The 144,179-nt window shown below is 37.6% G+C and overlaps 1 protein-coding gene and 1 long non-coding RNA gene across 2 annotated transcripts; both read right to left on the reverse strand.

Moving 5' to 3' along the window:
- Positions 1-6,140: 6,140 nt before the first annotated feature.
- On the reverse strand, positions 6,141-79,139 carry PLCH2 (phospholipase C eta 2). Its single transcript, XM_067311278.1, has 23 exons — positions 79,097-79,139; positions 68,333-68,455; positions 63,213-63,359; positions 60,794-61,037; positions 59,383-59,512; positions 56,797-56,967; positions 52,462-52,555; positions 45,471-45,674; positions 44,531-44,651; positions 42,883-43,054; positions 41,872-41,979; positions 39,104-39,262; positions 30,427-30,519; positions 29,255-29,355; positions 28,547-28,644; positions 27,489-27,671; positions 26,927-27,034; positions 26,611-26,735; positions 23,702-23,786; positions 22,869-23,015; positions 21,855-21,934; positions 13,493-14,552; positions 6,141-9,271 (listed from the first exon to the last, which is right to left on the reverse strand). Exons 1-23 carry the CDS (start codon positions 79,137-79,139, stop codon positions 7,524-7,526), a joined length of 5,544 nt encoding a protein of 1,847 aa, XP_067167379.1. The 3' UTR covers positions 6,141-7,523.
- Positions 79,140-129,098: 49,959 nt separating this feature from the next.
- On the reverse strand, positions 129,099-143,253 carry LOC136994242 (uncharacterized). Its single transcript, XR_010886406.1, has 3 exons — positions 143,203-143,253; positions 140,962-141,026; positions 129,099-129,357 (listed from the first exon to the last, which is right to left on the reverse strand). It is a non-coding gene; the product is annotated as an uncharacterized lncRNA (long non-coding RNA).
- Between the last annotated feature and the right edge of the window lie 926 nt (positions 143,254-144,179).

Consider the following 144,179-nt stretch of genomic DNA (forward strand, 5'->3'; position numbering starts at 1 on the left):
ACGTTTTTCATTTCAAACTGTATAACAGAATTTCTGTAGGGCTTGAAATAATTATGCATTTGTCATTGAAGAACACCAACAAAATTATGAAAGACAACAAATGCCACGTCTCAAACTAAGTCTCAGACTGCTGCAGTATTTTCCATTGTATTTGTCATCATAGTGCCAAACATGGCTCGGGACACCATTACCCCAGCAACTATGAAAAATATATTTTAAAACTGCCCTAGAGAACTCACCATTTAAGAGACTATTCAGGCAAAAAAGATGCTAGAGTATGGTATTACTTGCTTCTGTCTGATGTGTGCAAAAATAGCTGCCTAAGAGAAAGGATGCTTCAGTTAACCTTACCTATTCAACTTCTACGAAATTTTCCTCAAAACTGCACTCTTATGAAAACTCTTGACATTACAAAGCCTTAGTGGTTTCCCACACTCATTTTCTCTAGGTTTTCCACCTCCACATTAAGAAGAATAAGAGACACTGGATAACATTGACACAAAAGATTCTTTCAGGGATAAATTTAAATGAATTTTTTTTCCTTTTGTAAAAAAAAATACTTCAAAATGGGGATATTATTGTTAAAAGATCAAAGGAGAGGACTTACATTTGAGCTATGTGTCAGCTTTGATTTTCTAAAAAGTAACTGTATCATACAGACAGACTGGTAGCTACTGTTAGCTGTTGCCAGAGCCGCACATGAACTGAACAGCTAAAGCAGCCACCAGTGCACATAAAAGAAAAAGTAGCAGTAATCTTCAGATTAAATCAGCCAAGAACTGCTTATTCTCTGACAGATTTAACCTGAATATTACTGCTGTTTTTGTCCTGACAGTTGGGCATATACAATAAAATGTTTTTTATTTCAAGTGACCTCCCCTGCAAGAAGCTAATCAGAGCTGGTAATAAATTGCTTGCATTACCTTGAAAAGAAATCAGTTTTTAACACACTGGCTGGCTGACTGTCAAGAGGAACAAATAGAACCTAAATAATACGTGGAAAAAAAGAAATTTTGCAAAGGCAAATACGTTTCCCTAACTCTAATTTAGTATTAGAATCATTTAAAGATAAACAGAACCAGTTAAAGAGAGAATAATGGGGGTGGGGGGCAGTGCCTCACAGTGTGCAAAGAGTTCCTTAGCTACTGCTTAAATTAATCATTGCAATCCCCATTCATCATCTCCCTGAGGAAGTACTAGAAAATTTTCTCATGTTGGCTTTGCAGCAAAACAAACTAAGGATTTAAAAAGTTAATTTGCTAGAACCAGCTCTCTCACTCTTGAAGCTTTTCACTCTTTCAAAATGTGAACAAAAAAGACCTGTCAATACTACTCCTCAACCAGTCTTCTGCACGCAGTGCTGAATGAAGGCATCAGTATTAAACAGAGCAGTGAAAAAGAAGAACAGTCATCAACCAGGAAGGGGACAGCTTGTTGCACACAGGATTTAATCCTGGTCAGCTAGAACAAGAACAACAATGATTCAAGGCAGCATCTCACTTACAGCGACTCCTTTAGCCTCTCCTAGTTTGGACTGGGTACCAGCAGAAGCAACTCGATGAACAGGCACAATGGGACTGCTGGAAGAGTGAATGTTCACGGGCATTCACACTGTTATAAAGATAAGAGAGGGAGGAGCCAGGCTAAGTGGCTCCTGCAGGAAGTACATGCCAGCTAGTACTGCAGACTCCAGGGGTACCTTGCGTTGTGGAAAAGAGGAGGAGAGCACTCCCAGCCAGAAGACAATGTATGGAAGCAATTTAGTTCAGCAGCCGAATACTACATTGAGACTCAGAAAATTTGAATTCTATTACTGACCTAGTGTGTGGTTCTGTAAAAGCCCTCTTTCTATAGCACTGTGTCTTACCTGCCTGCGCCTCTCTCTCCTGTCTATTGATACTATAAGCCACTTAAGGAAGAGGCTTTCTCCTCTCTGTGATTGTCACAGCAGATGGCTGGGGGATTCACTGATGACTATAACACCAAACAAAAACAAAAACAAAAACAGACAAACAAAAAAACCCCAAACCCCAAAACAAAACTCAACCAGCCAAACCCAAGAACTGGCACATATTAATCAAATATCAGCTCAAACTCACAAAATCATTCCAGCATTTCTCACAGTGCTTAGGGAGCTGAAGGAAGGCCTGAGCTTCAAGGCAAACCATTAAATCCCTGTTCTAGCTTGTACAGACCTCTTTAATATATAGGCACAGAATTAAGTGAAATTTTTGTTCCCATCTCCCTTGCATTTACTAGTTTCACTTCAAAAGTAAGCTGAAGTACAACCCTGAGAGATGGCTGATTCTGTTGGGTCAGGTCGTTTATAAAAATACACTTTAAAGCACTGTAAGTACAAAGCAGTGCCTTCACAGGAACTCAGCACAGAGCAAACTATTACAGCTCATCCTGCAGGGGACATAGAACGTGTCCACACTCAAATAAGTAACAGAACTTTACTCCCCACCTGACTTCAAACACAGTTCAAGATGGAAAATTCCCCAGCAGCTTAAACAGCTTCATCTTCTTCCCAAAGCTTTTCCTATATCTGCTGGTGAGTAAATCAATATTAAACATTAACACAACTTGTCTTCTGTAGAGTCAAAAATTGCTCATATTCCAATAAAAAATGCTTAGAAGACTGCATGTGGTGATGCCTGCCCTAACAGAGTTCAAGGGCTTAGCCCAAAGCTTGCTGCAATTAAGGAGAATTCTTAGATCACTTTTAATGCACTTCAGAGCATGGTATAAATCATTCTGTCAATATAAATAATGACAAGATACTAAGATATATTATAAATAGAAGTATGGAAAGATAACTGTTCTCTCTACAGGACCAAATCAAAAAGAATCATGAAAGATCCATTCACCTTGGACTTCTCGAAGATACTTGGATCTCTTCATAGGTTCATTTCTAGGTGCTATCTTTAGTAGTTTGAATGTGACTTGTTTTTCCACATTCTTACAGGATAGGTATATTCTAGAGATTCTGGTAAAGGATTGCATGCAGGGGAGGTTAGTAAAAAAATCTGTCTGATCACCTGAGGTTTCCAGCTGTTTTTCATGAATATTTTCTAGGCTTTAATAAGATGCACGTTATGTACATGATTTTTCACAGCTGGCTGCTAATGAGGGCTATTCAAGTACTAAGTTCGCCTATAGGCAGCTGAAAGTATCTCAGCACTGGCAAAATCAGTTTTTAAAGATACAATCAAGCATCATCAGTGTTCTTAAGCACTAAATTGGAGGAATATAGACCATAAATCCTAAGTCCAACCATGTGTAATAGATTGCTTGTACTTTGGAAACCTCGATCTCCTAATCTTACAGTTTAACAAACTGAAAGAACAGATGGGACACGAGTCTGAGTCCGCACAGGAAGAACTCAGGACAAGTGAAGATATTTGCTGCTTCTATACAAGCAAGTAAGAATAGATACCAGATTGGCTTTCTGTAGGCAGCATTATGGATTTGATTGATGATTATTGTTCCCCACCAAACAGGTTTATGAGGACCAAATGCCTTGGTGTTAAACACCTTACAAAAGCAACCCATGCTTATTATGCAAATTTCACTTTATTGTTACCTATAGCTTTGGATGAGGTATAGCCAAAGAATTGTTCTCATGAGTTTGTAGAACCTCACTACCTGTGCTGCCTTTCACTCTATATCCTCTTTCAGCAGTTTCATTTTGAGACTACCAGATATCCATCGTTGTTCCAGTTCATGCCCCAGGAACAGAAAACATTATTAAAAATGCAGTTGCAAAGACAACTTTGTTTAAGGTTTGGGGGGATTTTTTGAAGAAAAATAACACCCTAAAATATATATGCTGTTGAGAATCTGATTGTGATGTCAGAATCAGAATGAATCTTCACATTTGTAAATCAAATGGTGTAAGATAGGAAATAGAATAAAATTATTGATCATGTCATTCTTCAGAGTAAAAGAACACTTTTAAATACCTCAGTAACTTTTTACTCAATTACTGACCTTCTTGCAAGAATGCTGATTTCAACTGCCCTTGTTGCTCCTTTCTCTGAACTCCTACTGTAGTTGTGCTTCTGCCATATGTTTTCTTCACATCCGCAGCCAGGCTCTTGTTCTGTTGCATGACATCCTGAATGGAGCACAACAAACCAATGCTTGTGCAGTGTTTGTAAGTGCTTCCGGCCCAAATTTGGATGCCTCCCTCCCATGGATCCCTGAGTACTGTACTACAGGAGTATAGTTATACTAAACATTTGCAGCTGCTGTAGGGCAACCAGTGATTGCTGCAAAGTGAAAGTTACTAGCTTAGCAGTTGGCATGCACCGACCATTGTGGTCTTATCCACACCTTGCACGTTCGTTGTATTCGTCTGCAATTTCAGGTGGTGGGGAGGGGATCTGCTTTTTCACCTTGGCTATCAGTGTTTGGATGGTACAGAAGATTTTCAAGAGAACAAGAGCAGAGAGGCATTTATAAAATGAAAATCCATGCTGCTAGGAGCCTTGACTTCCATTTCTGTTACTGATAATCTTCATCTCTTTCCTTACCTTTTTAGACAACACCCCGCACGCTGATCACATCTGAATAAGAAATGTCCCTCTTTCCCCATCAAGACTGGATGAATGAAGAGCAGAACTGCTTATTATTAAACTTCTGCTATTCGACAGTGTAGGCACCATGAAATAAATTCCATTTAGATGAATAAACGAACACATCATTAAAGGTCTTATGTGGTGAAACAAAACAAGTTGTTAAGGCAGTTTCTTTAACTTGTAAGCAGGAGGATGAAATTCATGTGTACCATAGTAAGTTAAATCCACACACTGATTTTCAAAAATGTGAACACAGATAAATGTTAAGTGCTGTGTGATACTGTCTTCTGTTGAGGTGCATTAATTTAATGAGTACTGCTAAATCAGTTGAAAAATGATCTGATTGTGAAACTTGGTCTTTTCAAAAGAGACAAATAGGCCTTTTAAACATTACCAGCCCTTTTACATGCTGATTTGACACAAAAAGCTTAAAACAAGCCCCTAACTTTCTAAAGCTGTCAAGTTGCATGTGCTTTCTAGCTTTAGGGATAAAAAAGCTGCAACACCCTCCAGCCCAAAACTAAAGTGTTACAGACTGACTTTGCATCTAGAGAATGTTAATGAAATTTTATTTGTGTTAGACACAATGCAAGACTGATCTTGGCAGATCACACATTCTGCTTTGCTGATCTACCTTTTTTTCTTCAGAGATTCCAAAAATATTGTAGGGTTACTTCAGTGCATGTTCCAAACCTTTTTTTCACAAACCTCAAGGGCTTCTCATCGAAATTATGAAAATAAGCAGCGGAGATCAGAGCCAGGATGGAAAATTGAACAGTACTTTTAGACAAAACACACTGAAGATCATTTAAAAAGATTTAATCAGAAAAACTAAGCCCCCACCCCCAGTCCCCATTGCTATGTCAGGATCAATCATTAGCTATAATTAGCCTGATACTTTGATATTTCAGGGTTGAAATGCTTGTGGCCAAATGATACTAATATGAGAAGCCAAGAATGCCTTTTGGGCCCTGCAATCCACAAGTTAGCTTTCCAGGGGAGAGTATGCACTAAGTAACGCACACTTTCAGTGTGCACTTTGCTGGGAAAGGAAGAGAAGAAACTATATTTTTGAATGAGACCAGTCAAGAGCAAATTTTTGCTGCAGTATTTTCAGCAAGACTTTAAACAACCTCAGTCGTGAAGTAGGGCTATCTTACTTGGAAAAGTGTAGAGTTTACCTTTGTCTTGTTCTCTACAACATTCACTGCTTTGGCTGTAACAGAATGGATTAGGCATCTGTTCTGCTATTAATTATATAGATTCCCCCAAGAATTTTCATCTAGAGCTGTCACTGGCCCTGCCAAGCAAAGGCACCACTTCAAAACTATGCATGTACAGTGCATTACATAACCATAGGATGCCAGTCTCTACCCATGTTTTGGTGGACCTGAGAAAATTTGAGCAGGATCCAAAATGGCTACTACTTTGAAAAAGAGTAAAATTAAATGTTACCCACTAAAGAAATTTTAAAACAAGAAGGGATAGAATTAACCATGTTTGCACACCACAAACTTCTAGACAACATGAAAAAAGTGTTGTGTTACAGCTAAATAGTCAACAGCTGGAAGGTTAAATGTGTTTATTTTAGCAGTGTCAGGTGGTTTTACAAACAGATTTATAGGTTTTGCACTATACACAGAAGAATTATTATAAACGAAAGCAAAATATCCTCTCAGAAGGGACTCTATGCATCCTGAAAATAAAATTAAACCTCTGTTTCTCTTTAAAAGGCATCGTAGTAAACATTCTTCTCCATCATTGATAAAATGTGCATCTATAATAAATGACATAATTCTGGAAGTGGGGGAAACCAAAAATAAAAAGGTGAAAAATGGGGAGGAAAAATGATTATTTTGTTTAGGTTGGTACTTAATTCTAAATATGTTCATCTAAAAAATTTAAATATATCTTTTTAAAAACATATCATTGAAAATTTTGTACGGCAGTGCAATACAGAAAAAGTACAATTCATCCAAAAGGTGCTATGTACAGCAGCATTGTTAAAATACCATAAAGAAGAGGTGGTTCTGTTTTAAAGGAAAGACTAGCATACTTTTTAGCCACTTTGGAGTTGAAGTCAGAAGATATTTCCTGTCTGTTTTATTAATTCCCTTCTCTTTCTTGGCTCCTTTCCACAGATTAGATTTTGAAACAAGGAACAGTCACAGTTCATTTTAAGTGCCTGTATGTGTAATATATGGGCAGACATAGATACATGCATACACACACATATATATGTATATTTATAAATATAAACAAACTCAGTTAAAAAAAAATCATTGTTTTGGAACATGGTGAGAGCTTTCTTCTTCAAAGAGTGAGGCAATGTAGATTCTTACTGAAATAAATAGGTCCAAGATAGAAGATGGACTTTATTTACTTTCATTTATATATTATTAATTCAGGAAATAATTACACTGCAATTTTGACTGTCTCCCAAAGAGGACACTCTCAGATGCCTCACATTCTTCCAAAAAACAAAACAGAACAGGGGACATGATTTTAACTCCAGCAAAATTTACCTTAGTTGTTGTTAACATCACAAAAATGTTTACCAACTATGGGAATCAGTCACTGAAATTAGTAAAGAATGTGAGTTTTGCACAATGTAAATTGCAAGTGCAAAGCAGTGGTCACAGATAAAGGAGGCCAGATTGAAGGCTGGAAAAAATGTAAAAAAAAAAAAAAAAAAAAGATGTCAGATCATTAAGACTGTAAAAATACAAGCCTTTGATTTCATTTGGTTGTTCTAATTCCACAGACTTGACAAGTCTAAAACATTCATCTATTCTTTTGGAGTCATGATCTTAAGTACCTTTACCATCAAGGGAGGACCAGGAAGTATTATGCCATATGAGGACATTCTGTGCCTCTTAGGTACTTTACATTTTGTCTTGACAGGAATGTAAACATCACCTTATTCAGTGCTTCTCAGAATTACAATTTCAGCATAAAAAAGACCTCTGTGTCAGTGTTACAATCAGTCTGGTTCTTAGGCTGGGATGCAAACACAGTAGGAGAAGCTACATCCATACAAACTCCTTTCACAACACTGCAGGCTCCCTCTGGATTTCCTCTCTCCTCAATGGGACTCCCACTGAGCTGGACCAGGCTTTGCAACCGCTGTCTCTCCTGAGCTTGTTTGGCCCTGTTGGCAATGTACCGCACCCTACTCTGACTCCGAGATGAAGACCTGCGAAGGAGTCCCAAGCTCTCCCCTTCCTCTTCTGATTCCGTTGGATCAAGACTGGTGGGGGAAGTGATATCATTTTCCTGCCGAAAGGCAGTCAGTTTCTTCAGCTGCTCAGTCAACTCATCCCGGGATTTGACTGAGGGTCTCAGACCTGAGGAGCGGCGCTGCTCCCGCATTGATCGAGTGACAAAACTCTTGCTGATGCTCCGGTATTTGCTTTCAAAAGTGCACACAATATCATCAGAGGTAAGGTCTCCAAGACTTTTGGATTTCGCCTGGCTATTCCCAACCTTATCTTGTGCTTTGGATTTGAGAGAAGACTGTCTGAGACTTTCCATGTACAGCCTGCTCCAGGTATGCCTTCTAGGGATGGATGAGAATGCATCTTGAGAACTCCTGGCAAGAGGCCGAGGGCATAATTCATCCACTGGCAGCTGGCCAGACCTCAGATTAGGATTGGATTTGCTCTTGCTCACCACTGGCATCTCATTAGCTGATGCTGTAGCAGATCGTGGGCGCATACCCTTTCTAACAGCAAGGGGCTCAAAATTTTCATGACGGATGCCAAGATCTGGGAGGCTTTTGCGAGCTAGATTGGGTAGAGAGAGATCTATCACAGTGTCATTGGAGGACATGCTGGAAGAGGAAGACATGCTGTCACGATGACTGCTGCAATCTAGTTTGCTCCAGATCCGGTCATTAACAGTGGCATCAAAATATACTTCTGCTGCTGGAGACAGGCTACTTGGATTTTTTATTAAGGCTGAGGAGTCTGACATCTTGTGACTTGCACTCTTTGACTTCCTTACTAACAAATAAGAGCTGGTTTGAGAAACAGAAACAGCTGGAGCCTGTGCAGCCTGGGCTTTCCAGAAAGCACCTGGAGGCAAAGCCAGCTGTGTGCTGTTAATCACATTCTTATGCTGCAGAGGGACAGCTACTGCACCAAGCTTTTGGCCTTTAGATTCAATGATGCTTTTCACATCTGTTAACACCTGACCTGGTTGGTCATTTTGCTTCTGGCAGTTTTCAGCAGCTTGGTCAGCAGTCTTACCCACTGCAACTAGCAGCCAGGCTTGTTGAGGATGCACTGCTAAACTAAACTGATCTTCAGCATTATTGTATGCCTGTGTCCAACCATCATCTTCTTTGAGACATCCTGCCATACTTGTTCTCTCATCCTCTTGGACTAATATACTTCTGTTAGCTGTTGCTGTGGTTACCTGCACTTGGTCTTCTGCAGTCACATTTGTTCTTTGTTCTTTAGTGTGTAGAGGTTCTTCAGGCTGATTGGATGGGCTACTTTCTTCTGATTGAGATTCAGTGGAACGATCAGATACAGACCCTTCTTCAGAATCACTGTATGGAGCAATGGGTAGAGGGAAGACGACGCTGGCATGTTGGTTTTCATTGGCAATACTGGGCTCTTCAGTGATAGTTTCTAGGCTGCATAACGAAGTGACTGACCTCTGTATTGAGAACTGGCAGACATCTAATTGGGAGATATGAAGGAGACAGGAAAAAGAAACAAACAAGAAAAACAGAGATACAAGGTTAATCAGTTATTACCAAATGCAGCTTAGCTGAAGATTTATCTTTACATAATATCCTTTTGTTTTTAAAGTAGCAGTGGAAATGTCAGTCATGGTTTTTTAAATAACTTTTATGATTTCAAATGCCAATACAGGCAGTAAAAATTTCTGCTCATTCAGTTTGAGCTATCCAACAGCCATGTTGCTTTTGAAAAATCTCAGTCCATGCTTACTAGCAACATATTGTTTTCTTGATTGTGCATATTCAAAGAATGGTACCAGCCAATTTCTTAGTGTCCTTGTATCCCTTCTCAGAACTTTTCTTCCTCCATCATCCAGCACCACTTGAATTGTTTTATTCCTTCCATCACTCAAAAATGGCAGCGTATTAGATCATTATCAGAACATGCATAATCAGAACATCACTGATCAACCAACAGATGTGATTCCAATTATCAATTATGCAGAAGAGAAGTAGCATAGGACTTCTGAAGTGGATTACAAGTAAAATGATTTGTATATTTACAATGTACTGTAGTCAATGTGCCTTTTTTAAACTTTTAATAGAGTAACTTCATTTTCCTAAAAACGTTTGTTATTTCTCTTTCAAAAACTATACACAGATGCACACTCCATGAATACCAGGCTGGCAGTATCTTCCTGAAGAGTCAGTACAGCTGCCAAAAGGATACTCCAGCTGCAGTGTTTATACCATGTACCCTAAGACACAAAGCAATCATGCCAGAAGGACTACTTTCCACATCTCTAAACCACAATGCAAGCATGCTTCAAGAACTAGCAAAGCACCACAAAGAAGCCAGACAACAGCCTCAAGAATATAGGAGCAGATAATCATAAGAAGCCAGGAAACAAACAAACAAACAAACAAACAAAAAGGCATACAGGCAACAAGGTGCTTGAATCAGTGACACTCAATAGACAGTTACCTTTTATTTGCTTGTCCTTTCAGTTCTTAACTAGACAGAGAGAGTGTGCATATAGAATAATAGGACAGAACAGAGGAAAAATTCCAGTTAATGTAGGGAAGGCAGGTGCAGATAACAGGATAAATTAATGGGGAGGGAGGGAAGGGAAACAGACAGAAATAGTCACACATTTCTTGTAGGATCCTAGGAATTTATGCATTTATTTAACCAAACAGAGCACTCAATGGAATCCATAAAAGGATTCGTATCAAGTCCATTTATTTTGTCATAGAATTAGAAAAATAAAAGACAATTTTTGCTAATTTTCAAGGAAATTTTCATAGCATTAGTTTGAAAATACCAGTGGTTTTGTCCCCACCTGCCACACAGAAACTGGTATAAAAGCTACAATTCAAGCTGCCCACAAATAAATTGTCCAAAATATATCCATCATCACTGGAGTTCACAAGGCATTACTGCTGCATAAAGCTGTACCACTCAAACGAGACAAAACAGACATCCCACAAAAGAGATGGCACATTCATAAGTCATAGCAGGCATAAATATATCTGCTTCCCTTGAAGAGATGCTCATTATAGAAACTGATAGTCCACATTCACCTAGAGGACTGGTAACCACAGTAAGACCAGCCTGGTGACTTACTGCATGAAAGCAAAAGCTTTACCCAGATGGACAAATCAGAATCAGTCTTACTGACTACTAAAAGGATTAAGTATTCGAAATAGCGTCACTTCCTCTTTCTTAGCTCCTTTTCTCTCAGGTAAAATTCTTCCTCCCCTGAAATTAATGACAAACCTTCCACAGACTGTACTGTTTCAGAATCAAACATTTGTACGTTTTCTTTTTCGTTTGTTTTCCTGGGTGACTACCTGCTTGCATAACACCACAGCTGTAATAATAGAGAAGCAATACACTCCACAGGCAGGAGTGGGGGAAGGAAGCCATCCTCCTCTTCTCCACATCCCTTTTCTAATGCCCTGGACATTCGTCTACATTACAAAAATATGCTGAAAGCATACTTGGCCTTGCCTTTCACCAACGGTATTTCCAAACCAGTCTACTGACAGAAAGCCTAAAAATGGAGACAGCTATTTAGTGGCCTATATTCCATTAGCTGGAGTGTGAAAAGGGAAGAGAGCATCTTGATTGTTGAAGGCATATGTGCACATAAGCAAAATCCACCATTCACACAACAGCAACCTTTTCAATACCTGTATGAGTATTTGGAGGAGTCCAGAGCTGATCAGACTAATGAACTCTCCTTGTCCCCATCCAGGCTAGGTCATCAGTAAAGATGACAAGGCAAAATACTGGAAGCTGTAATGCTGTTGCCATAAAGGGGACAAACTAGAGGCTATAGTTTCCTGTCTCATAAATCTGGCACTTTCTTTCAATGGAATGTTAATTATGAAATGCATCCATATTAGGCTAACGTTATTGGTTTCCTTGGTGTCTTGGCCTAAGGCACTAAAATAGCAGGTGGATGGGGAAAGCATGCTGTTTGCGCAAACACAGTGTTTGTCACTGGGATCATCAGTATCCAGTCCAATTGATTGTTTCACTATTTTTAAGGTTTGCTGATTCCATGCTTGAGAAGTCAGATGGATTTAATTAAATTTCAAGCATATCACAACATTTATTTAGCAACTTAGAGGGCTGGCAGGGGACCTGGCACTAATAATGGGAAATGGCTCCATATGTCACAATACTCAGAGCTTATGAAAAGCCTAATGCCAATAATCTAAGCGCAGGAAGGCTTCTGCTGCTTTGGTTTAATTTCAAGCCATGGGAATTGGCAAAATTCTTCCTCCTCTTCCCCTTACCCTAGTGTTTTCCTGAAAGCTCAAAGCAGATATTGGGAAAAGGATGTTTAAAAAAAAAAAAAAAGATTTAAAAGGTGAAATAAAGAGGAATTGCAGACATCCAGTAAAATCAAATTGATTCAATATATAGAATGTTTCAAATTTCTGTATTGGGTAGTCAGAATCAACTACTAAAAAAGGAATTACATCTTCAGAAGCACTGAAGTGACTTGAGTGTTTCTGAAAATGTAACCATCAATGTCCAAATTCCTTAGACAACTAAAGTGCGGGGCGGGGGGGGGGGGGAGAATTTGAAGAGAAGCTATTACAGTCATAGACAAAAGCTGTATTTCTTTATTCCCTCTTCACTGTTCTACAAAACAGAGAAAATGTAGTCAAATGCAACATCCCTCCTGCCCCCCAAATCAGGAATAAAACTAACTAACTAGGTTCCTTATTACAATATATACTTTGATTTCCTCTGTCCAACATGTAAGTTTCAAATATTCTAAAAAGGACTAGCTATAAGAAGTTCCTATTTTCCGTATTTGCAAACATATGGTTCATGAGTAAAGATACAATCACATGATCCAGGTGACCACACGCATACTCCTAGCTTGAAACAACTGTAAAATAGAATGTTTTAGCTTAAGCAGCCTTCCTTTAAATGGACACACATTACTTTGCAACTGGGAAATGCTAACAGCTTGCGTAGCTTGGCTGATGTCAAGTAACATTAGCTTGCATACCTTGCTTGATTTAGATTACGTAACTGTGCCCTCAGGTCACAGTCAAATCACAGTGCATGACTGGGGATTTATATATTTAAGACCAAAATGGTCTGCTATGTTCATAAAGTGTGATCTCTTGAATAAGACAGACCAGAGAATTCCATCCAGTAATTCCTGAACTGATGTCAGTAACTTAAACACTAAATGGCAAGTTCTCTGATGAAGGGACTGGTTTGACTGTTAGCAGAGCACACACTTGATTTTAGTTCTGTTGTGGTTATAACTCAATGAAATATAAATACTGATAAAATAATGTTGTTTGTTAATATGGTTTTCCCACATTCAATCTCTACTTAATGCTCTGGTTTGGATCTTAAAATTTACTTAGTATCATACCATATTCACTAAAAAAAGAAGGAAACAAAAAACCTTCAACAAACAATCCAAACATTCATGGACTATTGACAGTTTTACTATTGGAGATGGTTGGCTAGGCATGGAAAGGACTCATCTAAACTAGACACATCTAGAAAAAAAATATGCTTATGCACAAAATGTTTCTCTTTCATTGCCAGGAAAAAAAAAAAAAAAAAGCTCAATACCAAAACAACACACAGAAGCTTCTAAGGAGAGATGACATGCGGAAGGTGAGGCAATGATGCGATCTACGGTGGAGAAGGGTGAAGAAAGTCTGTTCTTACCAGTAAAGAATATAGGGGATTTACTTCGAATTTCCTCCAATTTTTGAATGAACAAGGCATTCATTTCCCGCTGTAGGGTGCCCACTTGCCTTCGAGAAGTTTCAGACCAGCGCTTGGGGAATTCTGGGCTTCCAAGGCTTTCTAGACTGCTGGAATTGGAGGATATGGAGCCACTGCTGGCTGCAACCAAGTTCACAGTGCTTCCATACTTGCCACCTGATTGGCACTGCCACCGCTGCCGGGAATGAGCCTTCATTCCATGACATTTGGATTCAGCAATTTTCTTCCCTGAGGTCACCAAAGACTGGCTGCCCCTTATTAGATCACTGGCAGTTCCAAAGCTGCTGCAAGACTGCAAATCTGATTGCGGCCTTGGCTGATCTTTAATACCCCAGTTTTTTAGTTCTAACCTCTCTTCTCCAGTTATACTGCTATACTGATCATGGTGAAGCATGTCTTTAGCAATAGGCCTGGTAGGATGCTCACTCCACTTGCATTCTAGATCTGGGCTTTCTTGCGAACCAATCATGCATTTCATGCAATTGGTGGCCACTCCAATCCTACCAGAGCCGTTGATGGTGCAGCGTGCAAAGATACTCTGCTTCTCACTCTGGTGCTCCTGAAGACAGACCCTGTTGGACCTCCGTATGGGTTCACTGAAAGCAGCACCCCCTTGAGCACAACTTTGGCTTTTACCTTTGCCAGAACAATGGGCCTTACCTTTCAACCCTTTGCCATGTACCTCCCCATTGGCACCATCTCTGGGAGCTGGTGATAGACAAGCACTTTCTGGCATTTGCTCAAAGTGAGGCTGTGAGGTGTCTTCCACTTCACGGTCTTCACTGGCCCCTTCAGAGCTGTTATCTTTGGTGTCAAAAGCAGTTTCTGGAAACCCTTTCTTGTTCTTCTTCTGGCTTTTGGTGGGTGCACTCGCTGTGCGTCTCAAGATGTGGCCACTAAAGGAATGTTTGCGATGGAGCTGACCAGCAGCACGACTGTCCAGAGATGCCTGTTTTGGATTTCTGAGAAACAGGCCTTTTAGACCCAATGTTTGTTTGGCCTGGAAAATAATAAAAAAAATCCTTAATATAAAATGCAAGCCTCTTCCTTTGGGCAATACGTACATACACACACACGAGTTTCCTGCCATATTCCTACCATCAGCATGAGAACTAAACTGAAAATAGGGTAGAGATTAAAAAAGGGGAAAAAAAAAATCAGTAACAGTTTTGCAAAATTTCACATCTGCTTTTTGCTGAACTATGGTTTTAGATAAAATTTTCCCCCAGGCTTATCCCTGTATTTGTCATCCTTTTCTTACTAGCACATAGCTACTTACAAGGAAAACACAAACATTAGATATTGAAAAAATAAAAAGGGAAATATTTCATTCTATAAGGATCTAATTCTGAAAGGTGAAGAGTTTTTCAAAGTGTGCTAAAAACAACAAAGCTTGGGATATTCATAATGTCACAGATTTCAGACTCTTACAACTACAGTTCAGGTAAGTTCTTTTTAGCAATACATCTTTCTGTTTTGTTTGTTTGTTTGTTTGTTTGTTTGTTTGTTTGTTTTAAAAGACACAAAGCCCTGTGAGGTATGGGTCAGTTTTCCAACACAATCCTGCCCCAACACTTTCTTCCTATGGATACGTAGCAGAAACTAGAGAAGGCATGGGAAACGAACTCACTACTGGAATCCAAGGATAAGTGGAGACTTACAGATTTGTTGCAAACTTAAGTCTTTTCTTTAAAGAATGTGAGCTACTTGGAAATGAACATAAATCTACTACCAAAGCAAATCTCTAGAAAGTGAGCATTTACGTAACAGTCACACAAAATGTAAGCCAGCCCCTGAAACCCCATTAAGAGGCAAGTCTCCTGGACTCTGAAAGTACCCAGCTGGAATAATGATACTTCTCCAGAGGGCAATCTGGAATAGTTAAAAGAGGTCTGAAGGGATTGCCATTGACTGTATAGGCAGAATACAGAGATGAACTTTCTAATCTAGACACTTAAAGCACTCACACAAAGTATGTAGTGTAAACGATCCCTAAGAATGGCCACAGAGGAATTGGTGCAACCTAGCTACTGCATTGTGAACTTGCATTCTAGCAAGTTGCACTCTACTAGGAAATCTTGAATGAGGCTTATGCCTTTAAATCATACCGTAATACAAATAATGCTACAAATACTACAACTCAATGTTATCTTAAATGGTCACTACATGTTTTCAATAAAATAAATCACCTGCAATTTCGGAGACTCAGATACATTAGAATTGGGCCAATTAGGATTGCTGAAGAATTAAATTAAATTAGAAACCATAGAGCTGAATTCTCTGGCTTGTGCAAGAAGTTATAGTTGTGCAGAGCTGGGCATCAGATACCATCAAATCTAATTTTTGCTGTCTCTTAAACTGGAGATAGTGACTAGCACTCACACTTTGCACAAGAAATTTGTAACATACACCAAAGGGCCCAGCTCTGGAACAAAACAGAATGCTCAGGGTAAATGAGGGGAAGAAACTGAAACCACCTGTGCCCTCCCCCCTCTCGCCCCTCCAAAACACTCCAAGCTATAGAAATGGAGGCAATTTAGAAAAGATATTTTAAAATCATTTTAATTTTACCTGTCATGCAACATGAATTTTAAATGACAGTGGCCTTTTAAGCTAAAGAATATTCTTGACTTAAACAATACAGATAATAAATGTGATGTTCAAATGGAGCTCTACATTTTTTAGGAATTGTTGAGGAATACACAGTGGACGTAAGAGTACCATATTTTGTTTTTCAGTATAAAGGTGATTAGCACTTCAATTGAATAAATGCTATCATGAATAGCAGTTTAATCGTACACATCACAAATGATCTCTAAACATTTCTCTTTCTACCTGTGGGATTACATTTTGATCATTTCCTACACTTGATGACTTCCAACACTTATCCAAAGACCGTCATGTATGTTTTCATCACTGAAGAAACATATTATAAACAAGCAAAGTTAGTCAGGATGATAATACAGTACTTTATGTACTGAAGTATATACTTACTGAAATATTAAATATGCAGAATTACTGTCAGGAGTTTCCCACCATCATACAGTTGTTTAACATTTCAGTGAAATTGAGTTTCAGCATTCCTGTAAACATTCCAGGTGTACTTGCCAACTTTTAAAGCAATAAGCTGTTGCATAATAAAGAGTAGGCTTGTTTTACTCTGAGTGTAGAGCCTCATATACATATGTCGCATAAAGGAGAGAAACAGGTGTTCCCCTCCTGATCTGCTTCTCCTCCTTTGTTCCCTTTATGTCCCAATTAGATCAGACTCTTTAGTAGCTGTAGTTCTCTTCCCTATCTTGAGCATAATGAATGAATGAATGAAAACACTCTCCAAAGTATACAACCCTATGATTGAAATACATTGTAAGAAATACGTGATAAATTTGATCAACATCAGTGCTTGCTGGCATCCTGCTGTCAGTTCAATTCCTTTACCCTGTGATGTCACATGTGAGGTCACATTTCTGCAGTGCCAAAAAATGGCAAAGAAATGTCTCATTTAAATTACGGTGGTTTATCTTTCACTCCCAAATATTTGACCACATGCTCATGCATTTCATTTTTTGCTTTGTAGGACTTAATGGATAGAAATTAGTTGCACTGTACAGCGAGCCCAGGTTGAAAGCTGTTTTTATTCAGAAGTGTCCTGAGCAATCTGGTATATGGAATGACAGCTTATTGGTCTGATAGGAAGCCCAATGAAAGCATTCAGAATATTATTTCAGGCTCTAATTGACTGAAGCTTAGTTTTCCACATGCCATGATCCAGTGTGAGCAAGAAATGACTAAAAAGAGAACTAAAACAGCCTTTAAAAATATGTACAGGGTACGATAAAGAGGGTAGGGATTAATTTTTCCCATTAGCTGATGAAACAGTGCAAATAATGAAAGGCAGAGGTAGGTTAAATATTAATGTAGGTTAAATATTAATAAAATTTTTGAGAGAGCCAGGCTACTGAATAACCTGCTTGGATCATTCTGGATTCACTTTCACTAGAAAGCTTCAAAACCAGATTATGCATTTGTTAAGGAGTGAAGGAAAAAAACAACCTGGTCCAATTGAGACAAGTTGGCAAGTACACAGATTTATTCATATAAAATCATGCAATATAAATAATTGCAAAACATGAAAAAACAATTTCTCTCTCTCGCTGTTTCACACACACACAAATAATATCTAATAAAAATAAAAGAAAGAAAACCACTGACGGAATGGAGGATGAGCAGTGAAGGGCCCCAGGTATTACTGTTTGATGCACCTTTGTTAAGCCAGCCATTACTGCTTGAATCAATGGACTGATTCAAGAACCCAAATCAACTACAAATTTGGTTAACCTTACAAAAAAGGTTAAAAAAGAGAGCCAGTTAGAAGGAGATCCAGAATGTCTGCTTTCAGCCTCTACTCCAGCTTTTACAAACCACAAGGGCTACTTCATTCTTCAATCTTACAAATTCAAACACTTCAAAGACTTACAAATCAGCACAAGAGGCTTTCCCACAACTTAGCAAACAGTTCACTGTTATATGTTCTTTTCAGGTGGAGAAAGTATTTTCAATTACAGTATATCAGAGAAAAGACAGTAAGAGACTTAAGGAAGAACGAAAAGGAAGGTATAGAAGGACTTCTATCCTGGATCTGCTTCATAAATGGAGGGCTCTCTGGCTGATCAAAGACCCGACAGAACTGACCGAGTCAAACGTCACAGTACATGTTATACGATTTGAAGCGTATCAAAATGCTAATAAGGAAACATTGATGCTAATGAAGTAACTAGTTAGATGCATGCAGGTGTATGGTGGTCACTATGCCTCCCTGTGATAGGAGGGGGTACCTTCAAGGCGTCTAAAAATGCTCTGCTTCTAAAAGTAGACTTTTTTGACATAGAGAAGCCCACTGAAATCACAAACAGACAGAGTAAAAAGACAAGTAAGACACACAACAGTGAAGGAGGATCTCAGAGATACACACATCTAGAAAAACATGAGAAATTCCACAATACATGAATAGACTACAGAAGAGAGAGAAACAAAGAAGAGTGTCTTCAGGAAACGATACAATCTATAAAAAGAGATTTCAGATAAGTAGAAGTTAAGGTGAAAAAAATCTAAGATTCTGCCTTTGCGATTTCAAATTACTGTAGAGGGCAGAATATCTACATTTAGAAAAAAGCCCCAAAATGAAAAAAAAAAAGCCCTCTTCATTGACAAAAGTCTTAAATATATGCTACTCCAGCTGCCACTAATATAGAAGTGCACAACACTTTTGGCTGAGGTAAGCCAGTAACCAAGTCTAGGAGCTCATAATAAGACTAAAGTTGTCCCGTTCACTCTGTTCTTTAAAATCAGCTGGGAGCTGTGTGGGAATATACTGTGATTCATATTCTGCCATTCTTGTCCGTGCTGGGTATCAAAGTATTTCACCTGCAGCCTTCACTGATTTTATAAATCTACATGCACAAAAGAACTTCTGACCAAGAATAGCTGAATGTGATCCAGAGAGACCAGAAGAGAAAGCGTTGTGTAATATTTTGTTTCATGTTTTTTGTAGTGTTCGCAGAGGTAGGACTGTCCATGGATTTATTAAAAATAATAATAAATAAACCCACATACAAACTTCCCTTCCAAAACCTTTTGCTTTAATGAGGTTAGTGCACAGCACCACCATCTTAACATCAGCAAAGACCAAGAGACTGCAATGATAGTGAGAAGCAACACGGGATGTATAATAGAAAGAGAACATGAAAAGTGAATAAAGCACTCAAAATCCAGATCAGTACTGTAGACCGGAAGCTAGTAGATAAGGACAGGGAGGAGACAGCATGATACAGCAAGAGTCTTTCAGTGTGCATAAAGCTTTGCTTAAAAAGCATACTAAGAAAATCTAATAACCCCAAAATTGCTGCCAAAGTTTAAATGTGCATGTTATTTTACTGCAAATTATAACTATCACTGGCAAGATACTCATGAAGAAGACAATAAGAGCAAATAATTATGAAAAGCTAGGTAAAGGAAGGATTAACAGAGAGAGAATGCTTTCAAATAAAATAGATTAATTTGAAGGTAAGAAGTTGTTTCCTGGAATCAAAAATAGCAAGGAAGAGTTGAGGTGAAAATTCTTCAGTGAAAACGTTCACAAAGATTATGAACATCCTTCCTTTCTTGAATCACTGCAATCAAGAACAGTGACTTGGAAGCTGATGAACTTAACCTATCGGTAATTAAGGCAGGCAGACCCAGTCTTTATCTAAAAATCCTATTTTCCAGTGGATACTAAGTTACAAACTGTGACTTCCGATGAAGGAGAGTGAAATATTTGCTATCCTTACAACAGCACCAAGAGAGCAGCACAGAGAGCATCACCTGAAAGCAGTACACAATGGGAGCAGCATGGACACACTTGGCAATGGCAGGAACAAGAGATTCTGCCTATTTTTCACCATTTTGACTAGGAACAAAATATAAAAGAATTCACAAAAACAGTCAGTTGGGGTGGTCAGGCCATCATCTCTGCTGGATTCAAACAGAAAATGGATGCTTGTTTTCATTAAAAGACATAGGGGTGGGACATGGTCACTAATCAGACCAATTCAATTCTCACTGGCTTCATGCCCAGGACCGAGTTCTCTATCATTCTTGTTACAAGCCTGGAGGGTTTGATAGGACTATGCAAGAAAGAGGCAATAGACCTGAACACAGGAATTCCAAGAAAGTTAAAGACAAAATTCAAAGCTGCTTGAATCAGTGCCAATGCATGCATCCAGCAAGTGTCTCTAAGGTCACTGATACAACTTCATCCCTACCCATGGCCAAACCAGGTAGGACTTAAGCCCTATACAGTTTCCTTGAACTCAGAAACATAGCCAGAAAAGATCTTATCATTGAAATGCTCAGCCTGCCATCGCTTTTCCCTGAAGACTGGAATTAGCTGGCCTTTTATCACAACCTGAGTTTTAGCCATTTATCTGTGACAGGTCCTACAGTCAGAAACTAAACACTGCTCATCTGCTTTCTATCTTACTCAGACCAACATCAAACAACTCTCTTTCACCCAAAGCTTTAAAAGTCTCTTTTTCCTTAGAGCTAAATTCAAACAGATTCATAAATGCCATCACAAGGGATTTCAGACAAGACTCCTAGTCCTGTCAGGAAGAAGCTATATCTGCCCAAAGGCTTTCAGGTTAGCCATCAGACAAAAAGGCAGGAACTCAGCTTGACTTCTCATTCCTTTTACAGACGTTAACTGAAAAGTCTAACATGACATTCTTTCCATAAACAGCCCATCTTCCCATAAGTATACAACAAAACTTTCCTGGGAGTTATCTCAGTTTCATCCCATAAATGTTTTGATTAAAATCTAGCAGTTTAAAAAGCTGCTTTCATTTTTAATTAAAAAAAAAAAATTCTCCCAATATAAGCAGCAACACAAAAAAAGAAATTAGAATTCCCAGCCTGTTCAATGCCGCCTCCTGCTGTCAGGATGCTGGTATGTCAGCTTGCTACTACAGAAAGCTCAGTCTGCCATTGCGCCTGGATCTAAACTCATTCTCTGATTCTTAAAGGACTTAGCCACCTGACTGTCAATGAAATTAATACCACAGAAGTAACTAAATCCAGTGCACTGGAAGAAAGAAGTTTTCTCATTTTCAGCTGGCCCTAGGAAAAGTTTGAAGCTGGAGCTTTACTTTCAGTTTAGGAGTTATGTGAATTCAGACATGGCATCCAGATGGTTCTATTTTTCCTGCATATGAAACAAGCACACCACTCTTAGCAGAGAAACAGTGAATAATAAGCACCAATAATAATTACAGGGATCATCCTTCCCCTGCACTTTAAGTGTTATTATGGAAAAGTCCCTAAGCAAATAATCCCTAAGAATTTTATTAAAATTAAAAAATCTCAGGCAGACAGGGCCTTCATAGAATAAGCTTTGCAGGCAGAAAGCGCTCAGTGGCTGAGGTGTATAAGCATTTGTTGAGTAAGGTGCACTTAATGTATTGGACAGAAGCAAACTCATTGTATCTATGTGTATATGCTGCAATGGAATAATCTTTCCCTATGCCTCCCTCAAAAAGGTACAGCAAGAATCTCTTTTTATAATATTCCTTATGATCTGCCTTTGTATCTTTGTGTGCTTAGAAAGATCTCAGGCTACTATGACAATCACAGCAAAGCAATTTATTCTAGTTTGATAAATAGGTTAGCTTGGACCTTTACCTGCTGGGCTTCCCTGGTGTGATACAAAATCCTGTCAGCACATTTACACAGGCAAAATTCATTACTCTGCACCAAAGGCACTCACCTTACCACAGATGTCATTAATAGCCACATGAACAAAGATGGATGCCTCTTCTATACCTTCCAGGTATACATGCCGGTAGCCTGAAACACAGAGTAAGCAAAGCTGTCAAGGAGTAATGGATGATAGAAAGAGCATCTAGAGACTTCCCTTTTGTAAACAGCAAAAGAAATTAATAAGCTTTCTCTCAACTGCTCCCCATACTAAGCATCCAGATTTGTTCTTTACCTAGCCACACTCAATTTATTTGAGAGCCACAGCACTTATAAATTTAACTGATATTTCTTCTTGTCCCTTTTATATTAAAAAAGAAATTTTGTCCTGTTTTTCCTAGTGTTCATTATTGCAGCTGTCAATCTTTGACTGAAACTTGACTTTCTTGCAGATTTACAGTCCCTTACTAATACTGCAGATGTTTCGACCAAGTTTATTTTATTGAGATTGGGTGTTTGTTTTCAGTCTCAATCAACAAACCACAAAATACTTTTAATTTCCTTTGCTTTGAAAGAAAATGAAAAATATACACACAAATGAAATGAGATTGGGCTGAAAACAAAATCAAGAAATAGACAGAAAATAGTCTAATTTGGATCCCACCATTAGAATAGGTAAATGCCTACCATATGTTAAACTGTTACTGATAGTAGTAACTCCAGTCAAGACTAGCGACTTTCAAAAACCAGTGGGAAGAAAAGAGGGAAAAAAGCAGTATGAAATAACACAGGGAAAGATTATGTACAGTAGTCTTTCAAGTTCACTATATTTAGCCATCCTGCTTTACAATCTTATGCATCTTTTTGAAAATCTAGTCCCACACAGTTAGTTGATGTAGTTTTGTCATCTGGTAAGTCAGTAGTAGACCTGGATAGAGAACTCAGGAGTTCAAACGCCTAGTCTCTTGGGAGAACTTCCTGCTGCAGACAGATGCACACACAGTAATACAGCCTTCTGCAGTTTCATTCACCACAGGAAGAAGTCCTAGCCAAGTGATTTGTTATTTCACAATTTCTGTCTTACCTGGCATCATACTGCTAAAAGCTATTGTTCTCTGTCCAATAAAATCACGCCCGATTGGATCATGATCCCACACAAGGAACCGAATCAGTGCAATCTCTGGCATGTGCACTGTGAACATCAATGTTTCCTCCCACATTGGGTTAAAACCTGGGAATGAAAGATATTGACATAGCTTTGATATTTTGTTTGTTTTAGGTGTTTTGTTCATGAGACATGAAGCAAGACGACTGCCTATAAAAGGAAAGTCTAAACTGCAGTGGTCATTCTAGTTTTCCTAATAGTTTGATCATTGTTTTTAAAAATTCAGTACTCTTACTCATTTCAGCAGGAGCCACAATAGCACAAGATTTTGCAAAAAACATAAATGAATCTCACTTAAAGTTGACCCTGCTTTCAGCAGGTGGTTGGACAAGCTGACCTCCAGAAGTCTTTTCTAATCTAGATTTTATGATTATAATTTCCTTATTAACATTTCTATACTCCCTGAAGCGTAAGGGTAGGCTTCAGAAGTTGATGGCTTCTTGTCCCTTCTTTTTATCACTGCTATAGCTCTGAATACCCTTCTATCATAAAGAAAGAGAAGTCAGATAAATGGCTCATTTTACACCAAGACCTTCACAACACTATACCAACTCACTTGGGTAATTCAAGACCCAAGTTTGATTAACACCAAGAATCCTTAAATGGATTTTTCAGTGTTTTGCCACAATAGGCACCAAATTTCATTTATTTGTCTCTTTAAGAACAAAACTTCTAAAATGATTCCTCAAAAGCTTTCCTGAATGAGGATGTTTCAGATAGCTGTATAAAAGCAAAAAACCCCATGATCTTACCATTATCATCAACTACTCTAGTTTGTTCTTTGACGCAATCAACTGGTAAGCCTATAACTTCTACTTCTACAAATGGATCTATGATCTGGAAAAGAGGAAGTAATAAATATTGAAAAGAAAGAGCGACAAAGACAAAATTGAAGCACAATGCTAACCTTTACAATGTGAACATTGTATATTATTTTCCCAATAATTTTTCATCATAAGCCTTTCTGTAAATGATTATTATGCTGATCAGAGACCTATGGCCAAATCACTGTAAAGGCATAATTTAAGATGATCATGTTGTATGGACTTGTGATCATTTCTCTGCTCTATTCTATGCTAATCTAAAACGAAATTTAAACACTGGTCTTTATATGAATGTTTTCTAATTCAGCGGATATTTGAGCGAAAGCTTTAAGATACATTCACAACAGTCATTATGACAAATATGTTCTAAAGCAGTAAAATGAAAACAATCCCAATGAGAATCATCTGTTAAAAGTCTTAGTGTCTATAAAACCATCGTGGCACAACGAAAAAGGCAATGGTCAAGGTACAGGAGATTGAGACCTGTTGAGACCTCTTCAACTAAACGGTAATCTCAACTGAATTACAAATTCCCTGAAGGCAACAGTGGGATGGACATTCTGGGGATCATAGAGAAAGACTATTCTTGCACAAAGTCTTTACCTTCTACTGGCTAGCCAGAGAGATTCCTCTGTTTGGCCTGTTTGACCTCTACCTTTTTCGTTAGTCTATAAATATCTCTTGGGTTCTCAGAAAGAATGACCTTAAATTTTCACAGAGCTGATTCGCAGAGTGATACCTCTTATCCCTATTCACAAAGGGTCGGAAAAGTCAGGAAGCTTTAAAACATTAACCTGTGTTCCAGCCTGGGATACAGACTAGGTGATGCAAATCATATAAAATCTATGCTAGACCCATTCAAACACATCATTTGAAATGGCAACCTGATACTGAAATCCACCATCCATCTCCCTGTCAGCAACACTGATGATAGAGTACCTCTCATCACCTATTAGATCTTTGGAAAGCTTGTTACTGCTTTCAAATACCAAGAACATAAACAGGCAATGTGGTCTCAGCAGGAAAGAAGAAGCTTTTTGATGCTTCACAGAAATGAATGTTCCTTGTGCCCATAAGCCCATAGAATACTTTGCCCCTAAAGTGCAAAATATCTTTTATCTGGTTTTTGTTACTCTTTGAAAGACACCTGAATTCTCAGTAGGAAAGACTGCATAACGTATTTGTCAAACATTTTATCTTGTTCATGTAGCTCTGTTCTACAAAAGGCTTAGGGCTTGGAATGCGTTTTTCATAACATAGTGGTCAGCACATGAAAGGTCTGACCTTTATCTGGTATAATTGTGTGCAAGTGAAATACAGATAAAATGAACATGGAATTTTAAACAGCACCTAACTTTCTGAAAGAAGCCAGTGTCTGTAGCTTTCAACAGGGCTGTTATTTCTGAGTCCACACTGGCTTACGCAGTGTAGACACTTGACTTAGCTCAAACACTGACAGCAATCAAACCAGGGCAGGGGGAGGGCACAGAAAATTGGCAGGATAAATTGGTGTTCCTTCTGATTTTGAGAAGCTCAGCAAGTGCTAACTAACCACAAGTTTGATATCTGGGTGCAGATTGCTTCCTAAGATTATTTGGGCATTTTATCTTAACAGTGTTAAGTTTCCTAAATATTGTTGGCTTCTGGCATGGGGAGTAAGTTTGTATGTTTTGCAGGTACTTCTGAAGTAAACACCAACAACGTGGCTGCATGCAGTTGTAGGAAATTAGATTCACATTCTCAGGAAATTTTCTTCCAGGATAATGTTCTGCATGAGCTAATTTACCCTTCTAATCAGGATAAACTGGAAGTACCACACAGATTATTCTTCATCTTCTGAAAGATGGTCTTAATTTGAATTATGACATATTCCAGACTGTTACACATGTGGTATTAATAGAAAGAAAGAAAGAAAGAAAGAAAGAAAGAAAGAAAGAAAGAAAAATGAAAATGCAAACAAATGATTGAAAACATAAATAGGCCTACTAGGGCCTTAGTATGACCCTATGTTTATCTTCTAGGGAAATTTACACAGTCTGACATAGTGGCCTACACAGTTCTGTGGAGAAAGGGTATTTAGAAGATAATTGCAACATTCATATAAAATCAAACCATCTAAAAACTCATTTCAGAGGTTTGATTCTGGTTCTAACAGGCAAAAGGCTAAAAGGAAATTTTTATTTTGACATAACTGCTTCATCCTAACATTAAGACTAATGTTTAATAAAGTCACACAGGTGTTATTACAACACCAACAGAAAGCACAAGAAACAAACAAAATCTTTTCAAAAAGCTGCCAAGGGGTTGCAGACTTGGCTCATTTTACTTCCATAAGTGAGTTGCCACGGGTTTTATAAAACAAAATGAGGCATCACAGAAAATCACGCAATAGAAGCCAAAATGAAGGACAGAAAGAAAACCAGTAGTAATACTGTGTTGAATGGAACAGATTCACCAAAGCAGAGGGAGGGACTCCCAATTAACTCCATTTGTCTTGCCTGACAAGCTCAGCAGTTTTCTAACAGAATTTAAGAGATAAACTGATTCAGCTCTATATGCTGGGGTGTGGGGTGGAGGTTTAAGAGTCCTGTTGTGACTAGGACCCCATCATGATGACTGAGCTTCTTGGCCCTTTTGCTTGTCTCTGAGGCACTGTATTAACAATCAGAGGAAAATCAAACTGCTGCTGTGATGCTTAGAAGAGATGAAAACCACCTAAAGATCTAGGATGCTAATGACCTGCCTAATTTATTCATGTTCTACAATAACTGCACGAATTGAAACCCTCATCCTTACCCCAGCCATTTGAAAATAAACAATCATCAATTGTCCCATACCTCTCCTCTGTCTCCCAACATGGAGTCCCGTGGTTTTGGGAGTTGTTGACCACTGATAATTCTTAGAACCAGCTGTTTCTTCAATTGACCAGGTAGTGGGTCTTCAGAATTTGGATTAAAGACACCTGTAGAAACAAGAAGCCATATAATCTGAAAGAAGTGCAATTTTAGGGATGGCATTGGATACCTTCTAGCTTATTTGCTTCTAGCATTAGCAATCCCGTTTTCTACAAACTACAGTCGGGATCTATGCCAACTCTTCTCATGCAATAAGCATAAGAGCATGCATGCAACTTTTCTTCCTGCTTTTTCTTACCTTCACACATGCAGTTTGGTTTGAGGACATAGCCACAATTCCCATTGGCACTAAACTTGGCCCGGTTCAGTTGCAGCATTCTTCCCTCTGACTGGTAGTTTAATGCAACTGCTCAAAAAAAAGGTGATATCACTAACAGAGGATATTAATGACATTCTTGTTTGTACCTCCCAGATAAAGGAAGAACACCTAGAAATATTTTTAAATTTTATTTCTTGGAGTCAGAAACTCATATATGTTGAAAAAAAGAATTCTCTTATATCACATACATTACAGCTTCAGGGAGAGAAGCTCTCCAGAAGAGTTCTGAACTCTGAAGTCTTCCTGCATGTGATAAGAAGGAAGCTCATTTATCTCCATTTGTCAGACATTTGCTTATGCATAAGACATGTTTGAGAAAATCTATGTAGGTAACAATACGGAAAACAATAAGGAGGACTCAGATGTCAGTAAAGCTGAATGAACAGAGAACTCGGAAGTATTTTAACAGGTGATTCTGGAGCCTCTATTTAAACATTTCTCCGGAATTAAAACAAATAAAACAAAGCTTCTTTCTGCTCACCAAGCTGGCAGCCAGCATTCCAGAATGGCTGGGGATTGTAGTTGCTAGAGTCTACACGATAAGAAGATGGGTAGATGCGGGACAACTGGTGTTGGTTGAAATGCAGATACTGTGCTGGCTTTTGCTGCAGTATCTGGTGGGCTTTTGTTTCACTGAAAGATGAAACCTGCCAGCTGGAAGAGACTACAAAGAAGAGAGGAGGAAATTAGGGGTCATCTCCTTTTTTATTTATTTCTTTTTAAATAAAGCATTTCAAAATAGAGCACCAGTAACTCATAACTATCAAGTGTTATTGGAATACATTCTACTACAGAGGGAATCATCCTTTTTTCCATTACAGCAAAATCATCGTGTTTATTGGAGGAGTCATGGCTGGGACAATGAAGCCAAGTACAATAAGTGACCTGAATCATCTTTAGGAAGTTGAAAAAAAAAAATCTCTTAAGATTTTCTGAATCTGGTCAAGGAAAGTATGATTTCTGACCAGTCTCTCTTTCTGATTTTTTTTTACTAAAATCCTTGATTCCTGTCAAGATTAGATGCAGAAAACATAGAAAGAGGACTGAAATCTTCTAGCAATTTAATGCTGGTGTTTCATCAGATCTGAAGAAAAATCAAAACTTTAGGATATATACAGCTTTGGAGACACCTCTATTGATTTGTAAACATGAGGACCCTGAAACAATGAATGCTCTTCAGACCGTTCCACCTAAGAGCATATCCAAGTCCCATACTATTTCCCAGGATATAAGTGATGTGTAGCAAACTTTACACAAGCTAGCAAAAACTACATGTGTTACTACTACTTGTAGTAAATTTTATCTCCTTTAATGAAGCTGTCACACAACTCTAGACTCACTTCGTGGATTCTGAATAACAAGCGGTCAGCCACCTTGAAATAGTATAGTTTTACTGTATGCAAGTCTTCTGTCAAACTCTTCACAGGGTAGGAGGCAAAGAGACAAAAAAACAGCTTTTATAAAAATAGCTATAAGAACATAAGCCTTTCAATTTCTGTGCACAGCAATTATTTTTAGTAGACTTTTAGTTCAACCTACTTTCAGTTTCAACATCATGGATGCCAACAGACTTTGTATATTTCACCAGGTCAGACAGTGCCCGGGAAAGTTTCATTGTTTTCTTCTGTCGGTTTATCCTAGAAAGATAAAAGAAAACAATTTCCCATAAATTAAGAGAGAAACTTTCTCTTCTGAATTTAAAAAAAATCAGAGTGAAGAAATAAAAGGAGGTTTTCTTCTACCAAGGAGATATTAAATATTTTTACACCACATGGAGCCTCATTGTCAAGGCACAGAAGCTTTAGAGGGGAGAGCATGAAAGTATACAGAACAAGTCACTCTTGTTCTTACACATTAGTGGCAGACATGAGACCTGACAAGATCTGGTGGGGAGGACTCTAAATCGCTGAGACCAAAGGGTGGGATATCAATTTATTCACATATATTTGTACTTCTCAAGTTAACAGGATTTTATTTAGCACTAACAGAAATACTTCTTAAATCCCAACAAAGCAACAAAGGGATGCTCTGATCCTCCTCATTTGCATCAAGTTGTCACTCACAGCATACCTACCAATCTCCCCAGAGAAGGTGCCAAAGTATCCTATCCTTATACAGGATTCCTGTCACATGCCTGCAGACACCCTTCAACAAATTGGCTTGCAGAGCTGAAGTGTATCTATTTACTAGGTACATTCACATACGCATCTTTTTAGACACAAAATTGCCAAATCATGTGTTACAAACCTGCTGTAATGTACAGAGCCCCTGGCTAAATTTCCTTGAGAGTCCAAATCATCTTCACCCTCTTCCAGACTTGTTGCCTTTTTCAATTTGCTTCCTTTTTTCTGTGCCATAAGGAAATAAAACCATTATATACAATGGATATCAATATGCAAAAGAGAGTTGCTCTTTATTGCAGAAACTAGTGGAGAAGAAAAATAAACTCAGGCAGTTAAAATGGTCTATAATAAAAATTGAGGAAAAAAATTTCTGTGTGTGTTCTGAAGAAGGGTTTTCAATGAAAGAATCAAATAAATTACTGCCAAGTTTTATGGTGTAAGAAAAGCAACATAAGATACAGATTTGGGGAAGTCTTTCTGGTAACGCAAAGTAGCTGTTATGATGTCCACAGCTTCCATATTGCTGGAACAATTGAATGTGTCTGTAAGTACATATCAGCAAAATTTCAGCATTTTGAGGGCATTATTGATTTTAAGTATCTATTTTGAGATAATTTCTCCTATTTTGAGAATACATCCCGTTCCTTGCTCTGAAAAAAGCAGGATCCTTTAAAAGGCCCCAGTAGGGCACCGAAAAATCGGTATTCCTACTTGAAAAGCTTTGCACTGAGTATGAAATATCACAACTACCAACTGGTTTTTAATACCATGTCCATCTGATCAACATTTGAGCAGCCAGAAACAATCTTGCTGTGTTATGCCAAGAAGCAGCTTTTTTAATACCCTTCAGTTTAGCAGAATGATATGCATGCCCATGGGGAAGACTCAGCCTACAGTCAGAACCTTTTTATAACGGAATTGTAGATCCTCATATAAAAGGTGTTTTCTACAGTGCCACTGCTACTACTAGTACTGTGTCATGCAGAGAAAGTAGGATAAAAAAGGTTATTCTAGTTAGTTAAATTGCAACGCTAAGTTATTTTAAATGGAAAACGCAAATTAATTTGAATGTTTTTCCAGACTAGATCTTGGATAAATTTAGACTCTGATGTAAACTGAAACAAGCTGTTATGCACAATTAACCAGTTGTCCTGCTTATTTAATCAGTGAACAGTCTGATAGCAAGCCTCTGTCAGACAATGCAATTATGACATTCCTCCCCCACCACTGTGAACAGAGAAAGTTCTATCCAAGAGTCCACTCTTTAGTGTAGACCTAATCTACCGAGTGGCTTACCTTCCGTTTAGAAAAGCTGCCCATCAATGATCGGCTGTGCCGTTTGTTGGTATTGAAGTCTTGCCCAGATTCCACATCATCCTCAAGTTTATTCTAAGGTGACCAGACAGAAAGAATAATGAACGGCAGCAGATCAGAGCACTGCGGACAGCACTTTTAAACACCATCACAAAGAGTTTGGAAAGCAATCCATCCTAAAGTGTCAACAGAACTTGACCAGACTAAGGCAAACATTTTTTCTATAAGCTGAGTACAAAACCTTGTATCACAGATATAATTGACATTATATTTGCCCACAGGCACTTTCAGAGCAGACAGAAATGACACAAATACCTACCCTCCATGTGCTAGGAAATTTTACTTTGAATCCAAGCCACATACAGTCTTTGACACCAGACTGTTTCACAGCTTAGTATTTGCACAGCAAAGTTTAACAGGATTTTTTTTCTGCCAGGAGGTGTGACTGAAATCACATGGTTTTATGAGGATACTCCATGGTAAAACAGAATTCTTGCAGTGCCTAAAAATGTATATACTTCACTGAAAATGTATATACTTCACTGGTGCTACTGGACATACACATGACCCTACAATTTCACTGTTTTTCAGCCTAATAACACACAGACTACTCTGACTCACATCTACTCTGACTCACATCTACTCAGAAGGATTCTATAAGTCTTGGCCTTGCAATGGATCTTACAGTGATAACTCTCTGACACACTACATAAATCCTTAGGTTTAAAAGCATACAAAAAATTCTTGTACTAGAAAGTTTGGGAAGCTGAGTTCCAGCTCTAGTCTAGTTTTAATCCGCAGTTAGTAAAACTGTTTACTGGCAGGTCTCCAATATTTTTCATTTGTATGCAACAATCTTCCTAATCTTTTTGTGGCTTATTACAACCTCTAAAATGACAATGGCTCAAGTTCATGAACTGTAGCCTGTGGGCTAAGTACATTTTTATAAATAGCCATCAGTATAAAATTAACATACAAATGTAAATGCATAGAATATACACAGCCAAGAAAAAAATGCCCAGGTTTCACAGTGGAAAACAAATTCTTATGTTAAAAAGTCATCACTTGTGTATATTTCATGCTCCAATTGCTCTCTGAGCCAGAAAAAAGCCTTGCATATCTGACAGTGATCTTCACCTGGCATCATCGTTAACTGAATGAATTCAGCTATGAAATCTGAAGTTAATAAAAAACAATTTATTTAAAAAGCTAACAAAATACAAAAAAATGAACTGCTAAGCACTTCTTTCTCCAAAGTCCAATTCACATTTCCTAGGACTGCCACACTTCATTATTCATCTGCAAGCATAAATCATAAAAACAGCTAACAAAAATCTAAGTATCTGCAAATTAAAAGGAGACTTCTACTGAATGGACATCAATGCAGAAAATATTATTCCTTATAATGTGGCTTTTATATAAACAATAGGAGGTACTAATAAGATGTCATGACATTATTAATAAGATATTAATAAGATAAAAAAGAAAACATATTCCCTTCTTACTAATACTTTATTAATATTTGCTGTCAAAATCTTATCTCACAATGATGCAAAAGTTAAATGATGCTAATAAATTTAATCTATGTTTGCACCAGGCTAACACTGTTCCAAGATTTATGATTTATCTTAGACAGTTAATCAGGGTGATACCAATAAATATGTTAAGATATCTAAAAAAAAAAAAGGTGAAAGTATTCCATTTTAATTTGATCTTGTAGAATTCTGTTTGAATCAAAAAGAATTCTTCGGGAACTTCCAAACCTAAGTTTTCTATTAAAATCTTTAGGTCAGTTTCTTAACAGAAGCCCATACCATCCTCATTCTGGATACAATGTGACATTTTCCAGACCAAAAGGTCTTTGCACCTCTAGATCGCAATGATCCTATAAATAGAAAGTCATGCTATTTATTGACTAGCAGTTGGCTAGAGCTGTTCGAGGAATTTTTAATTATTTTCTATGACATAATGGCATTTGCCAAGAACCATGTTTTTATAGGACATACACATTTCAAAAAACTTTAACTGAAAGAGGCTCCTCAGACCCATGACAGAATTTGTGAAAAGATATAAAACTCCCCCACCACACTGAAATAGCCAAATACAGTGCAGAACCAGGGCAGTCATCTGGGAATGGGAAACAAAGGTTCAACTCCCAGTTCCACCTAATTCTGACTGCGGTCCTGACTCCAGAATCTCCCCATTCCAGGTGAGTGTTTTGGCTATCTGGTTATTCTTGATTCATTTGATCTTAGTTGACCTATTTTTTAGTACAAAATCTACAAGAAGTTGATTGCATTATGCCCCAAGATGTAACTATGTTTGAAATCTCCAAAATTTCAAAGGTTGGGAAAATGTTTCTCACTTAATTTAGTTATTAAGTTGGAGATTATCAGAAGGAAGAACTATTTAGTAAACATGACAAGGATGGGAATCATGGAGTGGAATAATCGCACAGGTCTGACCCACATTAGCTTCCCTACCTCATCCCTGCTATAAAATATCTCAAAGGCCTTCACCTATCAGATAAGAGACCTTTTCCAGATAAGGCAACAGATCTCCACATGTAGACATTCTGAGATAAAAATACTAGAATAGTTTTATTCTGAAATTAAAGGCATTTTTCCCTGTCTTAAAAAGTGATTTTTAGTTAAAAAAATATTTGCCAAGAAGTAGGCTAATTTAATAACTTGCAAAACCTTGTTATAATACTGGACAATTTATAAACTGTTGATTTCTGAGAGTCTGTCAGAACTAGTGTAGATGTGGTTAACTTCTATGCTCACGCATGCTGAATACATGAAAAGGGACTGTTCTAAACATGTTACACAATTGCCTACAGCTGAGAGAACAATATTGATCTGCCTTTTTATGAAGAGGAGGAAAGCCATCAAATTAAAAGTGATTGAAATGTTTAGCTCCTGAATGTATAATTTACCATATTTAATCTGTTTGGAGCCCTTTGTGCTCTTACAAAGGAAACAATTAGTAATGATTTCTATAACTTTAGTCACTAGCCCGTAAGTACACTGTATACCAGTTTCCAGGATGAGGAGATTTTTCTTCCAGATTAAAGGGGAAGTATTAGGAACAGCAAGGAGTTCTCTGTTTGCAGTACCTCCACTCTCTGAGAATTATTTCCTTCTCCAAAATGGATGTCAGAAGAATCTGTCCTTTCTGAGAGCTGGCTCTCACTTTTCAATCAGAAATCATTAGAGGTTGCAAACAGGGCCTGCCAAATGCTTTCCAAGTCCCCAGTGACACAACGTCACCTCAAGATTTTCAGGCCTGAGTTGGCAGATGTTTGTGATCCTAAAACCTTTTCAGTTTCTAAAGGATTCACACTTTAGCTTTTGACAGATAGAACCACTCAGGGCAGAGTTGGGCAGCAGCCTAAAAGAAATGAGACCCCTGCACAATGGCTCATTAACTATCACATATATGGCAACAGCTCTGAAAAAAAACTCATCCAAAACACATGGGTGCTTATTCCAGAAATCTGAGCTCCTTGAGGCATGAATGAACCACAAGAAGTTGAAAAGAGTAAAAGAGGACACTTCTATTTAACTGCTCATATAGAAAAACAAAGGGAAGGTCAATAAACCTAAAAAAAGTAAAACTTTGATACGGTTAGAATGAGCTATTCCCCATCTACAATGCTTTGGTAACCTGCAGAACTCACAGCGACCAGACTGTAATGGAGCAGGGGGAATAGCTCCTTTGCATCTGAAAGCTCATTTTCATCTTCAGGAACTGACACTTTAGAAGATAATTCACTGTAATCTTTAGAAAACTGCTGTGCCTTTATATCTATTTTAAGAACTATTTTGTGTCTAAATCCAAGTGCATTTCAAAGGCAAACACAGTAAAACATCCATGGCTTCTTTTTTTTTTTTTTTTTTAATATGAGCCATAAAAGTCAGCAGGGTGGAAGGCATTTAATTTTCATGTTCTTCAAGGGTTCTTAGACCAAAACAGCAAGATTTCCTCTATTAGATTAAACAAATCACTTCACAAGCAGCTTTTTTGACTGAGAGATGCAAGAAAAAATAATTTATTTCCTTCCTTTCTTTCACTAATTGGACATAAGAGAAGAAATTTCAGGATAAGACAAGAACACCAGTATTAAGACTAAATTCGATACTGAGGATGGAACTAAAGGCAAAGAAGTTTGGGGTCTGCTTGAAAGAAACATTGCAAGAGGAAGAAAGGAAAGGTAGTCTTTGGCTAGGGAAACAAGTCTTAGGAGAGTCAAGAACTCATACAATCTGGCTTAAAAAGTCACTAGGTAAATTGGAAACCTACGTCATTCTGTCCCGTAATTTCCTATTTCTAATTAATAATCTTCCTTTATTCAGTAAATGTTTATAAAACACATTGTGCACAAACAGTCACTTCTCTGAGAATGGAAGAAGTATAATTTTAACTCTGTCCACCATGATGGATTGGTGCAAACAAACTCAATATGATGTTGTGTACTCAGTACCAATTTCCACTTGTTATGTCCTTATTGAGTGGGCTATACGAACTTCTCACTTCTCAAAGACAAGCTTAAATGTCTCCACGTCCCAACAGTAGGTAAGATATTCTTGTAGGCATGCCATTTTAAGTTAATAGTTTTCGGTGAAAGGAAGATCTTTGGCTCTAAAGCAGTCCACATGTTGGATTACTCCAGAGATGTAGATCCTGCTGCAAAGCCTGAAGCTTGCATGGCTTCTTGACCATACTTTCAGTGGTCTCTCAGAGAGAAGTAGACCAGATTCTTCAATAGGTAGACTACAGAAGAATCAAGGAGGCAGGCAAACTGACAGGAAGCAAGTCAAGTTTGCAGAATAAACTATTTAGGTTCCATCATTAGTCCATGAATCACTTCAGCAAATCACTATTTTCTGAAGGACAGATGTCCAATAGCATAGTTTTCTATCAACTGTATTGCCCTGTTGATGAGTCCTATGTCTTAGGTCAGCCTAGAAAGCTTTCAGACTTTTTTTCAGCTTTTAAGATAGAAACGAAGAAAAGACGACAAGCTGCCGCTTCGGGATCAAACAGCTTGAAGGCAAACCATTGATCCTAAAACAAGGACGTAGTTCTAACAAGACCTAAATCACTATTCTACAGACGGACTTACTACCAAACACCTCACAAAACTCTCTGTTCTAAAGGGTGAGATGGGAGGGTGGGAAGTAGTGGCAAACAGACGCTACAAAATTCATATCTCAGTGCTATGGCTAGGCCAGATTCTTTTCCTTAGCTTTTTAGCTGCTACAATTAACAAATCTCTGTGTAAGAAGCATTATTCTGAGCATGCAAGCTCATATTCAAATACATAGCCTGATGAAAATAAGAAAAGAAAGAGCAAAAGAAAGAGTGAGGTTGAACATTGTAACCGAGGGTACAGAAAGCCATTATTCCGTATCTGAACAACTTCATTTTCTGCTGCCAAGATGTGGAAAGAAGCTGTTTGCAATGATCTGATATGAAACCACAGCAGTGCAACATCACTGTGCTGCCTCCTGCAAAGCCACATTCCCAAAATATTTACAGCTGTCTTCTCTGCTGCTGGAATGCAGCTCCTAGCTTAAGGGCTATTGTTATTTTGCATTATGTAATGTATTATTCTATTTGTGCAAATCAGCACTGAGCCCTCCTAAATGCTTGAATGTTTAAATGATTACCAGTCAGTCTCTGCAAGCTGAGCCCTTCTGCAGTGTTTCTAGTGCCTCACTTCATTCTGGGACTTAATGATTTGCTGGAACAAAGTTATTGGTAGTTGGTGTCCTTCAAGGCAGATTCTCTTACCCCCTCTTCACCTACTACTACTGAACTGATGCAAAAAACAAACAAACAAACAAATGAATTAATTTGGCCATAACATTTTTTCCATACAAGAAGCTGCTAGGAAAAGAAAAAGCACACACACTTACTTATGCAAGACCTCTACCAAAAAAGGGATCACATTTCTGCTTACTACCAGGACTGCTTGTGCCATTCTTAAGGATTACATTCAGCCCTGGCAGTGTAGCCAGCATGAATGTACTATACCAAGAAAATCATGTGCTAGTCAAGACAAGTCTTTTTCCAGCTAATGGTTACAAGCCCAAATGGCACAGTTACTCACACCGAATCACAACAGCAGACCATTTTGCCAGGTACCTTACATGTCCTGCTTGTATCATCATGAATAATGAAGTCAGCTCTTTGGTGAGTATAGAACTTTCATGACTATGTACCTTTGTCTGAATTAAGATATTTACCTGACGCTAAGCTACTGTCATAACATATTGTATAAAATTGCTATATGCTGTCAAATGGCTGCTCTGTCCTGCCCTAGACACAGCTGCAGTTCAGAGGTAAGCGATTACAACCTCATCCACATGAACATGTGACTTGGTTCTGCAACCCTATATCTGCATCAATCTCCCTGATTTCAGTAATAAGACTCTGACACAAGGAATAATTCAACTAATGTGTTGAATCTGTGTTTTAAAATTTGTGTTTTAAAATTATACGTAACCCACATATTACTATAAAACTGTTTAGCAGAGACCTATATTCACTGTACCCTCACCACTAAAGCTAAGCAATGTGAGATTGTTCAGGGTGACAGGCAATGTATCCAGAAACAGAGACTGTGTGCTATGACTGCATCTATTAAAACAAACAAACAAACCAACCCGATGGCATCACACTTCATTCATTTCTTTTCCATAAGCAAAAGTCATAGGAAAGCATAGCATTTACCGATACCAAATCCTTCTGCACTTCTCAGGAGGCTGTTAACTCACACCAAATGCTTTCTCCTCATTGTTCCTGTTTAACGAGACAACTCTGCAACACTGCATTTATACCTCTTCTTAAAAGAAGAATAGAACTGGTGGAACATCTTGGTAGAATGTCCAATCCAGCCTCTTTTCTCCCTACTCCCACCAAACCATTCCAGAAGTGGCTTTGATCATTTCCAGTTTGTGGCTCCAAAAATAAGTTTCCACTAGCACCAAGTTGTCTGATGGATTAAATGAATCCCCTGAACTTCTCTAACGCAGGGAAGTACATTCCCTGTTTCTTTCCCAGTTTACTAATGATAGTTAAGTCTCCAGGAACACCTGCTAAAATTGATATTAATGGTTTATCATAGGAAAAAAAAAGATCCTATATTTCTCACTGCACACAATGTATCCAGTGCTGAACAGTGAATGTGAATCTGAACCAAAACACATATTTATGATAATTAAGATGAAAACTAGGAAGTCCCATTACTACTGTAACCTAAAGCTCCAGATTGGAAAAATCAAATCCTGATTCATTCAGGATTAATGTGACTATGCGTCTGGCTCCACCACTATAAAAATCCTCCAAATAGTAAAATGTGTACTCAAAAACTTACTGTAATTAAATTCTCCTCAGACTTGATCTGAGATAAGCTTTTAACTTTAGATGAATACGTATCACTTCTTATATAACAAGCTCTGCTTTGAAAGCCAAGCAGCCCCCTCTACAGTGACGATATGCACAGATATGACAAATATTTAATGAATAAGTCTGTTAGAAATCAAGCTAAAATATGCTTTGCTCAGCTTGCAATCAAATGAAATAAAGTTTCAGACCAAGAGCATCAGGAAGCCTTACAATCCATCCAGTTTATTATTATTATTATTCTCCCTGAAGTAAAATTTAACTTAGAGTTTTGTCATGAATGATCTGGCTTCTAGTTCTTAATGTTTATCTGATGAAACGACTTTGTTTACACAGAGAATAGCTAATTCTTGTGGTTAACTAGTGTGTAATAAGTTCAATATTATGTACTCTATAAGCAGCATGGTTTGTTACACTGGCAGTACCAATGTTTCTTTTAAACATTATAACCACATTGGGAGAGAAAAGAACTGAAGTCAAGAACTAAGGGGTTTCAGCCTTACCAGGAACTTTTCTCCTGCAGAATGTGCCATGGAACCGTATTTCTGAAACCGCAATGCTAAGTGATTAATCAGATTATTTTATACTCAGCATTTCTAACAAAAAGAAACACCATCACAGTCAACCGCGCCTTTTCAAACACCTTTATGATCTAAAAGGTAGGATAAGCATAAAGCCCACAGGATTCATCCACAACAAGACAATACTAGTCATTACAAAAGCATAGATTCCTTGAGCTGAAGTCTCACAGATTTGAAAAGCAAAATAAAGAAACAAACAAAAAAACCCAGCTACAGCAGAAGGGGCCATAACAGAAGAACAAATAGAACAGCAATCTTTTCCAGTCATCCACAGAATGATTTCTTGGTTTTCACTGAGGCCCACAGAAGGAGCGTGGATTAAAATTATACTTTCATAATTCCAGGTCCTTTAAAATTTTTGGCCAAAACTGTCAAAGCAGTCACTCTAATTTCACACTGATCTTGTGGCTCACAGCATCCTGTTTTAAGGGCAGTGCTGAGCATTCTTCACTTTCATTAGTACTATAATAGCTGCAGATGCCTCAGGTAAATTAACCTGTCTGTATTTGGGAGCCTCAAAATAGATTTAGAAACCCAACCTTAGACATCCACCTTTTAAAAAGCAAACGTTATTGTTATGAAATAATAGCACTAGCTAGCTATAGACACAAAAATACCCACCAGTCAACTCTACAAATGAGTGAAGCACAATAAAATATGTTCACCTTCTTAATATCTGATTTCTGACCAGCCTTCCCTGATGATGGCAGAGTGGTGACTGTAAAATTGTTCGGATCTTCACAGTCACGGATTTTTGATTCCTTTATGAGTGAGTCAAGTTTTTTCTTTGCTATATTCTCCACCCTCTTCCTATTAGTAGATGCCTACAAACAAAACAGAATCATTAGACAAGGTAGTGATGAAATAAGTCTTAGTAATTCCAGCCAGGATTAATACAAACTAAAATGCTATGAGCATGAAAAAGATGGAAAAGAAAAAAAAAAAGCCTAGCTGAAGGGTTTGCTCTAACTGACTATTAGTAACTACTTTGGAGAATGCCAAATAACCCAGCAATTTCTTCATTTGCATACTGTGAAACAATTACCTGCAGCTCAATACCAGACTTAACAGAAGATATGCAGACATGTGAAACCCTAAAGCAGATGTTAGATCTAAAGTGTAATCAGGTTATATGAAAACAGAGGAAGTAAAACTAAAATAGTTCTTCAATGGTTGAAAGGAACCAAGACTGACCATTAGCAAACCTATTCAGATGACACATGCTTCTGTTACAAGCCAAGGATGTGCTAACATAATTAATACTGAGATGACTCCTCCTACTGAACTGGATCAATATATGCTATGTTTTGCAATATCTATTTAGTAAAAAATTCATCTATTCCATTGTGCTGTTTAATAAGCAATTCTTCATTGAAATTTAATAGTTAAGGATATATATACAGAGTCTGAGTATCTCTCACACATTGGGGTTGATGGAAGGCATTCATATGCTATGTAAAGGCTGATTCTGCAACTACAATAGATGCAGGATTCAACTGGATGGAAGGGGAGTAGCTTTAGAATCTGGATTTCAGTAGTTCAAGGGCAAAATTTAGGAGAATTCCTATTCCCTCCTTCTGGGTAGATCATAGCCTGCGTGAAGAAGAGAGGGAAATTAAAATAGAAACCTCTTTTCATCTTTGCAATTCTTTTTCATTCACGAGGCCTAAACTCACAATTCCAGGTCTTTTATAAGGTAAAAAATTTTATTTCTTCAGTAGGCCTTAAAAATTCCCAGTTAATTCTGCCAGGAAACAAGCTATGATCTTCTGAGCTCTTCAAAGTTTGGCTTTAAATAGAATCAGATGTAGCAAATCTCATATGTTAGACATCAGTAAACCTCACAGCAAAGTGAACTGTTAGTAAAAAAGACAATGAGGTCAAAGTCTTTAGTGAAAGTAATACACCCAGCCATAAAGTTAGCTAGTAACAAGTTATTAGGAGGGACGACACTTTCTTCCTAGCATTCATCTCTCCACCCATTTAATAGAAGAAAAATAAATATCATTGGCCAGCTCTTTACTAATAGCATATGTGTGGGCTGAGTTAAAGAGGATCATGGCAAAAGTCATTTCTAGCAACGAAAGACACTCTAACATTTCTGTTTGTTCAAGCATTTGGATCTGGATCCTCTGGAACCAAATCTTCTTAAAACTAAAATTAGCTGGAAAACCTACAAAATCAGTATCTTAAGTACCATAATGTTTCTGATTTCAGCAGGGTTGTGACATCACCTCCTTTGTTTTCTCTGGTTATTTGAAACGCTCTACCATACCAGTGGACACAGACAAAAGAACTAGAAAATTCAGAAGAACAAGCTGAATGAACTTTGTCTATCATAGTAAAAAATTTCAAACTCAAGAAATGTCCAATTAATTCTGACTTTATTTAGCTTGCCTAGTTCTAGTTCCCCTGTACAGATAACTATGTTGGTAGCTCCTAAGTGGTTTGTAAAAGCTTTTGGTTTGACTTTCAGCTCATTTTTTCCCCTGTTCAGAATGGTCAGTCCTTGATACTATGACCGCTCTCATAGTTGAAAGCCTGCTTTATCACCACGGGCTGTACAATACCTTTCACTTTGAAAAGGTTCATCATGCAAAGAGAGAAAGTCAAAAATCATAAAATATAGTATCAAAACAACGCAGAATCTCAGAATTAAAACACTGAAAAGTGCTATGCTAAAATACAATCCATCAACACTATTTTCCTCCTTAGGCAGATTTACTCATAAAGCAGCTTCTCTTTTAGTTTTAAATCAAAAGGTTCATATCCATAATACAAAATGATGAAATAATCTGAAGGAGAGAGGATTGCAAATGCAATATATGTCCAGGATAGACAGGTTTATGTTATTAAATGGTTCCAATGTCTCTTTTAAATTGTTTCTCTAAGCTGCAATGTCACACTTATTGCATGCCAGAAAATTAAAGTGCCAGAAGAATTTTTCTTCTAAACAGGATGAAAGAATAAATATTTTCAGACTGAAGAAAGCAGAGATGAACATTCCCCTCCCTTTTTAGCACCTTCTTACAGTAAAAAAAAAAAAAACCCAAACCCAGCATTCAGCAAACTAAAGGACTGCTCTATAACAGCAACCAGTTTGACACAGGTAGATTTTTTTTTATTTTTTTTTTTTTTTGCATTTGAGGGGAAGAACACTATGACATGACAAAGAATTGTAAGAGACATTACTATTTCAAATATTAAAAGACAGACACAAAATTCCAGACTTTAAGCACTACCACTAGAACTGGTGCTGTCTAGTATGCATTTTTGTCAAATCTGTCCCCAGAAAGGCCTAAAACCTTAAAAAATTGTGATGAGTCCCAAAGATTATATCACATCCATATTCCAAAGATGACACACAAGGTTCCTTATCACTGTGATGGGAAATCTTAACATACATTTATATTCGAATGGTCACTTAACTTACATCTCCATTCATTAATTTACAGTCATCATCAATCTCATCAGCACTGTCCTCATCAGACACGTCACCTTCCTCTGCATCATCACTAATGTCGGCTGGAAGCTTCTTCCCCTAGAACATGGAATGTTTACACAGACAGGTTAGCATGCAACTCTTGCAATGACACAGAAATAAATGGCATCACCCATTACAAAAACAAGAGTAATTCCTAGGAAGAGTGGAAATGATAATATTCCAAGCAAACACTAAGGTTTAGTGTGTGCAAAGACACTGATCCAGGATTCTGTATAAAATAAATCTGTCATCTCTCATCCCCCACCAAAGAATACCCCAAAGTACCAAAGTCAACATCTCAAACTAATGGCTTGAAAAAATGTTAACCTACAAAAAATACATACAGAAGAACAAGAAAGAATGAAAGGGGAAAAAATGAGAGAGATGACATTTTCTAATTCATGGGAGAACAATCAAACATTTAGGATAGATATCTGTAAGCTTTGAGCAAAACTTAAGCGAATACAGAAAGCACAGCGCTTACAGTAAGAGCTGGCCAGACATTTACAGTAGCTTGGGTTCAAAGCAGAACTTCTCAAGTGAGAATAGGTATTTGCTAAAATCTCTTCTGTACCCAGCAGAATCAGAGCCAACAAAGGATTCTAAGAGCTAAGTGCTTTTAGAATCAAAATGACAAGGGAGAGAGAGAAGAATGGTACAGTAAGGCAGACTTAAGTCTTTTTTTAAACAAATCATTATCACAGATGTTAGGAGCTTTACTGACTATATTAGTGTGTAGGCAACTTCTTTAGCGAAAGTCCACACTAAAAAAGATCCCCCAAATGAACAAACCAAACAAAAAAACCTCTCTTGTTGGTGAGAGACAAAGGTGACAGTAAACTTCTCACTAAAACATTAGGTTGCATGACACAGCTGTATCTGTATAACCCCCTTATAGCAGGTAGAATTTGTAATCATCACAAAAAAGGAGGGAAGGAGCAAAAACAAATAGGTTTTTACCTTAACCAGTATCTTCCCTTTAAGACTCGCTGGTGAAGGGAGCTTGGCAGGATCTTCATTGTGCACTGAGGACAGGTCCAGTTTGTCTCCCAGGATTTCTATAAGATACTGTGCCATTTTCTTCTGCTGAACAACACTGCAATGGTTCTCAATTGACAAGATAACAGGGTACCTGGCAGAGACATAAGCAAGTATCATCAACTGCAAATTTAGCTTTTATAGCACTAAAGAGGGTAAGTATTATTATTGTCTGAGCCATGCCTGTAATAGGCACCACTACTAATGAAATTCAGTGGAGTTCAACAAATCAGTTTGGACACAGGACTGATATCCCACTATTCACCCCAAACTGAATAGTCTATTTTTGACAGTCACAGGGTAATTAAATTTCTGCATTCTGACTCGATGCATTTTTTCCAGAGCACACTTTTCACCTTCCTACACTACAGAGTCCTAACATCCACTTCCTATCAGATTTTAACAAGCCAACCTTGAGCAAAATGTAGTCAGTGCCTTCAACTCTCCTCCCTGAACTGTCCTTCACCTCTCTCCTACTTTCACAGGTAAAGTGAAGAAAGCTTCCAAGAATTGAAAAGATCCCCAAATGGGCTTTGTCTTTACCTTCCCACCTCCAACAACCAATGGAGAAACCTGTCGTATTAGCTTTTCTGTGAAAATCTTTCTAGCTGGCAAAAGGGCAGTGTCATACGAACAAACCTGCAGCTTTTGTCCATAAAGGTAGAGCCTCTTCTACAAAGACAGTAAACATTATTTCTAGATTTAGTTTTTTATTGTTGTCATTTATTCTTGATTCTTCAGGTTGAGGCCAAGGAATCACAATGCCTGATTTCAAAGGCATCAATATAAGACTCATAAAACTTCAATATGAGTGTGGGTGGTGTCACATATAAATACACTGAAGATGGATTCCTGTTAAGTTTAGAGATGATGCATTTTTAGGATGAGCACAAAAGCCAACATATAGTGTAATTTTGTAAGTATGAATTATGAACGATACATGAATTGCAAACCAATTATGAAGATTTCCATGGAGATACATCAGTTTATTTTTTTTTAAAAGGAGAAAAAGATAGATTAACACAAACATTTTGACTCTTGAGAGGTTGGTAGTACCGTCAGCTTTATAAAACTTCTCATTTTATAATTCTTTGATCTTCTGAGCAACATGCATGTAGAGAAAAATCCTGTTTCTCTTGAACAGTCTGCTTTCTCCACAACTGGGCTCCTATCTCTTTGTACTACTTTGCTGCCTGACTTGCCACCTATCCTTGGAGCAACCATCCGAGTATGATCTTGGCATCACTGGAATGCACATCCAGAGATAAGTGGCTGAACTGTCAGATATTTGCTAAAAATATTCACTGTCAAAACATGTTACAGTCTCGTCTTCTATGGATAGGATAAAAACAGCCCCACAACTATCTACCCAATCTCCCTGCTCAGTCAATTTTGCCTTGTTATTTCCTTCTACAGGCTTTCTCCCCATAGAAAATAATTCAGAATTCAAATGCCTGATTGGCTTATGCAGTAACAGGTTAGGTTTTCAAATTACTGCCTTTACAAGGATGCCTGAGAGCACTACAGTTTATAACCTTGAGACTTAGAAGGTGGCAGCCCGAATACATACTCATTCTTGACAAAGGCATATTTGTTGATAGTTTCAATCACATCTTTGAAGAGAATTTTGGAAGTCAAAGTATATCCATGGTGGACAATTGGTTCACCGTCTGGCCCATCCCAGCAGTCAACTGTAGAATAGAAACAATGATACCCATCAGACAACACCTGCAGCCACTATCTGTAGAAGACTTTGAGACCCTGCAGTCCCCTTCAGGAACCCAGCCACACAGCAAGGCATAGGTTCACTCCCACTCTGTATCTATCGCTGCACTGTGCTGAATGTCCTTTCTCTGAAGAAATTTCCTGGTCTTGAGATTCTACTGTGAATAGATGACTGTTCCCATTGGCTGAGAAAGCCCCAAATAAACAGATCTCCTTTAACAAGTGCTGAGGATTATTACTACAGGAAGAATTGTGGAAACCCTTTGATGGTCAGTACATTACAGATGGCTACAGACAGGTAAGGCCTCTGAAAGGCACTGTAAACTTCAGAAGGGATTTCACAGCAAGGCTCATTGGTGAGTACAGAAATTGCCAATATTTTGCATATGACCATACTTCCCTTAACAGAAATACCAGCTCTCCTGCTCTGTTTAGTTAGAACTCTGTCCTATTTGCCAGTTTGGTTGCCATATGCTTGCAACAAATTACATACACCAACAGATTCTACTAAATAGGAGTATCTTCTCTACAAATAAATTTTTATAATTTTTTTTTTCTCGATACCAGCAACACTACTCTTCATATGTCTTCCTTATTCCCACATTCAAGAAAATGTATCTGTTATATGGCACCATTATTCTGCTGTTGCTTATGAAGGGAAAACAACATTTTACCTGGCTTTTTCCTCTACCCAGTTACTGTGTCTTCTACAGAAGTCATGACTCTTCCTCTACAGAGGAGAGACAAAACTATGGAGCCTACTGATGATTACTTCTGATATTTACCTTCTACACAACGACAGCCAGATTGTAGCACCCATGCATACATGTCCATCCTAGACTGAGACATCAGTTGATCCCCCGTGAGGTAGGTATTATGTGAAGAGGTAATGAAATAGTGACTCAAAGGATAACTCATGTCCTGATTCACTTGGTAGTGTTCTGGGTTGAATATGTCCCCTGATGGACTCCGCAAGTAATTGGTGAAACCTGCAAATGAATAATACAACAGATAATACATTTTTTTTTCCACTTTGTTGCTGTAACCTTCCTAGAGCACAGCATCAAAATGAATCCCTACATTCACCAGCATGTTCATGAACATGTTCAGCAAAATGAACAAATAAATAACACTACTATATCCCAACAATTTGTCACAATGAGCATCTGTGATATTTGGTTTGGAGAACTACTATTTAGGAAAAAGAATCTGAGACTTGACATTATTACTAGTTGCTTTGTTCATTTCCCTGCTCTGCCCTTCTTGAAAAATAAAGACTGTTTAATCTGAACCTGACATTTTAGGTTTATAATTCAAAAGATTCTACTGGGACATTAAGTGACATGGTATATGAAAGCCTCCAGAGATCTGTGGTCATATCCTGGTATTGCTTATCAGTGAGATGAGTTGAAAGATGGATGTTATTGCACTGCCTGTAGATAGTTTCCACTGGCAAAACACAGCTTGAGGCAAGGAAGATTCTCTCCCCTTCTCCATTTCTCCTGAAACCATCAAAAGAATGTCAGTATACAAGGTAGACTGTGCACTGGGATCTTTGACCCACAGCATTCTGTATCTGGCTTGTACACGCAACAATCTCTAATTTTGATAAGACACCACATGCACACACATGCATATGGATGGGAGAGATCTGCACCTTTACATTACTATCTGTCACTTTATGAGGCTGAAGTTCACTGTAATAATCCAGATCTGGCACCAAAACGTTTGTTATCTGTGGTACATTCAGTAATGTTACCAGAAGAATTTATTTTTCAAAGTAGTGGGTTCTTTGCAGGTAATGCAGACTACATGGCTTGAACAACTGCTGTATTGCAGTTCATCACTCCTACTCAGAACTGTAAGTATGAAGAAAAACAGTTGGAAGCAAAGTTTTAGCAAGTTACATTTTTCTGTTTGTCATGAAATTGCTGCTCTCACATCACATGTGTGCCCATACACATAGACACTTTCACAAGAGGGACTAAAATTAAAAAACTATAACCTCCATCCCAAGCCTCCCCAAAATTCTTTTCATTCACCACTACTGAAAGGCTAAGATTCCCATTCACATCCTGGCTTTAACACCTGTTGACAGTTATGATGCCTTTATTCATTAGGTTCTTTGCTTCAAAACTTAAAATGCTCCTGACATTTTGCTCATTATTCCATAAATAAAACAGAATAAAACTGCGCCTATACAAAAATGCTGTCAAGCTTCTAAAGACCTTAGGGTACTTCCTCCAGCTGTGACAGATGGGTGTATTGTTTCACTAAAGCTACACAAGGGAAAATAACCCCAGCCCTCAAAATCAGTCTTACAATATTGATCTACAGAATGCAGAGAAATTGAGATTAGACAGAACTTAAGATAAAAATTCACCTTTGTGATGGTTCTTATGTGCTTTATGTTTTGTGTAGATTAAAGTTTTACTAAAATAAACTGTTAAATACAAACCACAACCAAAACTTTTTGCATTTAAGTACTGAACAATACACTAAGAGAAAATGCTAGGGAACTTCAATCTACTCAGGTTCATTTCTTCTAGGGAGTGCCATGAACCAAAGCACATTAGCTCAGCTTCTGCTTAACTTCAAATGGGGAGACAATATCATATGCTTAACAGCTGTGCTGGAAAGAAGTTGTAAATCAAGCTTTTCTAGGCAGCTCTGCCCTGATCCCAAATCTTGGAAGTAAAAACAGTAAACTTCCATTCTTAAGAAAAAATTCCATAAGTGAAAAGTATGTGAAAAATAGCGCAGCTTTGTCCCCTTTAATATTTGTAAAAACACAGTCAATAACAAAAGTGAAAAAACTGTACTGTGAAGAGGGAGAAAGTTTGTTTCTTCTTAAGTATTTATCTTTATAGGAAAAAATCTACATATGCTATTTTAGGGCTGATTGTGTAAACGTTCTGGAATAAATTTTAAACAGAATAACTGTTCAGGAATAACTTTACGTGCAAACAATTCTGTAATAAGAGTATTGCTGCTTGAATCTGCTCCCTGGGTAGACAGAAAAAGTCATCCTTCCACCAGAATATGATTGCTCTTTTATGAAATTAGCCTTTAATAATTATATAAATATACATGTGTATAAGACCTCAAATGAAAATGTTTAAGACTCCATGCAAGCTTGTGAAACACGTGATATAAATCCTGTCAGAAATCAGACTGGAGATCATCCAGTGTCACAGTATAGTACTAACTGCAAGCTAGTAGGACATCACTTTAAACCTGAAGTCTAATAAATCTTACAGCCTAACAAAAAATTGCAGCATTATGCCAGTCTCGGAGACTCAAATATCATGATCAGTGAGCAAACTATTAATGCAGCTTGAGTAAAAGCAAGAGACTAACCAAGTCAGATCAGATACAATGAAAAATTAATAGGACACAGCATATGCCAGCAAAAATAGCATTAGTGGCTCTTAGCAAATTATTCATTTCTTCTTACTACAAGCCAATCAGCTGCTACAAGAGTGATTCCACACAGTGCTGTTACGGCATCCTCTGAAACAACACTGCCTTTGCTTTAAGCGCTCATTAAAATACAATATCAAAATTGATAAATTTATCAATGAGTTCATATTAACTGGATCCATCAGCCCGAGAATGAACAAAACTGAACTAATCAAGATACCATTGGCAGTGTGTACCAAAGACATCAAGCATTTAATTACACATTCACAGAAGGTTTTCCTCTGATCAACAGAGAGGTTTTCTGCAAGACCATTCTGAACGAGCTGGTTGTCTCAGGCCTGTCCTAGGTGCTTCATGATAAAAGCCATCATAGCTGAGGACACAAATTTGATCCTACAAGGCAATACAGACACATGAATGGGTATGAATGGGCAATAAAGGCTTTACTATTTCACTACTCCTAAAGAAGTTCCTCTAAGTGTGAACAATATGCTTTTGCCTGGGTTGTATCAATTCGAGAAATAAACACAAGTCTTTGGTTTCCACAGCTGTTGTATTTCAGCTTCTCTATGCAACTCCCTATTTGCTTTATGGAAAACAAGAGAGATCTAGAGTCTCAATTACACACAAAGATAAAAAATTGACTCTGTGTGTGTGTGTATACATATGTATGTATGCATGTATATACATATAATTTTGCGGGCAGAATTAAAAGATTGCTAAGAAATTAATGCTTACTCCACCTGGAGTTAACTGAGAAAGTATATGAGAGATTGTCAAAAAATATGTAGTCAGTTCATCTGGATTTTCTGGAAGCAGGAATCTTGTTACCTCATTTTCACCAAATCACACAGAATTACAGAATAGTTGCAATTGGAAGGGACCTCTGGAAATCATCTAGTCCAACCTCCCTCCTCAAAGCAGGGTCAACTTGAGTAGGTTGTTCAGGGGTTCAGGTTGTTCAGCTCGCCCAGTTGGGTTTTGAGTATCTCCAAGGATGGAGACTCCACAAGCTCTCTGGGCAACCTGTTCCAGTGTGCAACCACCCTCACGGTAAAAAAAGTTTTCTTATGTTTAAATGGAATTTCCTGTGTTACAATTTGTGCCCTTTGCCTCTTGCCCTTTCAGTGGGCACCAGTGAGAAGAGTCTGCTTCCTTTTTCTTTACTCCTTCCCATCAAGTATTTATACTGATTGATAAGATCCCCCCCGAGCCTTTTCTTTTCTGGGCTGAACAGTCACAGCTCTATCAGTCTCTCCTCATAGGGAAGATGCTCCAGTCCCTTACTCATCTTCCTGGCCCTTTGCTGGACTTGCTCCAGTATGTTCATGTTTCATACTGGGGTGCCCAGAACCAGACACAGCTCTCCAGATGTAGTCTCATCAGCCCCGAGTAGAGGGGAATACACACCTCCCTTGACCTGATGACAACGTTCTTCCTAATGCAGTGCAGGATGCTGTTGGCCTTCTTTGATGCACGGCAAATTGTTGGTTCACGTTCACCTTATTGTCCACCCCAGGTCCTTCTCTGTAAAGCTGCTTTCCAGTCAGTCAGCCCCCAGGCTGTACTGGTGCATGGGGTTATTCCTCCCCAGGTGCAGGACTTCGCATTACCCTTTGTTGAATTTCAAGAGGTTCCCATATGCCCATTTCTCCAGCTTGTTGAGATCCCTCTAAATGCCAGCACAACCATCAGGTTCAAACACTCCTCCCAGTTTTGTACTGTCTGCAAATGTGCTGAGGTTGTACTCTGTCCCATTGTCAGGTCACTAAAGATGATGTTAAGCAGTGTTGGCCCCTGCTAAAGTTGAGATAAAAATCCACTGCTCTCCTTTCCTCCACCAAGGTAGTCATTTCATCACAGAAGGTTATCAGATTGGCCAGATATTATTTCCCCTTCATAAATCCATTCTGACTACTCCCAATTGCCTTCTTGGCCTTAATATGTTTGGAAATTGCTTCCAGGAGTTTGTTCCATCATCTTCCCAGGGATTCAGGTGAGGCTGACTGGCCTGCAGTTCCCGGATTCTCCTTCCTGCACTTTTTGAAGATAGGAGCGACTTTTGCTTTCTCCTAGTCCTCAGGAACCTCCCCTTATCATCATGACCTTTCAGAGATCATTGAGAGTGGCCTTGCAAAGACATTGGCCAGCTCCCTCAGCACTTATGGATGCATTCCATCAGGTTCCATGCACTTACGTATGTCCAGTTTGTTTAAATGTTCCCTAACCTGATCCTGTCCCACCTAGGGTAAGCGTTCACTGTTTTAGATTTTCCCACTGACCTCAGGAGCGTGGGATTTCTGAAGGCAAATCTTACCAGTAAAGACCGAGACAAAGGAGGCATTGAGTACCTTGGCTCGTTCCATGTCCTCTGTCACCAGGTCCCCTGCCTCATTCAGAAACGGGGCCACATTTTCCTTAGTCTTCCTTTTGCTGTTGATATACCTGTAGAAACTCTTCTTGTTACCCTTCATATCCTTTGCCAGATTGGGCTTTGAGGAGCCCTCACCTCCAAGTGGGCTTTGGCTTTCCTAATGCCATCCCTGCACACTCAGTGTTTCTATATTCCTCCTGGATAACCTAACCTTGCTTCCATCTCTCATATGCTTCCTCTTTATGTCTGAGTTCTGTCAGGAGCCTTGTTCATTGACGCAGGCCTCCTGCCACCTTTGCTGGATTTCCTGCACAGGGGAATAGACCGTTCTTGAACTTGGAAGAGGTGATCCTTGAAAATTAACCAGCTTTCTTGTACCTCTCTTCTTTCCAGGACTGTATCCCATGGGATTCTTCCAAGCAGGTCTCTGAATAGGCCAAAATCCACTCTTCTGAAGTCCAGGGTTGTTATCCTGCTATTTGCCTTGTTCCCATTTCTCAGAGTTCTGAACTCCACCATCCCATGGTCACTGCAGCCAAGACTTCCCCTGATCTTAACATCTCCAACCATTTCTTCCTGGTTTTCAGGTACCAGGTCTAGCAGAGCACCACCTTTAGTGAGCTCTTCAATCACTTCTGTTAGGAAGTTATCATCAACGCACTCTAGAAATCTCCTGGATTGCCTGTGCTCTGCTGTGTTGCCCTTCCAGCAGATATTGGTGTGGTTGAAGTCTCCCATGAAGACTAGACTCTGCACATGTAAGGCTTCTTCCAGTTCTCTCAAGATGACTTTATCTCCTACTTCTCCTTGATAAGGCAGTCTGTAGCTGACACCCACCACAAAGTCACCCATGTTGATCTGATCCCTAACCTAAACCATAAGCTCTCAGCTGGCTCATCATCCAAACCTAAGCAAAGCTTTTATAGATCAGGCTAGTTTTTTAAAGTTTTTCTTTCCGATATGAAAAGCCTAGCCTGATTATTTGAAATTGTTTGAAAAGACTAGCCTGATATTCCTAGGTATGAAGAAGGGAGGAGAGTGAATCTGAATCTTCGCTATTTATATGACTGCCAACTGCCTGTAAAGCACTACCAAATCAAAGCATGACTGTGTCAACTTCTACACTCACTTTGTACTAGTAAAAGCTTTAACATAAATTGAGAGCAACAGAGAATTTAATCTGAAAGTAGAAAAGACCTGAATCCACTCTAAGCAACCACCATCACTTGAAGGAAAAAAACCTAACATGACATACCAGAAACTACCCACTTCTTCAGGCAGTAAACCAAACTGAGCTTATATTTTGCCACTTTTCCACAATGCCAACACACCCACAAATGTACAAGGCTGATTTGTAAACACAGGACTAGGACTTCTGCACGCAATCTTAAGTCCTAAGTAATGTAACTCTGTCCTTGGAGTCAATAAGATCTGACTGAAGATTTACCATTTATGGGAAGGGATTTAGAATCAGCCCCCCAAAAAACAGGCACTGTCATGGTGGTACAGCATAATTATATTCAAAGTGAAGCCATCAGCACCAGAGGTCATGACAGCATGCTTCTGGAGAAACTTCACTTATTATCCTGCTTTACATGTTTACTCTGAAACAGGTAACTCATTTTATTAAAGATCCAATATGTGTGTATAGGCACACAAGAAGTATTTCCAAAGACACCTATGGTAATCATGGGACTAAATTCTATTGTATTTTCCAAAAGCACAAATGAGACACATCCAGGTCCTGTGGACCTCCAGTGACTACTACTTCATCATCATATGTACCCTTAAAAAACTTCTAAGGAGTACCAATTTCCCTTTAGGTTCTCCAGCAAATAATAGATATGCCAAAAAAATGAGAAAAAAAGCATTCTTTATACAACATGATAAACTACTTATGATGCAAACAAATGCTGTATTCTCACAAGCCTTTAATCTCTGTTATTCCTCTCCTACAACAGCTATGCCAGCCAGCTTACCATCAATTCCCAAAGCTCCCTCCTTCTTGTTCTCCAAGCACGGTTCAAACTTGCTGACGATTTCCAGGCAGTGTTCCTTAGTCACGCTGGTCATCTGTAAAAATTAAGTGGAGGACTTGTTAACTAGCAATTGCAGTTTCTCCTCACTCTTTTCCCTGCATACAGTTCAACAATGATCCAGATTACCCATAGTGACACTAGGATTTCCAGTTATCCAGTGAGATTCTCACTCCTGCCAATCAGTGTCAGGTCAGATAACGACTAAACTGCTCAGTGAAAAGTTTCTGTCCTATTGGCAGCTGTCTGATCACAGCCAAAAAACAGAGTTCTGCTTTGTAGGTCAAATCCGATTAGAGTGTTGTTAAGCACACAAAGCATCCAAATAGAACAAGCTTTGTCACAAACCAATAAAATTTCCTCTGTTGTAGGATTAAAGGATTCATTTGCATTGTCAAAGGGTTTTTACTTTAGAATAAAACAACAAAATGGTGGTACTTTATGCAATGGACAGAAGAATCATTTATAACTAGCAAGGTAACAGAGAGTCAGGAGACACTGCTCTCAGAAGGCTCCTTGAGGAAATCTGCTAACTTCATGATTGCTTTGCATTCTAAATTAGAAAGGGAAATATATGTTTGGAGATGTTAGGAAGAAAAGAAGAGCAGAGCAAAAAGAAGCCACTTACTGAACCTTTGTTAAAACTGAATTATAAAAACATTGCAAGGAAACAGTATTATTTAATATTCCTGTTATTTATTATTCATTTTTTATTTAATTATTACTTCTGCTATTATTTAATACTCCTGTCCTGAGTGGTCCAGCAGCTCCTTTCCACCAGGAACTGTACATGACACACATGAAGATACAGCCCTTGTTGCCAAAGGGGACTACCATTAAATTAGTTAAATTGATGATGGTTGGCAACACAGAATCTTTGCTAAGGGAGAAACTAAACCACCAGCATATTTGCTACAAGACCAATGCCTTTTCTGGTAGTAATTTAAAACCTAACAAATAAAAGTGAAAAAGAGGAAGAAAAGAACCCTAACCTTTTATTTGCCCCATACATTACAGATTGGCTGGGTCCAGAAGGACAAACTCTGAAATAACAAAAGGCTTTTCTGGTTCCATTAACATTTCAGCCCTACAGAACAAAATATAGGGATCACCTGGAAATCCATTTTCCATGAGATTTTGAATTCAAATTTCTCAGCAAGGTTTTTCCCAACTGCATCTCTATAACATTGCTGCCACAACATTCTTTAGTTCTGTTTTGCTGATAAGCTTCAAATGAACAAAATGAACACTCACTTTCCCTGTACGTATTATACAAGAAAGAAGAGCACCAGGCATGGGAGAGAAGCCCTACGGACATGTATTATCCATGTCAGTGATTAGATGAGCTAGTTTGTAGCTCTCTCACAGGGAAGATCGATAGACCACGGAAATGGAAACACAGCCCACTTATTTAAAAAGATGAGTGCAAGAGAAAGATGACTTTTTTATTCATTCATTTCTTAGACAACTCTTAAAACTCTGATGTAAATTTATGACTACAGGCATGCAGTTTCAGAAAAGATCATGAGAGGGAAAAGGCAAAGACAAGCCAATGCATTGGTTCATGAGCTGACTGCATCTTGCTGTCCAGTTCTTTTTTTCCTCACTTCAGAAACTTCCACAAGTGTCTAGATGAGAGCTCGTAGCATTATAGGATAACTCGGGTTGGAAGCGACCTCATCTAGTCCAAACTCCTGCTCAAAGCAGAGTCAGTTATGAGGTCACAGCAAGTAGCTGAGGGCTTTATCGAGTCTGGTCTTGAAAACTGAGGATGGAGCCTCTCTGGGCAACCTATTCCACCGGCTGAATGTCCTCATGATACAGATACTATATGTCTAGGTACCATTTTCTAGTCTGCCAAGTTACCATGAACCAGAAAGACCCAAACCTGTCCTGACCAAGAGGTATTTATGACAGAAGTGCAGGAGTAAAAGTGTTTGATTCCAGGTAGCTTGGTTACAAAGTTTCTTGTTTCCATAAAGGTTTGCATCAGTGATGCAGAATGCACCACACATGCAGAAAGAAGAAACCTTTACTTTCTGCCATTAAAAATAAGAATATATCAAGACTAGTTTCCTTTTCAGAGAAATGTGTATGAGCTGTCAGAAAATGGACTCCCATGACTTTGATGTGCAGCACTGATGGATGGACAAAATTACTAATGCGACTGAAGTAGGCTAGACTCCTTGTTAAGTACAGTAAAACAAGTGGATAGCATTTACTGCAACACAGTACATAGTTTGTTGTCATTTAGCTGAATGTGCATATACAACCTTATGCACGGTGTATAAGTGCACTTCAATATTTGAACAATAAGCTCAAAGCTATGAATTAATGTCTCTGAAGAGCAGTTATGTCTCAGATTCATGAGCAACTTTAGATATAATGCTTACCATTATCTACTGGCCCCTGTATAATAATACATTACGTGGTTGATAGACTAAAAATACTGTGACTGTTTCAGATAAGTGCAATGGGGAAAATACAGTCTTTAAGACCCATTCCAAAAATGAAATGTTAAGCACTAAGAGAATACCTACAATGCACTACCATATAGCCTCAAAATGCATTTCAAGACATGAAGAACTGTCAACAGCTCTTCAGAAAACCGAATCTCCCACTTTACAAATTGAGGAAGTGGGACAAAATTAATTCAGTGCCTTGTCATGAACAATGCATTCATAGTCAAAAGCAGAGCCACAAAGAGCATCTTTGCATTAGGCTGCTGAATACTAGAAGATAGGCTGATGCGAATTTTCTAAAAGAACATATAAGAAGAAAGAAACTGCAGAGACTATGTTCAGGGACACAATAAAAGATCCTACAGGAACAAGAGGTAGTGGGAGCAAAGTGATTCAAGAAATAGTCATACCAGCCCACAAGATTAAAATCTAATTGTTTTATTCACACTCTCCTGAGCAAAGCTGGTAAAATAAAAGTAGCTGCTCACTTTTCACATGCATGACTGAAGTTCCCTCTCCTTTAAAAAGGCAACACATCCTCAATGGCAAACAGAAAGATAACGTCAGAGAAACAACCAGCTCACTAATTACAAATCTTACAATGATGACCAATTACAGAGCTTTTGTTTGTCTTTCTCCTTTCCCAGTACAGCTTATCTACTCCAGTAAAAGCCATCAGAGAATAAACTAAGGATATCTAGGCAACAAGGCTTCGAGACTTTTCTCTTATTGTACAATAATCAAAGCAGCTGATAGGTTCAATATTGCAGACTGTTTCTGACATTTGCTGATTTACCACTCCAGAGTCAGTGAATCTTGAAACATCTTCACTAATTCAAATAGTTGAAAAGGAGTTTGATAGCCTGTTTCATTGAACTGTATGAAATCTGATCTGACTGGAATTATCTGGTCATGAGGCTGTTGATTTTGAAAACCTGGGATGCATTCAGAGTAAAGTGGGTAGAACAATTGTACAGTACTTACACATGTTCTGCCTGGTTCCAGCCAATTGCTTCATACACTAAATACATACAAAATGCTATGAGGAAAGGACTAAGGATCAAAACAAAATGCAGGCAGTCAGTACGTTTTGAATGATTTCTCTTAGTCATGAAAAGTTCAAAAGCCACTGCAAAAAACAAAAAAACCCCAAAACCTAAACCCACCCAAAACCCACCCAAAACACAAAACCACGAAGAACTCACCTGCTTAAAAATGAAATAAGAAGCTTTATTTAAAACCCAGTACCCCCGAGCATAGTAAGTTATGCACAATTTGATTAGGTGGACCATTTACAAGTATGAGGAGATTAATGTGCTAGGTGAGATACACAGGTGTAAGATACAACCCTGGTAATTGACGTTTATCCAATTTTTGCTTATTTAGTCTAAGCAGGATTTAAATTTCTCCAAAATAAATAGATGCATTATTGAGATGTGTCAATGGTGTTATATTTCATGCCAGGAACTCAGTAGAGTTCTTGTTTATCAAAAACTCTTCCTGTTTTGGGGCATAAAAACCCTGAACTCAGACAGAATAAAGCCTATTGCCACTCAGTATTACCAGAGTTTTTGCATACAGGTTTGGACTAGCCCCAAGATTACCTGTATGACCTTATTATAGCATAAGGTGCCAAGGTTTGTTACAATTTCAAGGAGCCTTAATCTGCTTCTGACCAAAATTCCCTTTCCTTGTTGTGTCTTTCGTTCTTTGCTTGAAAGCAAAGAAGGAAAAGGCCATTTGTGTTGCAATATCAGTGTTTCAGGTTTCTGGCATCCACATCCAGACTGCAAGTCTTTTCCTGGTTTTGGCCTACCTTTTGTTCAATCTCAAGAAAGCGTCTCAGGTCGTCTGTATCTAGGTAGTCCTTATGGTTGCTGTAGGTGAGCATTAGCAGGTACAAATCACGCCGTGTTGACATCATCTTGTAGAAGGCACAGAATTCATCAAAGCCCAGCACACCCTGGTTATCATCTGTATCAGCCTCCTGCATCACACAACAAGATGACAATGATATATCCAATTGCACAGCAATAGTCTGAAGAAGCTTTAAACAAACTCCTGCATCAGAATAAAACAACATTGGTTGGATGCTGGCTGACATGACTACTCGCTGTATGGTCTGCTAGAGCAGACTGATTAATCAGGCTGATGCTTGTCATATGAAAGCCTATGCCCTGGAAGATAGAAGAGAACATGCATGTCTGGAAGAAGCATCCATTCATATTTTCTTGCGAAGATCACTAGAACCCAAGTCATGCTAATTGAATTTTATGCCCATGACTTGGGAGGATACCTGTTAAATCCAAAGCCATAACTAAAAAGAGTTGTGAGTATAATAATTTGCTAGAATACAAAAACTAACTAACTAAATAAAATCAGTAAATGACACTGTTACAACATATACATATTGGGACACTTTACTTCTTGGGGTCAGTTGCCCCAGCCTGTGATGCACACCACTTCAGCTCTAGTAGCAGTACTACCTACTGTCTGCACACAGTAGAGATGGAATTTCTCCCAAGAACTCTTGTGATAGCCTGACCACAATGGGATCCACCACAGGATATAGTTATTGCCACTCAGAGGAGAAATTTTGCAGTTACTGTGTTTCTTAAAAGCCTATTCCCAAAAGCATGAAAAAAAATGAAGGAAAAAAAACCTGCCAGCAACAGCTGTTAAAAAGGAAAGCTGAAACTTTTCTCAAACAGGACAGACAATGTTTGAATACTTTCTGAAATAAGCTTCTCCAGCATTCCCTACTTTGTTCTCAAAAACTGAGTCGTCAGCATATTGCTTTGCTCACCTTTGCTGTAGACAGGTTTAAGGACATTACAGGCCAGAAAATTAAAAAAAAAAAAAAAAAGGCAACTTTTTACTAACCAAATCTTCCTATTCTTCGCTGAATTTCTTTCACGTACTGCCATACAACTGCAGTTGTATCAGCTAGGGAAAACACCAAAAATAAGTTCTCAGCACCACGGACAGCAACACTAAGCATTTGTGGCCTGTATGCAAACAGCAATTCACAGTTATTTGCCCACGAACAAAGTGTTACCATAACCCTGCAATTTATTCTGAAGTACCCAGATTTAGACAAATGGAATTTCTGGATCAGGGATGATCCCTCTAAACAGTTTCCTGTAGAAGGTACCTTTGCTATTTTTGTCTTACAGAAGTAGCACAGAAAAACAAGTAATCCATTACACACCTACGGATATTATTAATTTTACATCATTTAGCTTGTCCTTAGTTTTTTTTATTTTGTTTCATTATCATATATACATAGGTGAAGGGAAAAGTAAAGTTTCTTTTTTTTAGATCAGTTGCTGTGGCTGAAATTCAAATAAGAAAAGTATCAGTAAACCAAGGCAACAAGGGAAAAATGTATCCAGTGTAAAGGGGTCTTCATCTCCAAACAAGAGAAACCTTATTTCCCTTGAAGAGGATGGACATACCCCCTATTATGAATAGTAATCATTATTAATAAATCACCAGCATATGATGCAATGCCTCTATATGTAACATAGAAAACATGTAAATGTGACTGGATATCTGCAAAAACATAGTATTTTGAATACTATGAAAAGAAAAAATGAATCAGTTAACATTTTTTTTAACATGAACTTTTTTAAGTTATATACCTTTAGTGCAGCTTTACAATACTGGAACTGGGAAGACTGCATAGTTTTGAATATATTTTAAAACACCTATGTATAAACTGATGGCCTTTGGATGGGTAGAAAACCAAATGTTTCCCAATTATGGTGAAATCAAAACACTACATATGTGTAGGATATGTAATCATTTATCAGCGCAATGAAAAATTTGTTTTGTTATAAAGGAAACAAATAAGTGATTTTAGAAACACACAGCAGGAGTGTTTATGAGACTGGAGCCCTATACCAGCAGTGACACGTGGCCCAGCAAGGTGAAATGTCTGAGACCACCTTTTTGGAAGGATACCAGCAAGAAAATCACTTATGTGAATTAAATATGAGCGGATATCAGTTTTCAATCATCAGATCATTGTTTAGACCAAATTTTAACCAGATGTGAATATGAAATTTATCCTTTGGTTTCTAATGAGTCTGTAATCATTTATGTGGGATCCAGCTGTGTTTGTATGCATACCCAATATCAAGAAATGACTGAAATCACCTCAGTGTTTATAAGCTACCTGATAATACATAGGTATGTAATGCAACTTTAATTGAAAGGTATGATTCTATGAATAACAATTTATTCATTATGTGTTTCTAGAGCTCTCTCTAATTTACCAAATGTACCATGTAGCATCTCTCAGCAGAGTGGAAACAAATCAGCTGCAGTATTTACAATCTCCCCTATTAGGTTTTTTTGTTTGTTTGTTTAAAAGAAACAATACTTTTTCATTTCTTACCTTAAACATTTGCTTGACTTTTTGTCGGGGTAGGTTCACATTCAGTTTGTGCATTAGCTGGAGTACTTCATTAATACTCAGACTCCCATCACCATTTTTATCTGCTTCATCAAAGGTCTGCTTCAACCACATTGAACAGGAGTTAAGGAAATGTGTGGAATATCAAAGGGGTATTACTGAATATTATTAAAAAAAAAAATCTTTTGAGACTTAAATCTACATAGGCAAATTTTCAGGTTAGAAACTAGAAAAACAAACATATTTAGGATCCGTGAAATAAGACAGCTTTACACCAGTATGAACTAAATTTGTCAGCAGGATTTCTTCCAGAATCAGGGTAAAATAAAACTCTGTATTCCAAAATGATGCAAACGTATCTCAAGTGCTCTTCAAGAACTTTCAGTGATTCCCAGAACCTCACCTTGCTGATACTCATTAATTACATTTTTTTTGTTGTTTTTGCCCATTAAGAATTGAAACTCTTGCAGTCTTCCTGTCATATCACAGACTGACAGCATCTTACAAACCTTGTTTGAGTGATTTGCTTAGACCAGGATCTCAAATTACTTAATATTTTCAGGTTCTTACGCTCAAGATAGGGCCCTTGCAAAATACTATGATAGCTGATTATGCAAGTGATACAGAAAAGTACTTGCTGCAGAGCAGAAACTAATATATGCAGGGAAGTGAAAGCTTCTTATTGCTACACTTGAAAAAGTCAAACATTTTATACACTCATTACCTTTGATTTATGGTATCCAGTAACAGAGAGATCCTGCTGTTGGCTGCTGTTCAGCAGTGAGTGACCAGTGCAAAAACACTTTAAAAGTCTGAATAAAAAAGTAATACAGTTAACCAGCAACGTTTTCAGCATCTTAGCAGCACCTATGGACTATAATTCTCATAAGCAATATGAGCATGATATCACATTATGTATACGTGAATTTTTTCATGTTAGGGAAAAGTGCATATGAGGCTGGGGATGAAAAAGAGTTCAAGGTAATATACAGTACAACTCTACTCATATGTTATTTCAGCAGCAGTTTCTAGACTTTCTATGCTCAATATGCAACACATGCTAGTTACCCACACTTGCAGCACAGAATGAGCAAATTGAAATGTTGTGTCATATTTTGTTCTGTAAAACCAAATGAAATAGACAGCTTTATACAGGTGACAGAAAGTATACCTGTATATTTTTCAGTCCATTCTCCACTCATCTCTAAATCTTGCACATACCAATCCTCTTCAAGAACTCCTGTCTGTCTGGCATCAGGGAATGCAATGGAAACTACTTTGAAACTTCAAGCCTAGTGCACACTTTTAACAAAACAAATACTTAAAGGAATTTTTGGAATCTCTAATCACTGCACTGCTGGGAGACACTCTTTCAAATAGCATAGAAGGATATTGGTCTCTGGTCCTCTGACGTTTTGACAGGCTGTCTTCATCACTGATCCCTGCCATTAGATATTTTAGCCCTGTGATCCAGGTGCGTGCTTCCTCTCCACTGGAAGATACTAGATTAAGAGATTCCATATGGTCTCCATAGTAGATACTGAAGCAGCAGTTGGGATCAAAACTGCCATCAGCATAGCGCTGAAAGATCTCTGACTGCTTCCCCTCGCACACCTCCTGAATAGAGTCGATAGAGACTAGAATGATAAAGGTATGTGGCTCGTTAGTGACTGTGTGTAGAAGAATATTCATGCAGCCAGGTTTACAGTAAGACCCCAAAGAAAGGGAATCCCTTTTTGTTTGCTTGAAGAAAGTCATCTCCTCTGATCACACTGCTGAATCACACGGCTACTTGGCCAAAGACATAATGGATGAGCATACCTTACAATTCAAACAAAAAGAAAAAGCATCTATAACAAAATTAGCCTAGGTAAGCACCACACTTTATAGCCTGAGAAGGCAAAGAACCATGAGACAATCTGCATACTAATGTATAGCATCCTAATTTTAGTTTCCATTTTCTTAAGACTGTGTAATCTGTATTTTTAGTTTATTTACAGTTTCTTCCAACTACAAGCAAATCAGAGCATTTTCTTAGTTATTTCCCTAGACATGATCCACTGTCAACAGAATGTACATAATGTATTCACTGATAAATCATAAGCAAAGAAATAAAAATATTGCTACTGACTGAGGCACCAAATCATTGGAATGATGGGGAAATCTATTTCACTGTTAAGCTCATGTACAATATTACCAGCTTTCTGCACTGCAGAAGCATTAAGGAGTCTCAATGAACATCGGAGCCCTCTGGTTCCAAGCACTATAATCATACCTAGCCAAACAGTGGGCACATCTGTCTACATGTGTGTCTTTCTAGTAAGCATTGTGCAGAGATCCTTGGCCTAGCACTGACATGAGCTTGTAGCTCAGTAGGGTTCACTCTGCAGAAATACTAGTTTGGTCCTCAAGGTAGCAGAGCTGTGTTAGTACAGACTGACCCTTTGTGCAAGTTAGCCTTTCTTTTAGCCTGGAATTGCCACATCTGCACAGATTCTGGAGCTCATGCGGTCTTTCCTTGTTTGAGGATCTCTGTGTTGTGCCCTGCTGTGCAACCACTGACTATTCCTAAATCTGCCGGGAAAGCATACAGTCAGACTAGGAAAGCGGCCAGGTTTTCAGTGGCTCAGTAATCTCCTATTGCTCTCAATATCAGTGACAATCTGTTCAAAAACTAAGGAAATGACAGAAGGAACTATTATTTCCATTTCACACAAGACATTGTTACAGAGAGACTGATTAAATACATTAAAAAGCTTGAATTTAGTGATTTGTCAGAGGTCATACAAGCAAGGCTGTAAGAGTGGTGGGATCAGAACTTGCAAGATCCAGCCTTAAGTTTAACCATAAAACTAGTGCACCTCTTAAAATATTAAATTACATCCCCTTTAGACAACAAACCCATGAATCATGTCCAGAGATAAAGATAAAACCAATAAGTGTTTATAAACGGAAAACTGTAAGAACAAGTTGGTCCCCTCAGCTTCTGGTGCCTTCTTCCTCCCACTGGTGCAATCATTGCCAGACATCTCATCTCCTCTGGACTGTTCCCTTGCCAATGCAGTTTCACACATCTCTTTAAACAGCTTCTACTAAATAAATGGTTGAAGTCCTATTGTATTACAGGTTGTAATTTGTGAAATAATAATTCCTTCTCAAGCACTTATACTTTCTTTGGAGTGTACAAGTTAATATAAGGAAATAATTGCAAATAAGCTGAAAACTACTGCGACCTCCTTTTGCACTAGATCAGACAGCTGGAATAGGGAAAGCAAATCTCTGCATCTTGAAAAAACATAACTGATTGTGAACTGTCCTTTATTTTTATTATTATTATTTCAAGAGCGTAAGGGATTGCTTAAAATCTGTCTCAACAAACACAGGGAACTGATCTACATTTGACCTATGCGCATGCTTCTGACAGTTACAAAAAAAATACACAGTAAATTACTCTTTAGTCATATGCTAACTATTTATCTAAGCTACAGGGATGGAAAGGTAAAAGATAATACTGTAGAGAAATTTTCAAAAAGGGCCCAAAACTGAGATTGCAAGGTCTCATATTCACACAGGGTTTTTCCACAACTCATTTCCAAGTTATTACACTATTGTAGCCTGCATAGCTAACAGCAATTTAATCTTCATAAACTACTAATCTTCATAGAATCATATATTGCCCTTAAGTCCAAATACAATATTAATATTCCTCTTGATCACCTGCAAATGGAAATGAATCCATCATGCTGACCTGTTAATAAAAGGGCAAGACCCTGGGACAGACCGGAAAAAAAGCCTCTGCAGTTGACACTCACTTTTGGCTTTCTCATTCTTTCGAGACGGTCTCCAGCGAATGCATGACTTGTGCTCATCCAAGTAATAAAAGCGTACCAGGCCTTTGGAACTGCCACGGAGTTTGATCATCTGCGTACCAGCTTGCATGGAACTCATACATCTTTCCACTGAAGAAAGAAATAAGGTGACATCAATAAGTCAGACTTCGCTCCTTTTCAAATTGCCTTCACAGGAAGAAGACATATCAAGCAGGCACTCAATTAACAATACATGACAAAGAGTAAGATTTTCTGTGCTGTCTAATGTATGTTACATAATGACACAGTCAGGAAGACCCTTGGCATCTGTGAACTCGTCTGTACCTGTGAAAATTTCCATTCCCATATTAAAGTACGAAACTTCCATACATTGGAGTTGGGCCAAGGCACACACGTTTCCCAAGACTATTTTGAGTGCTTAATTTGAGCTCCTGCAATATGTAAAACTCATACTGGCTCTTGACACAGAATTAAATTTCACCTGAATGTTCGGATCCTTGGCCAGTGAAAACTAGTACGATTCTATCCATGTCAGGAGAGTTGTTCTGATTTACGCCTCAACTATTTGCCTCTCAAACGTCCATGAACCTTGTGGCATAACTTCAATGCTTTTTTTCATATTCCTGTTTGTAAATCTGTAGTTCTTGTCAGCAGAATCACCATTTAGAAGTACAGTTGATTTCTATCAAGCAGTTTAGTTAGCTACCTGTCCAGAATTCAATTCCAAAAATGTTTAATTACCTGACTTGGTCATCAAAAATATTCCAGGAACCCTATAAATAATTCAAAGGCTTTTAAGTACAAACTACTTCAGAGTTAAACTATTTTCACTGCAGAGGGAAGCTTTAAAAAGTTGTTGTTAAAAAAACGCAAGAAGTTTATTAGAATACAGTGCATAACTTTATTTAATTTTTGAGATAGCTGCAAAGATGAAGCCATCTTCAAAGGCTTCATTCTTATAAGAAGGAACACAATTAGGGTACATAACATGGTAATGTTAACCCACAATACTTAGGGAAATGTATGCTGAACAAAAATCCCCAAAGTAGAAGGAAGCAATTTTTCATTTTGCCTCCTCTAATGTAAATAATATGTTGCTATGTTTAAAAAGAAAATTTTAAACTTTTCTTCTTGGGAAAAAGCTGAAAGAATAATACAGAGCAGATATTGTTTGCACTGATCAATGCACTGTGGAAGGCACTCAGATACTACAAGGATAAATATGTATAAAGAAACCTAGTATTTTCTTTCTGTCCTATAACATATATTATGAATAAATCTTCACATATGCTTTAACGCAGTCTGAAATATGAAAGAGTTAAATATAATTCTTTATGACTGAGTCAGAAATATCATTAAATGCTAAAATAGTTGTAGTTGTAACCTGTAACCTGGCGTTGCAGAAGACCTGCCATTTTCTCCTAAGCAACTTAAGTTCAGAAACCTGGTTCCATGAATATTTATCCAGATGAGATGCTCTCAGCATGCGAACAATCCTAATAGGCAAACCTAGAAAAACACCTCTACCTTCTACAGCAGTTGCAAGACTGGGACCTAAAAAGGCTACTGGACCCATATAATTTTATTTTTGCATTCAGTCCTAAATCAGAAACATTTAGCCACAGACTTGACTTCCTGGCTTAACCTCAGACCTGCTTCATCACTGCAGATTTGTCTGGCAATCTGGACTCTTGGCTGAACCTGTTTAGCATCAACGGACCTGCTCTGCTTGCCTTACTGAGGTGCTGCAGAACCATGCCCCTGGGCTGGTAAGGTCACTGCCTCTGCCTGCCTTGCTATCACACAGGGCTCCTGCCTCCTCCTAAGAGCTGCCTGTCCCTGCTGCTCTCTGACACTGATGCCAGGGCACCAGACAAAACACTGAAGACCATGAAGAGCTGAACTTTAAGGCATTAACAAGAAGGGAGGAAGTTTGCCTGGACTGTTGTCATAAACGACAGCGAACATATTACCATAAGGTGTTCTACAACAGGGAAAGGAGAATGAAAAACAGATGCTCAAACAGGAAGACAGGGCACAAGAATATAGCACACATTGTTCTCCTACATTTTCTAATAAATTTCTAATGAATTCAAATCAGGAGGTGTTCTTTTGAAATTGAGCTACTGCAAGGAACTAAGCGCGACATCAGTTTCAAATCATTAGAGGCTAGCTATTGCAGGAAGGAAGGCAGGACTCTCATATTTTTGCATCTCTCCCATTGACTTCCCATAATGACAGAGCTTAGCCTGTAACTTAATTCTCCTGTGGCTTGTCTGTCTGGCCTGTATAAGTAAAACTAAAACTATACCTTTGCCCAATAAATTTACATTGTTTTTCCAGACAGAGAGAGAGAAGTGTAAATTACTACTCTGAATCTGGTAGAAGGATGAAAACTAACATGTATAGAACATTCTAGTGAGTTCAGATTGATTTATAAATTACAGAAAATTCAGCGGTAAGGCAGAGATGTTGTCCTCAAAAATCAATCATGTATACAGCTTACAGATTAAACAGTGTCTAATCTAAAACACTCATTCCATATATTTCAGCATGTACACAAATCCACACAATTGGTTGAGGTGATTCAAATCTACCTCTCAGGGGCAAACGCAAAAATACCCAAGAGAAGCAAGGCAGAGTAAAAAGAAATGGAAAAAATCGTGGAAGTTTCTGTGCCTTAGTGCTCATAATCACACAAGTTCAATTTATTTACTGAGGCAAAGAAGATTCACCAAAATAGATTAGTCTGAAAGCAAATCACTAATAATAAAAGAAAATTTAGACTTAAAACCACAATTTTGTAGAGTACGTTGTTCATGTTAGTAAAATATTTACACAGAGAAGGTGTTAAATTAAGAGCAAGATAATTCCTCATGTGATATTTTATTTCTTAAAGCTGACCCCTTGGCTTTAATCACAGATGCCCTTAGATGAAATCATGCGGTCTCCAGGTAAGAGTCATAAAAGCAAATGCTGTGCCACAGCGTAGAAGCATTACTGGAATTCAGCACCATATCCAAGGCAGATTCAAACTCAGTTCAACCACCTCCCAGGATAGTGCAGTATTTTTAATATCTGCTTTCATTCCAGTTCAGAAGATAAGTATTTTTCAAATTTACTGTGAGATAATAATTATGGAAGCTTGAAATGATTTTAATTTTACAACATTTATAGGTTTTGACAACGATTTTGTCAAAATAGCTAACAAAAAAAGGTTTCTATTAGCGCTAACCATACAGACTTTCAAAACACATTAAATTTCCAATTTCCTCTCAGGATACAGTGAATATTATCAGTATTTATTTTGTTTATTGTACAGGAAATAAAAATTTTATAAAAGTGAGAAGAGCAGAAATGGGAGAAGTATCAAAGACAGCACCTGTTACAAAACAGAAAAAACACAGAAGAAGCACCACAATCAGCATACACATTATGCAACACATATGCTTCGATTTGCTTTCCTTACATGAAGTTGGAATATACTCCTTAGCTGTTAAACTTTTTATAAGCATCCTTCAATAGCTTTTCTGAAATAGCCATTCATTTCTGCCACAAGATTGCTTACCCAGACCTACCCATAGCATACAGTACATGAACAGCCACTCTGTTGACCATTCCAACTGATCTGAAACATCGCACTGCTTGTTTGATGATTTGATGCACAATCGCAATTACTTTTTGCAGACACAAACCTGAGTTCAATTTTTTTTCAGTGTACCTGACAATTGAAAGGTCAGACCATACTGAATATTTGTTTTAAGTATCTGTGATTATCATTGTAGTCCATTAATTTTCATTTGTTTCTTTTTATATTCCTACATATTTGTGAGGTCTTTTCTTTCCTTTTAAACCATCTTCTTATTAGTAATGCAAGAACTTTCTCCCCCTTATTTGCTCTCACTGACTCAAGTCTCACTAAATTTCAAGACTCATTATCCTTCTCATTAGAAAAGAATCCTTAAAATATCTTTGGAAGAGAAAAGTTCTGTTTAAATCTGACAACAATGGTTGGGACAGGGCTTGCTGCATACAAGAGAGAATGTAAGACCGAATCTATCATTAAAGCATACAATCATTAGTGAATGAGATGTTAATGGGAGAAAAGACACTAAATCCTGTGGAAAGTAGAGTGCTGAATTTGATGTCAGTCTCTCAGCTCTCCATCTCTCTTGGCTGAGACTAAATCAGCCATCTGGATACAGGGGAATGTAAAAGCAGAGCAGGATGGCATTTCTGAACCTCTGCAAGAGTTCCCATTAGTTTCTAAGCTATCTATACCTCAGACTTTCTTGTTAAAAAAAAGATCTTTGGTTGGTGAAGGTGGCAAACAAGTAGGACAAAAAAGTGCTTCCAAAGTAACAGGTGTTTCTGTCAAGGTCATGGAGGATACCTTACTGGAGATGAGAGCACAGAAAGACAGCAATTAAAATGCTTTTACTGGAACGGGAACATTGCATGTACCTAGCCATTGCCAATTAGGTTTGCTGTTTTTATCACCTATGAAAGAGAAAGGCTACTACGAAACAAAGATCTTTCTCAGTTAGCTAGTGAAGCTTAAATATTTTGCTATAGCCTATCAGTTTTTAGATAACAAATCCCCAAGAGAATCAAGTGATCTAACTATGGAAAAAGACAACAGACATATTTCTAAATGGTGATTTCAAAGACTGAAAACAAGACAAATGTTACATGAAAAAAAAAAAAAATCAAAGAATCGAGAGTTGTACAAATTCTGGTAACTAAGACCAGAGAGCCAACCTTTCTGTGAGTATGGAGAGGGAAGGAGAGGATAGAAAATTTCAAAAGGCCAGCATGTGTCAAGTTGTAAGACACTGCATTTGTATTTCCACAGGAAGGAAAATAAATCAACTTAAAAATGTAATTCAGAGGTTCTTGAAAAGCAAGATAACTGCACTGGCAACCAGTAAAACAGTGCAAAATAACATAGGACTAGGGCTGTGTGTCAACTTCTTCCTTCTTTTCCTCTCCCCCACACTACTGCTAGACAAAGCTGTCACTAAATAAGACTTAAACATAAAAACTTTTAAGATGCTACTGTCTTGTGCATTTAAGTGTCAGGTATTCAGTCTGCATCTTACCAATATGACCAATTTTCCATCTCGGAGAAGCTACGATGCTGCCACCAACCCAGAAAAACTCTTCAGCCAGGCAGGCAACTGAAAACTTATTTTGAAGCAAGGGAGATTTTGAGGCATCCATATCTGAGACAAATGGCAGCTTTAAATTGAACACAAGCTCTGCAGGCCTTACCAGTGGTCAAGATTCTGTAGCTGCAAATTTTCAACTTAATAGCACAGAAATATTAGGAAAAAACACTTCAAGACAATCGATGATTTCAAAAATCCAGTAGTATTTTTCCGGTTGTTACAGAGCAGTTTCACAGTAAATTTAGGCCTTCTCCCACGTCCAGATTTAAACTATAAAAATACCAGCAAAATCCTTTTTATTCTATGTGAGGTACCAATGTGTCTATTTTGGAGGATGAGGTGGGCTACAGTTCAACATTTACAAGACAACAGATGATGGACACAGACAGTCCCATGAGGCAAGACAGCGTTTAGGTGAATCTATTTCTGGTATACAGAGAGGCCTCCAGACGATATTCTTTTTCCTTTGCTACATCATCGGCTGCTGAGCAGCCACCAAGCCATTATATCAATTCACAGTTGGATTCTGCATGCTGCTTCCTCCTTCTGACAACCACTGTTACACAGGGGTACCCCTTGCATATATTTGATTCCTAACAAACTTGCAAGTCCCGCTCTTCCTGAGGGCTCTCCTTGCTCTTCAAAAATCATCAACATTATCTGTTGCTGTAAATAAGCACAAAGATAATAGAGTACAGACCATTCCCCTCTCCACCCTCCTGAGTCACCCCTGCCTTTCACTGCAAATCTGTCCAGATGCTTAAGCTCTTCACTCTCATTCCAGGTCTGTAAAAAAAAGACATTTTCTTCTTATACAGCTCTTCAGAAATCATTGTACACATCTTCATCTTTTCTCAGAAGGTTCTCCTCAATATTTTAATAGTCATCTCCAATAAAAGAAAGATCATTTCTCTCCAGGCAGAAAAAAATAGAAACAATGCAAACACAGCAACACATGTTTGCTTGAAATCCTAAATCCACCATAAGCACTAATCCTAAAGCTGTAGTTCTGGCCTATCCAGTCAAGGGATTTAGGTGACACATGTTATGGCTATAGAAAATAAGAAGGTTAAAACAACAACAACAACAGAAAAAAACACTTATTTTCCACCTAAATTAGCAGCCTCTTTCAACCTCACCGCTCATTTAGAGGCGAGCAAGAAGATGCTTGCTTAGGATACAAGACAGCCAGCCACACTGTACAGAACAAGTGCTGTTCATGGAAACCAGGAGCATTTAGAGTGCTTGAAAACTAGAGGAGGTCAAAGCAGGAAAGTATTAATTTTTAAAAAGTATGAAGTCACTATCTCACTCCCTTTGAAATGCACCCAATAAACTACAAATGTGTAAATCTATCATTTATGTTATCACAACCTCTGAATCTACAGTAAATTTTGGATATAATGTGCAGTCACTCTTGCTATCTGTGATCCATACAAGCACCCTAACACATTTCTAGGTTGATGAGTTAAACGCAAATTGCCCACATAAAGACACATTCATTAAATACATTCCACTCTTCCTTTCACAGTTTGAAAGGGCTTTAATTTTAGAAAAAATTGGCTCTCAAAGAGAAGTCATTTACTTCAGCATCTATGTCCAGAGTTCTTATATCAGACTGGCCTCAAATGCGAACCACAGAGTTACTCAAAAGAACAAACAAGCTGGATCTGGGCTAAGGGTCAACAACAGCAATATGCCTGCATACACTCTTGCCACTTTCTGCTACTTACACAAAGTCTTTAGCAGTAGCCTTCCATTCTCTTAATGCATCTTTCAAGAATAACTTAGTGAGATGGCTGCAAACTACTTAGTTTTCTGGCATGAGAGAAAGAGTGAATTCTTCTGTAAAATGCTAAGTGTATATCCATACAACAGAATACTGTTACACAGCAGGCAAGAACCTATTAAGTATGGTCTAAAGATGCTGATCCTTTTTCGGGGGAAGCATGATCTTGTGTACACCAGAATCAGACTTGAGAAAGGTAAGCTTAAATACCTGCTCTACCACACACTTCCATGAATTTCTTGAATAAATCAGTAAATGCCTTTGTGGGTAATATCCCTGCTATAGATAACAAGATCTTCGTGTCTTAAAATGGGAAGAACAACATTGTTGCACCTCACAAAGGAGATACAACTAAACTCCATGGCTCAAATATTAGAAGACAAAGTTACTGTAAACTTTTTCAATAAACCAAAAGGATTGTGGTTGTTCAGCTGCTATTCCCATCCTGATGGCACTTTTCTTCTCTAGCAGCACTAATCCAAAGGATTGCTTGCAGTCTTCCAGGTTATACATGCAACAAAATCTCAGTAGCTGGCACTCTGTGTGCCAGACAGCAAAAGGTACTGACTTTAAAATTCAGTATTAATTCTGCAAGGACATCCTAGATTCTGCATTAACCATTTATGTGAGATCAGTTGGAGACACATGGAAGGGAGGAAGAGTGAAACATAACTTTTATTGCAGCTATGTCCAAGGTATGTTCACAGCTCAGAGTTAGAATTCCACACAAGCAGGACTTTGAATATATGGATTACTTTTTATTCTAGTACAGAGAAATGTCAGTGATTTGCAACACTAGAAAAGAACTATTTTGATGTTCAAGTTAAAGTTAGATTTGTAAGGCAAGGCCCAGCCAAGAGGAAAGCTTTTATCATTTAAATCCTCTCGACACTATCAATCAATCCTTCAGGCCTCTTCAGAAGAGGATTGCATAAACAGAGAAAAATAATTAACATCTTTCAGAAAGCCCCTTTATTTTTCTAATCATGACTGGATACTCAGCAACTGTATGGGGAAGAAATAGGAAATAGCAAAGGGTTAAATGTGACATGCTCCCTCTTCCAACTGTTTTCCTTAAGCATATTGAGCTGAAGTACTTAGGATATAAGCCTATTGAAGCAGGTTTCTATTCTAGGCTCACTTGACATCCTTAGAAAAATTTTGCTCATCTGACACAACATACAGATTAAAGACTTCTTTCTATGGCACTTTAGAAACTTATTATTATTCTCTGAGGGTACCAAAGGCTTTTCTTGCCACAAAAAAAATTAAAAAAACAACAGCGCTCAAGTTTGCAGGCTGGCATGTGGCTTAGCCAAAAGTGTAACTCAGAAGACTATGAATAATGTTGGACTGTTGAAAGTCTTGTTAGAGAAGATAACCACTTTAAGAGTGGAAAAAAAATTTTTTTAAAAAAGAGCATCTTGTACAAGATACAGGAGCAAAACACATACGCAAGTTAGGAAGATGGAGGGAAGTGAGCAAAATGGAGAACATCCTGAGGCAAACAGATTTATAATTAACCTCCCAGGACAGATTGATTAACCTCCAACTTGCATGTTTTATTGTTGAAGGAAGGAAAAAGTGTTATAATGGTCATTACAGTACATCAAGAAACAGCTGTAGTCCTTAAAGTAGGAAAGACAAACCTAGAAATTTCAGTACAGAAAATTTCAATACATATACCAGATTCTGATCTCTCTCATGCCCACTGTACATCAGGATTTACTCAGAAGACAATAAAAGAGAAGCAACAGAAAAGGTAAATTAGGCTCACGGTGTAGCAAGAAGTTTGAACATACCAGGTAACAGCATGCAGACACACTTCCTATACTTCAGCTGGCTACCAGTTGAATAGGTCATGGAAAACACATTGGAAATCAATGTATTGATCACCAGAGACATTAAATATTACAGACCTGATACTGTAATTCACTTGGAAATCCACAAGGATTATACTTGTAACTTCACAGCTATGCACTCATTTGTCCTTGAACAAACACACTTTACATTACAGACCAGTTTACTAGATTAGCAAACTAACCTCATCACAGGAGGCTGATCCTAAAATAAACACATGGGCAGCAATTAGTGGTACATGTATTAACTCTAATACAGATACCATTGTAGATAAAGTAGATATGTGCTTCCCATCCAGGGAACTCTTACTCCTAATGGCTGCAGAATAAAAAGAAACTGATTTTAAGAAGTCATAAAATAAAAGGAGGCAACAAAATTGTTAATGTCTTCTGGCACACTGCCATTTAGCTGTATCAGGATATGATCACTTTAGCTGTAGCTACAATGTTTGTTATCATAAAGGCATACAGTATCACTCTCTTATAATGCCTTCGGAGAAATTAGGAATAAAGCATTACAAGTTATTGGCCTCCCCCCCAACATGCACACTTTTATTCATTTGAAAAGTCACACATCATTGCACTTTCAGCTGTAAGCACCAGTCACAAAACCCTGGAAATACTGCAGAAATTACAGCTACAGCAGGTTATAAACATCTTAGATACCTCAGCCTAAGATCTTCATACGAGTCAGTTTGCCTGTCACTAACCATTGAAAGACTGGATGCTGAGGAGGTGTTTCCAAAAGGAAATAACAAAAAACCCCAACCAAATAAAAAAAAGCTGGTTGAAATGCACTTAGCTAAATACAGTTTTAGAAACACATCTGGAAACACATCTTAGAAACACATGCTGCCTATTCCTAAGGGCCTATAGCAACACTGTCTAGACAGCAAGTTTCAGTTTCTCCTCTGCTGGAGCCAGTTGCCTTTAGGTTTCCATGGCTCTCTATGTTCTTTTAGTGCTATGTATCTGCATGCAATAGCTGGCTATGCTTCTGGTATGACCATTTCACAAGAGGAGGGATATGGTGAGTATACAATGATGCAGTATAGACAACATTTGTATATTTTCTATTTTTTATGACAACTAAAAGCTTCTGCAGTAGTTATATTAAGAATTCACTAGAACCACCACTTTTAAATGGTTCTGCCAACTCCTAAGGAAGGAAAATGCTCAGATACATGCAGGATTATAACGAAGTTTCCTGCACCCACTCAAACACTAACGCACAGGCTCAAAAGGCCTGTGGACCACAGGAATGACCAGCTGGACCGCAACATTATCCCAACTGCTTATAAGCTGCCTTTTCCTTAATTCTAACATAACCATTCTAATGACCTTTGCCATGGATACAGTCAGAGCTGTAGTCTACTACACACAGCTAGACCATCTGGACAGCAACTCTAAGCACACTAATCCTCACTCAAGATTAAAGCTACACATCTTCTCTGTGGCAGGTGGGAGTCATGCTGTTCACTAGCTTCTGTTTCTCACCCAGTATGATCCAAAGTTTAACATTTTTACATTTGCTCAGAACAGACCTAAACGATTCAGTTTTATTGAAATATACATCCCTTTAGCGTGCATCAATTTACAAGGCCACTGATTCCATTTGGAGAAGTGCCAGCAGCTGCAACATGGCATGTTCTGTTCTGCCCTTTCAGAAATGGAATTTACAATAAAGAAGCCCTGAGAGGGCTGCTTTAGCTAAGGAATTGCAAATACAGACATTTCCAGGGCTTTCCAATGTTGGTGAAGAATTCATAGTTTTTAAATGTAGTACTGATCCTGAAATCTTTTAAGTTACTTTACTCACATGAATAAACATTTGTGGAATTGGGACGTATCAACAAGAACAGCACTAATGTAACAACAACAATTGGTTTGCCTCCTTCTACAGTGTTCAGACCTCTTGAGCTCTTCTGAAAATTTTGATGCAATTATTTTAATTAAATGAGTATTAGGCTTTCTTTTGAGCCTTCAAGTAGGTCGCGCCTTAAGGAAGACTGTTTAATAAATGTGTTAAGATTTTGATTCACATTTTACCAATGAAACATTAAGGTCTACAGTGGATTGATCCCTAAGCTATCAAACCAGAAATCACCACCACCACCACACACAAATGGGAGGCACAAGGCTTGGAATTTTTCAATGTCTTCAAATTCTGCTCTCACTGTAGAAATATTATTACCCATTTTCCATTTACAACATGCATTATCTTTGAAATATTAATACAGCTTTGCCTTCTGTGACTAAAAATAAAATAGCAGCCTACCAATGAACTCTACTAAAAATTCTGATGCTAGTCTTGGCAAAGAAAATTCAATTTTCAAGATATCTTTAGTAAAAAGATGTAAAAACTATGTTAGCAGCTTTGCAAGGAAAACTTGCAATGAAATTTTGTATGTAGAAAAATGTCAGCCTAAAATAAAGATTTTAAGTTTCCTCCAAAGACAGACTATATAAATGCTGCTCTAAGGTCACCTCATTTCCAGCCTCTGAACTTGTATAAGAAAATATCCCTGCACCCTTATTGAAGTAAGAGCTTAAACTCTTTACATTTAAACATCTTTCAGCACTTTACCATCTGTTCAGTGACATGGGTCACAAACAGTGAAAGGGAGATTAAGGCAGGTTGGGAGGGAAGAAATCCATCAATATTATTGAATGACTTCTATGAAAACACCTTTAAGAATTGAAGGCAAAGCTGGTGCAGGAAAACAAGACAGATTGAAAGAGGTTAAGAAAAGCCATCTGCTTCTGAAATGCAGTATACTGGTCTACCATCATCACAAACTGATTTTTACTCTCAACCTTTGCTTACGTATATGGTGTGAAATTCAATCTCTTCTACCTGTAAAAATTCAGGATTCTTCTAGACCTTCCTTTTGTGCCATGTACATTTAAAATATATGACAGACTCCTTATGTTTATTTCCTCAAATATAGACCAGTTTTGCGAAACACAGAGGCAAATAGAGATGTGTTGTCTCTAGGAGGAACCCAATGTCTGTCTTCATTCAGCACACTTCTCAACTCCTGTGTCATGCAAAAGACAGTCTTATGAGGGCTTACTACAGATCTAGAGACAACAGTGACACAAAGAAGATACTGCCAGACACTTACTCAGTTACAAGAGTTACTTTAGTGGGAGAAAGCTGATGGGTGAGAGTGCACAACTTCCCCTGGAGCCAACAGTTTAGTCCCTTTTGTCCCTGAAAAACTGCAACTGTGAACTTATCTCCCATTCTTCACAGCATACTGCAGATCAGTAATTACTGCATAGTATATTCAGCAGCTCCAGATTAAGATCCCACAGGTGAAGAAAGTACTTTACTTAATCACTCAAACAGGCAACTAGTAATGTTACTAATAAACAAAAGCAAAATACAGTGGAAGCCAAATGGGTTATACCGGTTAATTCCTTGTTAGAATAATGGTGAATATTACCTCAAAACGTTCAGATGTATTGAGAGATGGGAAGCTGAAATTTTCATATGAAGAAACTGGGAGATACGTGCTACTTCAATAGTTACTTCAGTTAGACTAGAAACTTTGAAGTTATGACAATGTAATGATGGGGACATAGTATACTGAGTATTGAAAACCAGGTCTACCTAAGAGTGAGAGGTAAAATGCAAGACTCAGATGCCAGAAGATGCAAGTGCTCTGGTTTGATTATCTTTGAATTGTGTTGTTTTCAAACATGAAAGTATAATTATGCACAGACTGTGAAGCCTTTATTCACAATGCAGTAGAATGTTTAATTTGATTGCTCCAGTGATTTTACCTGCACTGGCTGTGCAACTAACTAATTCTACATTAATAAAAGGCTTTAGAGTCTGACCCTATGAAAATTCTTGCTGGCTAAAAGGCTTAGTGTGTGACCCGCCAAAAATGAAGTCTCCTCTTTTTATCTACAGAAGGAGCATACCATGAACAGCACTTCATCTTCACTGCACTCTCTTAAAAGTGCAGTTCCTCCGTAACTAGGTAGTGGTAGTAGAGAATTACTGATCTCCAGGTTACCCCAGTCTCTCATTACACTGGATAACAATGATTGACTGTACTGTAAACAGTCAGTCTCCAGCTTCTGTGATGCTCTTGACAAAAGTGAAAATGTTAACAATGATCTCACAATAGAACTATTAAGTCCATCGTAACTAGGCAGATACACACCAGTTCCATCCCAAAATTCGTCAAAGAGCCGTCATCGAAGACTCAGAAAAACCAAGCTTGGGCTAGACTGCAATCAGTAGCTTACCGATACTAATAACAACCTTACCCAAAATTCTAAACTGTCACTGCCCTCTGTCTTTCAGTGGAACTGAGCTGGGGAGAGAGGATCAGCCTTTTAACTATTTAACATTGCTGAGGCCAAGACCACTGAATCAATGCACAATGACTTTGCCAATTTCATTTTCTTTCAGCAAAAGATGTTGCAGATGTTTTTTTCCCAAAGCACAAGGTCTGTCATCCTGAATCCAAAAAGTACTGTTGACTATGGTCCTCATCAATGTCTATTATACTGGATCCTCAGCTGCAGCAAATGCAGAAAACAGCTACTCTAATACAAATCTAACAATGATATTATAAAGACAGCAAAACCTTGATCAATATGGCTTTTCTGAGAAAAGAGACGTCTGTGAAGCAGGCAAATATCTGACACCCAGGATCTGGCAGGTGTAGCAAAGCAGGCAAAGAGAGAAACATTGAAACGTCACAAATTTCAGTCTCACTGAATTGGAGCAAGACAAAAGAATGGCTTCAACTGGCTCTTCCAGAGCACAGCGAGGTGTTACACCAGAGGAAGGTTGTCAACTGTCACACTCTTAACACACTTTCCCAGACAACATTCTTTACTGAATATGTGGCCCATTCTTCCCCCATGGTACTGACAGCCAATATGAATTGTTTCTTCAGCTAAAGCTGAACATTTCGGAATTACCTGGAGAAAGTAATTTTCTTAAATGATCAGATATGACTGACCAGCTTCTATGCAGCCAGAACCTCTTCAAAAAAACAAAAAACAAAAAACCCAAACCCCAAGAGCAGTGAGTCACTAGAATACTAAAGAATTGAGAGCTATTATGTTAGTACCTTTCACATTATAATTCTTTTAATAGGGATATCAGATGAATACTTTTAGAGGCATTCATGTACTTAAGGAATTACTGGCTTCAGTTGCATCACCACTGTTCTCTTCCTAAGTGAGAGGAGAATCACATTTCCTCTTAATACCATAAATGATAGCAGGAAGGTGGCTACCCTTTAGAAAGAAACTTCATTAAATGGCTTTGCCTGTAGCTTCAGCTCATGGAATCTCTGCTCTTTTAAATAATCCCATTTCTCTTTGTTTCAAGGTGCTTCCACTAGCTAGCTTAGAATGACACCCTCTGGCAGGAACACAGAGTTGGTGAACATCTTTAAATTTAAGTCTCAGGTTTTCCTAGCTGCAAACATGGAACTAAGCTAAGTAATTGGTACTTGGATGATTCTCCAGGGAGATAATCATGTGAGAGCCTCTCTCTCTGATACCTCTAAGTCTGTTCAGAAGTTGAAAGCTGAACTTAGCGGTAAGAAGTTGAAAGGACTTTGGGTGACAAAACAATGACCATTTCTGTTTACAACATTAGATTTTCTAGGTGATGCTCTCTGGACATCCTTTTTTATTACAATTATGCTTTTAGAATGAGACTCTTCCAAGTCAATTTGCAATAATTTTCACATTCACATTCTTCTTCAGTTACTGGAACAGCATTTACCGCAGTGAGGAGTGACTAAACAGCTCCAGTCACACCTGTCTGCCTTAGTTTTCCTTCCTGTCTGAACAAATAGCATTGCTTTGGCTTATTTTTAGTGTGCTAATTACAAAGATATGGAGGAGTCAAAACAGAGTTAATGGATACCACATTTGGATCCAACACCTAAGCATCATACTGGACCCAAACATTTTTTTTCACTTTGGGAAAGTTAATCCAGACATGAATTTTTGAACCACTGTTATAAAAAGGAAGTGAACTTCAATGAGTGCACCCTTCAACAGATGTGACAAGACATTCATGAACATGTGACTTTTAATATTCTATTAGTTGAAAATACAGGGAGTCAGGGCTACTGATATGCTTTCCCATGGACATGAAGGTGTTAAATAGAATAGTATCCAATGAACACAGAGGAACTTTTCTGAATACAGAGAAGTCATACCGCTTTACTTGCAGTATAATGATTGTAAAACTGCAAGGCTAATGGGCATAAAATACGGTGTTACAAAATGAGACAAGCAGCTAGGCATTTGATTCAATTAATATGTTATCATAATTAAGGGTGTCTGTCTTTGGGATTTCGCCAAATAAATCAACCAAAAGATAAAACTTCTTAAAAATAAAAACAAGAGTTTTTTGAGAGTTCCTCTCTATTTTAATTTCTCAAGATGCCATCAGTACAGGAGATATGACCTCTAAGTTCAAGTTACAGATAACTTATACAGCATAGTTAAAACAGCTTTAGGCAGTTCATAGGGAGGACTGAATTCATCCATGGTACAACTTCACCAGGGACGAGTTCAACCTGAACTGTTTCTATGAACTCTTGTTTGAGAGTATAGCAGAAACTGTATCTAATTAAAAGCAAATCACACATTAAAAAATTTCAAAAACAACACAGCTGACTCACAAAAGTATTGGAGTCTCTTTTCTGTCTTACAATGTGGGCAGCAAAAGGTCTATGGTTAAAAATAGAAAGCCTTTCTTTACAGTGACAGCTAGCTACTTCAGCGAGCAAAACGAGGACATGGATATAACTGGTGCCTCCTTTTTCATGCAGGAAGAAGCCGCCATTGGAGATACATGTATTATTTAAGGTTTGCTGGTGACAGGAGATGAAGGTATGATACAGCAAAGGTTCCCTTAGGAAACTGCTTTATCTTTGTACTAAGTCTGAATAACAGAAAATAAGCAAGAACGAATGCTGTCTAAACTATACTTTTCTCTATAGTGTAACTCAATCTCCTCAAAAAGGTGGTTAAAATAAAATTTCACCTTACCTTTATCTGGGCTGATGCATCTAACGGTGTTTTTATCATCCATATTCCACTGACAGATTCAAGTGAAGGAAACACCAGAGGAAGCAGCAAAGACCACATATACATCACTGAGGTTTCAAAAGCCTCTTATAAATAATGATAAAAACAAGATTGGACCTTGATCTTTAATTCTGATGCTGAATTAATGCTGATTCTGCAGCACCAAAAAGTTCCTAAGGATGCTTGCTGCTTCTTCTGGCCTGAGCAAGCTCATTTTTATTCCCTGTATAGTATGTCAGGAGCTGCTGACAGGTAGAAACCAGCACAGGAGCTAAATGAATGTTACCAGCCTTTCACTGCAACTCAAGTGTTCAGCCACCTGGGATAATCATTTATTAACTCTTCATTCCCCACTCTCAGATGGAATATAGGCACGTATTTTGCTTCACTCCTTCACAAAAGTGCTCAAGGAAAATGTGGATGTTAGGAAATAAGTAAAAGACAGCTCACTTGTGATTCCTCTAGGATGTATTTCATTCAGTAGGCAGCTACCATCAATGGGGTGCTACTTCATTTATGAAGGAAAAAATAATAATAAAAAAAACCTCTCTTATATTTTAATGCCTCCCTGTGCCCATAGAGCATCCTACAGATTGTTAAGGTATCCTCTCAAACTTGCTCAGGTTAAGATAGCAAGCGTACAGTTACTGTTAAAAATATGCAAGCTGTTTTCTCTGGACTTTTGTCACACATTTTTTTCTTGGCAAACACCATATATTTCTCTCCTTTTTAACTTGCAAGAAAATATTACCTCAGAATTAGTGGGAAAACAGGTAGCAAATGATGCAAATTATTGGACACGTGTATGCTGTGTCCCGAAACATAACAGACGTAAAGGTAGATGCAGACCTTTGAGGCCTGGCTCAATTCCAGTGAAGAATTTCAGCATCTTTATAGGATGGCACTGTGTAAAGGTTCCAACCAGAAATAGTTCCTGCCTGTACTACATGCCATTTAAATACAAAGGCTGAGACAGTTTGTGCCTTTGAGAATTGGATGGAAAAATTATTCTGTCTCATATAGAAAAGGAAAACTGAAGCCTAGTGATAGGGTGACAGGGATAGGAGTATCTTGCTCAAAACGTACAGTATATGAACCAGGCATTCATCTCACACAGACTTAACGGGTATTGCTGTTCTTGACCCTCTTCCCACCTTGACCGCAGTGAGCGAGGTCAATCCTTTTCTGCTCAAAATTGCTGTTTGACTTCGCTGTGTTGTCCTATAATACCTTATTTCAAGCTGAAATCTTGATCTACTGAAGTATGCGAGTTGCTGTGTAACGCTTACAGTTATCTTCCTCTCATTCCATTCAGTCTTTCCAAACTAGAAACTAGAGTCTCATTCATATTGTTTCCACTTGTTGCAGCTCGATTGCCCTGCTAGGTTTTCATTCTATCTCATCTCTGCATTTTAGACACCAGTCAGCATTCTACCCAGATCAAGAGTCTGCATGATCCAACATGAAAACCCTAAAATTTTCACTTCAGCATGAATCCTACTGTCATTATCATCTAGGAAGTGATTTCTGGATTTGGCCCAAACCTATTTTCAGCAAAACATTATTCTGTTTGCTTACTCTTTTTCAACACCAGCTATATCCCCTGAGAGATCATCTCCAGGGCAACCCAGTTCTTCAGGAGCACTTATTCCAAGAGTCTCATGGGGCATCATGCATTTATACTATGTTGCATTTGTTTTATTGCCTTTGTATTCATTGCATTTTTAATACATGCTTCTCAGGGCAAAGGCTGAGGACCTTTGCTGCTGTACTCCACTGTGCAAACTCAGGCTGACGTAACATACATGACAATGGCAAGGGTGAAGGGCACAAAGATACTGCATACATTATATCTGATATATAAATAAACCATACGCTGCATAGTAAGGTGAAGTTTGGCAGGCATCCTCCCCCAAGCTTTTGGAAAAGGTAATTATTTTGTGTATAGTCTGCTCAACTACTGTTACACCAGTTATTCACGGATAAACAGGGACAACTCTCTCCACAGAAAAGCAGTATAGATTTCATGTGCTGCTAAATTAAACGCTATTAAATGATGACAATCCTCACCAAAAGCAAGCCGAGAACTAAATTAGAGGGGAAGATTTCAAAAGTAAAAGATGTGCAGCAGCTCTATATATTCTGAATGCACATTATCAAATCCACACAGGACCTGCTCTTCCCTTCAGTCACCGTTTTCCATCCAAATTAGACTTGCACATTTAACCTAAGTAAACTAACCTTACAGACAAAAACCATCTACAAAGGATATAGTATTTTAATTCTCCTGTACCCATGAGGGAAACTGGTTTTCAGTAATGGAAACATCAATATTTAAAACAAAACGCTGAGAAAATAAGCATTCCAGAGGGTAACATTTTAGCTTTCAAAGCTAACAGATTTCTTTGTGGCTTGACAATTTTTTTCAAGTCCATAAGAAAGCCACTTTCAAAACTAATGACCTCAGACTTAATGAAAATGAATCAAATACCAGAGGACAAATATGATGAAATTTTGATCTGATCTTTTGGTATGTGGAAAAGTAATCCACATAAATTTTACGATTAATCTTGCTGGTTATTACCAGAGAAGAGTTTGTTGTGTTTTTTTAATTATGCTAGATATGGGAACATTTCCCACGAATTCCTCTCTCTCTCTCCCTCCCTTTCTCTCTTCTCTTCTTTCTTTCTCTCCTTTCTCTCTCTTGCTGTCTCTCTCTTCTTTCTCTGCATTGAAACCTATCTGTGTAAAACTATTTGCACATTGCCCTGAAACTTGAGAAAGTCAAAGAATCAGAAACAGAGGCAACAGTAATGAAAGGGACCAATTACCCTTACATCCAGACTCCTGTTGTCAAGGAGGACTGTTTTATAAAAAGCTCTTCCAAATTTAATTTCTCTTTATCCTCAAACAATTTAGGTTTCTTGTCCCTGTTGGTTAGTTATGGATAAAATACAGCCTTTACACTGTTTTATACAGGCTAGAGAGTTTGGGAAAAGACAGGGGATTTGCCCTTGTGGCCACAGTCCAATCTGCTGTAAGTGTCCGACTCTCTGGAATGCACGTGCCTGCAAAGTTGTACTATAGCCCAGCTACATACCTCTTATACCTGAAGCTATACTTGGTTGAGGTTCACGCCGTAAGGAAGCTTGTAGGAGGGAAGATGCTATTCTAAGAGACCAACTAAATTCACATTATCCACTCTTGCAAAATAAACAGAGCTGCTTTTCTCATAAGCCCCTGCAAAACCTACCCAGACCTTTGTCCTTGCACCCAAGCATATAACAGTAAAAAGGACCAATTACCAGCTTCCTCTCACCATGAAACCAGTGGGCAGGGAAAGGACAAAGAATGGCAAATAAATTTGGGTTCTTTCCCTCTTGTCAACTGCCACAAGCAGAAGAGTATAGGAACATAGGAACAAATGGACTCACAGGACCAATAACCCTCTCAACACTGTCAACTATATGACACAATGCACTTAACAGAATGCTCCAGTTTTATCTTAAAAGCAATTAGTGGTTCTGTGCCCATTGTTTTTATTTCCTACAGGCAAGTACAGGTTATCAACAAATCACTGTCTTGTATCATAAGGGAGAAGCAGGACATGTGTTGAGGCTCAGAGCATGTCTCTAAGACACAACATCTCAGGAGACTACTTCCAGGACAGTGAAACTTTCATGCTACACCTAGCTTAATACAATGCCTAAAGATACAAATCTCCAGTTCAACACAATCTAGTCTTCACAAATTTATCAAGAGACAGAGCAAATTAAAAGATAACAGCTAAGACTGATGGACTAATTCACTGATTAGCTTTCAAACTCAAATTGATCAAAGCTTGTTCTTTACTGGGGTTTGCGTGTTTGATTTGAAATGGTAACTAATCACATCCGAGAATATAACATATTCAAAATCAGTATTTGGTTACTATACACTGTACCTATTTAATAAAATAAAATGCTTTATCTCTTCAGGAGTATTTTGCCATGTAGTTAAAACAGGGTCACAAGCCAAGCATCAGCAAAACATTTGCATGAAAACAAAAATAAAGGTGATTTTTTTTTTAAGTATAGAAAACACAGATTATGCTATCATAGAGACATAAGTATTTTACAACTAAAGATACTCTCACTGAGAGCAAGATGTAGTTTTAAGCACAGAAGATTTGTATATGAAAAGCCAATCCACTGCCTCTTGAAATCAACGAGAAATTTTCAACTGACTTTGATGAAATGTGAATCAGACCCAAAAGTGCACATGACACGGGAAGGTCACTGGAACTCCAACTTGGAAAGCACAACGCTAACATAGAACAAATTTAAGCCATCCTTAGTTCCACATTTTACAAAGCATAGCATTCACTAGTTCCTTTATTCTCCATCTGTCTAGTCCCTCTAATCAGAGTGAAAGTGTGACTTGTGGGACACAGAACACAGTCCTGCTGTGTTCTCAAGCAGTATATGAGTGATCACGTGGAGTTAGTTTGCTATGACGACTGTTCTACCTAGTATATGAAGCACTGGCAATAATGGCAGTTAATTGGCTCATGACCAGCCTCTACTCAGCTTTGTTTAAACCACAGACATTTTTACTCAAAAGAATTTTACAGTATTCCCTTTACAAACAACTGCCCATAGCTTTTCATTCACCAAACTGTGCTTCTACATGTTGCTGTAATAAACTATTTTTATGAAAAATGTCTTGACAACACAGATGCCACCTCTTATATGTTTACATGACAATATCCTACCTGAACTGCCCTGAATGCCATGCCTGCCTCTGATAAGCTACTTGGTAGAACATTTCTTGTCATGGTCATGGGCAGAATTGTCAAATAGGAAAAGTTTGTAGCAAGAAGGCATACTTAGGCTCAGCGAGGCACAACAGGCCAAACTCTGTTCTTAAATTCCACCAGCCTAAATCCAAAGTAGCTTGACTGATTTTGATTTCTACCATCAGCTCTTCAGGTGAAGCAACAATACTTTACACCACCATAATGGCTGCAGTGCCTTTATGTCAACATTCAGTATTTTCCAAATTACTCATCATGCCTTTCCATCTGAAGTGCGAGTATCTACTTGAAGCAGGTCTGGATTTTTTCTGGAACCCCAATATCTTTATTACTGAACAGGTTCTAATGTTCTGGACTCATACTGAGATGGTCTTTAAAAAAAAAAAAAAAATTGGTTCCATGTTCTGCTGATCTTAGGACACAGTTTGCCCCTCTTGTCAAGTAAGACAAAATAGAAAGCAATTCTTAATGAATCCTGCTACAAGGGTATTTTCCTCATTATACTAGCTGATGTCAAAATTAATCTTTCTAAAACCACAGGTTACCCATTGCAGGCCACAGGGCAGCTTTTAAATTTAATTTTAGGTCACTAGCAAAATCCTGGATTAGCTACCAATTTCAATAGAAAAATTTTACAGTTACAGTAAACATCCAGTCTCCAGCAGCTTCTCAGAATCCCCACTGCTGTGCTGGCAGTGGCAACCTGATGTGGAGTATGAAATCCACAAAGCAAATAAAAGACAACATGGGCAGAGAGAGATCAGGTGCTGAGGCAGGGAAGAGAGAAAAATTACAATGCGAGGAGCTAGCAGGGTAGGAACCCTATAAGAAAAGGAGGTTTTACAAAATAATAATAAAAAAAGCCATCTAACTTAGTATCATATTAATATCATATTGTGCCCCTCAATGGCACAACGCACAAGTTTATATAGGAATACAAACTGCTGATGCAATGGTCTGTGGGTTAGAAAATAGCCGTTGTCTCCAGGCAAGGAAATGGACTACTAATCTAAAGCACAATCTTTCTGTAATTGGTACTGAGAGCAAAACTTGCTCATTTCAACAGTAGTTATGGTGGGTTTACTGCTCTTTCAATTAATTATATTTCTACTCACAGTCCAACAAGTAAAATCTCCGTTAAAGACTAGAATGTAAAAGAACACCGAGAAGGCTGTCTTGACTGAGTCATTTTAGCCTGATTTTTTTCACTACAGCATGTTCTGAATAAAGAGCATGCACAGTATTTATTATTTCAGTCCTACTTTCTTTTCTAATTCAGAGATGAACTCTAAAGAACTTAAGAAGAACTTAAGAAGAATTTAAATACTTTACTGGCATCTTTTCTTCAAAGACCCACAAATGATCTTGTCCACTCAAGGTTTTCAGGGAATCCACATTCTTTCAAGTAAGGTTGGAAGAAGCTTGCATGTAGCCAAGAAGGGGAAGAGGCAATAAAGAAAGAGGGTAAAGACAGCTTCAAATAGATCTTGGGGTCTTAGAAAGTCTTAAAAACTAAAGATGAACTAACTATCTACCGCAGTGAATCAGAACTGATGAGTTTTCAGCCACTTTGATCAGAAGCATACTCCATATTGTTACAACCTTTGCAACAAATACATCATAAGCCTTTATGCTATTTCCTGTGGTGTTTTATAAACAGAGTTCCAAAATGTTTTCAAACTTACTACTAAGAATCTGGAAATGAGAGAAAGACAGTCATCTGGGTCATCGTGCTGAAGCAATGAAACACTTTGGTAAATAGTTTACACTGTTTGCAGGAGATAAGGAATCTGCTCCAGTGACAGCTGCAGACAGACAGATACAAGGTTCAGGCTGTTTTTTGCCACAATGCGTGCTACTTCAAGACTGTTGGAAGCAAGACATAAAAATCCATTGGCTTGCTCCTTTTTGTGCTTCGGACATCCCTTCCAGTTTTATAATTAACAAATCAAATATAGTGTTACATCTTGCTGAACAATCGCTCTTAGACTACCATCATTAAATATCCATCCACAAACTACAATCAGCCTATACTTAACAGTAAAAATGAATCTTTGGGAACTTTAGGAGGGACAGGGATTGGGCAGATGCTTCTGACGCCATCGTCTCCAAACACAGCTGTTTCTAAAAATGCAGTAAATTTGTACAAACAGTTCTCAGGCAAATATTTATCTGCTTTTAGGAACCAGACACTCAAGGGAAGACAGATCTTAAAGGTATACTAACAAGAAGTCAACTGTTTGAAGTACTGCTCTGCACTATGATATTCCTAATGTTTGTTTGTTTGTTTATTTTTAGGAAAAAAGGGGAAGCAAAATATTTTTATTCCACAGAAAGAGGAAGTCCCTATCAGAAGTTACACAGCCAAGCTGAAGCATACAGACAGGAACACTCCCATTGTTACTACTTCCAAAGAAACACTAGTGCCCTCCTGGTATCAAGATGCATTTTACAAGACAGAATGCATCAGCCACTGAAAATCTGATGCCTCTGCTATTTATATTAGACATGTATTTGGGAATACAAATAATTTTAAAACCTTGTCAGCTGTAAAACAGGGATTTTTAAATTCCTACCTCTTAGAAGCACTGCAAAGCATTCAGTTATCAAAGCAGTAAGGGCCCCTTACATACTTTTCTGAAAGCTGCATTGACTGAATTTCAAATTCACATTAACCAAAAACAAGGCAAACTTTACTGTAACAGTTGTATTACCTTCCCACTTTGGGACTGAAACACTGACACCCGTTCTTTGAATGTCTCCCCCTTGGGTTATTATCTGCTCTTTAAATCCAAAGGGCCAGGAGCAGCACAAAAAGTATTAAAATATTGCTTCTTCAGAAGAAACCACACCTACCTCCATAGTCACGTTTCAAAAACAGTCTTAAAAAGCAAGGCCAGAGTACATGGCATTTCTTGCTATTTGTGTGGAACTTCATGAGAGGACTATATTCAGCATCAGGGACATTGAATTACAGTCTGAGAAACAGTTCAGGGGACAACAGAAAATTCTGAAAGGACTGATTTTCCACATTCTCTACTCTGCTCTGAAAGGGTGTGTGAAACAAGCAATTAGGTTTAAGTCCTTGTTCAGCTGCTAAATGGAGGATGATTTCCCCTTTCAGTGACTCTGTCCCTCCTTCCTAATACATTCCTTGTCTTTTCTATTTAGATTTGTAAACACCTCAAGTGTATGGCTAAATCTTAGCTACTACAATGCCGGCCCGATTATTACAGATGCATCCAAGCAATACTATCAGATAGACATAGATCACAGAAATTAACACCAAATGACCTCAGACCCCTTTATTTCTCCACATAGCCCCCGTTCCCCCCCTTAAAAATATAAATGAGTTAAGATTCTTGCTTGAATGCAACACAGCACAATTACTTTACTCCATTTTTCCTCTGCTGGTAGTGGAAGGGAGCATGCTTACAGCTCCCTTCTCAGCACCTGTTTGCATTACCACTTTTGACAGCGTTTTACCCTAACAGCCTACTGTCTGCAAAGCTCAGTTTCCTCTAAGAAGCTAATGTCAGCACTATTACAGTGGTGTGGAAAAAGAGCAAAAACTACAACCAGAAAAGAATCATGGCTGCCAGAACTACATGAATTGTAGCTAAAAGCAAGTAATAACATGCTTCCTGATAACATATCTTTGTTGCATACTAGGGACAACACACATTTAAAACCCAAAGACAGGAATAGAACAATAACAGAAAAAGTTAATCTCCTAATTTTTCACAAAAAAGGGCAGACAGAGCACATAGCATACATGACAAAATGTGTATGTAATAAGATGCATTTAGAAATGAAACCTATTCTGAGCTAATTCTTTCCACAGCATCAAAATTCATACCCCCAGTCATGGCTGTGGCTTAAATTTCTGAACACATAGTTTTTATATAGTTGAGTCGAGCTGAGTAGAGTTTATAGAGTTGAAAGGTTGACAAAATACATAGAAGGGCAGTCCCAATTGCTCAGTTAAGTTATGGAAGACAACATATGCTTGCACATATACAAAGCAGCTGTGCTACACTCAGTTCCACTGCTCCAGACAAACTGGGGAATCAGAAATGCACTGATCTGTATGAGCACTAAGTAGACAGAGGCATTCATGCTTTGTTAAAGTTTCTAAACACTACAGGGTGTTTAAAATTATGATGTGTGTTAGATTTAAGCAGATTTCTTATCCATGTGTTCTGAATATAATGAACACTTCACTGTCTTGCATTTCCTATTGAAAAACAAAAAATCTTTCCTAACCAAAAAAGCCACACATGTCTTATGTAGGTTTAACAGAAAACTAAAGCACTTTTAGTGATATGGTGATATTTTAAATATTTTCTCGCAGCCTTTTTATTTATGAACACACAATTTTGAGGATCTACAACAGTGACTACAACAAAACAGACTTTCAGAAGTGCTGGGTATTTGTAAATCAAAGGGAACTCTGAGTACTCAGCACCAGAACTCTTAAATAAAAAATCTCATCATGAGAATATTTTCAGCAGGAAAATTTTAGCCAACATGCCCAGATCAGTCTAGCTGCTAAAACAAGTCCAAAACCATTTGCACTATAAAGCCTTGTATTTAAATAGTCATAACTCTGATCCATTTGATTTTGAATAAACATTTTCCAAGACAGGTTTTTAAGTATGAAGCTTAAGCAGAGGATAAAGATGCAGCTACACAAGGAAATCAGCATAGAGTGTCAACTTGTATTTCACTAGCTATGCTGCACTAATTTGGACTCTGGACCCATATTAAGGATGAAATAACATACCTTTCAGCACAGTAAAAAGGCATTTCAAAACAAGAGTTACTACAGTGTACCTAGCATATAGTAAGTTCCTTATGTTACATTATATTGATTAAAATAGGCTATACTTGGTATTCTCGCATTAAAGTATAATCACAGGTGGTGGGTAACTGTATGGTCTGATGAACTAGGTAAATGATAAACGAATCTTGGCAACAGTAACTGAAGAAACCGTAAATGGGAAACAATCATGTAACTTAGCAATTCTGTTGATTATGTTAAGTAACCGAATACTATAGCAACTCTGTTGATTGTATTAAAATAGTGTTATATAACCAAACACTATTAATCAAATATCTAACTTAGCAACTATGTTGATTGTATGGAAATGAAGTTATATAACCAAACACTATAAATATGTAACCAAGGTAAACGGGGGTTGGGATTCTCAGCTTTGGACATGAGTCCCTGAGACCCCGGGCCCTGAATAAAGCACCGCATATAACTGCTTTCGTAGTTATGTGTTTCTTCACGGGCAACACTTACATCAACCCTGAAAATAAAATCCCTAACACAGTATGTAGTAAATTCTTTAGATCAGCCCTGAAATCCTGCACAATGATGCAAAACCAAAAATAATCTTTTGTGATTTCCAGGTAATTACTGTCAGATGAGCATTTATGTAGTTAGGTGTTTTGCACATGAGGTAGCATAAATCATGTGGGTGGTCATGCAGTCTGGATGAAATAAACTCTAAAGAAATACTATACACTCAAGCTACAAGTCAGGTTATATTCAGGCAGAGCAAGAGAGACTTTGGTTCTGATTCCAGTTTCACAGTTCTCCTTTGTTAATTGACAAACTGACAAATTTGAAACAAAATTTTGCAGTAACCTTACTAACTCAAATATGTGCTACTCAATTGTGCAGAAATTGATAGAATTTAGGTTAATAACAGAGTATCAATAATAGCAGCATAGAACTATGGTCATTCCACTGCGAAACATTTATTAGGTTCCTGTATACAGAGACAAAAAAAAAAACCCTGTTTTTGCAATCCCATATTATCTGGGTTACAAAAACTTCTCATAACTTAAGACAAAAAAATATGGTAAACCTTAGCCAGACAAAAAGGAAATTTGATACATACAGGGAAAAACGTGAGTCCAGTGAAGTAGCACCAACTTCAAAACCAGAACAAGACTGGAAAGAAGAAGGTCTCTCTCCCCAACTATGTACCCAGATTATTCTGTGACTTTTATACAGTAAAGGAACATATAAACGTCTATAGCCAGTATCTACAATTACTTATAACAGAGCCAGTGACTTTTAACAACATATCTCAGCACATTTTGGCATCACAGAAATAAAACTATATAATTCAACAGATACTATGGGAAGAGGAGTGCAATTTCCAGAGTCAGATGTTCAGAGTATAGGTGAACACCCAAAGTGAGATACTCCAAGTCCTACCTGAAAATTCAGGGCTTCTTTACTTCTAAGCACTCTTTTCCGCAATGCTTGACTTTAAATTCCCCTGAGTACTTATGCAGAATTAAACAGGTCACTGAAAGATGATGACTATTCCTGGTTATTACACCTTTAAATACTCATTTCTGCTGTCAGCTCAACTGTTACTCCTCTATTTTTAAATTGCTCTCAAACTCTAGACCCATGGGGTGGGGGTAGGAGGAAGGGAGAGGGAAGAGACTCTCTTCCTCAAGAATGCCACTGACAAGAGGCCGATACCCTCAGCTCTTGAGCTTTTTCTTTTTTCTACAGCTTGTTTACTGCATTGCTTATATTTAAACATTTTGGCAGCAAATGGAAGGGGGTGGGGAGAAAGAAACACTGCCATATTTCTAAAATTAGCATATTCTGCCTCAGAGGAGCCTGTAGAGATTTTTAAAATTGGGTTTCTCTGCAAGAATTGAAGGATGTGGATTTATACTATGTTACATAGCTAAAATTTTAAGCTGTTTTATACCAGAAACCTAGTTCACCTCCCCGCTTTTTCCCCTCTGCTCCCAGCTGTCAGAGACTATTACCACAAAATGCCAAGTCTTTTTTATATAAAATTATATTCATTTGCCCTGTTACTCACAAGCAGCTCCACGACATCTTTTATGTCAGCTTGCCTACAAATTCACAAGTTCATTCCCTTTTACAGGTTACTCCTGCAGTGCTACCAACAAGGAATTGTGAGGATTGCAGCTGCCTGTTCACAGTATGTTTTCTTCCCCTCCACTGTATTTGTTGGTCCTCAGGTGTCAGGTAATGCACTGCTTACAGAATGTGTTATGACCATCTTCAGTCTTTAAAAGGCAAATGTTTATAATAGAAGCTACTACAGTTAAGCAATAATTGCTGTATTATGTATGTATATACAGATATAGCCATTACTGTACTAATTATAATCCCAAAGTAGAATTACAGAAGTGACACATTAGCTAAAGCTTTTAAATGCACATACTGTCATGAAGACAGAAATAAAAATGATACAATATGTTGACCTTTTTATATATTAATAAAACCCACCCCTCTAAAATACCCATGAAGTGATTAATAAATTTTCAAACCAGACACTTCACAATACAGCAACCTGTTACAGATAGCACACAAAATATGACTTCTTTATCTCCAGAAACAGAAAGTGGTCTTTAAAAATAAAAACAAGTTCTGCGAGAACATGGATGTTCTTTGCAGGAACTCATTTGAATGCCTGGCAATATTCCCATTAATTAAAATAAAATTGTAGATTGCAAGCTAAAAAACTGTATTAACAGCAAATAATTCTTCAGTCCACTTCCCCATACAACAGTTCTTGAAGTTAGGCAGTTCTAATCCACACAGAAAGTACCGTTTATATGATGCTTAACCCCGCCTGTGATTTGCCTGTGATTCTGATCTCATACACTGGCATGTAACAGCACCTGACTATCAGACACCAAAACATCAAGTCTTTACAGCAGCCGGTGAAACTTTCCCAAGGGGGCCTTCTGTAAAAACAGGAGCACATTCAAGCCCGAACTGATTTAGTCCTAGGTTATATGTTGAGGCTCCCGAAGAAGGTGAATTGCTAATGTGATGGTGATACAATCTTAAAATACACCAAGTCACCACAAGGACTGACAAAAACACCTTCCTCCCTGCCCTCAAGGGATAGTTGGAGTATATTTTGGCCTTCTTTGTATTCTGTTGCCAATCCCCTTAATCACTGAATCTGTTGAGAGAGAAAATTCTCAAAATATTTCTCCCTTAGCCTTTTACCTGTGTACACATTTAGAGCCAGGCATGTTGAAGACATTTATTTCTTCTTATAAACTCAAATATATCATACAGGACAAAAGGAATGCTCTCTAAACTTAAAAATATTCATCACTTTGTGCAGCAGCACAATAAACAGATACTGCTGTAGTCCTGCATTTTATCATGTTGAATGACAGAATGAGAGCATTATTTTTTCTCTGGACTACTTCTACCTTGCCTTTTTTTTTTTTTTTTTCCAGCTGCAATCTTTCTCCAAGGATAGCATGAGCATTCTTATTATTGAAGAAAATACCCCTTTCACACCTCAGTTCCCCATAGGTAAACTAGAGATGATAGCAACTATATATTCTAACTAAGGATATAAGATACCTAAGTTCTGTGGCCATGTCTAGCTATTTTGAAAGTCTGATATATATTTTATTGCATATTGGAACCAAATGAAATATGTACTAGGAGTAGAATTTGCTCCTTGTCTGCTTTATATGCAGCACCACACTGATCTCTCCTATAGCACCCCATGACAATGCAGCTTTCCCCAGCACTTCGCACAAAGCTACAATCACCTCACAGGCAGATACCAGATGCTTATGATCAATATGAATGGAAATAGGCAGGGTTTCCCACAACACCTTTACTACCTTTGAGTGAGGCTGGCCTTTTGAAGGGGCTAAACCCCTCCCTGATGCATGTGTACTGACTAATGTCAGCTTTGCATTCACCAACTTGACATGAAAGAGTATCCTGGTGATTAATAAAGTGCCTACTAACAGCATGTACTTTTACAGTTCCTTTCAGTCTTAATATTGCAGGATGCTCAAGCTGTTCAAATCTAACAGAGCTGGGAGGATGACGTGTCCTCTGTTTTAAAGAATTAAAGATTTAAAGCACTTAGCATCCAAAGTAAAATTGCTAGTACTATCACACTAACATTACTGACCTAGCTTGAGAGAAGCCAGCCATCCTAGCTATACCAAACAGAGTTCACAGGAGCTTGACTTCTTTGTGATTCCTTGCAGAGCTATATATTCAGTCTGTAATCCTCATGTTCTCCTCTGCCTTGGTCCTGGGGATTTTTACATGCCTGGGTTATCAGGTTCTTGACGTAGGTAAAGCATCAAGTAAAGACAAATCGTAGCATATGAAGAATTTAAGGATGACTTTCTACAATGTTATCACATGGTTATGTACGATTATGCAAAAAACAGGTCTGCATAAATCATGTATGTTTAATTGATACATACAACAAAGTGCCAGTGATTACAGATATAGTACAAGGCAAAATAAGCAAGCAAACGATTTACTTTTTCTCTTCTAAATGCCATCTTCCAGACTGGTGGCACAAGAAAGCATCTATCAGAGAAATTTGTCTTATTGCAGCATTATGTTGTATTACAAAATGAGTGTATCAATATTTCAATTTGACACTTGGCAAACAATGGTAACGTCACTAATTGAAAATAATAATTCAATATTTTGAATATTGAACATTCACAAAATATTCTAAATAGAACCTATGTATGTGTATATACACGCATATACACACACTCGCCCACGTATATATGTGTCTGCACGCACACATGTGCATGTACAAACAATAGCCTTTCACGAACAGAAATTGTGCTAGACAACAGAAGGCCCCAAATCAGAATAACAGTATTCTTGTGAAATTATCTTGTATCATTTTTGTTGATATTTGGATGGCTCTATTGACATTCTAGCAATCTTCACAAGGAAGAGAAAGATTAAAACACATGGACAAAGGATGCTAGAAGAGGAAAAACTAGTTAGACCTAAAGGAAAGACTAGGGGGGGGAAAAAACCCAACCACCAACTATGGAAACAGTAACAATGAAGTTAGCCATGAGGCTTTTTTGTCATTTAGGACAGGCAGAATATGACAGGATGGATATATTACAATCTTACCACATCTATAGCAATTTAACCAGTCTCTAATTAACCATGTCTACTCTAGTTCATAAGGCAAGGAGAGTTAAAAAATATTCCCTAGAAAGTGCCATGGCATCCAGAATCAATGCTACATTAGACAGACACAATAAGAAAGTCAGATGGATAGTCATACACAGGTGATAGATCAACTTCCTTGACAACCACATGCATTTTAATTGCTTTGTAGCAAAGGATCTTTAATTTTGGATTAAAAGGATTAATTAACCAATACTTAGGACACAATTCAGATATGACCTAATGTTTTGCCTTTAGACATACACATGTCCCTGCTTTACTGATTAGTCTTTTACTCCCAGTCCTTGGGTTGTCTTTTTTTTTTTAGCTTAAAACTAGGTAAAACGTTAGAGAACAAGAAGCCACTGCAAGCTGATATGAAATTTACTTTGATATTATTCTACTAGGTGAAGCCTAAGCTTCAGGTCACAATTAGAATGTTTCAGGAAAACCACCAATTCTGACATGTAGTATTATCAAATTAGGCTGCTGCTATGTAATACAATGCCTTGCCAAATAACAATGCTTCAGCAATACTCAGTTTGATTTTTCATCAAACCACTGGAATAGTTTGATGAATTGAAAATATAATAATTCTCAAACCACACAGGGCCCAAAATAATGTCCACAGAAGCATCAGTTGCTGTATTGCTGAAGATTAACCAGCCTCCGTCAAAGCAGCATTCTAAAAACTTCTTGCAAAACAGATGAATTACATTATCAAACTTTACCTCATTGTATGCCAAAACCCAGACTAAAGATGTAAGAGACTATTTGCAATAAAATGCTGCAATGGGACACATTAAATACAGAATAACAATTTCGCACTGTGGCATATTAGACTTCTAAAAAGAAAAAAAATATATAAAAGCAGTACAGTGAATTTCCATAAATAGATGATATCTTTCTTATAAATCACCATTGTATAAGATTTCAGACATGGAGATTTTTTTTTTTTAAACCTCTAGACTTGCAAAGTACTAAGGAAGTATGTACAACTATTTTATAGTTGTTCAAATGCATAAAACTTGCCATTGTAAAGTACTCAAAAATCAAGAATTAGGCCATCCCAAAATCATGTGATAGACTTAGACATTCAGATAAATTAGTCTTCTGATTATTTTTTTAAACATCAAAGATGAAGATTTTCCCAAACTTTCCTCCCTAACCTTGAGTACCTGAAAGAGTCTTACATTGCTTTCAAAACAATGCTGAGCTTCTTCTGTATCAGGACAAATAACAAAGATGCACTGCAAGAGTCATAATAAAGTTATAAGATTTAGCACCAATGATTTATGCTAATTTTACAGCTGTAGAAGTTGAGGCCTTGTATACAGTATAACCACTGTGGGAACTGCAGCATACAAAAATTTGCTGCTGTGAATATACAGACTTATCCATGCTAGTTTGAGTAGTATACATAGAGTAAGCTTAGCACCAAAAAGAGTTCAAAGACTAAACAACTTCTACATACTCATTTATCTAAGTTACAGAAGGGAGACAGAATAAACAAGTAGGAGATCAGCATTTAGAATCAGTTTGCCTTAGTCCCAAAGCATTGCAATGCCACCACACTTTGTGAAGCACCACTGAAACCAATCGCAACCAAAAGTAATTGTTACTCACTACACAGTATTGGAATCTAATCCATCAATAACACACTGAATATCCTGACAGTTAAAATACTGATTGCTTCTGCGAGGCCAGTCTTTGTTTCTTGACCTCCTAAATATCCTTCGTCATTCCGTAAGAGTTATGTGTCTTGTATTTTTGAGAATCTGGCCATTTGTATCCCCTGTTATGTTGTGATTGAGGAACATTTTAATATACTTCATTTCTAGAGGAAAGTATATTCAGGTACTGAGACCTGTAGTTTGGTATCGCATAGCATGGATTCAATCTCTTTTCTGTAACAGACTCAGTGCAAGCGAGTCACTTAGGAAGAGATGTAACTCACGGAGCTTTAGATGTATACCTGTTAACCGTCTAAATTCAAACTTGCTGTCTGAACTCTCTTCATAGTTAGAGAAATTGTTCTCTGGAAGTCCATACTATCTCACACAACTATTACAAAATGGAATGAATGGTTCCCTGCAAGTACTCATTTCTATTCAACCACAGCACATTTTTAGGTTTTTTTTTCAAGATTCCTGATCTTTGTTTTATTTACTGAGCTATCAGAATACAACATACCCAAGTTTGAAAACTTCCCATAATACACATTTACACTTCTGCAGTTCCCCTCCCATCCAAAAAGTTAAGAGGCTCTGATCTTGTATATTAAAAAAAAAAAAAAAAGAGGGTGAGTTCAACTGAGAAAAAGGAACAAGGCTGTGCTGCTCCAGTGTTAATGTAAGAAAGTTACAAGTATTGCTGCATAAAGTTCTGGAAACTAAATGAAGAGCACTGGTAAGTGTTCTAGCTCCTTCCATCACTACAGATCTTGCATGAGTTTTCTTCATTATAGCCTGCAGTCCTTTTGCTTGATTTAGGAATTTTGATAATCATTAACAGTGAGCCTGCTAGGCATTTTCTTCTATTATGCATCTCATGTCAGGATATTTCTAAGAAAGCAGGCTCAGGATAACTGTTTTCATTTTACTTCTGGAAAACTGTACGTGTGTCTTAGGAGATGGGAAGGTAAGCAGTTACAAGCCACAGAAACAAGCAACATCCCCTATACAGCATGGAAGAAGCAGCAGGTGTCCAAATCAAAGGCAGGAAAAATAAGTGAAATCTTTTCCAGTTACCCAATCTTTAGTCAAAGCTAAGCAGAGCAGAGCATTTCACCCTGTCAAACATTCACCACCTCCAGGTACTGTTCTCTTAGCCCCAGCAGCTATTCTTAGCACCTCTCATTCAGCTCCCTGGCATAATGCATCTCCTTGCCTATGCCTGCTGGCAACCTAGCACAATTTCAGCATTAGGGCACAAACAGGCATTTCTTTTAATCAAGAGTACAAATCAAATTGGAAGTTTTGACATAAATGGCACTCTTAAGAATTCTATTGCACCAGTCTGTACATATCTTTTTTTTTTTACCCCAAATTATTCTTTTTTACTAATAAGATAAGCAAATGCACTGTATTAAAAATAGAATAATATTCTTAGAACTGTAAGAATAAAAAATAACACTTGTAAAATTTGGTTACAGACGCAAAAGTAGTTCTGTCTAAACTGTCCCTTCTTGCTGAATATATTCAAAACCTATCTGGTTCCTAAGGTGTCAAGACTGGTTTCTTAAATACTGGCCTTTGAAAGGCATGACAGAAATCCAGATAATACTGTGGACCCATTAGCAGAGAAGGGAGCTGGAAAAGACATACCATAAACTTCTGCATAGCATTAGCATCAAGTATCAGTCTTTTCAATAAAGGCAGTTAACCACAAGGCAAGAGCAGGACTGTGTGGGATGGAGGTATATGTAGGCCTGAAATGAGTGGCATATTTAATGAAGTGTAACTGAGAGATAAACTCCTTCCTATGCTTCTCCTGAGTCACAATGTCTTAGGCAACTGACAACAATTTTCTCTTCTTGTCAGCATGCTAGAATTATAGAAACTGCCAGAGAACAAGTGGACACTAATCAACTCTGTCTTTGCCAGCAAAACTAACTCCATAACATGGAGGCTCATGGTTCAATCATCTTAAGTTAGAAGAAAGGAAAACTCACCGGCACCCTTGACAATCTTTTTGTTCACTCATCTCCTAGACTACTTTTAGGGAGTCTACTTATTCAGGCCTCTCTTTCCAGTGGCATCTCACTCTGCAGGAAGCAAGGAACCTACTGCCTGTTTTTTCCTATCACTTCCAGACAGACTTGTCTACATACAAGACAGAAAGAGCCCAAGTTGATTTCTCAGATACTAGACCTAGCAGACAAACATAAAAGCTTTGTTTTGCTTTCACAGTATATTTGTTCTGGAAATTGTCTAAGGAACACAGAAAGACGACACTGAGGCATCACTTGAATAGAGCTACTTTCTGACTTCAACCCAGCCCATCCAGGTTTGACAACAGAGGTTTCTAAATGTGACAAAAGATTATTGACAGGAGGGATAAGTGGCAAAAGGGTAAAAAGGGGATAATGAAATCAGGGGGGTGGGGGGAGAGGGGAGGAACAGGGACTTCAAATACCCCATCTGAATAGATCACAGGAGTCTACTGATTCTCCAGGAATTTACATATTTCACTTTCACATCTCGGCATATTTAAAAATTAGACTATAATCTGACAATTAAAACAAAAAACCCCCACAACATCCCAAAGAGTACGCTGCTTTGCATTTTAGTGATCAGTAGTCCACTTTTTCATTTTTAGTGTCTGGACTGCCATAGCGGAATTCTATGGGGGCAATGGGGGAGGGGAGAAAGAGCTAAGGCTCTGTAGTCTAGATTTCTGAATTATTGGCAAATGGACAGGCATTTTGCTCCTGGCAGTGCACAAAGTGTACACACACCTTATTCAGCTGCACAAAATTTCTGTGTATCCACATATATGTATATTTATACATATATATAGATGGGTATGCAAATATACATCCTTGTGTGTGTGCATATGTCCAGCAATAGTCTAAGTTCATCACCCCAAATACACCTAGACGCATGAAAACAAAAAAACAAAAAGCAAAAATCTGTTCCTGAGATCTGTTCCCCCCACCTAGTCATTACAATTTAACATCAGAGCTTCATAAAAACATCGTTTCTGAATGGTTGAGATGTGATGACTTCTCTTTTACTTGGCTAAATACAAACTGACTGCCCACCCAGCTGTCACAAAAAGGAGATACTAAAACTCTGAAAAGCCATGGACTAGCTGACCCAAAGTGTCCGTAGAAGAACTAAGCTGATCACCATCTGTGATCAACAGATGAACATAATGAAACACTTCTCCACGTTGAGGATGGTTGAATATTGGAACAGCATGCCTAGAGAGGTTGTGGAGTCTCCATCTTTGGAGATACTCAAAAGTCAACCAGACACAGCCCTGAGCAAGCTGCTCTAGCTGACTCTGCTTGAGGGGGGTTGGACCAGATGATCTCCAGAGGTCCCTTCCAAGCCCAACTATCTGGTGATTCTGTGATCTGTGACCACTACTACAAAATTACTGTGATAGAGAAAATTTTGCAGTGACATTACCAAGGTATCTGTGAGAAACAGCAAGCAACATTTCTTGGGTGAAATTTTTCTCAAGACATAAACATGGCATCCATTTGCTGCCTAAGATGGTGCCAAGACATTCATAACATAATCTGCCTTGTTGTTGTACAACATTTGGAAAGACTGTTAACTTTGATCACTTCAGCTCTATTAGAGGGGATGGATTTTCATTTTAACCTGAAATTATTAGGGCACTACATCTTCATCTGGAAAGCTATTTGCCTCCCCAAAGAAATCAATAATGTTCATGATGCATTTTCATAAAGAAATCAAAGCTTTTTTTCCTTAACTATGCAAAAGGTACCCCAAGTCAAAGTATTAAACAGTATCATTTTTAGAATGCACATTATTGTATTTCAGTTGTCAGCTTGTTTGCAATAAGATTCATTCACCATCACTGCAGAAATTCCAAACATATCCAATGACACCATATTTAAAAGATAGCTTTAGATATTGCTGATACATGCACAGAATTAATAGCATTTATATGGAAGCAAGCAGAATACACAAACAGCTCTCTTCACTTGTAAGCTGTCTCATTAGGTAAACAGAGCAATAGCAAATAATTTAGAGAGGCAATAGTGAAAATAGAAACATCTTTTTTGTTTCCGCTCTTCCAGTGGAATGCAATTGACCAGATTAGAAGGCTGCATTATCAAAGTTGTCTGTGAAACTACTCGTAGAATGCGTTAGTGTATCTTGCACATGCAAATAACTATTTGCATGTTTTCAAAAGTAGCTTTTATTTTTTATGCAAACAAGAGCTCATGCTATTATACTAAGGGGAAAAGACAGAATGCTTTCCATATGCAATACAATAAAATGCTGCTAGTGAAGAAACCTGAAACTCAAATTGCACAGCATCCTACCAGTCCGGTATATTTCTCCTCCACTGTAGAGAAAGCAAATTTAAGGACAAAAATCTGACCCAGTAGGCATGAGACTAGTCTGTGTGTAGCAGACAGTTGTAAAGTATGTCTATAATTAAGAGGCAAAATAGTTTCTAATTGCATGAGTATACAGCAAAAGATTTATAGCAAATCTAACAGTGCAGTTATTTTCACTGAACCACTCATATCTACCCCACACTTTATTGAGAAAAAGAAAACTGAGTTCTGGACCACCATCATTCCTTTCCAATTACCAATTACATTACATCTAAAAACTAAAAACATCTAAAAATATTACTCAGAAGAATTTGAAAGAAAGATTTTTGCCTATTCCTCCAGAGCAAAAGTTGCACAAAGTAACAGCCACTCAGGGTCTTACTCAAGGTTTACCTCCTGAAAGGAATCAAAAGACTCAGCTAGGAAACTAATTACATGCTAGCATAGACAGATGTAAAACACAGGTTTTGAGCTTTTGTTCCAAAATTCACATTACCTTTTAGCCATTATATTTATTTTACTCCTGTTAAAAATCTCAATTCACATCTTGTAACAAAAGCATTTGCTTAGATCATCTCTCACCACTTCTTTTAGATATCAGAAACATCAGTGGAGAAGCACTGCAGAAGAGAATTGTGTGAAGGACTGAAAAGGTTTTATGATTTCTATGAAGGAAAATGCCCCAATTACATGTGTATTTTGGATCAAAATGTTTTGTTTCATCAAAATAGTTATTGACTGAAAAAGCATATGATATAATAATATATACTAAACAAAATAACCCTAAATGTTACTTTAGGGTAAAATACTCAACACATTTTGTTCCGAAAATGAAGAAAATAGTTATTTCAACATTTTGCAAAATACATTTGTATTTTAATCCGAAATTAAAAAACAGAAAAGAAATCCAATTTTACAAAGCATTTCACATCTGGTGAAACTACATAGATCAAAAGTATTTGTGTTCATTCAAGTTGCTCTAGCCAGCTCTAGTTTGGATGTTTACTATGAACTTCTTTTGAACAGTTGGACCTACTTTGAGTCTTCACTGAAGATAGCAACAAAAGATAGTTTTTTCCAGTACTTCCTTACTGGAGTTAGAAAAATTTATATAAACCTGAACCAAAATCCAATAGAGATAATAAGAGGCTTCAGCAGACATTAGTTTAGGCCTTGTCACATCCTACATATTCCGACTGTCATACAAATCTCATAGAGATGCTCTAATTCATAATATGACATGAGGGAACTTGCTGCAGTTAGATCTCTACATATGTGTCACTGCTAAATTATGTCTACTGCCATCCTTTCTAGCTATTTCCTCCTAATTAATTAAAAGAAGCTATTTCTTCCTAATTAATTAAAAGCTGCCACACGGTTCTGTTTATTAGGCAGACTGAGCATCAAAAAATAGGCAGTAAGGACCAATTTCACTGTTTTTCATGACACTTTGTATCCAGCTTACGTTTGCTCTGGCCTATCACATGTAGCCCTCAGACATCCCCAGGAACAGTCTTCGCTGCCACAAAGCTGAGCATACTTATTAAAAGCAGCCAACAGCCCTGAGGCATGAAAAAATCCTACTCTTTAATGAAAACCCCTCCCTCCAACAACCCAAAGAGTTTAGTCTGTCCTCACTATCCACAGGCCACTGTTTGCTCATCTTTGGCAATAAATTATGAATGCCCCCCTATACGCATCTGTTACTCAAAGCACCAGCTAAATAATGTATGAATAAATGAAGAGACTAATCTGAGGAGAGAGAACTGTGGGGGACTAAACTTTGAACCATGTGAACAGTAGCAAGCATCAAAGCTTTACTATCAGGTTTGACTCCAGCTGGGTCTTAGTTTTTGTTTATTTTTAAAAGGGCTAAAGCTAACCTTTTATGAACATGAATGGCTAAACAGCAGGAGCATGGCATGAAAGCTCACTCAGAAACTATATGGAAGAAATATGTCGAAAGAATGAAATCCCAAACAAAGAAACTTGGTAGAAGCATATGGTTATCAAAGGTCTTCACCACCTTATATCAGTCTTAATTGTGGCAGAAGCTTGAGAGTGAACTGATAGTTTTCACTGGAAATACATTAACAGTTAATTTCCAGTAACAAAGACAGTGTTCTGGTTCAAAAGAACTGATGCAATCTGAAAAGACAAAGCCTGCAAATAAAACAATAGGTGAACAATGAACTTCAAAGAAAGTTTCTAAGCTAAAGACAGTGACAGTCCTTGACAATATTCAGCTAGTCAAATTAACCATAGAGCTGCCCCTAGTAAAATCATTAATAAACTTCCTGTTAATCTTAGCAGCTTATTATGAGACATCATAAATTTATAAACACATGTGCACATAATTCATAGTTTCTATTATGCAGAGATCTTACTGCTGCTTCAGGTGAAAGAATCTGCATAAAAATGCATTTGCAAAACAGTAACTTTGGAAAGGGAAAAAAGCAAACCACTCTATATCGTGTTAGGCTGTACCTCAACATAAAACAGCTCTGAGGGATATTCCTTGAACATCCAAATGAAAGTTTGTTAGATTGAACCAAAATTTGCCTAACAGACTGAAGGATGAAGGAAGTATTCTAATGCCATGAATAAAAGGAAAGGGAAATTAGTCTCATTCTTACATGCCTTAGGTGATTATACTTTGTCTAAAACAAGTACTTCTAGATAGTACACTGGATACTCTGATTCCTTGGGTACAATTTCTGATGCATCATACAGATATCTGATCATGAGGTGGCTTGTTGAATTTCCTACCAACATTAAGGACGCAAGAAATTTTTCTTTCTTCTATTTAAGTTGGTTGAGCTTGGCAGCACTACTCTTAAGTTTCATCACATGGATGCATTAAAGCTTCATTTCATTTATGTATTTTGTCCTTGTAAAATATCTTTTGCCAAGAATCTTTAGAGAAGTTAACTGATCAAGCCCTGCCATCTACCACCAATGAAAGACATTCACACTACAGGAATCAGTTCCCCACAAGTAACACACAGGAATGCATCAAGGAAAAAGCACCTACCCCTTCAAGCATTTTGTCAGACAAAAGCAAAACCAAACATCATGTTACATCACACCCTTAGGAAGAGGATTTATTAGCAGACAAAGGAAAAGCTTATGAACGGTGAATATCTAGCATCCCTTCCAGAAAAATAGGAGGTAATCATGGAAGTCTCCCATCCTGCTTCTGCCCCTGCTTGGTTTGGAAAATCTGACCTTGCAACAGCAAAAGATCATGCTAAACTTGCTTGTGTACCTTATTTAGCCACAATAAACAAATCTTAGTAGATTAATAAAGCAAAACTCATTATTTCTCTGGGTTCTCAAAGAGAAGGAAAACAAAAATAGCTTTATTCTATTATTGTGTCACTGACAGAAGCCAAAGCTGCAGGTAGCTTTCTGAACGGTGCCACTGATGTGATAACTTGTTAATCCGAAATGTTTGCAGCCTGATAAAGATGTCTACCTTGTGTTTTGTTGTTGCAATTAAATCCATGTCATGAATTCTTGATGCTCTGGCTCCTGGACAACATACTAATTATCCATAAACTTCAGAATGTAATTTCCTGAGCCATCTTTGGGAGCTGCTTCCTCCCAGGCAATAGATACAAGACTAGGGAACCAAGAGACACCATAGCTCACATCTGTGGATAAAAATCACCTCGTTTAACCTCTGCTACAACAGACACAGTCTTTTTAATGGGCACTATTCCTAAGGCATATGCCCACTGCAATGCCTGTTTCAATACCAGCCCTAGAAAAGACATGTAAATGCTAAGCCTTCCTCTTCCTAGTTCAGCAAAGGTCACAAGGCTGAACACACAAGACATATGGTCAAGAGTGTTATCCCTGTTAAATTAGGAGCCTGAAAGAAAGAATGGTGAAAAAAAAATCATTTAAAAGTACTCAAAAAATACACACATTTTGGCAGGGTAAACATGAAAACAACTGTAGGATGTAAATTCATTCATTGGTGGAAAAGAAAAAAAAGATATTACTCTTCTCCTACTGTAAGATTGTAAAGCAGCAAAAGGCTGACATACCAACAAATATGGCAGGAGATAATTATGGAGCAAAAAAAACAGTTACAAAAAGGTAAAAATTGTTCAAACATAATAAACTTACTGCAATGAAATTACGCCATAAAAGAGTGAAGGTTAAATAGAAGTTACATATTAACCAAGAGGAGGAAAATTAGGAAAGCTGCTCACACAAATTACTGATTAAACAGCAAAATTACATGGAAGTCAAAACTGTTAGCCAAACTATTTGTGAGCACAAGCAGGAACCCAACACAGCAAAAGAGCTTCTATTAACAAGCAACTTGCCCAGCGCTAGGTACAATATCAAACGAAAGATATTGCCAATCAGATATATTACATGAATTGTTTCGATCAAGTGGAATCATTTAAAGCTGTTCAAGGAATCAAGAGGAATTGTACATAAAAATGAAAAATAACAGATCAGAGCAATAACTCTAAGGGAAAGGGTTCCTAATGAGTGACCAATTATATGGCATGAGATATCTCTACTGTCCGCCTGGCCCTTCCTCTAACTTTTGTTACTCTGCACAAGACACCTTCCATTCTCTGCTCTCTTTTTCCTTTCCTACTTTTTCTTTGCATCAGCTACTTAGAACATAAGTTCTTCAGGACAAGATCAATCTCTAAATATATGAACTATCACTCACACAAAGAATGAAGATTCTTGGTAGGAAGTTACTTGGTAGGAACCACTGTAACAAACAAACAAAAAAAATCCTTCTACAGTCTCAGTTTGATTCTAAGGAATTTGGTAGCACAGTAAATGACCAATAACAGTCTCACTTTCTCATTACTGAATTGCATCTTCCATTCAGGAATTCCAAAGCCAAACTCTCAACCCCTTTCCAAAAAAATTCTAATTATAATTTACAGCAATTTCTATTTCCAACAATACAGTTCTGAGTTTATTGTTAAATCTGTGTCTTTACTTTAGTAGTATGATCTGCTGCTGTGGAGGCATATTCACATGTAGTAAATGAACAGATGTGCCTTCAACCGTACAATTAAATATCTTTATGAAAAAACATGTAGTTCTGAAAAAACACACTACATAACACTGACACGAATACTCCCAATTGCAAATAAAGTGTGTTGCTGTTCTTTACAGAAAATCATGCACAATCCCCAGACAGACTCCGCAAAGTGTAAATACATATTTCAATATGTAATACATATTTCAAATGGTTGGTATGGGGGCTATAAGGCCATAATAGTGCTATCAGACATTCACATATTTAGAAGGCAGTGTAAATAATGTATAAGGAAAAGTGTGAAATGATATATGGAGCATTCTCAGGTGACAGAATTTCAGTGAAAGTACATGCTGTCACAGAAAACCTTCATGAATTATTTAGCCCAACAAATATATTCACTTACTTTATAGAAACTTTTATTTACTCCCATTCAAAGGTAAAACTGAAATCTGGAATATTATTATTAAAACAATGATGTTTTTTCAGTTTCATAACCAGTTTAGGAGTATTTTTCCATTAGTGTTTACAGAAACAAACTTGAGAGTCATTTTAATAGCAGCATTACGGGCTTAGAAATGAACACGCATCTCAGAGTTTCCCTGTGTTGGGAAATCTGACGTTCTTGCACCTGCAAATTATTGGTATTTTTTTCTATCTCACAAATACATCTGCTATTCCATTTGTACAAAGTCCTTCAATCACCATAGATGTTATGGAACGTTAAATAAGCACTCCTGACATAAAAGTTAGCATACCTTAGAGGAAGATGTAACAATTCCTGTTTCACAGTGTGTCAAGAGCTTCACAATCTGTTACAGTAAAAATCATTATCTAAATAAACTTAGGGTACTAATCAACATAACTGTGATTAGTTGTTTACTGTATTTAGTCTGAAAAGTAACAGGAAATGCTGAAAAGTAGGTGACTCCAGATTGTTCGTTTTTCACATAAGCCCATGAATACATAGTTAACTTTCTAAACGAGTTGGAGAACAGAGACATCTGGAATTGTTTGAGATCACCCCTGTGCCGCTTTTTGTTCTTACTGAAGTAGAACAGAATGACATCTGTGAATTTCCTGGGAACAGCTCTTTACAGCTTGGATCATGCGCATGCAGAGCAAGATATTCCACCATGCTCATCCTACATCTGAAGGCCTTCAAAGTTTAAGGACTGAAGGAGTTTGACTCCAACCTTGACTGCGTAAAACGGGATCCTTCAGAAAAGGTGAAATATCTGCTAGTCTTTTATCTTAGATCTTAGAAAATCTTAGAAATCAAATCTTAGAAACAAAACAAGCCTTGTTTCATTAGAATGGAAAGATGACTTTAAATCTAGGCACTAAAATGATACTGAGACAAAAAAAATCCTTTATTTGTCCTGCCATAGAGAAATGTATGATCTTAGTCTAGCCATTTAATGACAAACATTAATAGTCTCTGTTTAGAACAGGGATAGTTAAGTCTTCCAGCCTCATTCTCTTTGCTTTTAGTTTCTCCAAGCAGTAACCCTATAATACAGTAACTGTATAATGTCTCACTCCTAGTGATCCAGGGGGGACCACTAGGTAGCCATTTTCATAAATAACAATTAACCTTTCCCCCCTACTCTCCATACTAGTACTGGTAAAAATCACTGACTCCATGGCCTCAAATATAGGAAGAAAGGAGTTACGCCATCACATCTCTTGTACAGGGAGGCAGAAAACATCTTCCAAGTATCTAAGTATCTTGCAGGATGACTATTTTGCTAAGTTTTACAGCCCAAATTTCCCAGATCCTTCTGGGTTCACCTGATCATTTGTCACCACATAGTTTGCAAAAATATAACTAAATTTTCAGGATAATGTTGCCAGTACCATGCTGTCAAACTTGTTTCAGGGGAACATGACTACATGACTGACTTGCAAGAAATAGCAAAAGCAAAGCACTGTAAGATTAGCTGATGAAAAACAGCAATGCTATTACATCAAAGGAGTTTTTCATTTCAGTCTGGTAAGACAGAATGACAAATACTATGCCACAGAATTTGATAAGAAATGGTCAATCTGCATTTAAAAACAATTCAAAACACTCAGCATCCCAACAGAAAACACAACGGTATCTGCCAGTAACGCACTATAGGAGTTGAGGGGAATGTATAAATGACCTGTCATTCCGCAGAAGTGTGATCATATCACATTCTGCAGAATGCATACTTTTTTTTTTTAATCAGTAGACTGCTTCTTTTATATTGATTTAATGAAAAGAAAACACAAAACATGCTCTGCAAGACTCATGCGCACTTTTTTTTTTAAACCTGATAAAAATCTATTAGTGTTGGAAGAGACAGGTAATCTTTATGTGAGCAAAATTATTTACAAATATGGGAATTATTAACAAATAATGAGACACTAAGCATGAAGCTTGAATAATATACTCTAGTGAATGACTCAAAACAGACTGAGATACAAACAAAAATTATATACACCATATGTCATATACACTGGCCTATACACGATTTAGAAAAGAGGAAAGCATAACAAACTGCATTGAAATATATGCAGGTGCACATATATACATGGACTTGAAAAGTTACCTCACAAGTTGAATACAGGGGAAAAAAAACAAAAAAACCTCCACATCTACATTCCTTTATGAGTTCAACCTCTTACCATACAACTTCATAGTAGTTAGGAATGAAGTTACACTGAAGAAAGCACCTATAGGATTTTAGATTCTAGATCTTACTCTGATTTTCATTTCTATTGTAAGACTAACTTTGGGGTAAAAGTTAAATGTATCAGCTTTTACTATTGTTCTTCAGAAACAATAAAATAATAAAATTTAGTTTTAAAGGGACCTCTGGAGACAATCTAGTATAATCACCTGCTCAAAGCAGGACTAACTTCAGATCTAGGTTAGGTTGTGCAGAGTCTTGTCTGTTGAGTTTTGAAAATCTCTCCAGAACGGAGATTCCACAACCTCTCCAGGCAACCTGCTCTTAATCACTGTCACCATGAAAAAAATTTTTTTTTCTTATATCCAATTGAAATTTCCCTTGTTGCAACTTGTGATCTTTGCTTCTTGTCTTTTTGCTATGCACCGCTGAGAAGAGGCTCTGAAAGTATGACCACAGACAAGGGCAGGAAGAGACAAGTCTGAGAATGGCACATCTACATATTGTTCCAACTTCAGAGAGACTGGATAGATACCTTCAATTGTTTCACTGTTTAGAAGGGCACAACTGACTTCATGAATTATAAATATTAGACATACAAAGCTGTGCCAGTGGAGGCTAGTTTGTTCCAGATAATTGCCAAAGCACTCTTACTGGTGTATCTCATCCACTGAGAACATAATTATCACCTGCTTAGGTGCAGAGCACACTTAACATCCTGTTGGTTTCTCTGTTACAAAAATGAAGTGGTAAAGAAATGACTTATTACTGCAGATCTGTTGTCTCTACCTTATCTAGCTGTGCTGCAAGAGTGTTTCACAACAGAAAAAATAGCACTGGACACACAACTTTCTTATACCTCTAATTTTTATTATCTCCACTTTATTTGTTCTGATTCACATGGGAAATCCGTATAGCTTAGATTTACTTGAAATCAGTTAACAATCTTTACTAAGAAGTAAACAGCAAATCCCTGCACACAGTGGAATCAGTCAAGTTACCTGAAAATAAAAACAGGTTCTAAATCAGACAGTAAAGTACTTACTGCAGACTCTCAGCTGATACTTATTGGCAATCTGATATCAGACCTGTATTTAAGGGACATCATGGCTATCATATATGATGCAGAGAACACGGATTTTATCCCTATCCTACCTCTCTGTAAGAAGCTCAAATCTATCACTTAGTACTTGCACTATTAAAGATCTCCCAGGGGAGGGTTGATCATAAGCATTTCAATATTCCTGTGGCCAATGCATGTTAGAAGACTAGAGCAAATTATATAAATCCTGTAAGGAGAAGAAAAACGCCTCTGGGAGGAAATCCATAAAATCACTATGCTTCTGTGGACATAGAAAGAACCGGAAGGTAGCAATACATCCTGCAAGACAGACAGCAAGTGCATATTTGACAGAGCTTGGAATAATCTCCTATCCCCCTATTCTACATTTTCTGAGGAGCTGGCATTATACAGCGCCTGAATGCCTGCAGGTGCTCTTACCAGTTAGATGTATTCCATGTGGTAGCTCTAATTTACTTGTTAGTCATTTCCCTGACTAATTATCTACTCAAAATGGCTCATTGCACAGTACACCTGACATTTTACAACCACCACTAAAGATGTGATAGATTTACCCTCAAACAGAACAAAGATACAAGTAACATCATCCTCTATACAAATATGCTATGTCACATAAAATGCAATTGACATATGCATATACAGAACCACAAAAACACACCACTGGCAAATAAATTTAAGATTTAAACACAGTTTAAACAAACTATGTACCACAGGCAAAGATAAGAGTGACTAGACAATCCAAACCAATGAGTATCATCTACAAGAGTAAAACTGTATCATCACTGAAAGAATGCAGGCATAGCTGAGCTCTGTTTGGCACTTAGTATAAAGGCTTCTATTCCAGATAGCAATGATTAATGCCATTAAGAAATGATATCTAGAGTGCATCACACTGCATTAGGGGATAGTCCCTCTTATTTAAAAGTCAACCTTTGTTTCCTCCATCGGTAAAGTTTTCAAGGTACAGTTAAATGTAATGTCTATAGCTAATGAAACTGCTCTGAAGCAAGCAAATTTGACAGAGAATTATGACTTGCCATATCTCTTTATCATTACTATCTCACTGAAGCAGTATATATTTTGTTTCCAATAAGTAGCATGGACTTTCTTTAATTTAACAGTCTTTTATTCATCTGGATACTATTGCCACAATTAATAAAAAATGCCTACTTAGAGGTAAAAGAGCTTTTGAATGACTGTGCTGATCAAATTTTAAAAATTACATCCTCTAAAGTAATAGGGTCACTGACAACTAAATTAATATCTCTGGACAAGTGAGAAAAAAGGGGAGAATAATCAGATGCTATCAGAGTACAACTAAAGAACAACTGTGCCCATAAGCACAAGTACAGTTTATCCTCTGGTTAAAATTCTGAAGTATGTGGTAGAAAGAATAAATCTACCTACTGTGCTTTTACGGTAGGCTTCCTAAATCCGTTGTCTTCTAGAAATAAGATTTTTTTTCAATGCTGAGTATATAAATACACTCAGCATTTTCCCCTCTTGCTCCCTCTTCTGCAAGTCTTTCTTTTCTGCTTGTGCTAGGAGGCAGTTTAAATTTCATCCCATTTACTAGCTCATCCACTGAGGAATCATTGTCAGTTTTCCGATGGTACAAGCTCCTCTGCTGCAGACAACACTGGAGGGAGTGAGGGAGAGAGAAAGGATAGGATTTTTATATAAATTACTTTCTGCTGGAAAGATTAACTCTTCATTGACTGACAACTCCTTCCTGGTATCTTCAGTGTCAGCTGACACTGAAGTGTCAGTTCTTCCAAGGACATAGGGAATCTTTATGACAGCTATTTAATACTCCTGTTCCTTCTTTTAAGATTTCATCTGCTTTTCCTTTCCACCGCTTAACAAGGAACTACAATCACACACCACCACAGGCATGACTTTTTAATACCCATATGGGGTGCCCTTTTTCAATTGTATCAAAGTGATTATGGATCACAAATCCCATGAACTTTCTAACTTACTTGTGATCATAAGTCACTAATCACCACTGAAAATTCTATGCTTAGAGATTCAAGGTTTTCATAGGCAAAAGCAGTAAAGTATTTAAATCCTCTAACCCGGAATAGCCAAAATAACAGAACAAAATTATTTGCAAGGAAAACTCTGCCTCAAGAAAATAAAACATGGAAGCACTTGTATATCACCTTTATTCCAAAGCTCTTAAATTTTCAAGCTGACAGAAAAGAATCATGTTAGTTGCACTGCTATGAATTTACACTGATGTAAGAAAATATGATTTTGCTCCACTTTTCTCAATCATTTATTATAGTAAAAAAGCCCCACAGACTAATTCAATGCTTTGGTAACCCTACCACTGGAATCTCCCCACGATCAGTTCATGCAATCAACCAGGACTGCATCAGCTTTCATAAATCTAATGTTTTCCTGGGAATACTATATGTTCAGTAGACAGCTGCATCTCTTAGGAGAGAGTTTTAGCTTTTTATCCCTGGCCACAGTAACACTTCTCCAATGCAAAGTTTTATATAGAGCTGCATGAGAAAAATGGGTCAAGAGAAACAGATTTTCCTGATTGACTGACCATTTTCCTCTGGGGAGAGCATGCTGAATTAAGCACTACATATATATTTTTTTCTTCTAACAGTACTTTGTTGTCCATCCATTCCTTATTTCAGCTAACAAATGATAAGAACAAAACCTGTTCTGCAGCTGTGCATCTGAATGGCAATGCTTCTAACAAATGCCCATTTTCAACTTTTATTAAGCTCCATTTCTTGTCTTTTAAAGCCTGATAGCAACACAGCTCCTACATCTCTCACTATTACAAAGATCTCCCTTGTGCTAGAGCAGATTCTTTCTCAGAACTATTTTCCTCTAAGTTTCACTAATGGTCTTGCATATTCTAAGCATCTGCATATGTAAGCTGAATGTTCATTCAATGTGAGACAAACCTGGGGCAGAGGGAGGGCTGGGGTTATTTGTTTGTTTTGGGGTGGGTTTTTTTGTTTTTTGTTTTTGTTTTTGTTTTTCTAAGTTTTGTTCTTCTTTAAATTTGACCACAAATCCTGCTAGTCTACTAGGAGCCAAAACACCCCCTTCTGGTTCAGTAAGAGATACACCAGAGTTAATGGGATGGGAATTGTCTCTATACATGCAGGAAATCTTTTGTTTTGCACTTCTTTACTGAGCCATTGTCTGGAACTTTACCCTTTCAGAGAGGGATTTATTACTCTAGAGAAATGTCTACAGCTCTGGCAAGTGGTAGAATATTGAATTCAGTTATTTCAACCACTGATTGTAGTTCAGTATCCTATGACTATCGAAAAATCAAACTATACTGAATGGTTTAAACAGTGGGACTTAATTTTCCATTAAATTTGGGAAGCTTAGACATGGTTAAATGCATGTTATTGAGAGATGATTGTTCTAATCAAATCATACTGGAAATGGTTAAAATTAACTTTTTGAAGGTCTGATTTATATCTATCTTATTATTTCAGCCTCCTCACAATTATATATTGCAATGCAATGCAGTACTTTAATTAACAACACTCAAATAGTTAAGAGCATGAAATAAAAAAGAGTTTTAAATACAAGGAAAAGGCACAGAGGCAGACTGACAAGATGATATTATCAGACAAAACTCAGTAAGATGCCAAAACACATTATTAGGAAGGATCAGAAGGATTCTTGGTGAGCGTATTACCTGAATCTTGGCTCTTTACCTTCTCCCAGAGAAGTGTCTCCCAAACTCCTCTCAGTATTGAAGGCAGGGGAAAATATTATAATAAAATGAAATAGGTGACTGAATTTGTTAAGACGCTTTTGTATTTAAAATATATGCTAAGGAACATGCATATTAGTAGGTACAGAAGCCTTATTTGTTATTTGAGATAAGGACTACGTAAAAAGCATTTATTTGAGACATCAGTGAAAAAGCCAAATATTTGCAGATGTAAGCTCCAGCCCCGTAATTACCAACTCAGGCACCTCATTTAAGTTCCTTAATAGAACCACTTAGATCCATCATTCACAGAGCCTCATACCATACAGTTGCATGGCACTATTCTTTCTCACCTAAGAGAACACTGTTCAGGCACTTTCCCAGGAATTACAGTACAGGAATAAAACCGCACACATTTGTAAGCAGAACACTCATCATTAGAAGTAACATTAGTGTCTCTTGGCACCAGCATCTGCACCAACACCTCAAAACAATATTCTTCTCAAAAAGATTTCTGTAGCCATTTAAGATATTTTTGGCTTGATACTACCAAATCTCAGTCACTCAAAGAAACAACATGGTTCCCCATCATTGCAAGCATGATCCTCAAGACTCATTCTGATTGCTAGCTGGGGAGTAACAAAAGTTTAAAACATTGCCAAAAATAGTCTCATTCACTCTTTTCTATGAACCATTCACAGCTTTTCTGTGAACTTTGTGCAGAGCATCTTCAGCATAAAACATCCATCATAGAACAGCTATGCCTTCACATTGGCTACACAGATCTACCTCATGTTTTGTTTCTCTGAGATCATGAGATATATACTACCGGAATTCAATATGCTCAAATCCTCGATCTGTTGCTATATAACCAATGATGTAATTGATGAATCCTGGATCCATCTAGGAGAGGGCAACAACCATCTGTAAAGCAGCTCAACATAGTTAATTACAGTAGAAAACCACTGTGATCTGTTTCAGAACACAGCCAGCCAGAAAGTTACTATTTCTCTCAAGAAACAAAGTATTCCTCTCTCTTAAATGAAGTATTTAACTTCACCTCTAATTGACAAATAAGATTCTGATACGAACAAAGACAAAAAGAAAACTCCTACTTGTAGATGATGAGCATTTAAACTTTTTGAGATGCAAGTGGTATCTAAAGCCAGACAGGTTTCACATTATCACACAGGTAAGGATGGCTTGCATCTTAAAAAGCCATTTACCAAACTGTAAGTGCAAATCAAAGCCAGACAATAGCCTATGTTGTAAGACACGATGGCCAAAAATGGCTTGGCTGCATCTTCATTCAGTGACTTTTACGGGATGAAATTTACCAGAACTATCAGCAGACACAAATAATTCATGTGTGAGAAAATGTACACAGGAAAGAGACTCAGCTTTCATTTACATCGCTTACAAGAACTGTATCCTTTTGCCAACTGAGATCGACAGATTTATTCACATCTAATGACCATATCTTAACAACTTCCCACAGATAATGCAAATATAGTAGAACTTTGTTAAAGAATACCATTTTTTTCCCTCCATCTTCGAAAAATGCACAGGCTAAGTAAATACCAGGAACATATTTTTCTCTCACAGAATTATATAGACCTGTTTTTTGATTGTTCCAGCACTACTTCAGCGAAACCAGAACTCAGTTCACTCCCTCTAAACATACCGCGCTTATTCTAGGTATATGACTGAACATTATTTTTCCCTATTTCATTAGTTTCTAAGAACCAAACTATAAAGAAATACAACCTCCCTGCTACCACATACTCTCACACACCAAGAACCCTTACTATGCCTTGCAAATATCAGCAGCTTTAAAGGAACAGCTGCCCTAGGTAATAATTCTCAAACAATGCCAGGTACAATAGCTCTGGAAATAACAGTGGTATTGACAGAACTGATTCCAAGGCTGCAAGAAACTTTCCAATTCTGCATTCTGGAAAGATGAAACAAATGCAAAATAGCAGCTGAATAAAGTTCTCAGTAAACTCATTTTAGGAGTTCACATAAATCCTTCCTTCTCCCTTAAGTAAAACATCCTGTTCTCCATTGTAATAATTGAAGACAAAATACTTCATTAAATCTTCATTATCTGCTCAGCATGCCATTCCGAAATGCATTTACAGCAAGGCACAGGCAGACAATAATGCAGAGGCAATGCTGGTAATATTTATTCCCCATGTAACACCAGTAGTAGTGAATTCTAGAAAATGTGAGGTTTAGATATTTTTCTCCTCTCAGTGGACTTGCCATTTTTGCCATCCATGCAGAAGAGTTACCTGCAAATATTTATAAACTCATTACATTAGCCTCCTTCAAAATGCTAAAACTTAACTATGCCTTAAGGCTTACGCAACACTGGATGACTAAGTAGAGCGTTTGCAGAGACTGCAGATTATTATACAACCCTGAGCACCTCCGAGCTCATTATATACTTGTTGTAGTCTCCTGTTTTCTCTGTCCTCACTTATAGGTGGATGTTGTTTGAGGCAGGGACTGCTTTGTTAGTGTACCACCAGCATACATTGTTCAACACCATACTATTGCAAATCCAGACATTAAGCATAGACCTAATTCTCTGCTGAGGCCTTGGAAGTCAGTTTGTCAGTTTCTTGTTGGGGAATTTATGGTGCAAATAATCCATTTACACTGTAAACAGCCTTTCAACTAACATGGTAACATACAATATGCGGGCCTCCCTTCCAGAATCTCAATCCTGACACTGGCATTTCCCGGGAAAAAAAAAAAAATCCACACCAAGAACTGATGAAGATCTAGAAACACTTTTTGCAACAATTCACCACAAAGCTCTTCCATCTCAGCTCTAGAGCAACAACCAGCATTTTCTCCCACAGACTACACACTACAATATGATAACAGTAGGGTTTGTTTACACTTCATGCAAATAGCATAGATACACGAATTAACCTAAAAAAAAAAAAGAAAAAAAAAAAGATAGATCTAGTAACACCAAACTCAGCACAGAATTTAGCACAGGCTAATTCCTCCCAAGAACCAGAAAAAATTAGTCTACAGGGAACTTCACGATACTTAAAGTTCTATCACTAAATTAGCCCTTTACAATTAGTGTGGGTATGTACAACTGATGACTTTTTCAATGTAATCAGAAGCTATGTGCAACTCTTGGAATAAAAAATGTATGCAAACAAGTATAACCATCTTTAAATTTATGTAAACCATTAATTCTTTCTTTGGTTGCTATTAGATGAGCAATTCTTGGAAGCTGAACTGGCTTTGGGGAGTAAGAGTTGATATCAGATTGGGGCATTTCTGTGGTGATTGGACTTACCTGTAACAAATGTAGGATTTGTTTCTGGCCTGAACTGACATATCCGTACTCTTCCAGCTCACCAGTAATTAGTTTTGAATGGAAACCCCATTTTACTAACTGCAAAGGACTTTAGAAGAATAATATGTAATATTAAGAGAGTAACAAAGTCATATATTTTGGGGGATTGCTATACCTGTTTACCAAAGATTAAAAATATTTTGTAATTCATTATTGTAAAACTTATGATCAATGAATTTAAATGCTGTGACAAATAGATAGAACGTAGCTGCTCACACTCTAGCTACAACTGCCAAATATAAGTAACAACTGTTCCTGTTGTGTTTCTGAAATTCTTTGCTGCATTTTCTTTTTTGGGAGGGTGAGGGAGGGAGGAGGGATAAATATTAATGTAATGCTGCATTTTATAATTTAGATGTTATTTTTTTATTTAACCTGAAAACTTCTAGGGGCTGGAAATTTCTTTTTCACTTACAGTTATGAGTAGAAGATGATCCATAACTGGCAACATCACAGTAGAAAAAAAGAGTAAAAACCTGGTAAGTGAAAGCCTGATTTGAATTCCAGGGGAACTGAGACTATGCAAGAACTTAAAACCAAAAGTATGACGGCTTTTTACTTTCCAAGGAAGTTAATAAACAATTCAATTTTCAAAACTTTTCACTTCGGCTTTGTGAAAACATTTTTCTAGAGATAAATACAATCTTGCAGTTCATAAAACAATCTCTCCTGGAGTGAAATTTCATTGATTTCAATGAAATTAGATTATAAGGTTTGCCAAGGTATGTTGTAGGCAAGGAAGTGTTACCAGATTGCGTGGGAATATTTGCAAGAAACACCAGTTGAAAGTAGTGTACAACTACTAGCTGTAAGTATACAATCCAAAGATAAAAATTAACTTCTTCAGAAATGGTGAAAAAAGCATGAATAGTTTTCACATTTTACACTACTTTTAAAAGTTCCCAACCTTTTCTACTGCTGTTTGAAAAGTGGCAACATTTGCACACATACAAAGAAAAAAAAATGAATTTGTTTTCTTTGTCCTCATGATCATTTCAGGAGTCAGAATCCACTCATTAAAACTCTCATTAAGATGGCATGTAATAACCACTATATCAGAATTGAATCAGAGTCAACAGCTCTAAATCTGTCCTTCTGCATAAGAGTAGCATGCAGATAGTCTTATACAACCCTTTCTTAGAGGCTATGTAAATATGAGCATGCATGCAGTGCAGTCTTCTGTGATTTCTCTTTCAGAGGAAGCCTGCACTGCACTGGTCAAGTTCCAAAACTCATATATTGTAGGAGAGCCATGTATACACATCATGCTTGTCACTCTGTTTGCAAGAACGGTTAGTAACCATGGAAATAACATATAGATCCTCCTGTTGCAAAGTCTGCTCTCTCCCCTTCCTTTCAGTTAGGAGCTTTGGGCTCACGATGCCAGCTGAGCAGTTGTGGTTTCATCCAGTAGATGGCAATAGTGATGCACACAAACCAAGACTTACCATATTAGCAATAGTCTTTATAACATGCTCTGGAATGCATATGTAAACAGAGTAGTATTTATTCTGCTTGAAATGTACCATTTCCCACCACACACTCCAAAACAATCTTTACATGCAGCAACATATATACAAAGGAGGGAGGGGAAGAAGGGGAAATTGTTGAGGAGGGAGAGGACCCAGAGAAGGTAAGAATCAGGTTATCCAGTTTCTATTCCATGATCGACCGTAAAAGCCCTTTCTTAACACAGACTCATCAAAAATTTACCATGCCTCAGGCTTTACCTCAACAAAACAATTCCAATTTTTCCACAAGCAACATAAAAATAAATCCATTAACAGTTCTGCAGTGGCTTGGATTCATGATACTATGCTATTGAAAGTGTATTATCAGATATTGCGTCCTAAGCCTGAAATAAAGAGGGGTTTACTCAGTCTCCTCTCTAAGACTATTTCTGTGACGGTAGTACAACTTGTTCATAGATCCTCCAGAGCACTTTAAATTGTCCTAGGGTAATATATAATAGCCAATAGCACCCCCAAAAATAGAATTTCAGAGTCAAATTTTAGCTTGCTATGAAGATTTTACCCATCAAACTTGCCATTTATTACTATCCTTTTCAAACTTTAAAGTGAAGGCCTGATGAATTTTAAGTTACAGGAATGAAAATCTGACTGAGATGCAGATTTCTGCCACAATGCTGACATATGGTGATATTTACATATGTGTAGTGGTATGCTATTCTTTATAGAAAAACACACATTCTCCAACAGTCAGTAGCCTTTATCTTGTTTTCAGCAGTTAACTTCTACTGAAGAAATGGAGCTAGTGTAGAAGTTGATTGCATGTGCAAGTAGCTCTCCTTTTCTTAATTAATTTATTTATTTTAAACAGTTGCATATGACATCGACAGCACACAGAAAAGATAAAGGTGAGATCATGCTGCAAAATTGCTACTGACATTCGAGAATGACCAATAAACCGAACCTCTCTCTTAGGTACCCTTATGGCTCCCAATGCTATTTCTGGCAGTTGCACAGCCTTCTGTGGATTTAGCCTCACAAAACTCTAATAAGACAGAGAAAGATAGTTGTCAGTATTTTGCTACTCAAAAACTAAATCACTGTCCAAAGTCAAAGGCTGTCTGAATTGGAGACAACGAACTGTCTGTGCTTAATTTTGTGTGTCATATTCAATAGGAGTATCTAGGTCCCTTGCTTCCCACACATTTTAGTGGGAGTACCTGTGCCTAAAAAGGAGTCTGGAGACTAAATACCTTTACACATCTTGGCACAGAGCCTCTGAGAACTACATTATAATACTCTTTACTAAAACAGGCAAACAAAACACCAACTAAAGGAAAATGAGAAAGGAAACAATCAAGGAAGCTTCATAGATTTACCAAGCAATAAAAAGATATTTGGGCTAAATGGCAATGCTTGAAAAGCTCATCTGAACCAAACTTGTATCCTTAAGGAAAAAATATCTACTCCTCAGAGTCAATAGAAAGGAGTACATGAATGACATCAGCTGAAAACTGAGGTACCTCATACACTGCTTGATCTAGATTTACTACTGAGCTATGCCTTGCATTATCATTTATCCTACAGAACAAAGGATAGGAAATAGATAAGAACCAGAACATTACTATTTTAAGGCCACTCTGTAAGCAGGTAAAGGAATATAACAGCTGAGAACAAATCAAAGCTGTGGAGTGCTTGCATTGTGAAGCTGTGAAGTGCTTTCATATCATGGGAGCACAGATCAAGATCATTATACTGGACTGAAATATCCCCAATTTATTCTATGGCAATCTTGAAAGGTTTGTTCAGATGAATTTTGAATTCATCTCAGTTCACCACATATGTTAACAGCCTCGTGAAAGATATTTCTTCAGTGCAGTAAATCCAGAATACTTTCGAGTTCCATTGGACCCTTTTGAAGTTTAAGTGTTCTTGATACACCAAGATTAATTTTTAAACAAATATTTGAAATATGAATTACCTGCTTTACATTTCTTTGACTACCTCAAAACAAAACCCCCAACCTTGTCAGTATCAATCCAGACTTCCCATTTATTAAATTCTCTTAATGCTTTCATTAATTTCAGCTTCTACTTCCCTTTAGTTTCCGTTCTCATGCTGACTTCCTAGCGATTTAAATGCTCAGTTATGCTTCATCCAATGCCTCTTAAGCTATTCTTTTCATAGGAATCTCTATAACAATTCAGGCTCTTTAATAATGATAACTATTAATAGAATGACTGTGAGAACAGGAACTATTTTGTACAAAAGCAGGCCAAGTAATTCCAAAATTTTTGTTGCAAATTCTCACACTAAAATTCCTCAACCAACTGCAAAATAAAAATTATAAATCATGGATATTGATATAAAAATTTTAATCCAATTATTAGGTAATTATGACTCAACTTCTCTCTTACAGTTGGAGAGCTTGAGGCCCAATGATGAAAGAATTCAGGCAGAAGAGGCCAAGCAGGGGACCTAAGGTTCTTGATTTTAACAATAAAAATTAATTTTCTACTAAAAGCTAGTTTTTTCTCACTGCAGCATACAATTTCTTCTCCAAGGAAAATACTAAAAAGAGTGGTTACTTCCTGGACAACAAAAGCTGGCTGAAGAGGCACTGGAATGTCTATCAGCAAAACTGCTAATGGAAGCAAATACAATGCTAGAGGTTGATGTTCAAAAGCAATACAGATAGAGCATCGAAGCTGTTTGCCTTAAAGCAAGCTTTTATCACCTCATGGTTTAGAATACCATGCTATGAAAATACAACCAATATTAAGGATGCTTACGTGGAATTACTGCCTTTGTAAATAAGTGACGAAATGTAAATGAACATTACGTCTGTATGTCATCATCTATACCTTACTCATACAAATGTCAACCGACTTTATAAATCTTTTTTTTTTTTTTGGAAGGCACTTAAGCAAATATTAAGGTCCCAGTGATTTTTCTCACTAATATCTATTAAAACAAAACAAAACAAAAAAGGATCAGGGAAATAATCTTCAAGAGAAACTAACCAACCATTAAGAATACAATTGTTCAAGTTTCTGTTAAGCTACCTTTTGCAGCTGGAAACAAATGCTCTGGCCTGTGATCAACTGGTTCAGTCCTGAGGTTTTTGCAGACCGGAGCCTTTTGCCCATCAGAGACTCAGCCCTTTTTGGGGGGTGGGGTGAGGGGATGGGAAGCAGGGACTGCATAATGAGCTAAATGTCCTTCTGGTATCTTCCATCATATATGGTTTGCAAATCTTTGCCCTATGTCAGATGTATGTAATGTATGTATGGAATATGTATGTATGTAATGCAATGAATGTATGGAACAAATGAAGAGCACCTCTGCCCTCTAGTGCTAAGTTACAGTCAAATATTATCTCCTGTAATGCAAAATGACCTGAGGACCAGAAGTTATTCCGTCAGGAAGGAATAAAAGATACTTTCTCCTTAACTACACACACTACATTACATAAATGGCACAGTTTCTTATAATTTTGTCACATCTTAATGGGAGATAAAACAACTCGGACTAAATTTCCTCTAATGATTTTGTTAAGGCTTTGTGCTCATGTAACATTTTGTAGTACTGTCAACAGAAAATGTTTTGTATTACAAATGGAAAATTGATTCAGTGTCATTGTTTTTATTTTGTGGATCCTTTCCAGACACAGCTGAGACAAAAATGCATCAGTTTGTGATCTCTCAGACAAAATAGCCACCTAAATTTTTTTTTGCTATTTGCATGTATGTGCCTGCAAATAGAACAAAATTAGTTTCAAAAAAACTCTGTCCAGAGATTGCCAGTAGCATTCTGAATCTGCATTAGGAAGTGTTAAAAGCCTAACCTCAGAGCACTGCTAGATAAAAATGGGCTCAAGCAATAAAGTAAAAAAATCCATCTTCATCTAGTTAGCTCTGCTGTTCCAAGCCTTAGAGTTCAGAGTACTGGGGTATACACAAAGCGCTAGAGTTGAAGATACTCACACCAGCTGCAGTTCACATCTCCCCTTTTGCAATGAAATTAATACTATCAATGTGTCACTCACCCAGTCGTCTCAAGAGAGGGATTCATCCAGTACAGTAAATCCAGAAACACTTTACAGCCCTCCATTTATATCCTTTTTTCAATTTAAATATTCTAGGACAAATTCTGCCCCTCAGAAATTTATTTTCACTTCCAAGGAAATCATCATCTTGTGTCCAGGGCACAGAACTTACATTACACAAATCCTCTAGGTGAAATGTTAGCGCAGGAGGGACAGCAGTGGCATTTTCTACCTAGACCAGGAAACATAGCTAATTATTAACTGAAGCATGCTTATATATTATACGACCGCTACACAGATAGTCTGTTATGAACCTCAATTTTAGTGTTATAGAAATAGAGGCACAGAGAAAATTCATCTCATCCAGGATACTGCAAGAAGCAAGTAGCAGAATTTGGAAACTGCTGACTGCCATCCCCATTTCACAGACACACAGATCAACCAGCATTTCTCCTAGCTTTACTCTGAGTCTTTCTCCAGTATTTTAAAACATTAACTTGGCAAAACTAATAGCACCTTTTCCCTCCTATTTTTAGTATGTCACCCACTCACAGATTTAGATTAGGCATCTCTAAATGGAACTGTGTGTTACCTAGGATACATAATGATATTGCTAAAACAACTTTTGCCATATACAATAGATGCTTCACTTATTAAATAGGCCTTCCTCATAAAAGACATGCTTTTTTTTTTTAATAGAAAACTATCTAAGTAAAAAAAAAAATTCTGTCTACATGAAGCAGCTTGGTTTCATTTTTACTTTTTTCTTTGGCAAGAGAGGGAATAGATTGAATAAGTATCCTACTGAACTTATTCTGATCTAACTCAGCATTTCCAGCTAACCAAAACTTCTAGGGTTCAGACTTTTTTTTTTTGGGGGGGGGGGGGTGTTACAGATTGTATTTTGCAGCGCAGTTCTCAAGCAGCTGGCATCAGTCTCCACAGAGGTCACTGTCTGAGATCTTATCATGCTTATTTCATCTCTGAATTGTTTAGGTCAAGCATTATTATTATTTGTATTTCAGCACTGGTAATAGAGACCCAAACATGACTGGGACTTGTCTGTTGTACAGGCATAGCAGATCCCGTTTACAATCAAAACAGATGCACAACAGAAGCAGGAAGTGAAGTTGCCAAAAACAGTCAAACAGGAAATCAGTGACAGAATCAGAACTAGAACCTGGATCTGCTGACCAGACTAATAATATACCTTTAGATCCACATCTTTATTCCAGACGTCCACAGATTCATGACAGCTTTAAATCAATATAAGCGGACATTGCCAACATGGGAAACAACAGTGCCTTCTGCAAGCACCAGTTGTTCGTTTCTGCCTCTACACTCTACTTTGTGCCAGCAAAAAAGAGAGAAAATGGCCAAGACAGTCTGCAGCATTCATTATACTATAGCCTTGGTCTCCACTCACAGAGGGAAAAAGGTATTGAAAACATAATTCTTTAAGTTGAGAGTAAGCTAAAACTTCAGGATTTGGTGTCAGAATTTTGTAGTATCCACTGTCTGTACAGTAGAAAAATCAAGGAGCCTTCTGTGTTTAAGTTGAAACAATGCATCTTTTCAGATTTTATTCAACAAACTGCAGCAACAACAAAAAAAAATCCAAACCAGCATCCTTTTTCTGCTCACTTGGTAATGCTTGCAAAACTAGCAGAGTCATAGCATCAGTTTTCATCTTATATCCCAAGAGACAGGCAGTTTCACAATGATCTAGCTTTAATTAATGTTACTTCCAGACAGTTCATGCCAATTCATATGATTTTACTTGTGTATCTGTTCTTCATCTAGACTTCGATTCTAGAAGTTTCCATGCCAGGAGCACTGCTCATGGGGACGTGCAGCATGCTAGATTCACATGTCAAAGGCCATCTTACGTACTTCTCCGGGCTAATCTGGTGTACAGTATACCTAAGCAAATAGGATTTTGCATGTCTGCGCACAGGGCTCGTTCGTCACGTTACAGGGCAAAAGTGAGTCTGGACATGCCAGAACATATTTCAAAAATAGAGGATTGTTAAATTTGCCATATACCTCCTTGTTTTTGGACTTTCCTAATGCTGCAGTAATAAGGTTGAATCACTACTATACAGCAAAAAAATATTTAAAAGTTAATTGCAGCACTCCCTCCAGGTTTACTTTTTACATAGTAATCTTATTCCTCATCCATACACAACCTACACAGAAAATAGGAGTTTTGTTTCCAAAAGAAGCAACAAGTTTTGAAAACTGTTCTTGTCTCAGCTGTTTAAACAAATCGGAAAACCACAGATGAATGCTAAGAGTTTCAAGCCCTCTGAGATAAAAGTATATTGCAGTGAAGTAGATTATAAGTAGCTGTGATAATATGGGAGCAAACCATCAATTGATGAGCATTTAACTGCATGGTTTTATACTAACTGTGAATCTTACTCTCTAGCTCCTTTCTTTCCCAAATTTTCTTGCAGGTATATTCACCCAAATGAGAAACCTGAAATATCAGATTTGAAAGCATAGACTAGTCAGTCCATCAAGGCAACAGTCCAACAATATTATCACTTTACATAGATTGCTCTGCAATTATTACAACATGAAGGCGAAATAAGGGAAGAGAAATGAAGCTGTTGCTGCACTACTCAACAGTCAATCTGAGTCACATAAAGAGTTAATTACGGAGGTAAGATAAGAACAAACTCAAATGGGTATTGTGAACAGAGCTGCAAAGGAATTTCTTTGCAAAAGACCAGCTTTTGTTTGGGATCAGTCCCACTTGCAGTGGAATGCTGGAAGTGCTGCACAGGCACAATGAAGACACTATTTTCTTCCTCCAGCTATTTCTGCCACCTCTTTGCACTCTGTCCTATTTACACATGCTTGACAGAGCTTTATGTACAGAAGTATATAAAGGACAGTTCTTGATCAAGAGGCACCAAAATACAATTCATCCTACAAATATAAAGTATTTCCCTAAAAGGTAGTTTATATAATATAGCAATAACCAGAACAGATCATCTTATTTCTGTGCTGCCTGAAAAAACATGGATGATGTAATACATTTATTACACCCCTAAATTTCTGCAATTCTCTTTTTCAAATTCCTTACAAGCCAATTTATGAGAAAGAGCTAGAAAAAAGAAAATGATCATTGTTGGTGTGATCTGCAGATGAGAGGAAGAGAATACATGCTTATGTAAATATTTCTCTTTTTCCAATGACACACTATAATAGGAGGACTGGGGCAACCTTTGTAACCTTACTAACTTTATATTAAAATCTTCATATGCTTAGGAACCACAAGATGTCAAACAGCCTGCAGAGATGAGGACAGGAGAGCTCAGGAATAGTGCAAAGGCAAGAGAGGAGAACGGATCCACAAAGATCCCACTTCAGGCCTTTGGTATTTTTTGAAAGATTCATCAATTAAGAAGAACACCGCTTAGAAAAGGTCCCAGTTTGGCAAAGTACTTTGGCGTATGCTTCCTTCCATTCCTGTTGATCAAGAAATTTAATGCTTCATTTAGTCAATTGCTGGGCATGCGCCTAAACTGCAATGAAGCAAAAAGGACTCTAACTGAAGTTCAACTGAGTTTTGAAAAAGTTGCCTAAAAAAAATCCTACAACAATGCTGGAAAAAAAAAAAAAAATCCATATGCATGTCTTCCCCTAATAACAAAACTGCATTTGCTGCATGCAGGAAATTTTAAATTTGTCCATTTCCTTTAGACTACTTGTCAATTAAGAATATGCTTTCTGGTTATTTAAAAAAATAAAAAAAGCCATCATTGGAATAACTTGTTTGTGGACAAGTGTTCCACTTAAATGCATCAAATTAAGAATAGATACAGAATATTTAAGTACTTACTACACACAGTGAACTCATGAAGTACACTTAGATGATGATCAAACATAGGATAATAGGTGGCTACCTCTACTAGAAAATGATTAGAATCTCTAAATATATGATAAGAATAAGATAATGTAGTGACAGTTAATCATGGGTTATATTTTCACTGATGTGCTATTTTTAATACAGCTATAATACAAAAACTTTCATTCCCATTAATTAGTAAAAAAAAAAAAAAAAACCAAAAAAAACTATACATACCAGCCCAAATATTGAGCCATCACAAAGTTAACCTGACTTCCAAATTGCTGGAAATTTGGCCAGAATGATGAAACTCATTCCTGTGCAAGCTCAGCCAAAACATGAAGTGTTTGTCGTCTGCTTTGAGACTGTATGTAGCAAATGGGAATACACACAGTGATAAATTTACCATTAGTCATCAGTTTCAACTGAATGAGTCATGTGTTGAATTTATGAAGTCCTCACCAAAATTTTGGGCTAAATAGATTGTTTTTTTTAATGCAACAAGCCACCTCTTCCTCCTTCAAATCCCTTCTTAGAGCAAAAGTTCATCTGCCACAGACATCAGTTACACAACTGCCTTCCTCCTACCCAAGCTCCAGTCAACACCTGATGCACAAAATTGTATCTGTAATCTCAAAAGCTTCCTAAGATAAGAGCTCATTTTCCTCTGAGCAAGTTGTCACCACTGAAAAAAGACCAACAACAACCAGTAACATTTGTTCTTTGAGCTCTGCATCTCACAGCTCAACTCAGACAACTTCATGGCAAAGAGCCACAACCTGAGGCGGTATAAATCAGTGCTATTCCATCAACTTAAAGAAAGATTGTCAAGGAGTACTTGAAAGACTCAAAGAACAAAAGTTGCTATCATTTTCAGTTAACACTCTACACATTTTGACAGTCACACCCTATGATACTAATTCACATTTAAAAAAATATTTAAAATGTTTTGATTTCAGAAACAGCGTGAGTTCTCCTTGTTCTTATGGCCCTCATAGCTGCTGCATTCTACTGAAACCATTCCTTCCCATTTTCCCAGCATTCAGTGTTCCCTTTGGAATATATCTGTTAAAGATTAAAGAAGAAAACAGTTAAGAGCACTAGCTGCTGCTGAATAAGGAGCCTGGCTGATAGTCAAAGATAGTTGATAGGCAACTGCACTAGCGCCACCCATAAAAAAAGATAATGCTACATTCTAAACAAACTTATAGGACTACGATCATTTTTTTCTCATTGATATTAATTATTTTGACCAGAAAAATTATTTTTCCTCTCACAAAAAGCTTCAGCATACCTAACCACCCTTTTAAGAGGAGGTAAGAATTTTACAGGTGCTTGGCACATAACATCATGATCTGGTTGGTTCAGTTTCCTCCTTTTCTATGCACAACCTATTCTAAATATTCACCTCAACATTCAATGAGGATACAGTGACTGATACCACTTACTAGATGACAGATCTCATTCCTACCTACATTCCTGCTTTTGAAATAGTACTTCTTTTTGTCCATCTTCTGTCTTCCTGTCTTGCAAAGAAAAGTGATGCACAGTCCTCATGAATTCCAGTGCTTATTTCTTAATAGCCACAAAGACTTAAAGCCTTCCATTCCTTATTCTCTCTCATCTGTGTTTGTCTCAGCCTCATTTTTACATATATTGTTTCCAATCTCCAGTAATTAATTACCAAAGAGAGCTACAAGTCACCAAACTGCTATCCACTAAAGATGTTCCGATATTCCAGTTAATTCATCTGTCACGCATTTCTACTAACCGGCCTTCGGATGCAGTTAAGAAAGCAATGGTAAAATTTATAATGGACAGGTTAGTATTCTTTCAAAAAGTGTTAACATTTATTAGCCAGCTTTTCAAACTGAACCAGCTATCCATTATCAATTGGGGGCAAGACGGAAGAATAAGCAAACAGTCAAACATTGGGTTCCCATTGCCTCTTTTATCATTTATCATTATCTTTTATCATTTGGACATGAAAATCTAAAAACAGGAACACAGTAGTACTTTCTGTGTACAGCTGCTCATTTTTATACTTGAAAATCTGCTTATGCATGGAAACATGGGGGGGGAAGGGGGCACAAATAGCCCTTGCACTCTTACAGATGCAGTGAAAGGCACACAGCCAGGGACACAGATGCATGTGCTGGTTTCTGTAAAGGCACAGAGGTTACAATTTCTTGGTAACACATCATGGATGATATGCACATCTGTGCTTTTGAAAGCAGATAGGCCTGTATCTCTTAAACATGTTTATTGGTATTTGAAAAAATATATATAAACTTCATATATTTAGCAAACCAACAATTTAAACATTAACTGATCCCTCATGGCAGGGAAAGATGCAAATTTCCTATAAAATACAAATCCCATTCAGAAGTCAGATTATGATTCAGAGCCAATTTGCTACAGAAGCCAGCGCTCTTTGAAAATGTGGTAAATAATAGGAGTACTCTTATGCTGTCCTTCCAACCTGCCAGTGATTTTTGCCATGTCCCTTTTTTTTGCTATACTATTATCATTATTTATGGCCACAGAAGACAATACTATCAAGATTCTAATTACAGAACTACAATTAATTTGCATAATAGGTGGGGTTTCTATTTGTATTGTTAATTAACTCTGGAGTAGAAGTCAGTTTCCCATTATTCAAGAGAATCTTAGAAATACTACAACAGTTTATTGAAGCCTACATGTCCCATTTACATGAAAAGATTATGCTGCCTAGCATGTCTTGGGAAAACCTGGTAATGTTACAGTCATAATCTCTATGTTACAGCAAAAGGGTTCATAACACTATTCATAAGATACTTGTGAACACTAACAAAGCAAAAAGTTCCTTGATGCAAAATAGTATATAAAACACGGATTTAATTTTCACTCTCCATTAAAATCACCAAGGAAGAAACGTTTTTAAATGGAGAGAGGGATTATAATACAGAGGTCAGTTTAAATCACTGCGAGCCAAACAAAAGATGGGTTTTAATCATATCTGAAAGTGGACACACTACAACTTCAAGGAAGTGCCTTAATCTTCCTGCTTCTTAGCATCTTATAGTTCACCTATAATTAGGTGAACACAGCACTGTGCTGACACAGAAATCCAAGCAGCTGAACTTTCTTAAGACTGCAAACCTAAAGTCCATGATGAGAGACCTCCAACCTAAGGAAATGTGATGGGAAAATTATAGTGATTCTACATAGGAAAGTTCTTTTGTATGTGTCAGAAACATCACAGACAGCGTGTATGAGTGAGACTAAGAGACTGATTCAGATACACCTTTACTGTGCAACATAATATTACATCTTATCCAGACTTGGTACAATTTTTGCCCTCTAACAGCATTTCATTTCATTCCTGGCCATTCAGGCACCATTCAGGTACCATAGTCTCATATATGCCACCAACCCCTGGACACTACTGGAACAGGTTAAACACAGGTCAGAGATAGAGCAGTGATACTTTGCTTTTATATGCTTCACCCAATCCCTCCTCATCCCATGAACTACACAAAGAAAAAGGGGACCAAGAATTCAGCCTCCTAATTTGCAAGCACAATTCCTGCAAACAGTCTTAAGGAAACCTAAAGGTCCCATATGAAATTCCAATACCATAAAAATAAACTGGAAGAAAAAGAAAAATATTTTTAGTACCAAGCTGTAAAATGAAAGAATCATAACCTTTCACTTACCTACTGTGATGATGTTTGCAGAGAGGAAATGACAACAGTTTTCACTATGGAGCGTGAGTTCTTCTTTTTGTGCCAAATCCCCTACTGTAGAGTTTGGAGAGGTCAGAGCCATCTCAAGCTTTCAGAGTGGCCTTGCAAGAGTGTGCGCTCCACGTCAAACAACAAAGTATTTCAGAACGTATATCTGCCGAAAGATTCAGTTCCAGTAATAAAATTATCTGAAACCACAGAAAGTGTCTTCTCTGGAATCCCACATTCAGGAGACTGTCCTGGCTTAGTCCTGCTGACACATATTGCATGCACTGAAGAATAAAAGTTCTAGGATCACTGTGGAGAAAGAATTATCACTGAGTTCAGTCTTGGTAGAATGGATATGATGGCCCTTCTCAGCAGCAAAATAGTTACAAGTACACAGTATATCTTCCCAGGATTTCCTGCACGCTGCAAACCTGGAGAAGACAACATTTTTAATAATGGAATTTGCATTAACTGTTTATTATATAAGATTTACCACAGCAACATAGCTAGTTGAATGGACTGACTTCAGCAGCTGCTTATACCCAGATAGCTCCCTGCATGAGAAGGCATTGACTCCTCTCTCTCTCTCTCACCTCAGTGCTTTCTATAATCATAGAATAATATGCTTTTGCCAGCAGCAACTTCTCCAGAAATCAACAAACTGCTTTTGCTGAGTTTAGCAGTTATTTCTAACTCAATCATTTTCCAGAATAATTGAAAGTATCAGCTATACTACCAAAAGACAGCTTTGAGAGCTATTTGCCATGATGCTGACTTGTTCATTCAGTTCTGTTTCTTACCTTTCCAATCTTTTTTCTTCTCTTGCATGCTTGTACCTCTTCATCACTGTCCGGCATCCTCCTTTCCTTTTTCTACCTATCTCTTTCTCTGCTGGCTGCAGCAAGACTCACCTTTCCAAAACTTGCAGATGGATACCTTCTTCAGAAAAAGGAGGTCAAAGGCTCACTTCAAAACAGCAATCATACAAGGCAGAAACCTGGGATCTTACCTTATGCTGGTTACTGTTTGAATCTATGGGAGTCTCCTTCAGTTTGTAATTACAAGTTGAGCTCTGAAATGCTGTCCTAACATGTTTTGTTGTGAAAGCACAGATCCAGTTTGACATTATTTTAAGAGAGAGAGGGCAATGAGGCATTACTATTAATTTAAAGGAAGTAGAAACAGAGGGAGGCTATAACCTTTGAAGCAAAAATGGCTAAAGAGATGCCCCTGTTACAACATCTGCCAGACTGAAGTTGTATTTCTCTTCTTGTCTGTGGTCCCTCACTCAATTTCTTTAGGAAGTTGTCTCCTCTTGAGGACTGGTTTTTCACCACTCCCCATTTGTTGCGAGTTGCCTGCTAACCTTCTGTTAGAGGGTTGAATAATGAGCAGCACTTAACAGTGCCAAAGCGCTCTTTCGGGTATATCAAGTCTGTAACTCTTTGTATATATTACTATGGCTTTACTGGCTGTTTTAACATCAGGGACAAAAGAAACCCTTGCAACATTCTACTTGTATCCAGACACCAATCTCTATACACGTCTTACAGCACAGATAAACAGAAAACATCACCATCAAGTTACCCCCTTCTCACTCCCAGCTAACTCTCAGAAACAGAATTTTCAGAGCTCTCTAGAATTCAAAGAAGATACTGAACAGTCAGTCAAAAAAAAAAAGAGAACTGTGTCTGCCTTTCAGTGTGAGAGCCAGAGTAGTTTCTGATATTTAAGTCTGATATTTTGTCTGATTTATTTTTCTAATATTTTGTGTTTCAACTGCAAGCGCACACATTTATACATACAAAAGTGAAAGATAATTTTAAACCATGTTTGTTTCCAGTTAATACATGTTCTCCAAACAATCATGTACCTTGCATACACTGTTCTCCTCCTTAAAAAAAAAAAAAAAAAAAAGAAAGAAAAAAGCCAGTTCTCCCTTTCTCTCTGTATCTATATGCTGCCTCTAAAATCCTATAGCTTAAACATAAGTGTCTTAGGAGTAAGACGGTCTTATTATCTCTCTTTAGAACACCTAGTCCAGGACTCACTGGAAAGGTTCCTGTGTGCAACTGAAACAAAACATGTTAAAAATATACATAACTTCAGCAAATGAATTGTGCTAGTTTTTACTCACAAATAAACAGCACTGTGGGAAGGTGAAAACAAACAGAAAACCCCTCACAGCCAGAAAAAAAAAAAGACTACACTGCACATGCCACTTAAATATTCGTGCATGTCAGTGACCAGAAGATACCAGCAAATACAATTGCTGAAACTCAGCATGCAACTACGCACACAGTTTACCAAGAGTCAGATTCCTCATCTGAAGGGAGAGCCTGGACTGCACCCAGTGTTGACCCTGCTTTGACCAGAAGGTTAAACTAGGCCTACCTCCTGACGTCCTCTCAGATCTGAATTATTCTACAAACTGAAGTTATCACTCGAAGCAGAAATGACATTGTGTATGATGCTCATGATGAGTATTAATGACCCTGTTACCACCAGGCCCTCACTGGGATTAAAATGCCAGGAGAAATAATTTTTGTAAATAGCTTCTGAAGGAATGGCAAAGAACCCCAAGTTAACAGACAACAGTTAATCAGACTCCTCTAACAGCATCACCTTATCCAGTAGTGATGTCGTTAAAGCATGTGAATGCTGTAACAGTAAAGCAGTTCTCACATTGAGTGAACAGCATATTAAGACTAAACCATTACATTTGCTGGGACTGCTATTCCTATACATTGTTTATACTTTGCATTTATGCAAACTTTTTGCTGAAGACAGTAAATATGCTGAGACAGTGCACAGCTGAGGAAAGGCCTTAACATATCATTCTGCGTCTCTATCCCCTAGTCTATCTCTATCCCCTCTCCCCTAGTTTCACCTCACACCTAGCTTTGGTTTTGGAAAATAATAGATTTCTGTGTCTACCTTTCCCATCCTACTCAATAAGCATCTTCAAAAGTTTCCCAGGCATGACAAAATATGTTACAGGAAGAAAGGTTGAATGAACGTGGGAAAGTAGTGAAGTAGCTACAGTAAGATAGATAAATGTTCATTTGTTCTGTCGACTTGTGTTCAGTGCACCTGCTCCAGATTTACAATGAGGGAGAAAAGAAAAAGACCCAAGAATTTTTTTTAGAACTTTAGGAGAGAACCAAAAACTCAGGTTAAATGGTATCTCAGGAGTTAAATCAACAGTGGACATATTGGAAGTGTCCACTGAAAAAGCCAAAACAGCATTTAACTGCATTTCTGAAGAATTTCTGGCATATTACTCCAATGCACCCTCTGGAATGAGTACTTCTACAGAGGACAGGAAAGGTCTCAGAGCAGGCAAGTTATATGGCTGCTTCAATTACTTGGGCAACTTCTCTTCCTAACCACAATTTTATATCCACTAGCCACAAAGCACCATTTCTGTGGTACATCTGTATTAAATGTTTAACCTTGAGATTAATCCAGGAAGCCACAACTCATAGGATGGATGAAACTACTTAATACTGAGTCAAAATCTGTCCATTTCTTTTTCAGAAAGCTGAACTGCTTGGCAGTTATTTTGCCAAACTATATCACCTCTTTGCTTTAGAGTTTGTTTGAGAGATCATTTCCTTTGCAGGAAGTGCAGTCACTGTGACTCACCGTACACCAAAGAACAGGTCCATCAGAGCGAGGAAGACTTAATGGCAGAGATGTTCATGCTGGTATAAACTGGCATCATTTCAGATGAGCAATGGAACTGTAATATTTTACATTAGATAAAGATGTGGCTCACTGAATATTTTATTGTCTTATTTTGAGACATGTCACATTCACATTCTTTAGTTTCACTTTCAGATCAGAAAAAATAGAGTATTGTGACTCAGCTGATTTCTAAATGTCTTCTGGTTTCATGCAAAGACGCTCTTTCTTCACTCAGTCCTACCTGTACAGTCTTCTTCTGCACAGGTCTTCACCAGAAGCTTATTGTCACTGCCCCCTAGGCCCCTGAATCCTAGGCAACCAACAGAAAAGCACACAATTCATCTTTAAAAAGTAAAGCAGTATGCAAATTGATGTCTCAAAACAAGATTTAGAGGCCAGACTTCCTATGAAGATAAATGAAAGAAGCTCTTTTGACTTTCCTGGTAAGTTTGCTTGTGAAGATTGCTTGTGAAGATTGTATGATTAAAATATCAGTGATACACTCTGAAAACGTTTCACCTCTGTTACACCAGCAAACAGTCTGGCTTCTGAGAACAGCACTGCTCATTAACAAAAGCCACAGAACAGCCGAGAGAGAGGAACCGTACCTAGTCAGACCACATGAACAAGATTTAAACTGACAGCTTATGTTAAGAGCCATATGTAAGTATTGTGCCATGTTCCATATTCCCTTACACAACAGGATATAAAACCTAGTAGCAGGATAGGTATCTCTTGGAGACAAAAAGCTATCCTATTACCAATCTTTTAGCCATTTTTATATCACTGCAGCATTTAAAGTTTAACCCCAAAAGACATGCAGAAAGGTACCAAACAGCATCCACTGGCATTAAGATATGCTCTGTTATCCTTGCAGAATAAATACATTAATACAATGGATTAAACATAAAAAAACCTAAGTCATCAGTTCAGTCTGAATAGTTTGATCAGGAAGCAGATGAATAGGGTAAAAGATCAAAATATGTTCTCAAATAGGAGAAAAATAAAGCATTAATATCTGAGATTTGGGATTTGCTATTAAACTCTACTACAGTTCACTAAGACATGCTGTTCATTTTAAAGAATGCAGCTTCATTCACAGGGCAATTCCATTTGAGATAACTTGCACGCCCAGGCAAGTTACTTCACATCCAAAGCAAAAAGAAAGAAGTCTGTTTCAGTACTATAGATCAAGGGGGTAAGCCTACACCTCAGGGCGTGATGCAGCATTCTTTTTCCCTAAGGACAGGGCATGCACAGAACAAACTCACATCAGATAGTGTTCTCTGGCAAACAAAAGAAAAAATAAATATATAAGGAGGAGCAGTGGGAAGGCAATCAAGAAAAAAGGACACTGGAACATCTTTTGGATAGCCTGATTCACTCATACCTAAAACAGTCATCCCACATAAAGGCAACACTTTTAACATTTGTCAGCTTTTTTCCCTTATTGCAATTAGAGCTGCATATTCTGTAGCAGAGCCCTGCATTTTTGCTGAATGATGTAACTGGATATTATTTACACAAATAAGGAGAGTTATTATTTAATCCCAAGAATATTTATTCCAGGTTTTTATTAACTACACTATGCAACTTCAGCATTTACTCTACAAAACTAAAATTAAAATTGCAGCACTTTCTATAAGATGATATGCAGGAGACTTATTTTTAATCTATTTTCCTATTAATCCAGAGCTGCCGAAAACCTTTCAGTTTCATAATCTTTACTTGTTGATAGCTATTTCCCAGATCTATCTGAAATTTGCAATGACATGGAAATACAGCACACAGCAGCTTCCTGCTTCCCAAGGAGTATCTACATTTGTAATTAAGAAGAGAGAGAGTGGGAAATTTGTATTAGAAGAGCAAAGGGAACTAATTAATTAGCAAGGATCTAAATCTCATCCACTAGCTTGGCTCAGAACTACTTCAAAACTACAAGTTTCATACTGTACAATGAAGGCCAAAATAGCCTCAGAGAAGAGAAAGATTTCCTTGTTAGTCTTTTAGGTTTCCAGTACAGGGACAGACAGGAAGTGACCACTGTAGGGAAGATTAAGCTGTTACTGCAATGGGAATTAGTGAGTTACATTAAAGAGGATAAACAGATTATGGGTTCCGATACCATTTGTATTCAAGGGACCTATAATACTGATAATATTCCTAAGTATGTTAGCAGTCTTGGCCACTCTCCAGAAGCCCAACAAAATTTTTTTTACAACTTCATCTAAGAAGAAAGGAGTTTAAGAATAGTGTGTCTGACCTTTAATCAAACCGTTTTAGTTCTGTACACCAGTTTACTGCTATACTGATCAATCTCTTAGATATTAAGGTATAATTTATTCTGCAGGAGGTAGAAAGGAGGTAGCAACATGTGTTCTCCTGTTGCAAGTCAGTGGTGGACATTCAGCTTTCTCCTGAGGGTGCTTAATAGGACCAGATACAAATGTTAAGCAAAGGAAGGAGGACAGGAAATAATAAAATGAATACATTTTATTACCTTATCATGAGGCAGAAAGGTAACAAATTATATATCATGAAGCATTTGCTAGTGAAGAGGAATGAGGATATTAATTAACCTAATCAGAAGCAAAGCTTTTATCCACCAGTCTTATTCCATCCATCTTTCAGCACATTTATTTACCATAATTTTCCACTACTTGTATCTTTATTGAGATAATAAATTCTACAGCAGAAACATACATATCTAACTTCCATTTGGAACAATCCAAAAGCCCAATCATGGCAAACAAAAATCTGTCAGATGCACAAAACAGATCCAGAGCATAGGTTTAATGATGCTGATACTGACTACATTTTCCCCAGCACAAAATGGCCATAATAGGGGAGGGTACATATATACTACAGGTGCTTTGATCTGTATTCTGTTTTCACTTTTCTAGTCTACTTTGGGAAACTGGAAAGGGGTAAAACTTTGCTGTGTTCAATGCAACTTAAAATTCAATAAGCAGGCTTCATATCACTAGAAAATATCAAACACGTACACAAACACTCAGAAAACTAGAGTTAATTATATGCAGCTTTGGGAGTAGAGCACATATTCCCATTCAGCAAAAGCTGCAAAGAGGAGGGCAATCTAGTAATTAAATTCTGCAAATGGAAATCAGGATTATTACCTTTAACTGTAACACAGCTCCCGCTTTATAACACTGTGCAAGTGCTCCACCACTCTGTACTACTTCTGAACATCTATTTTGTGGAAAGCTTTCAGGAGAATCAGAATTCAGTCATGACAAACTTCAAAACTAGGGATAATAGCAGGACACAGAAATACTAAAGTGACCTTCAGTGACAGGGAGAACAATGATGCACAGAAAGCATGGAATATCAATTCCAAGCACAGAAGAAAGAAGAGAGGCTTTGGAAGGATTGTGGGGTTTCAAATCCATTACAAGAGACACTCTCCAGCTCTCCTAACACTTTCATTGCTTTCAAGATTTCAGACCACAGATTTAAGTTAAGCGTAGATGCCCAACTTCCTCATCAATTTAATGTTGTGCACAGGCTCCTTCGAACAACTCAGGTGTAATCTATTTGCATTGTCATTAAGGCCAAATACTGCTGTTTGTTAAAATTAAAAAAGGATATGTATTTAAGCTCCTTCTATAACAAACACAATCTAGTTCAGGTGTTGAATTCTTATGATTTGCAATTCAAACTTCATTTCCAACAAATACTCCTGGAAAGGAGCTGATGATAGAATACTGCTCTGTGCTCGTTCTCCTAAAGTCATCTTCTCTAAAGACCATCTTTCAGACTTCTTTTGAAAACTCAGTAAGTCATCATGTTGGACGTAAGGCTGGACAAAGAGCTACATTAGGATTTTCACAGTTGGCAACATTTTCATTTACCATAATAAAGAACCCGAACAGAATCAAAAACATGTTCTCTTTTCAAGCTGGTTTTTCTTTGTACCATCCTACTATCAGACAGAAAATAAGCTGGTAAAAGTGACTGCTACATTCATAGACTGCGAGAAAAACATGGTCACACCTGGCAAACAGGAGTGAAGGCAGATTTTTTTCGTGCCAAACATCCAATTATCTAGCTAATGAATCTCCTTCCCCATTAGCAGGAAATGGTCTAGGACTCATTTGATCCATTCTCATTTTGTCCAATAGAGGGGAGTGACATACACAAACACTAATGAACTTGTCACAGGGTAGCAAGCTTTTGGACTAGTGGACTTCAGTACTTTATTATTCAATAAATAAGATTACCCCAATAACCTCCTATCTCATTCAGTAACTGTCTAAACTTTTAGGATGAGAAGATGTAGGATGGGACACTATAGACAGCAGGAGATAACAAAACTATTACCAGATTCAGCGCAAAAAGCGGTATCACAAGTTTCTGCATAAGGACTTTAGCAAACAACATCTGGAGGGGATGCGAACTGCAGTTTCTGCAGAACTTTTGATTTCTCCCAGGAATGTTAACATGTGAAACTCCATCACCTTACCACCCAATTTCTCTTTTAATTTCTGAGGTAGTCCAGAGCTCCATGACAGCTATGAAGATATCAGAAGATTCTCCAGGAGTCGTTCCTTAATTAAATGGAACCGAGTGAGGCTGTGACAAACGATAAAGAAATTCAGAGCCCGATCAGAACCAGAAACACAAAATTAATCTCTCCAGTTGTGTGCTAAATTTCTAATTCAAATGGGGTTCAAACCTCACTAAGCTTATATTTTCAGGTGCATGATAATGGGAAGCCACAGTTCTTAAAATAAGCATTAGAATCGCTTCAGACCTACCTCATGGTTGCTTGAAACCCAACCTCAGGTAGACCGAACTGTGAGCTCTTTAACAAATCAGATTCAAGGGCCTGCAGGCTAGTTTCAACCAATTAGAGGCTTAGCAACACAATACTGAGTTCTTACATAGCTCTTTTCCTCAATAGAGCCCAATGCACTTCACTCAAAAAATCTATTTTGTTGTGGCCATCTTGCATCTGGGGAAATGTTCATGATAACCCAGAACCTTATCCTACATTTTCCCATTTCATAAGTGAACACTTCTCAAAATTTTCATTCAGTTGTGAATCCTATTTGAAAACCACAGAATTTTGCAAGTGTGGACCGCAGCTCTAACTGTTCTTTTGGGAGCCAGTATGCCTCCTGCAGCACACCTCAAAAATACTGAAGCATTAGCCCTGCTTAGTTTGACATCTACACTCAAAATTTCTATTAATAATGCTTACAGACTCATATGCAGTCTACCACACAGCAATGTACAGAAAACCAGCAAGGAAAGACAGAGCTTTGTCTAAGCATGTGTAAAGATTTGTCACAGCCTGCAGTTTTGCAGGTACCTATCCAAAGACTTTACTGTGTACTATATGTGCTGAAGGCAAGCACCCCATCCCCAGAAAAAAAGGCAGATTACACAATGAATAAAAAGTTTGGAAATTCCCTATAGATTTAAGGTCTGGGTTCTAAGCAGTAACCTGAAAGGCCAGAACCTTGTAATGACTTGCAGCAAACACTGGGCTGAGATGTTCTACAAAGGGGCCGCATACACTATGCTTAGTTCAGGGGCCAATAAGAGAGAACAGCTGTCCTGGAAGCAGACTTGGCTCACTATGCATGTTATACATGCCTTTTCTTCAGTGTCATCTGATAATAAACACATGGTCTGTACCCACTACTAACTTCACACACGCCATTAAGAGACATACAGGAAATAATATGAGAGACATACAGGAAAGTTTGCTGTCATATAGTGAGGCCAATGGTTTCAACGGGAGCAGAGGTAAAATCACAAATAGGGCCCGGATAGTAGAATTAAGTCAAAGGAAATTCAGGCTAAACATTGGAAGAGATATTTCAATAGTAAGACCAGATTAATTTAAATCTATCTAGGGAAGCAATGGGTCACTTTATAGATAACAAATGCAGAACAGTCCCCTGCTGCATACATACCAACCCAAACTACTGAAGAAATAGGCTCATCCACCTGAGAAATCCTGTAACTAAAGACTATAGGGGAAAAAAAAACTGACAGGCAGATCTCCTTTTCACTTATTTCTGTATACAAATCCTTAATCGTCTATGCCATCAACACATCAACTTTTAACTCTAATATCTATCTTTCACTTCTTTGGTTAAGACCGCTCTCCTGAAAATATTTTCTGTTGCTTAAATACAATGAACATTTGCTCGCAGAAGTAGACTGTACATCCATTTCAATAAATTTGACCCAAAGACTGTATCATCAAATGGCAAAAGAGGTCACTACCAACTACACACAAAAGCTTTGCTGGATCTAAATTATAATGCTTTCTAACAAAGACAGGGTGAAAAAAAATCTGTTTACCTGGCATTATATAAACTTCATAAAATTTGAAGCTCAGTATATTTTTTACCTGATTTTTTTTTCCATCACTGGAATACAAATGAGTTTGAATCAGATGATCCTGTACTTTAAACAGAGGGTTCTCTACTTCCCCAAATAGCTATTTATTATGTCTAGCTTCACTATAGAAAGAACAAACTGTTCTCAGCTATAATGCTGCAAAATTATAGCATTACTGTGTAACAAGCTTCCATACTGCAATCATTTTCTTAAAAAAAAAAAAAAAAAAGAAAGAAAAAAGAAAAAAAAAAGATCTTTTTGAGAGGGAGAGGTAAACAATGCAATTAGAATTTACAGTGAGGTTTACGTGGTGAGGTGACTGTTGATAAACATATAGATGCTCAGGAAAAGCAGATGACTTCTGTTATAACAACCTCCTGAATCATTACAAGAATGGAACAACAGTGCTTTGTTTTACCTTTGGAAACAAAGTGCACAGGGGCAAAGTTCATCCTCTGTGTAGAACCAAAGCAAAAAGCCTGTGCCCCAATTAATTTCATCATTGAAACATAATTAATACTTATGCCGCGTAGGTCTTTTGGAGAGTGGACAGCATCTTACTGAAAGAAGTTAACAGACTGCTAGTGCACATCATGACTTCACTTCTTTCATTTATTTCCAGATACAGGCCACAGACAAAATGCACCAGCTTAATAAGAAAAACCCCAAAATGCAAAGATAGAACATTTTAAACAATCTAGTCAGGCAAATCTTTCTATTTTGAAAGATTTCAAAATTACAAAAAAAGGGGCACATTTCACATGTAAGCAAAGAGAAGCACTAAGGTTCCCATAAGCACATATACTTATTAAAATGCAATTAAACTGCATCATAATAATAGATGGTTTCATCCAACCTGACATTTTTATATAATGATACATGAAATGCTAATCATTATACACACAGGTGACTACCAGAGTCTTGTAGAGCTCACAGAACAAAACAGATACATGAAATGAAGGTGACAGAAACTAGAGCAACCAAAATTCAGCTTTTGTGTACTCCATCAGCTTTTCTCCCTGTAATAACCTGTTCTAAGAATCTTCCACGTGAAAGTAATTCACAGACATTTCACTATAGAATAGGCGAACTTGGTGAACAAGCCCTATATACTCCTGCTGCAGACCACCCTACCTTATACTAAAACCTTTCTTTTATATTCACACTGCACTGTCATACAGGACAAGATCATAAAGAATCAGACCTTAGAGTGTAATTTATCCAAACTACAAAACCTAATCTGATTTATTTTCTCCATTGTGTAAAGGAATACTGTTCCACTCAATTTAGGATTGCACAACATACACATAGGCATTAAAAAGCTGTTACCAAGACTAAGCAACAACCACAAGGTCCATCCTGCATCCCAAACATAAGTTGTTCTAAGTTCATAACAATACAATAAAGCATAAAATTTGCCCTGTGCTGTCCATTAATACACCATATGCACTAGTCCATATTACTGCATCTTTCTTAGACAGGGTATTTATAGGCCGATTAGATTAGAAGGCACAGTTCAAACCACAGAAAGATCTTTCAGGAAAAACAGAAAACAAATTCAGTTATCCAAAAAGCCTGCTTAGAAGAAATCAAATATCATTCATAAGGATCCATAAGGATTCAGGAGCCTTCCCATTCAACTGCCTCCACATTAATCAGTTGGATGTCTTCCTGGAGGATGACAAATGTATTGTAAATTCAGGTGATCCTTAGCAACTGAGAAATTCTACTGAAAGTCTCTTCAGCCTCATCCTATTTCCCACTCAGAAGTACTCATACAGTCATTTTCTTAGCTCCGGGTGAATTAACAGGACTAACAAAAACAAATTCCAGTGGCATTCACAAATAAGCAGCCACCTTTGAATTATATTTAGGAAATGAGTGCTTTGTACATTTTATTTTGAAACAAAGTAAATACTGCAGACAAAGAAATATAATTATTTTATATTAATCTGGAAGAAAAGTACCTTTGTGGTGCACCAAAACTGTGAATACAGAACTTAAGGAACCATACTCTCAATGCCTTTTATTCCTAGAAAAGATAAAAAAGATCCTTTTACAAAAGAATTTCAGTCTTTCACCTCTACAGCTCTTTACAATTTGTGGATGCTATCAATAAACTCTCACAGTGGGAAGGACTTCTGGCAGCAATATTTACTTAGATGCTCTCTCAGATTCTTTAGGATGAGTATGGAGTAGTCTTTAATTCAGCATTGTCTACAGAAATGATGAATGTCACATGAGAAGAAAACAGAAGCCTTTTCAGATAACAGAAAAAGAATTTGGCCATGAGTTTTTATTATGTTTTCAAAACCAGAACAAAAATAAACCAAAAGCAAGGGATGACTGAAAATTGTGCAGTGGTCTGTAGAACATGAATTTAATAGGTTTGACACAAGTTTACATGCAAGACATTCCATTAAAAAGTCACATTTACTTACCAATGACAAAACATGAATTAATTAAAAACTCCATGTAGTCTGCAGTCCTAGAAAACTTGTGGTCCCATAAGGTGAAAATCTCCATGAGTTGCAAGAACAAGCAGGAAAAATTAACCTTTGAGGACTAACTTTATGATTAGACACACTAATAAAATTGTCAGATTAAAATTCTCCTGGCTTTAGACAGGAAGCCACACCATAGGCAGGTGATCAGAATCACAGATTCTTTAGGCTAAAAGACTAAAATATGATGCATTATAGGAACTAATCTTCCCAACATAATCATTGAATTTAAGAATTGGCAACCCGCTTTGTAAATGCGCTTTGGATCTGGTAAAATATTTAGCTTATTAAATAAAATACAAAAACCCACATGTAACTGGGCTGCAATCTCAAATGTATCTATATGTGGTCATGGTCTATACAGATAACCCCAGGGGCCCAGAAACACAACCTAGAAGTAGTAGCCCATCTAACAAAGAGCTCAGAACTGAGTCAGTGTTTACTCATCTGTTCTTCATGCACCAGTACTGAGGTCATTACAGTGCAGTTTTAGTGAGGATGCAGTAACTACGATTCTGCGCAATCTTCCCTGCATTTAGATAACAAGTACATTTCCTCAATAGTCACCGATTTTCTCTCGTAACACATTAAATTCCTGTCCTTCATCTGAACTAAACAGCTTCTTCATCCCTAATCTTACTAGACAAAAAAGAATTTTCCCCAGCTAAAGTTTTCTTCCTCAGTAAGAACAGGAAATCTGTTTTAATATACAAAACTTTGACCACTGTCTTTTGAACAACAATAATTAACTAACTTAACTTTGACCTAGATTCTGAAGATGGCATAAATCTCCAACCCAAAACTTCCAAGAGACTGCAGCAAATCTTACTCTACGTCTAACTACTTTATTTTTTAGCAGTTGAACCTACATCTACCATGGAACAAAACATGACTCTAGAACTTATCGCCCCCAGTACTTTGGCTATGTCAAGATCTACATCTAAGCTCTGGAGCCTGCGGCATTTAAAGCATAGGCAGCACAGGTTGGCTATCCCTGTCATTTGCCGTATCTCTGGAATCCTAACCCACATTTTTATGCCAGGAAAGAACTGAAAATTCCTTTTCCACAGCCCAAAACAACAAAAACAAACAAATAACGCATACACTTTCAAAGGGTCATGCCTGCCTTTCCTTCCAAGTCAAGACTTACCAACTGTTCAGTCACAGAATCAGCCAGGTTATTTTACTTATTTTTAACTGGTACTTTATTTAAATATCTTATGTTTATTTTAAAGTAAACTTCTCTTATTCAAGACAATTTTGGTTTTGGCTAACAATTTACCTGCAAAAGCTCAATGCTCAGGTTATTTCAGAATGTGGTAGACTTGTGTTGAAGAAAGCAGTTGTCCAGTTAGAAAAAAGTCTAAACTGTTATATCACAAATGTGGTTCTTTTGATCCCTACAAGCTCAGAGAATCTAAAAACCAAGGGCTTACAGGATTCCAAGGTGGTACGTGTTTTCCTGAACAAGAAACAGCATGACCAAAATAAAATAAGCAGTAGATATTATGCTCTTTCCATTCTCTCTTCCTTAGAAAAGAGAGAAGCAGAAGTAGCAGCAAATTCTGTTGCAATCATAAAGCTATATATATTCCTGTGCTAGCACATTATAAAATTTATTCCTAACTTCTAAGAGTGAGCAAAAGTGTTAAATGCACACCAGAAAGATTCCAGAAAGGGAAGGCAGCAAATAAAAACACACACCTTTGTTTCTTCTTTCTGGACACTGCAGTCGATCCGTCCTAGCTTCTTTGCACGCACATCGGGAGCTTCGTGAGCATGACAAAAAAAGGGGGGGGGGTGCAAAATCTGACGGTGAAGGCTCCTCCCCTGCAATTTACATGTTAATGGCTCTCAGCTCACTGATCACAAAGCAACTCTTACAATCCTTGTTCAAACAGTTCAGCTCCAGGGTAACAAGTTCAAAGTGGGAGGAGGCAAAGGGAATCAGAGGGTGGTAACAGTCTTGGGCAGACGTTGAGTTCCTTTTATATAAGCAGAACCTGTTCTTCAGGTTGGAAACTGAAACATCTGTTTATTGCCCTGTTTGAAAGTTGCACTCCAAACTTATTCCATACTAACAAGTCTGTAGAGGTAAAACCATATTTAATAATGCATAGACAAGCAAAATGTGGGAGGGAAAGTTAATCATTACCGTGAGCTGAGTTTGTTTTACATTTTGGACTTCCTTATGTTAATACCAGTGAAGCAACTCCCTTATCAGGCCTGTTATAAGCAAGAGTAGAGAAGAATGCAAAGGCAGTGAAGTCTTCACAGAAATTTCCATCCTGCAAAACCTTAAGTCAAATACAGCTGCTAAATTTTAAGAGAGATGGCAATTTTCTGCAATTGCAGATATCAGTCAGGATACAAAGGAGAAGAAAGGTAAATTTTTCTTGCATTTCACAGTAAAACAACTAATATCAGTCTGTTCTTGCTGTATGTGACAGATGGAACAATTAGTCATATACATCCCTGGGCGTTTTACCTTTTCACTTCAGTATCAGCTGAGCCATCACACTGATAAAAGGATTCATAGTGGGCCATACTGTGATCTGCTGCTATTCCTAACAGAATCATTCTTAGGATACAGTGTATCCAAGAAGCTTCCATCAGGTTAGTAGGCAGTGTTTGAAATACGCTAGAATCTCAGGTCCTTTCAGCTTTACAGACTTAACTGC

The sequence above is a fragment of the Apteryx mantelli genome, chromosome 26 (genome assembly GCF_036417845.1).
Source record: "Apteryx mantelli isolate bAptMan1 chromosome 26, bAptMan1.hap1, whole genome shotgun sequence".
NCBI classification, from domain to species: Eukaryota; Metazoa; Chordata; class Aves; order Apterygiformes; family Apterygidae; genus Apteryx; species Apteryx mantelli.

Coding starts and splice junctions, on each gene's coding strand:
- PLCH2 (XM_067311278.1), bottom strand. CDS start 79,139: ATGGATGATAAAAACACCGTTAGATGCATCAGCCCAGATAAAG. Junction 56,968..59,382: donor AAGTCAAGCAAATGTTTAAG/GTAAGAAATGAA, acceptor TGTGTGATGCAG/GAGGCTGATACAGATGATAA. Junction 26,736..26,926: donor ACCAAACTGCATGTGTGAAG/GTAAGAAAAAGC, acceptor TTGTTTCTACAG/GTGTCTTTAATCCAAATTCT.